The sequence below is a fragment of the Musca autumnalis genome, unplaced genomic scaffold (assembly GCF_047663935.1).
Source record: "Musca autumnalis isolate F117 unplaced genomic scaffold, ASM4766393v1 scaffold_4, whole genome shotgun sequence".
NCBI lineage: Eukaryota > Metazoa > Arthropoda > Insecta > Diptera > Muscidae > Musca > Musca autumnalis.
In genome coordinates this window covers 35474756-35618934 of record NW_027411977.1, presented here as the reverse complement: position 1 = coordinate 35618934, position 144179 = coordinate 35474756, and the positions used below count along the sequence as shown (strand labels likewise).

Genomic DNA, 144179 nt, shown 5'->3' with positions numbered 1-144179 from the left:
TGAAAGGTCTCGAAGCCATTTTAAATGTGTTCTATTTTAATGTCTTCTATAAATGGAAGACCTTTAACAGATTTTTCTATAGATACTCTATCATTTACAGGTTTTCCATAGACAGAAGATCATTAACCGGTCTCTTTTATCTACAGCAGACCTATTAAAGGCTAAACTATATGCGGAAAACCTGTTAAATGTTACTAATGATTTTTTCTCTATAGAACACCAATCGAAGTGCATCTATCTAAAGAAGGTCTTCTATCAAAAAAAAAAGGTTTGTTAAAAGTCCTCCATCTGAAGACGATCTGTTGAAGGTATTCTATCTGTAGAGGACCTGTTGAAGGTCTTCGATCAGTAGATGATCTGTTGTAGCTTTTCTGCTAATAGAAGACATGTTAAAGGTCTTGCATATGTAGAAGACTTTATAAAGGTCTCCTATCTGCAGAAGACCTCTTATATGCCTTCTATCTGCAGAAGACCTGCTGAATGACAAGATAGATGTCCATTTGAAGGTCTTATATCTAAATAAGACCTGTTAAAAGTCTTCTATATGTAAAATACCTGCAAAATGTCTTCTATTTTTATAAGACCTGTCAAAGGTCCTCTATCTGTACAAGACCTGTTAAAGGTATTCTATTCGTAGAAGACCTGTTATAGGTCTTCCATCTGTAGAAGACCTATTAGAGGTCTTCTATCTCTAGAAGATCTATCTAAAGAAGGTCTTCTATCCAAAAAAGTTATGTTAAAAGTCTTCTATCTGAGAACGATCTGTTGAAGGTATTGTGTCTTTAGAAGGTCTCCTTGCTACAGAAGACCTCCTGAAGGTCTTCTGTCTGCAGAAGATCTGTTGAAGGTATTTTATCTGTAGAAGACCTGGTAAAGACCTTCCATGTGAAAAATACCTCTTAAGGTCTTTCATCTGTACACGCAGAATTATATATGTTAGAAATATGTTTGGATCCAAACAAATATTTGTTTGGGACTGATTGCAAACAAATATATGTTTGGATCCATAATAATTTGTTTGTGTCCAAACAAATATATGTTTGCAACATATCTCAATTTTTTAATTTATTTTTTCTATGCCTTTCAATAAACCACCACCATTTATAAATGGGTTATATGTTTGAGATAGCCAGTGAGCGCTTACTGACAGCAAGTGAGCATACATTTCAATGTGTTTCAATTAGGGTTTTGGGTAGGGAAATCCCGCACCGGGAATTCCCGGGAATTCTCGGTTTTTTTGGTTACGGGATTTTCCCGGGAAACAAAATCATATTTCCTGGGAAATCGGGAAATATATTTTGACATTTATCACAACTAATATTGAATGAATGAATAAACTCACTTTTAAACCATAGAATCAGAATTCGATTAGATTTTACAGAATCAATAAATTATCAATAAACTACAAAAGTGTTTTCAGGGGAAAAAGTAATAAGTTATTTTTATTCTGTTCCGTTTAAGTGCGAAAGAATATTTTCTATTTTAAAGCCCCAGTTTTATACCCGCAGTCATTGGGCTAGAGAGGGTCCGGCTGGCTTGCTGGCTTGCTGGTGCAAACGATAACTCTCGAACGAAGCCACCAATCATGTCAAAAATATGGTGCGCACGACAACTCTCGAAGGGAGTTACCGAATCGGTCATAATTTTGCATAATATTAGTTCCAGGCATAGAACGGGTTCCACACAAAATACGGAAAAAGTGAAGTTTAAGAGCTTCTCTCAGATCGATTTAACATTTTGTCAGCAGTTTGTCTTTACGGCTCCCTTTACGACCGTACAAATTTTGTTGGGGGCAAGTCCTTAGTTCCTGAGATAATGTCTTAAAAGCTCCAAGAAACCTTGACGGCAACAACTTTGCACATCGTATTATTTCATCTAGTCATGTATCAGGTTGGAATATGGACTATATCGGTCCAACCCTTCGGGAACCTCCAACACAAAACCGTCGAAGGGAGAAATCTCTCACCGTCTCCGTTAAAATGTTTGACAACATGTTTTGTGTGCGGCCCTAGTTAAAACGGTACAAATATTTTCGGGGCATATTCACACTTCCTAAGAAGTTGGCTCAAAAACTCTAGAAGCCCCTAGAAAAGTCAGAAGTATTGTATTTGCTCCTTTTCTTTAGGTTCGAGGCTCTGTCGGCGCAGCTGACTGATACCTTCTTTCAAGCAATCTTAAAAATAAGAATGACAAATACGATTTTCGAGGTCCATAAAATTGGAATTTCTGATCAATAACTTCATTGTTTAAGCCAAATCACTTTCCATCGAGCGATTTCCTTAGCTTTGAATAATGGAAATTTTCAGTGTGAGCAAAATCTGGGCAACATGGTTAATTTTTCCATATTTTTTCGTTTTTAATCGATAAAGCGAAAACGTGTTATCATTTTTGAGCCCGCAACTCTCTGAAAATATTGTATAAAATCACGGAAATATTGATGCACTCTCGTATTTTAAAATTTCCCGGGAAATCCCGGATTCCCGGGAATGGTGATTTTATGATTCCCGTTTCCCGGGAATGATAAAAACCGGGAAAACCCAAAACCCTAAAAACACCTGTTAAAAATCGTCTATCTGTACATAAGGTCTTTTATCTGTAGAAGGCCTGTTAAAAGACTTCTATCTGCAGTAGACCTGCTAAAGGGTTTCTATCTGTGGAAAGATCTTCCCGCTGTAGAAAACCTGTTAAAGGTATTTTATCTGTAAAAGACTTGTTAAATGTCTTCTATCTGTAGAAGATCTCCAATCAACAAATGACGTTTCAAAGGTCTTCTACATGTAGAAAACCTGTTAAAGGTCTTCTATCCGTAAAAGACCTGTTAATGGTATTCTATATTTGGAAGACACGTTAAAGGTCTTCGATCTGTAAAAGACCTTTTAATGGTCTTATATCATCTGCAGAAGACCTTTTAAAGGTCTTCCATCTGTAGAAGACCTTTTAAAGGTCTTCCATCTGCAGAAGACCTTTTAAAGGTATTTAATCTGCAGATGACTTGTTGTGGGTCTTTTAGCTACAGAAGACCTGTTAAAGGTATTCTGCCTGCAGAATACCCGTTAAAGATTTTCTATCCGTTGGAGACCTGCTTAAAGGTCTTCTGTCTATAGAAGACATGTCAAAGGTATTCTATCCGTGGAAGACCTGTTAAGGGTCTTCGATCTCTAGAAAGTATGTTAAAGGACTTTTATCTGTAGAAAACCTGTAGAAGATCTTCTATCTTTAGAAGACCTGTTAAAGATATTTTGCCTGCAGAATACCTGTTGAAGATCTTCTATCACCAGATGACCTGTTAAAGATTTTCTCTGTTAAAACACTTGTTGAAGGTGTGTCATATGTAGAAGATCTATTTAAGGTCTTCCATCTGTAGAAGATATTTTGAAGGACCTCCGTTTAAAAAAGACCTGTTGAAGACCTGTTAAATGTCTTCTATCTGCAGATGACCTGTTAAAGGTCTTCTATCTGTAAAAAGGTATTCCCCTTCCCATAACTCTTAAATGAAGTTTCCCAATTGGCCCATACTTTACACATCGTAATATTTCTGCGAGACATAGATCAGCTTCGAATATGGTGCCTCCCCTTCTGGTACCTCCCACACAAAATATCTGAAAAGTGCTGTTTAAAAGCTGTTCGCTTTGATTTTTGTTGCGGCAACCTGTATTCGCTGACCCCATTACGACGGTACAAGTTTTTTTAGCGGCAAGTCCATTGGGCCTGAGAAAATGTCGCGAAAGCTTAAAAAACCCCTATGGAGTACGAGTCAGCAGATTCAGGCTAAAATGTGGGCTTCGTAATAAATATTCTGTACAATCTTAGTTTAAGTTCGAAGATGAACCATATCTGTTCACGCCTTCAGGCACCTCCCGCCCAAAAGTTAAAAAATTTTCGCTAAAATGGTGCCCTAGATAACTCTCGAAGGCAATGAACGATTTGGTCCATTCTTTGCACATAGTAATATCTGAATATTTCTACCAGACATAGAGGAGGTTCCAACATGGACTATATACATACATATCGTCGGTGTAATGCTTAAATGTTCCATACGCCATTTTGGACCTTTTGAGATATAGGTGGTAACAAGGTTTTTCGCGTATGCTCTTTCTGAATTTTTGGTCGGCTTTTTCCTATCTGTTCTAGTTTCCGAAATATCTGCCCGAAAGCTTAAGTTAATTTCAGGTATGAAATTAATATTTTAATAACTTACGAATTTAACAAGTAAAAAAGTGTCAGTCGGCTTTGCCGACAGATATATACCCTCAGCCAATGTGAAGCGAAACTTTCACCTCCGGACTGATCGAATGTATTTAAGGTCTCTTCAGAATTTTGTGGCCCTTTTTAGACATTTGAACTTGCCGATAAAAATGTGGATTAGGAATTAACTGCACTAAGACACAAATGTTGAACTTTTGTAGGGCAGGTACCCTTAGGGAGGACCGATATGGGCTATTTAAGAAGTTAAACTAAATTTTGATAAAATATTAGGAGATCCAAAGTTTGGACCACATTGGTTGCCCCATTCAAGTGATATCGTCCTAGTATTTTAGTGACATTTTTTTAAATATTGGGGAGAAGTACCGAATGTTGTGGACCGGTATTGCCCATGAAACTAAGTTTGGATATAATATGACGAAGACCAAATGTTGGACCAAATTGGTTGAACAGTTCGAGAGTTATCGTGCTCTCCGATCGCCACATATGGTGACATAGGGGTTTTCTACACCTTTCGGGCTGTTTTCCCAAGAAATATGGAATTGCCCCTGAAAAAACTTTTACCGTCGTAATGGAGGTAGCGAATGCAAATCGCTTCAACAAAAATCAAAGTGATTCGAGTGTAGGTCTTAAAGTGAACTTATCCGAAATTTTGTGTGAGAGGTACCAGAAGGAGTAGACAAATATAGTCCATATTCGAACCTGATCTATATCTGGTTGATATATTAGGATGTGTAAAGTATGGATTACACCGGTCGCTCACTTCAAGAGTTATCGTGCGCAAAATTTTTGCGAACATTTTTGAAGTTTTGTGGGGGAGGTACCTGAAGGAGTGGGCCGATATAGCCCATCTTCCAATTTAAACTATGTTTTGATAAAATATTACAAAGGCCAAATTTTGGACCGAATCGACAGATCCGTTCGAGAGTTATCTTGGGCTCCAACCACCACACAAGGTGTCATAGGGGCTTTTTCCACCTTTCGGGTAATTTACTCAGGAAGTATGGACTTGCCCTTGATGAAACTTGTACCGTCGTATGGGGGGAAGTGAATACAAGTTGTTGCAACAAAAACCAAAGCGATTCGAGAGCGGGTCCTAAACTGAACTTATCCGAAATTTTGTGTGGGAGGTACCCGAAGGAGTGGGCCGATTGAGTCCATATTGGCACATCATATAAGTCTGGTAGAAATTTCACGATGTGCAAAGTATGGACCAAATCGGCTACTCCCTTCAAGAGTTATCGTGCCCACAAATTTTCCGAACATTTTGGAAATTTTGTGGGGAGGTACCGGAAGAAGTGGACCGATATAGCTCATCTTCGAACTTAAACTAAATTTGGACAAAATATTACGAAAGCGAAGATTTGAACTGAATCGGTTCATCCGTTCGAGAGTTATAATGCGCACCAGCCAGACAGGCAGACAGACGGACGGACATTGCTAAATCAACTCCAAATTGTCTGAAACACATTTCGTCCAAACATACTTGGGGTCTGAAACCATTATTTCGATGAGGCCCGTATGAAAGTGTATATACCCTTTCTAGCCTAAAGGCTGAGGGTATAAAAATATATTCCAAAAAATCAGAACTTTAATTTTCGATTTAGAAGGTTTGAATTTATTGAGACAAAGATGGGAAAGTGTATTTGTCACTTTGTTTCATGTGATTTACAATATTTTGCATTTGTCAGAAGTGTGGATATGGAACAATTCGACAAAAATTATTTTTTTAAACAAAATCTCTACCACTATTTTATTCCCATAAATATTTCTCTAACTTTTGGAAAAGATGTTCTAATAAATCTTGTCAATAATATAAATAATTTCTTCAGTCAGCTGCAAGCAGTTGTGACGCAAACATTAAAATGCGATTATCTCAAAACGGGAAAAAGGCGTATGGAACACTTAAGCATGACACCGACGATATGTCAACTCCTTCGGCTGCCACCCACTCAAAATTTCGCAAAAGTGCAGTTTATGAGCTGCTCTCGAATCCTCATTATAACGGTACAATTTTTTCAGGGGCAAGTCCAACTTTCTGAGAAAATGGCTGCAACAAAAAGTCTCGAACGTCTCTTCAACGATTCGGTCCAAACTTTGGTCTTCGTAATATTTTGCCCAAACTTAGTTTAAGTTCGAATAAGGGCCATCCACTCTTTCCGGTACCTCCAGAATCATTTTGAAATTTTTACAGAAGCTACAGCTGTTTAGTGATATTATGTTTTGCTTGCGCAAATCCATGCTTCCTGACATAGTGGTCCAAAACCTTTAAGTCATGACGGAAGCCGCGCTACCTATCGAAAAGAAATGACTCCCAAAATAAGATCCACTTCCAAAATGAACTATTCCGATACATTACTTCAGGCACCCCCTGCCCAACACTTTTGAACTTTAATCAAAATATATTTTTTGTCGGCAAGTTCATACGTCTAAAAGGGCCACAAAATTTAAAAAACACCTTAATACAAAATTATTGGGGAAAAGGATTTCGGTTGCGTATCCGGTATTTATTGCGATATTGTCAATATATGAACGTTTCAATTCACACAGGCTGAGGGCATATCTCTGTCGGCATATCTCTGATTCTTGTTTACTTGCTATTTTTTTCAACGTGTGTAGGTATTTTCATTTCCCAAAAAAGTGCATTTACTTTGGCACGAGTTGAAAATTTATTTAAATTATTATTTTTATTTTTTAAAGTTATTTTTATAGCATATTTCAAAACCAGTTCGATCTTTGCACAAAAACGTAAAATCACACACATCTCAATTTTAAATTTGAGTAAGAAATTTCAAATATTTTTTAACGATTATTTCAGGGTCACTAACACTTTAATGCACGTCTTTCTTTAAAAGAACGACTTTTTACCCGCACGTTTTTACATTTAGTCAAAACTTACCCATTTTTTTAAATTTAATTAAAAGCAATAAAAATTAAGCACAAAAGAAATTGAGACAAAAAATTATATATTTTTGTTTTGTTTTTTTAATATTTAAACACCCGCTACACTTGCTGTTATTTTGGCTTTTTGCAATTTTGTTTTTTGCTGCTGTTTGTTGTTAGCGTGTTTTCGATGGGTTCAAGTTTACCCGGCAACGAGTTGAAGGCAACTGAACTTAAATTGCGATCAGTGATCATTCATTGCAGAATAGCGTTTGAAATGAAATCGCAACAGAACGTAAAACAAACAGCAGCAACAACAACAAACGCCATAACAACATTGCCAAAGAAGAAGACAAAACGGCAACGTCAGAAAGCAGCAGCAGAAAATACCTTTTTAGTCTATATTTCTCAGGTCTAAATAACTATGGTCATAAAATGCCAACAATAAAAACAGCAACAACAAGACCTGTCTGAGAATGTCAAAAAGAAGAGTATTACCAAGTGATATTACCAATAATAACAACAACAGCTACATCGAGAAACCCCCCTCCAACAACTGATATTGGAATAGAACGTCACAGCCATAGACGTAGATGTCGAACAAAACAAAAAAACGTTGAAGACAACAAAACGCTTTAATTAATTTAAAAATAAAATAAACGAGATTAAAACTAAAGACGATTATCATCCTCAGCAACGTCAGTATCCTGAGCAGCAATTGCAGCGTTTGTTTGTAATTGTTTATGTAATTATTTTAATTTGCATTTTATTGAAATCAAAACAGGTTTTTTCATTGTCTAGGAAATCCCCCACATCGGCCCTAATCGGAGGGTGTGTACCAGTCGTTGATAATCTCTAGAAATAGAATTCTGCCGATTAACGCCATCAACCAACCTCTTCTGTTACATTTAATTTTATCGCACACGCGATGTTAACGATTGCCAACATCTGGGTTCATGAGATTTGGGCGAAAAGTGTTTTTCTTATTTTTGGCTTCTATCGGAATTTATGTTTCTTTCATCACCTGTTTGAAACAGAAACAGTGGTTTACAATGAACAAAATGATGAAATTACCGGAAATCGGAATTTGCTCCACCACCTTATAACCATAGGAGACTTCTAAAGGATAATTGTATTGGATTAAATGTCACTTATTCGGATATCAGCTAAAAGACGTTCTTGGTAGGAAATTGGAATGTTACATTTCACGGACCAAAATTTTGTCCGACTTCACGGTGCGCCTGAACTAACTTTAAACGAAATGAGCGTATACCTAGGGCTTCTACAGAATAGAAGGTCTCCGCAGGAGGTTTCGATAGGATAGAGGGTCTCCGCCGGAGGCTTCTATAGGATAGAAGATCTCCGCAGGAGGCTTCTATAGGATAGAAGGTCTCCGCAGGGGGCTTCTATAAAATAGAAGTCTCCATAACAGGCTCCTATAATATAGACGGTCTCCGTAGGATGCTTCTATAGGATAGAAGGTCTCCGTAGGAGGCTTCTATAGTTTAAAACATCTCCGTAGGAGGCTTCTATACGATAGAAGGTCTCCACAGGAGGCTTCTATATAATAGAAGGTCTGCGCAGGAGGCTTCTATATAATAGAAGGTCTCCGCAGGAGGCTTCTATATAATAGGTCTCCGCAGGAGGCTTCTATATAATAGAAGGTCTCCGCAGGAGGCTTCTATATAATAGAAGATCTTCGCAGGAGGCTTCTATAGGATTGAAAGACTCCGCAGGACGCTTCCATAGGATTGAAAGACTCCGCAGGAGGCTTCTATAGGATACAAGGTCTCCGTAGCAGGCTTCTATAGTTTAAAACATCTCCGTAGGAGGCTTCTATATAATAGGATAGAACGTCTCCGTAGGAGGCTTCTATAGGATTGAAAGACTCCGCAGGAGGCTCCTATAGGATAGAAGGTCTCCGTAGGAGGCTTCTATAGGATAGAAGTTCTCCGTAGGAGGATTGAAAGACTCCGCAGGAGGCTTCTATAGGATAGTAGGTCTCCGTAGGAGGCTTCTATAGGATAGAAGGTCTCCGTAGGAGGTTTCTATAGGATAGAAGGTCTCCGTAGGAGGCTTCTATAGGATAGAAGGTCTCCGTAGGAGGCTTCTATAGGATAGAAGGTCTCCGTAGGAGGCTTCTATAGGATAGAAGGTCTCCGTAGGAGGCTTCTATAGGATAGAAGGTCTCCGTAGGAGGCTTCTATAGGATAGAAGGTCTCCGTAGGAGGCTTCTATAGGATAGAAGGTCTCCGTAGGAGGCTTCTATAGGGTAGAAGGTCTCCTTAGGAGCCTTCTATAGGATATACGGTATCCATGTTGTTGTTGTAACAGTGTCTGTTATTATGTTTGTATGTTCGTTCTTCTGTTCAATCTGGCTCTGGGTCTATCTTCAGTTCCAGGAAAGTGGCTGCTTCGATGGGATGTAACCACAGATCCACTGGAGTTAGATGAGTAGGTTTGACTGGGCAGTTGAAAAGGTGTTTTGTGTCGTGCGGGCCCATGCCACATACTGGGCAGATGTCTTGCACGGCGCGGTCGATTTCCGCCCAATAAGAATTTAGGCGATTGCAATATCCGGAGCGTAGTTGAGCCAAAACTATTCTAGTTTATCGTGGCAGCTCACGCTCCTCAGCTGCAATTGATGGGGGATGTATTTTGAGGACTTTATTCACACTATAATTGGTTAAGGCCTTGGCAACTGCATCCGTGTGAATACTATTTAAACCTGCTCGAAACGCTTGTTGATCTAGGGGTTCGCTCCTGTATCGTTGGACCTCTGCCTCTAGAGCATGGATATCCTTCCTGATCTGCCCGTATGTGCCGGGCATACCCACAAGATGGTGATTGGGATGGCTCACACAGTAACATCCACGGTAACTATAACGAAAGCATCTCATTGTGTTGCTTTACTGGAAGAATCTTTGCCTCCTCATGTAGATGGTCCACTGAAGATTTGAGGAGGCACCCTGTTGCTGTTCTCAGGGTGGCATTCTGGCAAGTTTGAATCTTTTTCTAATTCGTATCACATAATCTCGGGGACCAGACTGGCGCCGCATAGCTTACCACAGACCGACCGATCGCGTTATATGTGGTCAACAAGGTTTCTTTATCTGCAACCCAAGTGCTGCCGGCTAGGGATTTGAGGACCTTGTTCCTACTTTTTAGCTTGTCGCAGATAGCTGTGGGGTGTGCGCACGATGTGAAAGTAGTGTCGAATGAGACCCCTAAAATTTTGGGGCAGTTTGTGGCCGAAATTCTGCTACGGTCGACCCGACATTCAATTCTCTTCCAAACTGCGCTGTCCATGTGGTGTTAAGATCGGTTAAATAGTTGTTCAGTCTCTCACAGATGTCATCAGGATAGGTACCCGACGCCAGGATCGTGCAATCATCCGCATACGTTACGATCTCGATGCCGTCTGGAGGGGCGAAATACAGGAGAGGTAGAGGTTTAACAGTTCCGGAGATATCACCCCACCTTGGGGAACTCCCTGTTTCACTCTACGGGGTTTCGACTTCTTGTTCCTGAATTCCACGTACGACTGGCGTCCACACATATAATTGAATATCCAACGTTTCAAGCTTGGCCGGAGGGTTGTCTGCTCAATGTCCTCAAACAGCGTGGAGTGCCTGACTGTATCAAAGGCTTTTGATAAGTCAAGCGCCACCATCACTGTTTTATCACACGGCTGTCTCTCCGCGGGACACCACCCTGTCCGTTTTCCAGACTTCGGGAACAATGAGGGTGGCTAGCGACAAGTTGAGAACTTTAGTGAAATACTCCACTCCCGGCTCATCCAGCTGCTTCAGCATTACCATTGAGATTCCATAAGGTCCTAACGCTTTGGATGATTTAGCGTTCCTGATGGCATTGGCAACATCATCCATTGTAAACTGTGGTGGTTCCTCCACGGCAGGAAGAGATCTGATTCGACGTAATACTCTTCTCTTCGCCCTGTCACTCTCGGGGTGATCGACAAACTGTCGATTGAAATAACTTGAGCACCTCTTCGGGTCAGTCAACGTAACGGCGCCAAACGTGATTGAGGTCCTATGTTCCCTTCTTCCAGGGTTCGATAGTGCCTTAATCGTTGCTCACAATTCACCTATACCAGCTCCAATGTTGCAACTCTTCAGATGATTTAACCACTTGTTCCGCTTATGTTCGGCGACCAGCCTGTTAACTTCCAGTGTCAGCTCCCTGACTCTGGGGTCATTGGGGTTGGTTCGGCGAAGCTCATCACGCTCATTTGCTAATCCCGTCGGCTCTGCTGGGAACTTTGGTCTTACTTTGGGTATTCGACCAGCAGGGATATGGCGAGCGGCTGCTGCAGTGATGATGTCTCGGAACGTCCTTTCCGCTACCCGAACATCAGAAGGATTGGGCAGTTCTCTGAAGCGGTGATTGGTGAACTCTCTAAAACCCGGCCAATCAGCTTTCTTATGATTGACGAATGTGCGGCGTTCAGAGGTAATGAAATCGGGTGGTCTGCTAATGGAGACAATTATGGGAAGATGGTCTTATCCAAGGGAAATGACGGGTTGCCAGGTAACGTCATTTGTCAGACAAGGTGACACGATGGTTATGTCTGGCGAGCTGTGACACTATCCTCTAATTCTGGTAGGGGCGTCCTCATTGACCGTGCAAAACGTAGAGCTGTCAATCTGCTCAGCCAGCGCTGTACCTCTCTGGACGTTTCCGAGGGCCGAATGCCACATCTCATGATGCGCATTAAAGTCCCCCAGGACCAGACGATTATGACCTTCCAAAGGCGGGCTAATGTTAGGCACGTAATCTGAGATACAGCTATTTCTCGGCGGGATGTATACGTTCAGCAACTCTATCTCGGCAGTTCCACACCTGACTGCTACCCCCATACATTCCATGTATGGGTCATTAGAGACAGGCTCAAGCGAGATAGGTCTGTATTGGACAGACTGGTGTAATAGGAAAGCTAATCCCCTACCTCAACTTCTGGTGCAATCTTTCCTTAGCACATTGTAACCATCACAATGTTGTAAGCTACAGTTTTTGTTGAGCTTGGTTTCTTGCACCGCAGCGACCTTGATGTTCTTCCGACTCATGATATCTACTATTTCCTCGATCTTACCTCGGAGTCCATTGCAATTAAATTGCAAAAAGGATGCATTCTCTGGGATTGGGACAACAACGGCTGGTGTTAAAGGCTGCATGTGCGGTTGTTTTCGAGGGGACTGCGGGGGAGTTTCGTAGTCAGACGACGAGGGAGTTTCGTAATCCGACGACGACTCACTTGGGACTTTGTTCACGCAGCATGCAGCAACATAGTCCCTGTCGTAGTCACTCACGTGGACAAGTCCAGAGCAACCCCTTAGATGCACCCACTCCTGACATCTATTGCATCTCACCGAAGGTTGGATGTGGGTGAACATACGGATGTGACAAACTGAGCACAGATATATTGGTCCTGGGTTTTCCTCCGTCCCGGCACGGACCAAAAGAATTCGGAGCAGGCATTCCGGGATATGCTGCTCCCAACACAGAAAAACGAAACAAATACAAACATTCTTCGAAAGATCTACGGTCCGATTTCCGTTGACGGTGAATATCGACGTCGTATGAACCACGAGCTATATAAGCTATACAAAGACATGCATATAGTTAAACGTATCGAGCTGCAACGATTGCGTTGGCTAGGCCATATCATGAGAATGAGCGATGATGAACCCGCTAAAAAGGCGTATGAATACATGCCACATGGCGGTGCACGCAGAATCGGCAGGCCTAAGCTTCGATGGAGCACACAAGTGGATGAAGAAATGGAAAGGCGCGGTATTCCAAAAAGTCAAGCGAAAAACAGAGAGGAATGGAGATCTTTTCTTAGTTCGGTCTATGGAACAAATGTTCTGTAATGGGCCAACTAAGTAAGTACACTGAGGTGGCAGCCGCTGGCCGGAACGATGATTTTGTGTTGTTCCGGGTCAATCCGGTACGAAAGAACCCGCTGCCGAGTCATTAGAGCCAGGCTCAAGCGATATAGGTCTGTGTTGAACAGACTGGTGCATTGGAACGCTAACCCCGCACCTTCGATGGGATGTAACCACAAATCTACTGGAGTTATTTAGTACAGTAGTTGAGCAGATTTGTAGCTCTACGTCAGATCATCTCCCCATAATTGTCTCCATTAGCTGACCGCCCGAATTCTTAACCTCTGAACGCCACACAATAGTCATGGGAAAGCTAATTGTCTTAGTTTCAGAGAGTGTTCACTAATCACCGCTTCAGAGATCTTCCCAATCCTCTTCGGGTAGCAGAAAGGACATTCCGAGACACATCCGAAGTTACATACTCAAACCCGAAAGGTACAAAGAAGGTAAAATAACTTACCCCAGAACCGAGTGAGATTTGTAAAAGAAACAATTGATGATGAGATTTGCTTCAAAGTCCAACTTAAACCCGAGAGACAAAGGTGAACATAAAGGACAGTCCTTTATAAGCACATCCGAATGCCCACAGCCTTGGCCCGACAAATCTGGCCCCAGTCTTAGGAGCATCATTGTTTCTGCGAAGGTAAATCAAGAAGTCCGACAGTTAGCCAGCGGCGGCTTCCTCCAAAGGACGTCAAGATCATTCATTTCTTCATTTTCTTTGTTCAGAATGTTAATGGCCTTGGCGAAAGCCTAACCTCCTGGCTTTCTGCTGTCTTCCTCTCTGAGTTATTTTCGAGAAAAGTGTTACTAACTTGGGATATCCCAACCAGAGCTTCAGAATTCAAATCTCCATACATGTGGCTGGTCTATAATTTCTATAATTTGTCAGACCCGTTTTAAGCAGAACGGAGGTATGGGTAGCTGTGGACCTACTATGGGATAATTAATTGAGGAAACTCGATGGAATAAGTTCGCGCTAGGATAGCGGATCATATGAAGATACAATTACAAGCTTCTTTTGATGGAGTTTGCCAAAATCCTATGCACTTGCTAGTACTACGTATTTCGTTGTAGGGTACTGTAAAATTGACCATTTCAAATATTTTATACATACACGCAATAATTTACCCCAATAAGGGGTTTTTGTTTGTGTTCTTAACATGCATGTGTGCATACATGTGTATGGCTTTATATCTCTGCTTTGAGACGACGAGCCCCCAATTGGCATTTGCTGATTGGTTAACTGGTTGTGAAGGTATGTGTTGGGAATAGCAATGAAAACAGAGATGCCAACTTTTAACGATGAAAAATTTCAGCGACATAATTCGAAATATATTTCTAACTTTATTATTATTTCGACGTTTGGACTAAATTTGTTATAACTCCAATTATTAATATAACTTTTTAAGCTTACACAAATTTGTTTCATAGGTAATATTTTTTTCAAGATTTTTGAAAGAATTTTATACGTCAACGTACACACTCCTATAGATTTTTCCACTGTTCATTTTATTTATACTTGAAATATTGCAAGTAGGTCTATTAATATCTTATTATTATTTCAGTATGTGTACTATAAAAATTATTTTTAAAAATATAATATGTAAATTAATGCGTAATAAAAGATGTCGTTGTACGTACAATATTGCATGTGTTCAAACAGAAAATTGTTTTCGCGTTTTTTTCGTAAGCACATGACAACGACAAAGAAATATTCAAGAAATCATTAACCTTGATACATATAAGGCAATTTCTTTGGAAATGCATTGAACCGTTTACGTACCTACGTAAAATAATTATATGTGCAAACTAATATTGTGATATTTATCGTCGAAAACAAAATATATTTCCAATATTATTTTTACATTGTAGTTAGTGCTTACGATTGCTTTTAAAATATAAAAGAAAATTGCGTTCTTATTAATTTCATATTAGAGAAAAATAATTTATAAAAAATGTGTCATAGAAAATAATTATATGTGCAATAACGAAAATTTTTTAAAAAATTCATAATAATGAACAAAATTGTTGTACATATAACATGATATTGTATTGTCCTTGTGGATTAGGACTTGTTGGAGCCTTCGTCTCATACAACCGACTAGGTTTCTTAAGGTGTTAGTGGTGATATACTCCCATTCCGCCAATAATGCACATTTCAATGCTTTTAGCTTCGAGCACCCCTTTGACTTCACGAAAACTTTGGCGGATAGTATGCCCCGAAGGTCTTCAATGGGTTTGTGGCCATGAGTTATAGCTGGCCACACCAATAACCGTACATTTCGTGCCTTTAAAAACTCCTTTGTAGGTCCAACAGGGTGATTCGGGGCAATAGCCTGCTGGAAAGTCCAATTCTATCCGTACAGTTCTACAGCAATATTTATTAAATTGTTCTCTAACAACTTAACATATGTTTCGGCATTTATTTTTGTTGGAACAAAACATAAATTAGGCTTTCGTCCAGCTCTGAATGCAGCGCATACCATAAGAGATCCTCCTCGAAAACTTCACAATTCTCAAATAAATTCTAACGGTATTCAATTTCAATTTTTTTCTAAATTTTGCTTATGTCCTCTCACTTTTTGCTTAGTGGTAATACCTTAATTGGATTTAATTTTTAATCCCGTTAGTTGAGACATTCGATTTTAATTTACAAACCAATAAAAAATAATTATATGAGAATTATAAAACATTCGCGTCTGTCACGTCATAAAGGGAACACTTAACATCGACGAAAGTCTACTTTAAGTTTTGTTCCTACAAAAATGAGTGCCGAAACATAAATTTAGTTTTTAGAGAACAACTTAATAGATTTTGCTTGAGAACTGTCGGGATAAAATTGGACTTTGCAGCAGGATATTGCCCCGAATCACCCTGTTGGACCTACAAAGGAGTTTTTAAAGGCACGAAATGTACGGTTATTGGAGTGGCCAGCTATAACTCATGGCCACAAAGCCATTGAAGACCTTCGGGGCATACTATCCGCCAAAGTTTTCGCGAAGTCAAAGGAGTGCTCTAAGCTGAAAGCATTGAAATGTGCATTATTGGCGGAATGGGAGTATATCACCACTAACATCTAAGTCGGTTCTATGAGACGAAGGCTCCAACAAGTTCTAATCCACAAGGACAATACAATATCATGTCAAATGTACAACAATTTTGTTCATTATTATGAATTTTTTAAAAATGTTCGTTATTGCACATATAATTATTTTCTATGACAAATTTTTTATAAATTATTTTTCTCTAATATGAAATTAATAAGAACGCAATTTTCTTTTATATTTTTAAAGCAATCGTAAGCACTAACTACAATGTAAAAATAATATTGAAAATATATTTTGTTTTCGATAATAAATATCACAATATTAGTTTGCACATATAATTATTTTACATGGGTAGATAGACTTTTTGATGGAATATATCACAGGAAAAATTGCAGACGACAATCTTTGATAGATAAAAGATGTGTACAAACATCATACATCCCAGCACACAAACTGAAAAAATTTTCACTTCAGAATATCATGTATAGCAATAAATCTCGTGAGAGGTTCAATTTTTTAATACAGAGACATAATCAACAGTCAAACACAACTGCTCAGTAATTACTGATAACATAAAAACGTGCCTTTGTTTCGAATCTAAATTTAAAACCCAAAATTTTTTGTTGATCTATCTGTTGTTTCTAAAATGTTATATTGTCTTAGATTTGATTTCAAAAAACAAGTGAAAACGGCGTTAAGTTCGGCCTGGCCGAACTTGTTATACCCTCCACCATGAGTTATATTGAAGTAAAATGGAAAAACATGTAAAAAAGTATCAGTCGGCTTTGCCGACAGAGATATACCCTCAGCCTGCGTATATTGAAACAATTTTTTCCCAAATAAATGTATGTATTTAGGAGGTTTTAAAAATTTTGGGCGTTTGAACCTACAAAAATGTTGATTAGGATTAAAGATCAAAAGTTTTGCGTAGCAGATACAAAAAGGAATGGATCGACATTGACCATTATGGAAGTGGATCTTCAGCCACTACATATGGTGCCTATGGGGCTTTTACACCTTTCGGGCTGTTTGCTCAAGAAGTATGGACTTGCCCCTGAATAAAACTTTTTCCATAGTAATTGAGGCAGCGAATGCAAGTTGCTTCAACAAAAATCAAAGTGATTCGATATCAGGTCTTAAAGTGAACTTATCCGAAATTTTGTGTGGGAGCTACCGGTTGGAGTGGACAAATATAGTTCATATTTAAACTTGATCTATATCTGGTAGATATATTAGGATGTGTAAAGTATGCACCAATTTGGCCACTCCCATCAAGAGTTACTGTACAAACAATTTTTCGGAACATTTTTGAACTTTTATGGGGGAGGTACCTGAAGGAGTGGACCGATATGGCTTATCTTCGAACTTTAACTATGTTTGGACAAAATATTACTAAGGCCAAATGTTGGACCGAATCGGTAGATCCGTTCTAGAGTTATCTTGCGCTCCAAGCACCTCGCACGGTGTCATAGCGGTTTTTTTGCAACTTTCATGCTATTTTCTCACGAAGTATGGACTTGCCCCTAATGAAACTTGTACCGTCGTATGGGGGGCAATGAATACAATATTGAAACCTTATATAAGTCTGGTACACATTTCAGGATGTGCAAAGTATGGACCAAATCGGTTACTACCTTCAGGAGTTATCGTGCGCACAAATTTTCCGAACATTTTCGAACTTCGAACTTAAACTAAGTTTGGGCAAAATATTACGAAAGCCAAAATTTGAACCGAATCGGTTCATCCGTTCGAGAGTTATCGTGCGCTCCAGCCAGCCATACAGACAGACGGTCGGACATTGCTCAATCGACTCCAAATTGTCTGAAACACATTTCGTCCAAACATACTTGGGGTCTAAAACCATTATTTCGATGAGGCACATTTTGCCCGTATGAAAGTGTATATACCCTCGTTAGCATAAATGCTGAGGGTATAATTAGTTTCATTTCGTTTATGAAGAAGACTAATTACCAAATTTCATGAAATTTCGTCGATCTATACCGACAAATTCCAGCGGAAAGTTTTTAGACTCAAAAAAGACTAATCACCAAATTTCCGATATTTCGGTAAGATAATGTGGCTAAAACCTAATACCTATACCGACAAATTTCATATGGAAACTTTTATACCCCAAATGAAGACTAAATACCAAATTTTAGCCATTTCGGAGGAATACTGAGGCCACAACCCTCAAAATACCGAAAATCGGCAGGTACTGCTCTATGGGGGCTATATGAAGGCGTGATCCTATACCGACAAAATTCTGGGGGAAAGTTGTATACCCCCAACGAAAACTAACTACCAAATTTTAGTCAGTTCGGAGGAATATTGAGGCCACAACCTTCAAAATAACGAAAATCGGGAGGTACCGTTCTTTGGGGGCTATATGAAGGCGTGGACCTATACCAACAAAATTCTGGGGGAAAGTTGAATACCCCCAACGAAAACTAAATACCGAATTGTAGTCATATCAAAGGAATATTGAGACCACAACCTTCAAAATACCGAAAATCGGGAGGTATCGTTCTTTGGGGGCTGTATGAAGGCGTGGACCTATACCAACAAAATTCTGGGGGAAAGTTGAATACCCCCAACGAAAACTAAATACTAAATTAAAGTCATATCGAAGGAATATTGAGGCCACAGCCTTCAAAATACCGAAAATCGGGAGGTACCGTCCTATGGGGCTAAATGAAGGCGTGGACCTATACCAACAAAATTCTGGGGGAAAGTTGTATACCCCCAACGAAGACTAAGTACCAAATTTCAGTCATTTCGGTGTGATAATGAGGCTAAAACCTTAAAAATACCTATAATCGGGTGGAATTGTTATATGGGGGCTATATCAAAACGTGGACCGATATATCCCATTTGCAATACCAAACATCCTAGGAGTAATAGAAACTTCTATACCAAATTACAAAGCTCTATCTTAAAAATTGCGGACGGACAGACGGACATTGTTATATCGACTTAGAATTTTACCCTGATCAAGAATATATATACTTTATAGGGTCTCCGATGAATATTTCGATGTGTTAAAAACGGAATGACAAATTTAATTATACCCTCCGTAATATGGTGGAGGGTATAATAAATACCTCTCTTGTGATTATGGTAACATCTCTCCATATGTCATGCCATAATAAAAATGCATTGATTGTTCAAAAGCATCAATGCAAAAGTAATAAAACAAATGCCAATGCATACTATGTACGTATGTTGTTTTGTTTTTGATAGCCCGCAAAATCTGGTAATTTTTAGTAATAATCAAATTTTTATATATTCAGAAAATATTCACTGTTACTAAGACAAATATATAATAAACAGAAATAGATAGAAAACTTAATACCACTCTTTATGCACCATTCCTACAACAATTAATTTTTTTTTTTTTTTTTTTTTTTTGATTTAGTACAGTTTGCAATATGTTCGAGAATAATTTAGCATTTTACCGAAGATAGTCCTATTGGTCCTAAATGCAATGATTTAATTTTTTTCGTGATCATATCAATTTTGATGAGCACGATAAGTTCCGACTTGAGTACACGATTTGATTGAAACCAAGGATATCGTAATATTTCTTCCTAAAACACATCAAGTTCCAAAAAGATCTATATCGAACAACTCCTTTGAGTACCTTCCTTACGACAGTTCAACATTCTCGCTTATGTGCACATTTGGGTGATAGCTTTGGAATTTTCAAAGAAGGTTGTTGTTGAAACAGCTTAATCCGGCTTTGGCTCTACGTCCAGGTCTAGCAATGTAGTTGCTATGATTGAGTTGTAACCACAAAGCTACTGGAGGTAGTGGAGTATGTTAGTCGGGACAGTTTTAAAAGATGCAATGTGTTTTGCTGACATGTTCCGCATGTCATCAATCCTTGCCCTAAATTAATTTAGACGGCCGCACCATCCCGAATGTAATTGAGCCGAAACCCAGAGTTTGTCGTGGCGGATGACGTTCTTCAGCTGTCATAGATGGGGCATGTTCTCTCTACACGATAGTTGTTGGCAAGTGCATCTGCGTGAATGCTATTCAAACCTGCCTGATAGGCTTGTTTATCAACGGGTTCTCTCTTGATACGCTAGACCTCTATTTCTAGATCATGAAGATCCTTCCAGACCTGACTATCTACCATATGGTGATTACGATGGCTCTCTCGGTAACACCCTAGCTTGTTTTGCAACGAAAGAATGTCTTTGTTTTGCTGTACTGGAAGAATCTTCGTCTCCTCATGGAGATGGTTCACTGATGACATGAGGAGGCACATTGTGGAAGTTTTCAGGGCGGCATACTGACAGTTTTGAATATTGTTCCGTTGTACTTATGATCGCGGACCACACTGTCACAGCATAGATTACCACAGGCCGACCTATCGTGTTATATGATTTCTTTGTCGGCACCCCAAGTGAAGCCGGACCTTGATGTAGGTCCTTGTTCCCACATCTCAGCTTGTGACAGAAAGCTGTGGCATGCGCGGCCGACGTAAATATGCTGTCGAATGTTACCTCTAGAATCTTGGGGTATATTGTAGTCGCCCATGACATTAAACCATGTTCACACCGTCCATGTGGTGAACAGAGGACCGTAGATTTAGTGGCGAATGTTTGTATATTCCTTGCGTGGAAAAGAATGTTAAGATCAGTCAAATAGGAGTTTAGCATTTCACAAATCATCATCCGCATACGTTACAATCATCCGCATACGTTACGATCTCGATGACGACAGGAAGGGTAGAATACAGGAGAGGTAGATGTAAAGCAGGTCCGAAGATATCATCCACCTTGGGGAACTACCTGCTTCACCCTACGAGGCTTGGACTTCTTGCTCCTGAATTCCACTTACGACTGGCGACGATACACATAATTGATTATCCAACGTTTCAAATTTGACCGTAGGGATATATTCAGCGTGGTGTGCTTCATAGTATCAAGGACTGTTGATAAGTCAAGCGCCACCATCACTTTTCTATCACACGGCTTGCTCTGGTTGAATCCTCGACTAAGATGTGTGGAGATGGCTTGCAGCACCGTTGTCGTGCTGTGCTGCTTACGGAACCCATGTTGCTGATCGGCATTTGGATAGTTATTTCTGACGCTAGGAAGGACTAAAGCCTCAAGAATGTTTGCTACGGGCGACAAAAGCGAAGTCGCTCTGTACGATTCATCCTTAACTAGCTTCAGTAGCGAGACAACCTTGCCCATTTTTTCGGTGGCTAGCGACAGGTTGAAAACTTTAGTGAGATATTCAACTCCCGCACATCCAGTTGTTTCAGCATTACCATGGTTGATGGAGTCACCTCCTACGCTTTCAATGACTTAGCCTTCCTGATGACATTCGCAACATCATCCATTTTAAATTGTACTGGATCTAATGCGAGGTAGCACTCTTCTCCTCGACCCGTCATAACGTCACCAAACCCCAAACTGAGGTCCTATATTCCATCTTCCCACAATTCGAGTGGAACTTAACCGTTGCTCACTATTCACTAATTTCGTCTCCAATGTTGCAACCCTTTAGATGATCTAGCCACTTGTTTCTCTTTCAGTGTCAGCTCCTTAACGCTGGGGCCAGTCAATACTATTGGCTCGAAGAAGCTCATCATGTTTATTTGCTAATCCCGCCACCCATGCCGAGAAATTTGGTCTCACTTCGGTTATTCACCCAGCAGGTATATAGGCTGCAACTATGATTATATACCGAAACATTCTTTATGCTACCCGAACATCAGAAGGGCTGGTCTCTATAAAACTAGCCCAGTTAGCTTTGAAATGATTGATGAAAATGCGGCGTTCAGACTTCGGGCGGTCTGCTGATGGAGACAACTATAGGCAAATTGTCCGGGGGAAGAGAAACGACGGGATTTCCAAGTGGCGTCATTTATCGCACCAGTTAACATTCTGGTAGGGACCTCCTCAATGACCGCTGCTCAGTGTCATCCTCATGATAAGCATTAAAATCCCCTAAGACCAGTCGGTTGAATGTTGATTTAATAACCTGGGGTACACCTATTTATTGTCTTGATGTATACGTTAGGCAACAGTTCAACACCTGACTACTACACCCATACATTCCATGTACTGTCATTAGTGCCAGGTTCAAAAGAGATAGGTATGTATTGAACAAACTGGTTAAATAGGAAAGATAATCCTCAACCTTTACTTCTGGTGTGATGCCTTCTCAGTACGTTGTAATCATCACAATGCTGTAAGCTGCAGTTGTTTTTTAGTTTGATTTCCTTAAACGCCCCGACCATGATATTTTCCGACTCATGAAATTTGCAATAAAATTGCAAAAAGGATGCATTTTCAGGATTTGAACAGCATCGACAGGTGTTAAGTGCTGCGTGTGAGGTTGCTATTAGGGGTACTTTTGGCGACTCTAATATTTTGATGACGAGAAGACTCACTGTGGGGGGGTTCTCTGGACCAAATATCACCTTTTGGAAGAAAATGTTGAAAAATTGCATGAAAAAATTAATTTCGGGGACCCTGGCCCGCATTCCCACACTTCTGCGTATGTCCCTGTGGATGCGTGTTGGACAAAACGGCGCAGAATGGTCCTGGGTTTTCCTCTGTCCCGACAGTAGGATCCGAGAAGTGACCTTAAACTGGATTTAAGCGCAAAAGTGAAACATGACCGGTCTACGTATGGGAGTCACACCTTTCAATAGTTTTTGTTGTACTAGTAATAATGATGTGTCGAAACTTGAAAGAACTACTGGATACCTTTAAAAAATTCGAAAAAAAATCTAAAGTAAGTCAAGCAGTAAACGGTGATAAGGTCAGTATGTATCGACGAGCACAAGATACCCAATATATTCGGACCTGTTGTGACAGTTGAGAACTTAAATTCTAAAAATTGTTACTGGTCTTATCTACTTCACCATTGCTATAAAATAAAACAAAAACTGACTTCTATTCAAATTGCAATTATAATCAGGACCCCAAGGACCACTTGTTTAAGACGGTGAACATTTCAGTGAGAGACCTTCGAACCACACCTGTTCCAAAACAACAACCTTGGAAATAATAACAATACTTTGAACTATGCAAACGTTTTAAAAAAGCATGCTACTGTTAGGACCCGAAACATGAGTACTTTTTCCAACAATCTGTTTAATGGCATTTAGCCATAAATCATACTAAACGTATCGAGTTACAATGATTGCATAGGCTAGGTAATGTCTGTCATGAAGGGCTAATGAAAACTAGCGTCTTTAAGCAGTGCGTTATGCTCAATACTTCGATGGAATGGAGAAGCGACTATTGACATCTAAAACCGAAGTATTTAAAACTGGAGTGGGATCGAAGTGATTGAAAATCAATTCTTAATTCGTTAAATGTTTAGTATCGGACCTCCTATGGAAGTAATTATAGTAATCGGAAGAGATAATCTGCAAAGTCATACTATCTTCTTTAAATAGGAAACTTAACTATTTCCGATTTCAATATTCATTGGTTGTGTGTATTATTCATTTGAGTAGCCCATAAAAAAACTTCCTCTGTTACATTGTTCGTTGGGATTTTTATCTAATTGGAATTATTGTTGTATTTATTGCCATATGCACCATGAAACCCCCCAAAAAAAAAAAAAAACTTGGGCATAAATAGAATACTCTCCCACCTGGCGGAAAAATCTGGAAAAATTACCACAGGTAGATCTTGTTGTCCTGATCACAAATATATAAACTTTTCCGGGGGGAAGTCCATACTTCCCGAGATATGGGCCTGTTAAGTTCCGAAAATTCCCTTGTTAAAGTAAGAAAAAATTTAAATTAAAAAAATGGTGTTTTTGTGCCCTAAATTGGCTCCTGTCCATAGGAGAAAGTCTTAAATCCCTGGACGAAGGCCGGCTAATTAGGAAAAACTTACAATTTAAAAAAAAATTTCCAATTTTTTCCGTCAGCTGGTAGAGTATTCAATTTAAAAAAAATTTTCCAATTTTTTCCGTCAGCTGGTAGACTATTCAATTTGTTCCAAAACTTGGCCGGCCAATAGAACCAACAAAAACATATTTCCCTATATTATAAATACATATCAAAACATAGACAAATTATAAATTCACAAACAACAAAAACAATACAATACTATTTATAGACGACTTACCTTCTTATGATGATGTGAATGATGTTGTCTGTAGACTTTTGTTTTATTTTTATTATAGACTCCCTTAATTTATGAGCTTTTGTTGTTTGCTGTGGTTTTGTCTTTTTATAAATTTATTTGTTTATATTTATTTTGTTGAGATTCGTATTTTCCACACTATTTGTTCACTTTTGTTGACTTCTGCTGGCGTGGTTTTAACAAAACACTTGAGGTAGGTTGAAATGGGGTTGGTGGGGTGGATGGTTGTATAATAAATGTACGATGTCGTTCTGTGTTGTGACGTAATAGAAGCGAGGAGACGAGCCCACTTTTTTAGCCAAATGTATGTATCTAGATGGCTATGTCTGGAAGTTTTTGTTGTTTTCGTACGAATTCACGAGAGTTTTGTTGCTGTTTTTTATTTGTGAATGGAACACGCCGCCACTTTATTTTATTTAACTTTTTTTAAGGTCACGTTTTTCAACTTTTCAACACGTTTTTCTATATTAAGAACTTTTTACATTCCCATGATCGCGACAAGGCAATATGAAGCGCATTTATTTTACCGTTTGAAGTGCATCCGACTGCATTCGTTTTGTTAATATTCCATTTATTTAATAAATTATTTTTAAAATTAAAGAGCAAAACAGACCACACACACAATCCTTAAACAGAAAACATACACAGCCAAACACATAAACAGCTGTTTTCTTATTTTCTCTCCCATTATCGCTTAATGTATGGGAAATTTTCAAGGGGGCGCTTGTGTATTATGAAAATATCCCTTTTCCGTTAAAATTATGGAAGAATTAAAAATATATGCTCTGTTCCAGAACCTGCAAGAAGCTACTATTTTTTAATACGATATAATTTATTGGTCTGTTCCAGAACTGCAAGAATCTACTAATTTTTACTATTTATTCCGATAACTTAAAGGAAAAAATGTTATCGTAGTAAAAAATAGTAGCATCTTGCAGGTTCTGGAACAGAGCATTTTCCATTATGTTATCGGAAAAAGTAGGGCTTAAATGTCGTTTAGAGGCACCTCTCGGATAGGGCTGAAATTAGATTTACAGTAGATAGCCCTTGGCATCCTGAATACAACGATATATAATTTTCCGGGGGAAGTCCATACTTTCCAAGATATGGGTCTTGACATTTCGGAAATATCGTACTTTCACACCTTTAGGTTGTTTACGGGCACCTCTCGGATCGGGCTGAAATTTTTACAGTAGACAGCCCTTGACATCCTGAATACAACGATATATAATTTTCCGGGGGGAACTCCATACTTCCCGAGATATGGGTCTTGACATTTTACAATTCTAACGTGGGCAATATGGGCATCGTTTTAAAGCTTATGGAGAGTACTTTTATGCACGCGTTTTGATCGCGTAGCCCACTTTTGACCCTGTCCATAGGAGAAAGTCTTAAATCCCCGGCCGAAGGCCGCCTACTTAAATACACTTTCAATTTAAAAGAGAGTTTTGATCGCGTAGCCCACTTTTGACCCTGTCCATAGGAGAAAGTCTTAAATCCCCGGCCGAAGGCCGGCTACTTAAGAACACTTTCAATTTAAAAGAGAGCTTTGATCGCGTAGCCCACTTTTGACCTTGTCCATAGGAGAAAGTCTTAAATCCCCGGCCGAAGGCCGGCTACTTAAGAACACTTTCAATTTAAAAGAGAGCTTTGGTCGCGTAGCCCACTTTGACCCTGTCCATAGGAGAAAGTCTTATATTCCCGGCCGAAGGCCGTCTACTTAAGAACACTTTCAATTTTTTTTTGAAATTTTTACCACAGGTAGGTCTCGTTGCCCTGATCACAAAAATATATATATCGTCTAGATGTAGTCCATACTTCCCGAGATATAGGCCATTAAAGTTCCAAATTTTCTTTTAAATTATAATTTTCTTTTGCAATAGCCGGCCTTCGGCCGTGGACTTAAGACTTTCTCCTATGGACAGGGGCAAATCTAGGGAACGGGAACAAAAATTTATTTTAAATTATAAATGTTTCTCTAATTAGACGGCCTTCGGCCGGGGATTTAAGAATTTCTGCTATGGACAGGTACAAGTCTCGGGAACGGACACAAAATTTTCTTTTAAATTAATTTTTTTTTTAAATAGCCGGCCTTCGGCCGGGGACTTACGGCTTTCACCTATGGACAAGTGCAAATCTAGGGAATGGATGTTACAAAACCCTGTAGGCGGCACTAAATGGGACCTTCCGGCTTGCTCTGCGGTCTCTGGGTCAGGTTCTCAACCGTCCACCATTTAGCCCATCAGGGCGAACACAAATTTGAACTCTATCACAACACTAAACATTCTACCAACACAACAAGTACCGACTTAGATAAAGGAGTATTGATGGTATTACTCCTGCACTTGCCCACCCTTCCATGGTTTCCTAGGTTCCTCTAGAATTTCGTAGAAAACCCCACATACACACAACTCACCTCTTCACCTGTTAGGAAGTCCCTCGTTTACCAACAATTAAAACATATTAAATTTCAATTTTCACAAAATCAACACATAATTACATTTATTGATAATTTTTAAAAGTAAAAAAAAGTTAAAGGTAAAATATATTCTTGGTCTTTTATCAAATTAAATTGGAGTATCTAACACCAGAATATGTAATTTAAAATATGATAATAAAAAAAATCAAATTTCTCTTAAGAGAATCCTAGAGTTGTAGGCTTTCTAAATTCAAAGCCAAATTCCTATTATAAACACCTACTACAAATGAGCTCGCTTATATAGGTTTAAATAGCCACAAAAGGGCGTTACACTTCACTATATCTCACTCTAGCTTTTCCTTAGGAAATAGAAAAATTTAATCAAAAGAATTTACTGGCGTTAAAATTTCCTTACAATATCAATTTTATGGACAAACACAGACAACACAAAACATATAATATATAATTTGTCTTATTTTGTTTAATTTATAGTTTTCTTTTCTTGTTTAGAGGTTACTTATTTTCGGTCACAAGACCTACAGTCGCATCTTTATGACACGTAGATCAATTTATATTAATTTTAGTTTTAGTTGATAATTTCTTTTTTTGCTTCAAAATCAAATAATAATTTTTTTCTTTTTGCTTTTTTCCAGTTACCGCTTGGACTTTTTTCGAGGCAAATAAAATTCAATACATCTACAGGTTACCTTGCTGGGATTATTTTATTGGGAGGCAAATGTGTGGCCACTTCTTGGCGTCATTACCAATCTGGATGCCATCCGCATATACCAACGTTTTAAAAGTAGCACGGAATGTTCCACGTCTTCCCAACGGATCAAATTTTGCACACTCCAAAACCACAACAAAATCTGCACTTATGATGGCTATAACCAAATAGATGCCACTCAACACAAAGGAATCCTGCTGACTGTGATTTTAAAGACTGGTGTCATCCAAAAAATATACTGGCCCCCTCAACTCTTCTGGAGGCCAGGAATGGTCGATAATTTGTGGAAACCCTAATATTAAAACATTTCATTAGACACCACTTTTGTTATTCACCAAAAACTTTACACTCACTTATTGTTTATGTTTCCTCCAATAAAGAAAACAACCAAAAGACGTTACACACTGTTATTTTATTTTCACAGTATTTTGGTATAAAGGAAAATAGCCTCTTTCGCCAAGGCGGTAATTGAACGACTATCGTTCAGAAATTTCCCGTTTTCGTCTTTTATACCACTGGCAATTTCCCCCATTTTCCTAAATATTTCCAATATTTGCAAAAACAATCATTCAATGGCGCTGTGGTAATCATCAAATGGCCGTTCGCCCAGTGTTGATGTTTTTGGTAACTCTACACTCGCTAACCAACTCTACAATTTCCTACCAGGTGGCAAAGCTACCCGTTTCCTTCTGCTCAGTCTAGAAAAGATTCGCACGATGCGCTGTTACATCCAATTAATTCTATACAAAAGGAATTAACAAAAATATTTCGTTGGTTGGCGGTAACTACTTTTCCTTGTGTAGTTACAAGAAAAATGGTAAGTTTTGTTTCTCATATGAAATTGTAATCTCTGTGACAAAAATATAATTGATAAAACATTGCAGGTAGCAAGCCGCCATACCATTTAATAAAACCGCCGCCTACATTCATCTTGTTCTCTTAACCCACGCAACATGGAAACAAAACTTTATTTTATATTCAGCCTTATTACGGTTGGCGTAGTCGTATCCAAAATTGCAAATTGACGTGTCGTAACGTCTAATTGGTATTATGTATGTCGTACACAACATTTTCGCAACGACTAATTGGTATTATGTATGTCGTATACGAGATATTACAACTCTGTATGCCATTCTTTTACAATTTTGCTACCACGAGAGGCGTTTTATTACGAGAAACGTTGTGAAATTAGTCGTTAGAGATTTTGTTGACGACAACAGACAAATTTCTTAAAACGTTAATAAAAACGAACAAATAAAATGGATTTAAACAAAAGGTATGTGTCTATATAACAATAATATTATATATTCGTATAAATTTTATAATATTGCACATGTTTTAGAACAAAAGTCACCACAAAAAAGCAGTTTGACACAATGGTCCAGATTTTGCAGAACAATCCAAATTTGGCCAGAGGTTACAGCAATGGAATAAAAAAAATTAGCGTGAAAGAAGAGTGGAATAAAATTAGTACGAAACTCAACATTTTAGGACCGCCAGTACGAACAGGTGAGGGTTGGATGAAAGTCTGGGCTGACTACAAATTAAAGTTAAGGAAGAAGTTAGTTCACAATAAGGCGGAATGTCGTGCTACAGGTGGAGGATCCTTCAAGCAGTACATACTAACAGACACGGAAGAAGCAGCATCAAGCTTGTTACAATTGGATACAATTGTAAACGCGTGCAATCAGTCAATTGGTATCCAGCAGCCTTCAACGCTTCGAGAAACAACCACTGAGGAAGAACTGTTTGAAGCATGTATAATCCATGAAGATTTAGAAAACCACGATCCCTGCACAGTTACTCCCCAAAGCGTAAGCAGGTCTCATGCAAAAGAGCCGCAGGTCGTAGTGAATCAGGATCCCCGCACAATAACCCTTGTAAGCATAGGTATCACTCATGGAAATGAGCAACAGGTCCAAGTGAACCAGGATCCCTGCACACTAGTCACAAATACCCCTCACAGAAATGGATTTCAGCAACAGCAACTGAGTATCAGTCATGGAGAATATGTTTGATTCTTGTCGTAACTGTTTTCGTCTTACTTTTAAATCGTTCGGAGTATATTCATCCTCATCGTCGGATATAAAATAACCCATACTTAACATTTTTATGGTTTATTAATAAATAATTGTTCTTTTTTATTTTAACTGACTCTATTTTTTGTTTTCTTTTTTATAACAGGGTGGCGTGTAATTGTCGAAAATGTTAATAATCTACGACTACGTCTACGACACTTGAACGCCTACGACAACGCCAACCGTAATAAGGGTGATTATTAATAATTTTCCTCTAATTAGCCGGCCTTCATATTTTTAGAACTTTAAAGGCCTATATCTCGGGAAGTATGGACTACATCTGGACTATATATATATTTTTGTGATCAGGGCAACGAGACCTAGCACGCGTGCGCGTGTAAACCCGTCTTAAGCCCTATTTTTTACTACGATATCATTCCTTCCTTTATGTTATCGAAAAAAAATAACAATTAGTAGATTCTTGCAGTACTGGAAAAGACTAGAGCTGGCAAGAAATCGATGGCACTATCGATAAAATCGATTATTTTTTAAAAAATTAAATATCGATAGATAGTTTTGTCTATCGATATTATCGGAACAAAAACACCCCAACCTAAAATTCATTGAAATAAATAGAAATTTCTCCGTTTTTCGGTTTTGTGTGTGTGAAAAGGTATGTCCGTATTCACACGTACACATTTTTCGGCGAAGTAAAATGTATTTTTTTTTTTAATATTTTTATAAAATAAAAGCAATTACAAAAAATGACAGTTTGAAAAGTTCAATTGGGTTCTGGGAAAACGAATGGGGTACGAAAATATGTACTGTTATTGATGGTTTAGATGCCTTCAGAACATCTGTTTTTCGTGTGTTATCTGTGTGTGTATCTGTTTTTCAGATCTGTAAGTTCTACTCGTCGTATGATACATAAAAAAATTCTGATGAATCAAAATGAGATGACAACACATTAGCTTTGTTCCAGACCTAAAAAGTTTTTACAACTTTTACGACTTTTAAGCGCCCCATACACTATCAAATTTTGATGTCAACATTTGTAGTAGTATGTGTACATTTTTCAAAATATGAGAATGTGTGTGTGTATTTTATGGATTGAGGAAAATCAAAATAGTTTTGATTTTCAAAATGAAACCCAATCAATCCGATGAATATGGTTTATTTTCAAAAATGTCAAAAAGAAATTTTGAAAAAAGAAAACATTGTGTTTGGGAAGAAATAAAAAAAATTTAAGTAAATTCGTTTTTTAAATGAAAATTTGAAGATTTCGGTTGCAGATTGAAGGCTGATTGAATGCTTTGCTACACACTTATCAAGCACACACGTACAGAAGGAGTTCATCGGATGGACAAGCCAATTTGATAGTGTATACCATGCTTTACACATTTTACCCGAAAAACCGTTCCCGTACACAAAAATTTGTAAAATGTTCACTTCTCTTTAAACAAAAACGGCGCTGAATTCGACAAATTTGAGCGTGAAAAAATAGTAACATGGTTGCCGGCGTTTGATTGCCTGATACGCCGACTTTGACATTTGCTCCAGCTTTTTTGACGTATTTTCCATTCTTCCGTTCAAGAACTATTACTAAAAACTTTTGTGTGAGAAAACATTTTTACAGTTCTCTCTTTTACGAGTTTTACTATTAAAAAGTACGGGAACGAAGCTATTCATATGTACGATTTTTCGATTAGAGTGCGCTCTATTCTCATCTGTAAACATAAAAGCTGTGTTCCTTTACGTTAAATTTTTACCAATTTGCAAAGCATTCCTTAACCCCAAAAAGTAGTAAAACTTGAAGCAAAATTTAAGAGAGAGCATGTCAAAATAGTCTCCTCTTTTAAGGAAGAATTAGACGTGACATAGCCATAACGCCATAACCATAGATAACCAAAACCCAATTGGTTTCTTATGGTTATGGCTATGGCATTATAATATGTGTGTTCGTTTACTCAAAATTCGTACAAATTGTTACTGGATGTTGTTCGTTTGCTCTACAGTATAATGCAAAAGACCTTAGCCGATTACAAGAAGTTACTGAACTTGTACAAATTGTTGAGTAAACGAACACACCTAATATGTTACTACTAATCGAATACATTGATTTCCATAGTCGATGGTCAGACCAGCAAGGTTTCTTGAAACCAATTTCGTTAAATTTTCTTTTCAAGTTTCGTTATACCCCGGTTACACTATTGAAGGTTAACCCACTGGGTTTAATAGATCCACTGGGTTAATCTTTGCTGGTTGTTTGTTTACGTATACATACAAAATAACTAATAAAGTCGTGTTTTACACTTTTACAATTTCTCGTATGAGATATCGTCCCGTCCCGTCTTTGGTATATTTTACACACAGGGATACATTTTTGTATCATGTTATCAAGCGTACTTTTTGTTAAAAAAGTGTCTAATGTAAAAAAATAAATAATTTTATGATTTTCAAATAACTTTAGATTTATTAACTCCATAAAATCTCATGCGACCAATCGTAAACGTGTAAAACACGACAAACTCTGTTGCAAAAACAGTTGCAACTTTTGGTACTTTTTGAGTAGAGTTGGATTTTTTTGCACAAATACCGAATACAACACTGTATTTTTGGTGGATTTGTGCCGGATTTAAAATAAACCCAGTAGTGAGAGGATTTAATTTTTGTATGGCAAATCTGGTCAGATTTGACCAGATTAAGCAATAAATCCTCATAAAGTGGGTTAACCCGGCAAAAAACTGTAGTGTAACCGCACTATAAGCAATAAATCCTCATGAAGTGGGTTAACCCGGCAAAAAGCTGTAGTGTAACCGTGCTATTAGTGTCCACACACGTTAACCTAAAATTTAAGATTTTTGCGTGTCCTCTTTATGTTACCATTCGCGTTTGTTGTGTTTCCGATACCAATAAAAACAAAACAAACATAAATAAACTAAAAAACAACACAAAATATTTAACATTAATAATTAAATTAATATTAATGGTAAAATTTTCACTATTCCATTAATTAAATTTTATTATTAAATCTTTTTATGCTTGTTTTGTTGTTAACGTTTGCTTGAGAAAATAAAAATGAAAGAAAATGGAAGAAAAAATCTTGCAACGAATGACAAGAAGAGGCAACACAACAAACACAGAAAACCATGTACATGGGTTTCACTACTTCATACCCCTCGCCTATAAACTTGACGTCGCCATGTTGAAATCGTGCTAGTCTGACCATCGACATAGTCCCGGGCCACACTAGAGTAATTTCATTGAAATAGATTGTATTCCATTGAGGAGTAAAATCATAAAATTGCTGTAGTGGGGAATTCAACCTAAGAACACCTAATTTCATGAAATTTTTTAATGAAATTCACTCTAGTGTGGACCGGGACATAGGATTGGTTGCAGCTGATTGATATGGCCTTATGCTTTACCTTTACTACTTTCTGCTCGTCAAATTTCGTGGTGTAAAAAGTGGAAAATCTGCCAAACTGTTGATTTACATTTTGTATGAGATTTTATTCACAATAATGCATTTTGACAACTAGTTTGATGATCAGCGGTTTTGGTGTTACACCTTTTTATTCCGCCACGAATCATACCAAACGTCAAATTTGGTCACAATAATGCATTGGTGTGAGTTGCTTGTATGAGATTTTATTCACAATAGCTTCGTTCTAGTATTTTTTTTAATGATAAAAGTGTCAAAAGAGCATACATACATACACATTTTTCCAAAATGTAGGGGAACGGAAAAATAGCAGAAACGTCAGAAAAACTGGAACAAAAGTCAAAGTCGGCGAATCAACCAATCAGAAGCCGGCAAACATGTTGCACATTATTGCTCGGCCAAATTTGTCGTGTAAAAAGTTTCTAAAGAGAAAGCTATTCAGCGCCATTTTTGTTCAAAGAGAAGTGAACATTTTGCAACTTTTTTGGTGTACGGGAACGCATTTTGGGGAAAAATGTGCAAAATGTGTACAAACTTTTTAGTTCTGGAACGAAGCTAATAATGCATTTTGACAACTAGTTTGATGATCAGCTGTTTTTGGCGTTTCACCTTTTTATTCCGCCACATGGTACAATAATACAGGTAGCATTATCATGCCAGCTGATGGTAACATAATGTGTCAACTGCATTGAATTGATGTCAAATTTTGACATCTTATGTTACCAGCAATTGCCGATGCGGCTACCTGTGTATTTGTACCATGTTCCGCCAAGAGCATGGTACAATAATACAGGTAGCATTATCATGCCAGCTGATGGTAACATAATGTGTCAATTGCATTGAATTAATGTCAAATTTTGACATCTTATGTTGCCAACAATTGCCGATGCGGCTACCTGTGTATTTGTACCATGGCCAAGAGATAGAGTCATAAACAGCACAGTGGAACGCACATGCATTTTTGAAAAAGAACAAAGAAATATTGATCATTAATGCTGACAAAGGTAATGTTACGGTGGCTATGAACAAAGAAGACTACAAACAGAGGTTGATGAATATCTTATCGGACATGATGGCGTATCAACGGATAAATAAGGACCATGGCAGAACTACCAGGTAGTGGTACCACACCAGCTGATCGAATATGAAAAGTCAAATCCCTTTATAAAAAAATTATTTTTGTTGTAATTTCCCCAACAACATAAAGAAAGTTTTGACACAACATATTCAAAATTTTATGATGCCACTACCTGGGTAATTGTGCCATGATAAGGACCCAAAAAATAATCTAATAAAAAGAAATAATGAACTAGTAGAAGAGCTACATAAAAATAACATAATTTCGACAACAGAAAGGAAAAATCTTAAAACTGACGTGGTAACAGCACCGAGACTTTACGGACTCCCAAAAATTCATAAAGCGGATTACCCTTTACATCCGATATGTTCCTCCATTAATTCCGCCTCGATGCAACTACATATCTAAGTACGTGGTAAACATATTAAAACATCTCACTAAAACAAGGCTGCTCAAAGGGCGCACTTCTCCTGTCGGTGTGTGTCAATTTGCTCATTCACTCAATTGAAAAAGAGAGCTTTTGTTTTTGAAATGAAAATTTTCAATACACACATTTTTTCCATTACACAAGACAACCCAACAAACCAACATTACTCGAACAAAACATCATATTTGAATTATAAATTCTTGTGTAGCCACTGCAGAATAAACGAAACTTGATTCTCTTGAAAATAATGAATGTGTATGCTAATTATTAGCTTATCCGTGTAAGTGTAGAATGCATTTATACGAATTGTTTTTAGTAAATTTTATAAAATCAGACTGTTGGTATGTTGGGAAACTATCAAAAAGTTCCCAACCAGCATTTCTTGAAAATTTTAAACAAATTCGAGTCTTTTTTGTTCCGACTGCACGATTAAAAAGCTGGAATATGAGCTCATTTTCTGATCATAAATGACTCCTTTGTCGGTAGGAAAACATAACCTCAGTAGTGGGATTCTGTAACTCATTTTTGCTGTTACCGACAAAAATCGGTAAAATTAAATCGCAAATTTATGGCTAAAAACATAAAGAAAAGTTGGCATCACTGTTTGGTCGGTAGAGGCTAGCGACTACTTTTTATTCATCGTTAACTTACAGAAAAATTTCGTTAATTATCGAAATTATAAGCATTTTAATTTTACCGACAATTATCGATAACAGCAAAAATGAGTTACAGAATCCCACTACAGGTGACTCGTCTAAGCAAATCACAAATGAGTCTTCCTCTGCATTAGTTTCGAGTCATTTTTGCCCATTTTCTGATAGTATATAAAGTCTTTTTCGAGTCGTATTTCAATCATTTATTGGTGATATGTTGATTACTTTGGGACTCTTTTTCGAGTCTTTTTTGGGTCATGTTTATAATCGTTTATGAGTCTTTAGGGAGTCATTTATTAGACAAAATAAATTAAAAGAAATTTCTCTTTATTCTTTTTTGTTTCTTTCCTTTGTTTTGTTGTCTTTTCTGCTTTGTTATGTCTTTTAATTATTCTTTATGTTTCGCGGTGAGTATACTGCTTCTACATTTCACTTGGCAAAACCTGAACATGTGTTGTGTTTGTCTATACTCTTAATATTATACGTAACATTTATATCAACGTTTTGTAGAAAGTGTATATGAGAATTATTTACAACCAAACAAAAATAAAACAAAACAATCAATTTTTAATCACCTAACTGTTCAAAATATGATCAGAATATATATAATTATAATCACTTTTCAAGCACCTGTATGGCCCTTTTTTTATTAAGCATTTTTCAATCTTCCAGATGATCAAAATGTGACAATAAATAACAAAAAATTTTCACATTTTAAACACCTCAATGATTTATTTGTGATTGCTACACATTTGTTGTTGTATTTTAAATTGAACTCTTTTTAATCATTACAGGGAGTCACTTTCGAGTCCCTTTCTGATCACACAAGCGACTTAATCAATTTGTGATCACCAAAAGGACTCTAAAAAGACTCCTCAATGTGATTTTTGAAAAAAACAGTCTTCTAAATGCTATCTGGGTGTGTTTTAAAACCAACACAATAACAAAATGTGTTTGTATGTGTGCATGATACAACAAGAAAGGTAGTTTCATGCTAACAACTGATTTCAATTTTTTTTAAATTTTGAATTTCAAGTACATTCATTGTCAAACTGAATTTGACACAGAATGTACATGTGTGTGAGTGTACAAATAAAATATTCATTTGACTTTTGAAATTGAAGCAAAAACAAAACAAAAAATTCTTGTTAAAAAATTAGATTTTGTTGTTAATAAAAAGTTCAAACCATAAACAAATTAAAAATGGTTAATGTGAACTCTACTGTTCCCGCGGTATGTGCAGTTATCTTGAAGAAATCCCCTATTGCTGATGGTCAGGTATTTACCCAGCATTTATGGAAAGATTCGGAGAAACATAACTGTTTTGGGTGGTCTGGCTGAAATATTGACGAACCTAACTACAAGATGCTCGTTACAGCCATCTGCAACAAGAAAGCCTTTAAATCCAAGTTGGTTCATAAAATCAAATCTGGTGAACGTTTCGTTTGTGCTGTTGTCATAGAGAATTTCGACGAAGAATCCCAAGTTTGGATGACGTTAAGAAAGCGGATAAGATGTGTTTTAATAGTGTGTTCTTTAATGAGGTTGAGTTGATGATGTTATTGTCAAAAATATACTAAACCGTATATATAACAGATTATGTTCTAAGTAGTTATTAATAAATCACAACAAATTAACAATATCTTTTTATCTATAACAAAGCTAATGATGTTGGGAATTGTCTGTTTTGGGAATACTTTTCAATTGGTGTATCACAAAACAAAACAAAACTTGATGTGACGTATTAATTTCATCAAATCTATACATTTGTGACTTCGGTTAGAGCAAATCTATAAACTTCGCCAGGAACTACGTGGCTTGGTTGAGATACAAGATCCAGCAGCTTGGGATACATTTGACTTGCCCATTGTGAAAGGGGCCTTGAATGTTTGTGTAGGTATTTGCTTTAAAACTATGACTGTTGTTGATCACAGGCGGCTGCTGCTGTTCAAAAGTTAATTCTGCTTCCACCATCAATGACTTCAGCAAAGGGACGCATTTGTTGTGAATACATTCGAAGCTCTTGTCTGTAGGTCCTATTGTTGTTGTGGTAGATGTTCGAAATATCGTTGTTCATCATCATCTATAAGTGTGGGATTGTTGAGACTAGATGTTGTCTGGAAGTGGTTTTTATAAGGAAGTCTTACCAGTCAGAGTATTAGTTGAAATATTCTATATTTCTTTTTTCACAACACACAAAACCTAATCATAAAGAAATGTGCAAATATTGTTTTGTTATGAAATGTCATGCCGTATTATTGTTGTTCTGTATTTGACACGTTGAAGTACAGCCATACAGAGTTGCTTTTGCATACATTTGACAGATGCGACTACCTTTAATAATTCTACCATGGTATGTGTGTCAGCAGGCCTACACTAAAAACTCAACCCAGTTATTCGGGTAACTAGGGAATAACTTAGCAATATTGCTGGCTACTGGTAAACACCCCTAGTTACCACCCAATCTACTCGCAATATTATAGCCTGGTGAATTTAACATGGGGATGTCATAGGAAGGGGTCTATTGTCTCCTCACTGCATTAACAGTAACCACCCAATTCGATAGTCCTGTGAAGGCAATTGTCTCTTCATTGCATTACCAGTAACCAGTCAATTCCATAGTCTTCGGAAAGCTACTTGTCCCTTCATTGCATTACCAGTAACCAGTTAATTCGGTAGTCAGAAATTATAGACAAAATCACTAATAAGTTGTAATCAGTATACCGGTTTATAAAATATAAGTATAACAGTTAATCTGTATATATTGTATATGCGCTAACCACGCTTTATTTAATTACATGATGTGTATATACATACATACATATATTACAAAGGACAATTTAATGTTCATCTTTAAGTTCCTTAATATTGAAGCTTGTGTGTGAATCCTTGATACCGGAGCTAATGTTTATTTGGTCCTCGGAATTTGCATCTCAAGTGTGCTTTAGATTCAGAATTCGGAAGTACCTGAAATAAAATGTATAATACTATGTTTACATTTACGAAATCCACTCGATTTCATCTGTCAATTCCTTTGTGTATATGTCAAATGAAAACTCATCTGAAATCGATTGGATTTCATTTGACGTTTGAGCAATGGAATTGACAGTTGAAATCAAGTGGATTTCGTAAATGTAAACATAGTGTAAAAGTTTAATGAGATAATGAAAATTATATTTCCCTGAAAAGTTTCTATACTTACCAAAATTCTTCTGAAAATATTCATCATTTCATAATTTAGCCCAAAACACGTTTCTTGCTTCTTTATATAACAATAAGTTTTTGCACATCAAACGCATACATTTTTTATATTCCGAATAAAAAATGAATTTTAAACAAAATGACAAAACATTTATTCTATTTTGTTTTCAAATAGAGAAATTATAAGCTCTGTTCCAGAACTAAAAAGTTTTTACAATTTTTACCACTTTTACACATTTTGCGTTCCCGTACACAAAATTTATATGAAAATCGTTTACGACTTTTACGACTTTTACGACTTTTACCACTTTTTAAAGTACGGGAACAGGCCAATATTGGAAAGAGATTTTGAGAGAGAAACATTGTATATTCCGCTATCCATCAGTAGTCTATAAAATAGTCAATATACTACATGCCGCATTACCTGTAACTAGAGAATTGACATGATAGGCAGGGAAGCCCATTTCATGTGACAAAAGCAAGCTATAGGCTATTTTGTGTGGCATTTTTGGGTGTAAAGTAACTAGGATAAATGCGTAACTAGTTACATAACTATGTCAGAGTAGACTATTGCTATTTATTGAACAACTGGGAAGATACAATGAAAAGACTCTATAGCATTCTAAAACAAGTTAAGAAGTATTCAAATCAAGGTTAATGAAAGATGATATCGTTTGACGTCGTTAACCTGTTCCCGAGTATACCTGTAGACTTAGGTATAAAAATAATAGAGGAGAGGTGGGAAAATATTAAAGAATATACAAATACACATAGCCCAGAAAGTCTGCGTCACCTTACTACTTTTCAAAAATTATGCTAAAACTTTAATAAATACAGTGAATCACAGTAACACTTCACTTTCTTTCATTAAAACTGCGATTTCTAAGAGTTAATTAATGATAACGATTTCATTATTTTTTATATTGTTACATTAGTGTCTTAGCTTAAATATTATAAAATACATGGTTTAATAAGAAAGGTTAGTCAAAGCTTTATGTCAATTTAATTTTTTTCATTCGAGTATGCCTAAAACTTCAAAACAATATAAACAAACTGTGTATGTGTGTGTGGTGTTTGAATAATATGCCAAACAATTTTAAAAACAATCGAATTCAATGATTTTTTTTAAACTGTTTTTAGACCATTTGTATGGAAGAAATTGGTGAGATTTGCATTGAAACAATCAGTTTATCATATTCACAACACGATTATGTGGAGAAAACTTAACTCTTCATTCATTTTCCGCGTTTTTTATAAAATTCTCAAAAAATGCATTGTATACAAACCCACTTGTTGCTTTTATTTTGAAGTTTTAGGAATTCAAGAAAAACAAGGGTTCTATAGATTTTTTTCATTTAAATCTACCTCTTTACTTATACCATGCTATTTTTGAAATTTGTACATATCACATATTTACAAAATATTTATAAAACAAACCAACTGGTTACTGTAACGGAAATTTATATCACAATACGGCAACATGATGCCATTTGAATTGATATGGCTACTATACTGATTATACTTTTGTATGGCATCTCCATTTAAAGAAAGAGGGAACATGAAAGAACAACGAGAACGAATTTTGAAAACAAAATAAATTGAATTCAGTTCATTGAGACTATTTTGGCGTGAACGTCGTGAGTGCGTTTTGAGTTGCTTGATGTCGGTGGGTTGAAAGGAATTTTAGAATTTTTTGATTAAAACATTTATTGGAATACATTTTATATGAAAACGAATAGAAAATTGCATTTAAAAAATATATGTATTTTAAACAAAATAACAAATTCCAAAGTGCATGGAAGTGTCAAAATGAATTGTGGTGCAAAGATGATGTTAAATGCAAACGTTAACAAACAATTATACGGGTGTGCTATAAGTTCGTGTTTGTGTGTGCGTTCATTCGTGCTACGACGAAAGTAGCGCAGTTATTAATTAGAAACCTTGTTTGTTGCCTTTATTTATTACTATTTCTTCTTTTGTTAATAAAAAGTGATATGTCACATAGTTTTCGTGAATAAAAGTAATAAAAGAAAATCGAGTGAAATTTCACCATCTCCAATTAAAATTACCTATAGCGCTGTCATTAGTTCGTTTTTGGTGTGTGCGGTGAACGAGTGTAACGAACGAACTTGTTTTGGTTAAAATAGGAATATTTGCGCCTTTGCCAAATTCGAGTCGATATTTTTTTTTGAACAAAACAAAAATAGCTGTGGTATGGATGATGATTGTAAAATTTTGCGTCTATGTTTATATTCGTGTCAATTTATGATATTAATTTTTGTAGTGCTTCTGTGTATCTTTCATAAAAGTTACAGTTGTGTGAGTTAGAATAGTGTGTGTGTAAAAAAACGAAGAAGAAACATCAAAAGATGACAGCCATCGAATTTTGTTAGGATGCTGTAATCATCAATGAAAATAAAGATGTTGAATAAATAAGGAAAAAAATATTTATTGATAAATATTTATTTATAGAAAGTGTATTTTATAATTTAATAAATTTGTTTTTTTACTGTTAATCAATAATAGATCATTTGTGTAATAAAAACTTGTTTACCTAACAAATAAACCTTATGAAGAGAGTCTCTCAAGAGAGGATATAAAATCAAACAACAACGATAGAAACAACAAGCAATAATTTCTAATTAACAAATCAAGGTAAGTTTTAATAGAAAAAAATAAGCATTTTGTTTAAATATGAGTGTAAATAAGTGGAACAACTACAACCAGAAAAGCGTGCCGAACGAACAATTTTTTAATATTGCAAAGCAAGACATGCTTGGTTGGCAAAATGAATGACAGAGTAGCTACTAACTACCTGTTAACTTTTTGTTTATCTTTGCTTTTACTTCTTCAAGCAAAACAACAATGTGTATTAACCCAGTTTACTTATGCGGAAACCACAAAAATACTTCTTCTAGAAAACAACAACAAAATAAATATGTTTACCAAATAAAACTTCCATTACTATAATAAACTGTAACTGTAGTAAGATATGTCAAAGTATATGAGATTTTTAGAATAAAAAAGTCTCACTATTTCTCCATCAGTGAGATACAAATCCGTAATAGCAATGAATTTATTAAGCTGAAGAAATAAAACCACATTATTACCACTTTCATTATCGTCAAATATATTTTACCACACATATGGCCGTTGTGAAACAACAACATAAAGAATCACAAAAATAACAACACGTCGTAGTTGTTTAAAGAGAATGCTGCTAAAATTTCTTAACAGGTTTCAGTTTAATGTTTATTTATTTTTGTTGTTGTATACATTTGGGTTGTTCTTCTCGCTATTTGTTTTGTTTATTATGAATATTTATGTATATAAATGTATATCGATTTGTTTGTTTCATTACTTTACCTACCTGTTTTCTTTCTGTCAAACTGTCGTTGCTCGGTAATTGTTAACGTTAAATAATTCACACACGAAGAACAAAATGAAATCAATTGTCACAGTAACAAAAACAGCTGATTGCCTAGTGCTAACACATAGTTTACACTGAAATGTTAAGGTATAAATGGAGTTTATATTTGTTTGTTAATAAAAAAATTATGATTAGTCTATGAATTGCAGAAAATTGAGGATACAAATGGCATTGGATTGGGCGAGCATTAAAAAGAACTGCAAGGCAAGAATAAATAGGAATGAGCAGATGAGACCAAACGGACTTTGGCATAAAACGAAAGTAGTGGCTGTACTCAGAAAATTATGAAATTTTGTCCAAAGGTAGGTCTTGGACAAAGTTTCAAATATGGTCACTACATTAATCTTTCTCCCAAATAAGCTGAATAAAGCCCAGCAAAACTATTCAGAGGTTCCTTTCCAACGCAATTATTCAGTTACCGATCAAGAATGCCTTACAGCAATGCTAAGTTTTAAACAATTTTTAGGTTCCTATCGTCTTTACGCCGAAGAAGCTCAACAAAGCCCTGCGCAATTATACAGTTACCGAACAAGAGTGCTTAGTAGCAATGCTAATAGTTGTTTAAAAAAATAAGGACTATATCACTTAAAAAAAATAAAGTTGCTCATGTTCCAGGTGGATTTAAGTTGATGGCGAAGACGCAGTTGAACTCAGCCCCTGTTCTGCACAGCCCAAACTTTTCACTGCCATTTTACGTACATATTGGCACAAAAGAATGCGGAGGATGAAGAGGTTCCTATCGACTTTATGTCAAAGAAGCTCAACAAAGCCTAACGCAATTATTCAGAGGTTCCTATCGACTTTATGTCAATTATTCAGAGATTCCTATCCAACGCAATTATTCAGAGCTTCCTATTCAACGCAATTATTCAGTTATCAAACAAGAATGCTAAGATTTAAACAAATTTCCTATCGCCTTTATGCCAATGAAGTTCAACAAAGCCCAATGCAATTATTCAGAGGTTCTTATCCCGCTTATGGCGAAGAAGCTCAATAAAGCCCAGCACAATTGTCCAATTATCTTAAGTGTAACAAATAGGTCCTACATCACTTTAAACACCGAAAATGCATCATTGAAGTGGCTCATGTTTCAGGCGGACTTAAATTTTTGACTTCTTGTACCGCAGTACAGAACATGGTGTAGTAGATGAAGACCCATTTGAACTCAGAACCAGTTTTGCTTTTCCTATCGCCTTTATGTCAAAGAAGCTCAACAAAGCCTACTGCAATCATTCAGAGGGTCCAATCGCATTTATGTCGTAGAAGCTCAACAAAGCCCAAGGCAATTATCCAGTTACAGCACAAGATTGCTTAGTAGGAATGCTAATTTAGTCCCTTTAAAACTTTAATCACTGACCATGCCTCATTGAAGTGACTCATGTCCCAAGCGGACTTAAATTTTTGACTTCTTGTACCGCAGTACAGAACATGGTGTAGTAGATGAAGACCCATTTGAACTCAGAACCAGTTTTGCTTTTCCTATCGCCTTTATGTCAAAGAAGCTCAACAAAGCCTACTGCAATCATTCAGAGGGTCCAATCGCTTTTATGTCGTAGAAGCTCAACAAAGCCCAAGGCAATTATCCAGTTACAGCACAAGATTGCTTAGTAGGAATGCTAAGATATAAACAATTTAGTCCCTTTAAAACTTTAATCACTGACCATGCCTCATTGAGGTGGCTCATGTTTCAGGCGGACTTAAATTTTTGACTCCTTGTACCGCAGTACAGAACATGGTGAAGTAGATTAAGACCCATTTGAACTCAGAACCAGGTTTGCTTTTCCTATCGCCTTTATGTCAAAGAAGCTCAACAAAGCCTACTGCAATCATTCAGAGGGTCCAATCGCTTTTATGTCGTAGAAGCTCAACAAAGCCCAAGGCAATTATCCAGTTACAGCACAAGATTGCTTAGTAGGAATGCTAAGATATAAACAATTTAGTCCCTTTAAAACTTTAATCACTGACCATGCCTCATTGAAGTGACTCATGCCCCAAGCGGACTTAAATTAATGGCTTCTTGTTACGCCATACAAAACATGGTGTCGTAGATTAAGACCCAGTTGAACTCAACCCCTGTGCTGCACATTCAAAACTTTTCACAGCCATTTTACGTGCATATTAGTACAGAAAAGCCCAACACAATTATTCAGAGATTCCTATCTAACGCAATTATCAAGTTACCGAACAAGAATGTTAAGTTTTAAACATCTTTCCTACCGCCTTTATGCCAATGAAGCTCAACAAAGCCCAATTGAATTATGTAGAGGTTCTTATCCCCCTTATGACGAAGAAGCTCAATAAAGACCAGCATAATTGTCCAATTATCGTAAGTTTAAAAAATAGGTCCTACATCATTTTAAACACCGACCATGCATCAGTGAAGTGGCTCATGTTTCAGGCGGACTTAAATTTTTGATTTTTTGACCCAGTTGAACTCAAAACCTGTTTTGCACAGCGTAGGATGAAGAGGTTCCTATCGCCTTTATGTCATAGAAGCTCAACAAAGCCTACTGCAATTATTGCTGAGGTTCCTATCGTTTCTATGTCGTAAAAGCTTAACGCAATTAGCCAATTTCCGTACAAGAATGGTTAGTAGCAATGTTAAATTTTAAACTATTTAGGCCCTATATTACTTTGATTACTGAGCTTGCCTCATTGAAGTTACTCATGTACCAGGCGGACTTAAATTAGTGGCTTCTTGTACCGCCGTAGAGAACATGGTTTCGTATATGAAGACACAGTTGAACTCAACCCCTGTCCTACACACACCAAACTTTTCACATGCATATTTGTGCAGAAGAATGCTGAGTGGTTCGTCTTTGTGGCAAAGAAGCTCAACAAAGCCCAACACAATAATTTAGAGGTTCATTTTTTGTTCTTATGTCGTATAAGCTAAACAAAGCCCAACTCTGCTCCTACAGCTCCAGTCTGGACTTCCTACATCACCGCCACACAACGGAGAAATGTCTAACATCGTAAAACAAGTTGCAACAAGTTTACGGACGCCAAACCCATAAACGGCTATATATGCAACAAAGTCCAAAAATAATAGCCCAAATCTCAAAATTATTGATGGCTCCTTGTACCGATATATAGAACAGGCCACAGTAGATCAACTTCCTGGAACAATCGATATCTTGGGAGCTAGAGTCTAACCTAATACTAACCTATTCTAGCAGTTGGCGTAAAATAATATGGCAATAATTGTGAAGTTTAAAGGAACCCAAGAGTTATTAGGCCGCCTATGGGTAAGACTTCGGAGACTTTCAGGGTTTTCAACAAATTACACATTGACTTCTTTCGTCTATACCCAAGATCTATACATTGGTATATTTATAGTTCTTGATAATTATTCTAACTTCCCTTTTTGATATCTGGGAGATTTACTGCTCAAAAATAATGAGGGAAATTTTTCTCATATCGAAGTGTACAAAACCCACTCTAGCTATAAGGTTGGGGTATACAAATTATAAAGCGATTGAACCATTTTTACTGATTTTACTAGATTAAATTAGAAAAAAGTCCAACGCGTATTCACACAGGCATTTTTCGAATAATGAACATTTCCAAGGTCGAGCTATGTCTCCATCATGTAAAATCCCCAATGAGCTAGCTTAATCATCCGTGAAGTGTTTGGTTCCTCAACTCTAAACCCCAAAATAGATTTCTACTGTCTACAATATTCTTTTTTTTATGATATCCACATGGAAAACCGAAACGCATTAAGTTTCCAAAAATTCCCCTGAAATAGATAAACGTTTTAAAATACATACCCGATTTTAAGGCAATTAATACAATACAATGAAAAAAAATCAAGTGGAATTTCTTTGTGATAAACGTCACCGTTTACTCATTGTAATCAGTTAATATCACGTACTGATAACCCCGCTAGTCAGGCTAATGTAGAAAATGAAATTGTTTAACGTTCTTCAGTTTTGTTTTCATTATTTGCTTGCGTAGCGCTTTTTGTTGTAACGAAACGAAAAAAAAAGTTTTCTTTCGTCTTTGTATGGTAAAAACACAATGTAAAAAATTCTTCAAAATCAAACAAAAATAAAAAAATGTCACGAAACACCCACACTCGCTTTAAACGTGATCAAAATGAATTAATTGTAATAACAATTAGAAAGAAAAAAAAAAACTACAGAAAATAATTGTTTTTGAATTAAAGCGAGTGAATGAATGAATAATCCCCATATGGACTCTATAACTTTTAAATAAACTGATTTTCTGACTGACAATCTAAACGACGAAAATGGTGACTTATCTATCATCCATTGCAAAAATAAAATATACTTTTTATAGAATAACCAAAACAAAGTGCAAAACAGTTAATGCAGTCATTTTGCAAACTGTTCAAAGGTGTTATTTTTCTAAGTGCGATGAGACTTTACTTATTAGGAGAACATATGAGCTTTTATATCTGCGTATGTATGTATATTTATATACATATGCAAAACAAATCATCATTGTGGTGAACTCCATAACTTGTGGCCACTTGAAATGAATGAATTTAAAATTGCGTATTTGTGAATTATTATTATTTTTAATATAGCGGCAACTTGAGGGGACTTTCAATTGCTAACCACAAAAACCACGATAAGATTTTCAATGTATCTGCTACATTGACATCTGGAAACCGCACACTCAAACGAGAACATGAACGGAAGTTTTCCTCTTTGTTTTGATAAAAATGTAGTAAAAACTAATTTATTGGGGACGTATGATTTAACGTCGATATTTTAGCAACGGAAATAAAAAAGAAAACAAAAGTTCAATGTTAAGAATTTTGTAATACATTGTGAGTCTTAGAAAAATATTTTTTAGATTTTTGATAGCTTACCATATAGAGGGCAAACATTTCCACGAGGTCAGAGTTCTTGAATCAATTCTGACTACTAATAATTTTGCTGGTACGAAAGAATGCTGAGTGTGAAGAGGTTCCTATCGCCTTTATGTCGATAAAGTTCAACAAAGTCCAATGCCATTATTCAGATCTTCATATCGTTTTTATGTCGTAGAAGCCCAAGGCAGTTATTCAATTGCCGAACAGGAATGCCTAGCAGCTGTACTAAGTTTTGCTGGTACGAAAGAATGCTGAGTGTGAAGAGGTTCCTATCGCCTTTATGTCGATAAAGTTCAACAAAGTCCAATGCCATTATTCAGATCTTCATATCGTTTTTATGTCGTAGAAGCCCAAGGCAGTTATTCAATTGCCGAACAGGAATGCCTAGCAGCTGTACTAAGTTTTAAGTAATATAGAAGTCTCTATCACCTTAATGTCAAAGATGCTCAACAAAGACTAGCGCAATTATCCAGTTACCGAAGAATAATGCTTAGAAACAAAGCAAAGTTTTAAACAATTTAGGCCCTATAATAAAGGCATGAGTTCCTAATAGTCATTGAAGTGGGACAGACGGACCTAAATTGTGCGTCTGAGAAAAATATTTTTTTCGACAAAAGTTATTCCGATTGAAGTTTAAAAGACTTTTGTGTTTTACTTCACTATGCCCAGAGAAAAGAGATTCAGTCGATAACTAAATAACCTCAAACTATGACAATAACAGAAATGGTGAGCCTAAATATACAACGATTACATCACCTACTTCAATAAGAAATAACATTTTCGTAAGTGGCAAAAGAAGTTTCCATAGTATATTTCCGCCTTCCTGTAACGTGATGTTATCGTCCCTTCTTATAACGGAAGCAGTGGGTTGTTCGGTTAAAATTTCGGGCCGTTGGGAAACCATGTGAGATGTGTGTGGTCTTTCATTGAGGGTTTCCTCCTTCTTCAGCTGCACAAACTCATCTGTTAGAGTTATTAATTTATTTAGACCATTGAAATCTTTTCGGCGGACATAATGAATACCCATGGTACCGAGGTTCGGGTGTTGTCTGGCTATTGCTATTAATTGAAGTACAGTCGAACTTCTCTACAACGAACTTCCCCGTTACGAATATTTGTCTATACCGATGTTGCTTTTTTTCTATAACAAAGTATGTAATCGGTACCCACGCGATACGTTATAGAGAAGTTGGACTGTATGTCTTGCGTTGCGTTGTCTCGACCGTACAGTCGGCATTTTTAGAATGAATGTTTAGCTTATTGCAAGTATCGCTTCGTTAAAAATTACTTCTCGGTTTCCCTATAAAACTAGCGCCACGAGACACGTCATTTTTCTTAATTATGTACTAATTGAGAGCCTTACCATCGAAAATGGTCGATATGAAAATGGCCGACTCCCATAGCCTTTCCAGAAATTCTGAAACGGATTTCCTCTTCAGTAAATTTTTGATTCCATTGGTGAACATTTACATTCTTACGATCTCCTTAGATTTCAGTTCCTTATTACATTTCTGACTCGATTTCGGTTTCGGGTTTTCAGTGGTTTGATTTCGAATCGGGTCCCTGCTCGGGCGCCATTTGTAACGTGGTTTTCTCGTCGGCTGGGGTAAGTTCATGGTCTCCATTAAGACCCATAAAACCTTACGAATTAAAAGAATAGGGTTTCTCATGATTGAAGTTCTAAGTGTGTTGATAATAGTGAACGACGATTTAACGATGACCGAGAACGTGTTATAGACGATGTGATGGAATTCGGGAACAACGATAACTAATGAGAGTTGCTGAGGCTGATTAATTTAAGGATTTCGTGATTGTTGGGAACGTGATAATTGATGATATTCCGGTTTATGACCATACGAGAAACATGTAAAATTTCTAGACACATCCCGCCCACGTCCCATGCCATAGCAAAAAACGTGTTTTATCGGAAGAATGTTCTACAAATAAACCCTTGAATAATATTTGTGGAGATGGCGAGCAGCACTGTTGTCGTGCTGTGCTGCTTACGGAACCCGTGCTGATGATAGACAACTGGATGCTATTTGTAATCTTGGAGAGGAGTAAATCAACAAGACACTTTGCCACTGGCGACAAAAGCGAGATATGTCTGCTGTACGATTCACCTTTGCTGGGGTCCTTGCCTGCCATTTTCCAGACTTTGGGCGCGACATGGATGGAAAGCGACTTGTCTAAAACTGGTCCACTCCCCATCGGGGCTTTCTTCCCACTGTTCGAGGACGATTTAACCACTTATTCCGTTTATGCTCCAGACAACCCTTCGGCCAAGTTTAAATTGTTGGATAATCAATTATTTGGTTAGACGTAAGTCGTTCGTGGGATTCAGGAACAAGAAGCCCAAGCCCCGTTGAGTGAAACAGAGAGTTTCCTAGGGTGAGGTGATATCCCTGAAACTATTTAACCTCTACATATATTGTATTCCACCCCCTCCTGCGTTGAGATCGTAACGATCATGGTGTCAGGTACCTTCTCTGGTGTCATTAGTGAATAGCTGAACTCCTGTTTGACCGATCATACCTCCTTTTTCCATGGCAGGAATATACAAATATCCGCCACTAAATCTACGGCTATTCTGTTCGCCACATGGAGTGCAGAGGTGAGCACTGAGTTGAATATTATGGTCGATGATGAGAGAATTTCGGTCATTAACTACCCCATGATTCTAGGGGCACATTCGACAGCATGTTCATGTCGCCTGCTCATGCCACGGCTATCTGTGACAAGATGAGATGTAGGAACAGTGTCCTAAAGTCCCTGTGGTAAGCAATGCGGCGCCAGTGTGGTCCCCGAATATAAGTGCAACGCGATGGAAAAATATTCGATTCTTTCAGAATGCAGCCCTGGAAAACAACAGGTTTCCTCCTGATGTCATTAGTGGGCTATCTACATTAGGAGATAGAGATTCTTCCAGTACAGCAACATATTGAATGCTCTCGTTGCAATACTTTCTCGAGTGTTACCGTGAGATTCATACTAATTACCATATGGCATGTTGTGAGGAGTCTTCAGATAGAGAGAGAGGTCTTACGTTACAAGAGAGAACCATAGATCGGCAAGCAATCGGTAACATTAAAAGGCAAATTTAAAACGCCGTTTACATATAACCGGGTTTAACAAAACCCACTGGTTTCAAATGCCAATTCCATTGCATACACTTCAAACAAGTCGTCATAAAGAAGTTTAACCCGGCAAAAAGCTATAATATAAACAGGCCATAAGATTGAAAAGTTAAAATAAAAGTTGACAACACTGTTGCTACTTTTTATTCGTCGAATAATAGTCCCAATTTACATTAGGCGAGTTTACATGCGGCAATTGTCAGTTTGATGGAGAGAGAGGTGAGGTATATGGTAACCCTTTGCCTCTCAAAACCACCTCTCATCCACAAAATGACAATTGCCGCAAGTAAACTCGTTTAATGTAAATTGGGACATATCGTTAATTAAAAAATATAAGCATTTTTTGATATACGTGTATCAATCGGTATAGATGGAAAAGAAATTCAATGTATAAAAAATTTGTATTGGAACCAGACTGCATGTATTGATGTTAACGGCGAACTCAACGACGAAATCAGCATATAGAAGGGCGTCAGACAGGGATGTATATTATCGCCACTTTTATTTAATATTTACTCCCAAAAAATATTTGCAGAGGCCTTCCAAAGTGAGAAAATGGGAATACGAACAAATATGGTTCTAATAAATAACATACGATATGCAGACGATACGACAATCCTAGCAAGCAGTATAAATGGCCTACAAAAAGCATTAGACAAACTTACATCTATACAAGAACATCTATAATAACACATCGCTGACAATTCACAATACAGAAATTGAAAGAGTAACTACGTTCAAATATTTGGGGGTCTTGATAAATGACAAATGGGACGTATCACATGAAATTCGATGTCGAATAGAGATAGCCAGAGGAGTGTTTTATAAATATAATAAGCTACTAACAAGCCATGATATCGGAATTCAAACCAAAATCAGATTTGTAAAATGTTACGTATGGTCCGTACTACTATATGTAGCAGAGACATGGACAATTAAAGCCAAAGATGAAAAAAGCTAGAGGCATTTGTATTGTGGAAGAATTTTAAAAATACCCTGGACCGCTCGAATAACGAACAATGACGTCTTAAGAAGAATGAATGTGGATCGACTATTGATTAAAACAATAAAAAATCGAAAAATCTCTTATTTTGGACACATAATGAGAAATGACAAATACCAACTCATCCAAAAGATTCTTAAAGGGAAAATTGAAGGAAGACCCAGCAGAGGAAGAAGAGAACTATCCTGGTTAAAGAATATTCAAGACTGGACTGGCTACGACGATGAAAGGAACTTGTTCAGGGCGGCCAAAAATAGAGAACTGCCGACAATATACATAAATAAAAAAAATGTAAATGTAAATTGAAATGTAATTCTTTTATTGTAAAACTATTTAATGTATGATCGCTTATATCCGAACAACGGATGGGCAAATAAAAGAAGAAGAAGCATTTCCATTTGGCCGATATTTGTCGGTAACTCAAAATTAAGTTATGGAATCGCACTACTGGTCTGATCCCGCGTGCGTGTTATCGATTTTAAACACTTTAGTTGTTGTTGGTTAGTCTCACGATCGTGACACACTCACATCTTTAGTTACTGTGTCCGCGCAGTTCTGGACGCGGAGCCTTGGTGTTTCTTCGATAGTTTCCACCTTTTTAACTATTTTATCCAGTATTTATTCAGTTTGTTTATGGTTTTGGGTAGAAATTTCCTATTTTGTTTAATATATGATAAACATTTTAGTTAATTTCCGATTTTTTTGGAGCCTTGGGACCAATACCTCAGGAAGTATGTGTTTGCCCACAAAAATCTTTAAATTTACATCAATATCAAAAGCTCTTCGTATTTTATAGTCGTGTACACACTCTGTTGCACAGTTACTTACTACTTAGTAATGAATAGAATTAGTGATATTGCCTTGTAAAAAACCCCTTTATTTTTCGGACTGTTGGTAATGCAGAATGCAGCGTGTTTATATTGCTTTATAATGGGTTATTCGACTAATGTGGTTCTCAAATTTATTACTTGGTAACTGTCGGCAAAACCCACTGATTCTTTAATATGTACATGCATTCTCCATCAAAATATTGTTTGGCGGAATTGCCAGAGATAAGACTGCAAAATATGTTGCACTTTGCTCAGCACTTTGATTTGAAATATTTTTCAGTTAATTATGTTAACTTGAGATTTCCCCCATTTGCAGTTTTGCTGCAATCAAAAGCACCAAAAACATATCACAAGTGTTTTTATTAGTTCGGCTATTGTTTGTTATTGTGTTGTGATTAAGCTATTGTAACACAAGTAGCTGTTGCAGCTTGTTCTGAGAATCGTTTAAATCCCAGATGTGCGTGACTGGATTCTTTCTTAAATGCTTCTTTAGTATATTATTTATAAAGGTTTTTTTAGCGGATTTGCCACCGATAAGACGCAAATTTTTTTGCATCTTGATCATTTTTTTTTTTTGATTTCAAGTAGTTTTTCTCCATGTTATGACAAATTGGGATGGTCACCCATTTGCAGTTTTACTTTACTGCAATCGAAAGCACCAACAACAAGTGTTTTTTATTATTGGACTATTTTTTGTTATTGTCTTATTTTATTTATTTTTATTCCCAACTGCGCGTGGTTTGGATCTTTCTTATTTGTTTCTTTAGTACATTTAGCCTCCAAATACATATATATTTTTGGCGGATTGCCATAGATAAAACTGCAAAATATCGCATTTTTTTAGCGTTTTTGATTTGAAATAAGTTTGCTGTTTGTTACAATAATTTGGGATTTCCCCCATTTGCAATTTTTCTATAATCAGAAGCATCCAAAACATATCACAAGTGTTTTGTAGTTGGACCTATTGTTTGTTATTGTGTTATTATTAAGTTATTGTAATGCGAGTAATTTACTGTTTTGAGTATCATTTATTTCCCAGATGTGCGTGACTGTGTTCGTTGTATATCACACTTTATAAAGGAAATACAATGCTTATTGGGATTCTTAAGAATTTATTTTAGAGAAATTATTGCTGATATAAGTAAATTTTTTGTTGTAAATTTTTTTTTCTTATGCCAGCAGTTTCTTTGTAATACGAGAAGAAAGATTAAGAAAAAAATGTGTAGCTTGGAATGTTAACAATAACAACCTTGGAGTTTTTGTTTCTGTATGTCGACATTGTCGTATTGGCTTGACGGCAGCTTACCTCCAGCATTGAACTTTTGTGATACTGTCCTGTGTGATACTGCGTAGTTGTAGATTGTGTTGGAATGCCAATTAGGAATTTGGAAATATGAAAATATTAACAAAAGAAACTATTTTTGCGAGCATAAAAACTATATTTACTTTTATCATATTATTGAGAAATTTTTAAAATTAAAATTCGATAAAGAAATAGAACCACTAAGAGCAATTAGTAACGAAAAAAGTTGTCGACGGATACGAAGCAAAAACTTGGAAGCCACATGAGCCGAATAACCCATTTCAAAGTAATGCAAATAATCTATCGATATTACCTTACCAGTAGGCTGACAAATAATGGATTGTTTTCCAAGGCAAAACCACCCATTTTACTCATTACTAAGTGGTTGCTTCGGTAGACCCTTTCTCAAAGAAAGAGTACTTCGATAGACCCTTTCTCAAAGAAAGGGTGCTTCGGTAGACCCTTTCTCAAAAAAGGGTGCTTCGATAGACCCTTTCTCAAAGAAAGGGTGCTTCAATAGACCCTTTCTCAAAGAAAGGGTGCTTCGATGGACCCTTTCTCAAAGAAAGGGTGCTTCGATAGACCCTTTCTCAAAGAAAGGGTGCTTCGATAGACCCTTTCTCAAAGAAAGGGTGCTTCGATAGACCCTTTCTCAAAGAAAGGGTGCTTCGATAGACCCTTTCTCAAAGAAAGGGTGCTTCGATAGACCCTTTCTCAAAGAAAGGGTGCTTCGATAGACCCTTTCTCAAAGAAAGGGTGCTTCGATAGACCCTTCCTTTCAGAAAGGGTGCTTCGATAGACTCTTTCTTTCAGAAAGGGTGCTTCGATAGACCCCTTCTTTCAGAAAGGGTGCTTCGATAGACCCTTTCTTTCAGAAAGGGTGCTTCGATAGACCCGTTCTGAAATAAATGGTGCTTCGATAGACCCTTCCTTAAAGAGAGGGTGCTTCAATAGGCCCTTTCTCCAAGAATGGGTGCTTCGATAAAACTTTCTCAAAGAAAGGGTGCTTCGATAGACCCTTTCTCAAACAAAGGGTGCTTCGATAGACCCTTCCTCAAACAAAGGGTGCTTCGATAGACCCTTTCTCAAAGAAAGGTTGCTTCGATAGACCCTTTCTCAAAGAAAGGGTGCTTCGATAGACCCTTTCTCAAAGAAAGGGTGCTTCGATAGACCCTTTCTCAAATAAAGGGTGCTTCGATAGACCCTTTCTCAAATAAAGGGTGCTTCGATAGACGCTTTCTCAAAGAAAGGGTGCTTCGATAGACCCTTTCTCAAAGAAAGGGTGCTTCGATAGACCCTTTCTCAAAGAAAGGGTGCTTCGATAGACCCTTTCTCAAAGAAAGGGTGCTTCGATAGACCCTTTCTCAAAGAAAGGGTGCTTCGATAGACCCTTTCTCAAAGAAAGGGTGCTTCGATAGACCCTTTCTCAAAGAAAGGGTGCTTCGATAGACCCTTTCTCAAAGAAAGGGTGCTTCGATAGACCCTTTCTCAAAGAAAGGGTGCTTCGATAGACCCTTTCTCAAAGAAAGGGTGCTTCGATAGACCCTTTCTCAAAGAAAGGGTGCTTCGATAGACCCTTTCTCAAAGAAAGGGTGCTTCGATAGACCCTTTCTCAAAGAAAGGGTGCTTCGATAGACCCTTTCTCAAAGAAAGGGTGCTTCGATAGACCCTTTCTCAAAGAAAGGGTGCTTCGATAGACCCTTTCTCAAAGAAAGGGTGCTTCGATAGACCCTTTCTCAAAGAAAGGGTGCTTCGATGTTCTTCTAAAAATGTGCAGAGAATCTTTCTAGAAAAAAATTAGGGAAATCGGCAAAATTCAAAAAATATTCAGAAAATGTCAGAAAAAATCAGAGACTTCGGAAAAATTGTTAGCTGGGTTACTTACTTTCAAAACATACTTTACATTCTAAAAACGTACACCAAGTTCCAGGAAATCTATACTCGAAAACATCTTTGAGTAACTGCCTCACAAGTGTATAAAATGTTCGCCAATGTGCAGTTTAAGGCCTGTTCAACGATTATTTTGAAATCATTACCGAAGTAAGGTTTTGTAGTTAATTTTTTAGCCATATAATTTTTGAAGAGGAGACTTCTCTCAATGAATGCACCCTGATCCATAGCATCTCAATGATATATACTTTCGACACTTTTTATAGCCGGGTCCGAACGGGTTGTTTTATAAAACCACGGGGTTATACAACTCGCTGCATAAACTTTTATTTTAAAGTTCAAACTCCCTTTCTTTCTAATAATTCAAGAACATTTCCTCCTCATACCTTCAATGTCTGCTTTGTGGATTTTTAATAATTGCAAAAAAACTGCAGACGAAAACGAAAACGATTTTAACAATGCATTTTTCTATGGCGGAATAAGTCTTTCTCCATTATTATTATCGAACAAAAACATAATGGCTTACAAAGTGTAATGGCAATGCTAGTTCTCTATATTTTCTGTTTTGTCGTTCGTTGGCTGCTATACCTCCTCCTCCCATTCATCTATGGATGGAACAATAGAAAAGTGTATAGAAAAAAATCATTGTCATTAAATTCTCTCATTCTGCCTCAAAAAGCCTCTACACAGTCAAAAGCCAGCCAGCATCCCAACTTAAACCATGAATAAATAATTAGAAAGAAAAAATAAGCAACGAGAAAAAGTTCAGCTTTAAATTGAAGTAAAAAAAACTTCATTTAAAGCAGACTTTATGTTTGTGACATTAAATACGTAGTGGAATTTCGTCGTTTAGTTGCATTTGTAGTTGCTGTAGTTTAGTGTCGGTACCTCTACCTACCTGCCCAACACCTCTCTCGGTGGAAACCATACATTTGTTTTGCTGCATTCTTTTGGTATGCGGTTTATTTGTTAGATTTTAGTCGTTTTAGTATCTGTATTTGGTTTGTCTGTCCCAACTATTTCTCTATCTTTAATGACTGAATGATTGTCTGTCTCTCTCTGTCTGGGTATCACCTCATCGCCTCGGTATTGTAAAACAGATGTGATAATTTTCCGAGGCAAATGTTCTTTCATGCGCTTGGAAAATAATGACGATGTAGAGATTACAAAGTGACGACAAATATGAACTTTTTAGATTATGACAGCGATAATGAATGAATGAACTGCTGTTGCTGCTGCTGTAACACCAACAAACCAAACAACATTTTTTGATGATTAATACACAAAACCATATGAGTATGAGTGATGTCAAATGTAGATAGAGCGAGAGAGAGAGAAAGAAATATAAAAAAATACATTAAATTCTAATCCCATTTAATCTTATTTGTATTCTGCTTTTAAACTAAATGTGTCGTTAAGTAATTGTTTAAAGTCGGAAATTCTAAAATTACATACAGACACCCAGCAAACCATAAGTCGGATGTCCGACACGTCTGAACAACTTCGGAAGCAAAATCGTTCAGATTTCGTTCCGATTTCTAAACGATTTTTCGGAGGGGAAATAGTTTAGATTTTGTACCGATTTCGTTCCGATATCGGAGCGAATGTCGGAAATAAGTTTCCTTTCGTAATTTCTCAAGGATTTTCCTCAGATTTCGTTCGGAAATCGGAACGAAATCGATCCGATTTCGATCCGACCTTTCATTCCGAAATTATGTTAACCACTTCATACAACTTTCGTTAATATATCGTTACGATTTCGGATCCGACATCGGACGTAGCGTCCGAATTTTGTTTCGATTTCGTTACGATGTCGGTACGATTGGTTTGCTGGGTAATAATGAATTATTTTATACTTTGTAATGACATCTTGTGATTGTGGTTATAAACATACAATCTTATTGGCATAATTATCAATTACATGTTATTGAAACCTTAAGAAGTCGGAATTCAGCAATTCCCATTATCTCGTCAGATTAGAAATGCCAAAACAAATGAGAAGTTTTTGTTTGATTTAAAGTCTAAAGGTAAGGTTACATTCGGCTAATATTTGACTAAAATGCCAAATATTTATTTGCCACAATCTGACCAAGCGGAATCATCTGATATTGGGAAAACAAAAATATTTGAGAAAATATTAAATTTACATTTGTTTGGACAAACATACAACACAAACTTTGGATCAAATATTTGCCTGATTTAAAAGGAAAATACTTCAATGGAATTTAATCAACTCAAATACGAAGATAGTATCAGTTCTCAAAAAACGTATGCAATTAGGGGGTCTGAAGAATTTTGGGCGTATGAACTTGCCTACAAAGATATGGATTAGGATAAAAATCTCAAAGTTTTGCGGGGGAGGTACCTAAAGGAATGGGTGGCGGGGAGGTACCTAAAGGAATGGGTGTGTCTTATTTTGGGAGTCATTCCTCTCGCTAGGAGTGGCCATTATATCAGGAAACATGGACTTGATCACGAAAAACATCATATCGCTGTAAACATGGCTACATTTGGTAAAAATGTCCAAAGAATTCTCGCACAGACCCTTAACCGTACTTAAACAAACATATTGACCCTAAGGAATGAACCGATAGGGCCCACTTTTGAACATAAAAGCTCCGTTCCAGTATTTTTTTTCCAAAATGTACGGCAACAGATACGTCCATAATACAATAGCTTTGTTCCTTTACTTTTTATTGGTAAGAGTGGTAAAAGAGAAAAGTGTCAAAATTGCTCTCTCATGAACATTATTACCAGAAAAGTAAAGGAACGGAAAAACGGTACATCTGGCAGCAATGTCAAGAAGAAACATAAAAAAATCAATTTTCGTCTTTTATTTCAGAGTTTTTAATTTAGTTTTGTCAGCGTTCGACTTTTTCTTCAGTTTTTCGTCCATTTTCGTTTTCATTGTGAAATAATCGTCAAACAAAGTCGAAAAATCAGTTCTGCCATTTTTTACCTGCAGAAATTTTTCTGGTAGCCTGTGGTAGAAGAGAAAGCCATTTTCGCTGTCTCTCCCCTCTCACTCTCTTAAAAATTGCTGCCAGTTTTGCCACTTTTCGGGATTAAGGAACGCTTTGCAGGTTAAAAATGGTAACAAATGGTAAAAATGGCAACCTCAGGTAAGTAAAGGAACACAGCTAATAAGAAGGTAGCAGCAACTGCCGTTTTTGGTAACATAAGATGTCAAAATTTGACATAAATTCAATGCAATTGACACATTATGTTACCATCAGCTGGGCTGATAATGCTACCTTCTTATTGTATCATGGATACGTCAAAAAAGCTGGAACAAATGTCAAAGTCGGCGTGTCAGCCAATCAGACGCCGGCAAACATGTTGCACATTTTTGCTTGCTCAAATTTGCCGTGTAAAAAGTTTCTAAAGAGAAAGCTATTCAGCGCCATTTTTGCTCAAAGAGAAGTGAACATTTTGCTACTTTTTTGGCGTACGGGAACGCATTTCGTGAAAAAATTCACAAAATGTGTTAAATGTGTAAAAACTTTTTAGTTCTGGAACGAAGCTAAGTCCCGGTCCACACTAGATTGATTTCATAGAAAAAATTGCATGAAATTATGCGTCTCTAGATCGACCTCTATGGTAGAGTAAAATCATAAAATTGCTGTAGTGGGGAATTCGAATTAAGAACACCTAATTTCATGAAATTTTTTAATGAAATTCACGCTAGTGTGGACCGGTACTAAACTAAGTTTGGACAAAATATTTCGAGATCCAAAGTTTGGACCAAATCGGTTGCTCCGTTTATCAGATATTGCGCTTGACATTAAAACTTGTTGGCCGTAGGGGTTTTCGGGTCATTTTCTCAAGAATTATAGACTTGTCACTGAATTATTATTCACGATCTGTTAAAGATATTTTTAACAAGTAAAAAAGTGTCAATCGGCTTTGCCGACAGATATATACCCTCAGCCAGTGTGAAGTGAAACTTTCACCTACGGACAGATCGAATGTATTAAAGGTCTCTTCAGAATTTTGTGGCCCTTTTGGACATTTGAACTTACCGAAAAAAATGTGGACTAGGAATTAACTGCACTAAGACACAAATGTTGAACCTTTGTGGGGGAGGTACCCTTAGGGAGGACCGGGCCATTTTAGAATTTAAACTAAATTTTGACAAAATATTAGGAGATCCAAAGTTTGGACCAAATAGGTTGCCCCATTCAAGTGATATCGTCATAGCATTTTAGTGACATTTTTTTAAATATTGGGGAGAAGTACCGGAAATTGTGGACCGGTATTGCCCCATGAAAGTAAGTTTGGATATAATATGACGAAGACCAAATGTTGGGCCAAATCGGTTGAACAGTTCGAGAGCTATCGTGCTCTCCGACAGCCACATATGGTGACATAGGAATTTTTTACACCTTTCGGGCTGTTTTCCTAAGAAATATGGACTGGCCCCTGAAAAAACTTTTACCGTCGTAATGGAGGTAGCGAATGCAAATCGCATCAACAAAAATCAAAGTGATTCGAGAGCAGGTCTTAAAGTGAACTTATCCGAAATATTGTGTGAGAGGTACCAGAAATAGTAGACAAATATAGTCCATATTCGAACCTGTTCTATATCTGGTAGATATATTAGGATGTGCAAAGTATGAATTACATCGGTCACTCCCTTCAAGAGTTATAGTGCGCACAATTTTTCCGAACATTTTTGAACTTTTGTGGGGGAGGTACCTGAAGGAGGGGACCGATATGTCTTATCTGCGAATTTAAACTATGTTTGGACAAAATATTATGAAGGCCAAATTTTGGACCGAATCGGCAGATCCGTTCGAGAGTTATCTTGCGCTCCAACCACTACACACGGTGTCATAGGGGCTTTTCGCATCTTTCAGGAAGTATGGACTTGCCCCTGATGAAACGTGTACCGTCGTATGAGTGGCAATGAATACAAGTTGTTGCAACAAAATCAAAGCGATTCGAGAGCAGGCCCTAATCTGAACTTATCCGACATTTTGTGTGGGAGGTACCCGAAGGAGTGGATCGATTGAGTCCATTTTGGAACCTCATCTAAGTTTAGTAGACATTTCACGATGTGCAAAGTATGGATCAAATCGGTTACTTCCTTCAAGAGTTATCGTGCGCACACATTTTCCGAACATTTTCGAACTTTTGTGGGGGAGGTACCGGAAGGAGTAGACCGATATAGCCAATCTTCGAACTTAAACTAAGTTTGGGCAAATATTACGAAAGCCAAATTTTGGACCGAATCGGTTAATCCATTCGAGAGTTATCGTGCGGTCCATTCAGCCAGACGGACGGACATTGCTAAATCAACTCCAAATTGTCTGAAACGGATTTCGTCCAAACATACTTGGGGTCTAAAACTATTATTTCGATGAGGCACATTTTGAGGGTATAAAAAAGTTGTACCATCGTAAAGTTGCTAGAAAAATCAAAACGATTCAAGAGGAGATCCTAACCTGTACTTTGGACAAAATCTTACGATTGCCAAATTTTGGATCGAATCGGTTTACCCGTTTGAGAGTTACCGCGCGCTCCATCCAGAACACATGGTGGGTTTTTACACCTTTCAGGCCATTTTCTCAGGACGTATGGACTTGCCCCTGAAAAAACTTGCACCATCGTAATGGGGGCAGCGAATACAAGTTGTTACAACAAAAATCAAAAGGATATGAGGGGAGGTCTTATACTGCACTTTTCCGGAATTTTGTGTAAGAGGTACCCGAAGGAGTGGATTCATACAGTCCATGTTCGATCAAGTTACCGATCATCAGCATGGATTCCGTAAGCAGCACAGCACGACAACTGCGCTGCACGCCATTACCACACATATTTGTCAAGGACTCAACCAGAGACGGCCGTGCGATAGAACAGTGATGGTGGCGCTTGACTTATCAAAAGCCTTTGATACAGTCGGGCACTCCACGCTGTTTGAGGACATTGAGCAGACAACCCTCCGGCCAAGATTGAAACGTTGGATAGTCAATTATATGTGTGGACGCCAGTCGTACGTGGAATTCAGGAACAAGAAGGCCAAACCCCGTAGAGTGAAACAGGGAGTTCCCCAAGGTGGGGTGATATCTCCGGAGCTGTTTAACCTCTACCTCTCCCGTATTCCGCTCCCTCCAGACAGCATCGAGATCGTAACGTATGCGGATGATTGCACGATCCTGGCGTCGGGTACCTATCCTGATGACATCTGTGAGAGACTGAACAACTATTTAACCGATCTTACCACCTTTTTCCATTCGAGGAATATGCAGATTTCCGCCACAAAATCAACAGCCTCTCTGTTCACCACATGGACAGCGCAGTTTGGAAGAGAATTGAATGTCGTGGTCAACAGTAGCAGAATTCTGACCACAAACTGCCCCAAAATTTTAGGGGTCACATTCGACACTAGTTTCAAGTCGTGCGCGCAGGCCACAGCTATTAGGAACAAGGTCCTCAAGTCCCTAGCCGGCAGCGCTTGGGGTGCAGATAAAGGAACCTTGTTGGCCACATATAACGCGATAGGTCGGTCTGTGGTAAGCTATGCGGCGCCAGTCTGGTCCCCGAGATTATGTGATACGAATTGGAAAAAGATTCAAACTTGCCAGAATGCCGCCCTGAGAACAGCAACAGGGTGCCTCCTCAACACAATGAGATGCTTTCGTTGCAGTACCTGCTTGGATGTTACCGTGTGAGCCATCCCAATCACCATCTTGTGGGTAGGCCCGACACATACAGGCAGATCAGAAAGGATATCCATGCTCTAGAGGGAGAGGTCCAACAATACAGGAGATAACCCCTAGATCGACAAGCGTATCAAGCAGGTTTAAATAGTATTCACACGGATGCAGTTGCCAAGGCCTTAAGCAATTATAGTATGAATAAAGTCCTCGAAATACATCCCCCATCTACTGCAGCTGAGGAGCGTCAGCTGCCACGACAAACCAGAGTAGTTTTGGCTCAACTACGCTCGGGATATTGCAGTCGCCTAAATTCATATTTGGCGGAAATCGACCGCGCCGTGCAAGACATCTGCCCAGTATGCGACATGGGCCCGCACGGCACAAAACACCTTTTCAACTGCCCAGCCAAACCTACTCATCTAACTCCAGTGGATCTGTGGTTACATCCCATCGAAGCAACCACATTCCTGGAACTGGAGATAGACCCAGAGCCACATTGAACAAAAGAACGAACATACAAACATAATAACAAACCCTGTTACAACAACAACGGGCGGACATGCCTATATCGAAACGGATTCGTCCAAACATACTTGGGGTCTAAAACCGGAGCTCCGATTTGCTCGTTATTACACGCGAGTGGGAGTACTCGAAGAGTGTGAGCAAAAATTGCGATTTGCCCTACCACAAAAATTACACTCTTCCCAAAAAATTGCCCAACCCCGAAATTTGCCACCTACCCAAACATTGTCACCCCACAAAAGTTACCACTCCTCAACATCCGTCCGTCTGGCTGGTGCGCACGATAACTCTCGAACGGATTAACCGATTCGTAATATTTTGTAATATTTTGTGCAAACTTAGTTTAAGTTCGAAGATAAGCCATATCGGTCCACTCCCTTAGGTACCTCCCCCACAAAAGTTCGAAAATATTCGCTAAATGGTACGCGCTATTTCTCATAGACGTATCAACCGATTTGGTCCAAACGTTGGATCTCTAAATATTGTTGAAACATAGTTTATGTTTAAATTTGGGCCGTATCTGCCCAATCCTTGTGTTCAAAATTTGTGTGTGCTTCGAGGATCCTTTGGACATTTTTAGCGAAGGTTTTCCTAGTGACCCTGTTTACATTGATATTATGTTTTTCGCAGGCTAGTGTGATAAAAAAAGCCCTATCAATCGATATCCTCGCAAATTTTGAGATTTAATCCTATCCATACTTTTGTCGGTGCATACGCCCAAAATTTTGAAAACGCCCCGAAATAGATAAGTTTTTTTAGGAAAAAAGTATTTCAATCCACACAGTCTGAGCGTATATCTCTATCGGCAAAGCCGACTGATACTTTTTTACTTGTTTCAAAAATATATCAATTCGAGTGATTTTACTCTTCGATTTACGAGTTTAATCTATTTCGAGCATTTTCACTCCTAATCGTTTTTTTCTTGGAAAACTCGTACTCGCAAACTTTTTACTCGCGAGTAAAATCGAGCAAGTCTGAAATATGCTTACCGAGTGACGAGTAAAAATAGAATGTACTCGAATTTGATCTAAGTTTGGACCAAATATTGATGAAGAGTTCTTTGATCCATGCACCTCCATACGATTACTGATAACTATATTTCTCTTCGAATGCTTGAGGTTGATAATACTGACATTTGTATGTATGTACATATATACATACATAGATATCTCGGGGATATGTGCTGAGTAAACATATATTATTAAAGTTTATAATGCTTGTAAACGAAGAGAACTCGTCAAACTAGCGTCTATGATACATACTAGCTGTATTATTTACTCTGCAAACTAAAAAGTATACATATGTACATAAATATCATACATACTTACACATACATAAATATCATACATACTTACATACATCCATATTTACTTACTACGTATTTCCCAATGAAGAACGAAACGTTTCATTCTCATATTAGATTGTATTGTTTATAATAATTTCAATTGTATCTTTTTTTTTGTAATTTCCATAAAGATGCTGGTCGTTTGAACAAGGGGGGTTGCCATGTCATTCGTGTATTCCTATAACAATTCCACAAGAAAAATTACAACGAGGGTTATCATGAACTGCAATTCCACGTGAATTTTTTCACTTTCCCCTTAAGTTGCAACGGCGGAAAGATGAATGATAACCCCCAACATTTTTATTGATCACCCTAGGATTTTTTTGAACCATTGCGTCAGGAAGTACTAACTTGGCAAGAAAAAAATATATCATTGCACTCAGAACAACAAGGTTCATATTCATTTAAATTCCAAATCAAAAACCTCGAACTATTATTAAACCTTATATGGCTTTTTTAGGAAAGGTTACCCGAAGTCGTTTCACACCTTTCATCTCTGAAATTCATCTAAGTTTGTGAAACATATTGCGATGTACATAATTTCGACCAATTAGTTAATCATTTCAAGAGTTATCGTATTAACTGGCTAGACACACACAGCCAGACATGGATAGACCGACTGCAAATTGTTTTAAAAGAATTTTTACTTGACTTATGTGACGTCTAAAACCACTGTTTCAATGACTAAGTATAGACATAAGGCTGAGTGTATAAAAATATGAGACTGTCTTAATTTATTATGGCAACCCTGCTTCCCATTGAAACCACCCGAGCATTGTAAGATAAATAAACTATTAGTGGTCAGTGGCTGAAGAATAGATATTGGACGGACATGTGTGCATTTTCTGATGATGGATGCCAGATGCGGGCATTAGCTGGCCTGCTGCTGAGTTTAGTATGTACTGTTTTGTTCTTCACTTCATCATTTGCAAGTGGAACTAAATAATGTGTGATGCGTAATAAAACTAGAATTCAGCAGAACTTTGCAGACAAAAACACCATAAAAAGAATAATGCCAAAAACAGAAATTGAAAAGGAAATCTACATATGTCAAATTTGAGGGAAAAAACATGAAAACAGCGGGTCATTACATGGTCAAAGAAACTATTTGCCGTAGAAGATATGGTATTCTTTTGTGTAATTCTTCAATGTGCATTCATATGTACATACATATATATGTATGTATGTAGTTTATAAATGTAATTTAGAAAAATTGTTCTAATAAATTGCAAATGACAGTAAAATCTCGTCAAAGTTTTATGGACAAAGGCCTGAGAAACTGTTACAAGAAATGGGTCATGTGCTCTTTTTAAATGAAATCTTCTGATTCTGGAGGACAGAAAAAAACAAGTATTTTTTCTTTTCTTTTGTTTTTTATTTTTTGTATTTCTTCTCTTTGTTTTGTTTCTTTCATTTATAGTTGCAGATAATTAAAAAAGAAATACTCAGCAAGTGTTAATGTTAATGTCTTTAATTAAATACAAATTAGTCATAATGAGTCATGGGTCAGATTTGTGCTTTGAATCGAATCGTCTTTTCATGTTCTTCAGTGAAGCAAATAATAAAGTTGAGTCCTTATCAGTTGAACAAATTATTTGTTGCAATTAATCTCATATTAAATTTGCAATAAATCACAAAAAATTTTATTTCTTTGAATACGCAATCGCATAAGCAAGAAGAATGAAGGCCTTAGCCTATAGTTTTGTTGATACGAAACTTTTAAAAATTTTATAAATTGTTTAAAAAGGCTCCGCTAGTCTTATTTTAGTTGATTTAAAAGTTAAACAAGAAGTTTGTTTTTAAGGGGGTGCAGCGAAGATTTATTTGCTATAGTTTCGAATTTCTCCACCAATTTTATTTGCTATTTAAAAATGGACAACAACATATTGATTGTAGACCGTATGAACACAAATTGTAAGGAAAACAAGTAAAAAAGTATCAGTCGGCTTTGCCGACAGATATATACCCTCAGCCTGTGTGGATTGAACTACTTTTTTCCCAAAAAAACTTATGTAGGGGGTTTTCAAAATGCACCGACAAAAGTATGGATATGGTGGGGATATCGACAGATAGGGTTTTTTTATCACAATAGCCTACGAAAAACATAATACGATGTAAACAGGGACACTAGGAAAACCTTCGGTAAAAAAAAGTCCAAAGGATTCTCAAACCACACAAAAATGTTGGACATTTGTGTGGGTGGTACCACAAGGATTGGGCAGATATGGCCCAAATTTTAACATAAACTAAGTTTCGACAGTATTTAGAGATCCAAAGTTTGATCAAATCAGTTGCTACGTCTATGAGAAATCACGCGTACCATTTTAGCGAATATTTTCGAACTTTTGTGAGGAAGGTACCGGAAGGAGTGGACCTATAAGCACCACCTTCGAATTTCATCTAATATTCGAAGAAATATTACAATATCCAAAGTGTGGAGGAACGCTGTATTCGGTTCGAGCCCTCCAGCCACTACATATGATGCCATAGGGGTTTTTACAACCTTCGGGCTGTTTTCTCAAGAAGTATGGACTTGCCCCTGAAAAAACTTTTACTGTCGTAATTGAGGCAGCAAATGCAAGTTGCTTCAACAAAAATCAAAGTGATTCGAGAGCAGGTCTTAAAGTGAATTTATCCAAAATTTTGTGTGGGAGGTACAAGAAGGAGTGGACAAATATAGTCCATATTCGAACCTGATCTATACCTGGCAGATATATTAGGGTGTGTAAAGCATGGACTAAATCGGTCACTTCCTCCAAGAGTTGTCGTACGCACAATTTTTCCGAAAATTTTTGAACTTTTGTGAGGTAGGTACCTGAAGGAGTGGACTGATATCGCTTATCTTCGAACTTAAACTATGTTTGCACAAAATATTACGAAGACCAAATTGTGGACCGAATCGGCAGATCGAGAGTTATCTTGCGCTGCAACCACTACCCACGGTGTCATAGGGCTTTTTTGTGCCTTTCAGGCTATTTTCTCAGGAAGTATGGGCTTGTCCCTGATGAAACTTATACCGTTATATGGGGGGCAGTGAATACAAGTTGCTAGAACAAAAATCACAGCGTTTCATGAACAGGCCTAAACCGAACTTTTCCGAAATTTTGTGTGCCCGAAGGAGTGGACCGATTGAGTCCATATTGGAACATCATCTAAGTCTGGTAGAAATTTCACGATGTGCAAAGTATGGACCAATTCTGGTACTCCTTTCAAAAGTTATTGTGCGTACAAATTTTTCGACCATATTCGAACTTTTGTGGGGGAGGTACCGGAAGGAGTGGACCGATATAACCCATCTTCGAACTTAAACTAAGTTTGGACAAAATATTACAAAAACCAAATTTTGGACCGAATCGGTTGATCCGTTCGAGAGTTATCGTGCGCTCCAGCCAGACAGACAGACATACGGACGGACATTGCTAAATTGACTCCAAATTGTCTGAAACACATTTTGTCCAAACATACTTGGGATCTAAAACCATTATTTCGATGAGGCACATTTTGCCCGTATGAAAGTGTATATACCCTCGTTAGCATAAATGCTGAGGGTATAAAAACTTAAAGTCAAAATCGGGAGGCTCGATTTTCACGGTAGACCTATTGTCTAGTGAACTTTTCAATCCCAGGAATCAGAAATGCGAAGGGCCCAGTAAGGTTTTTAAATCGCCCCAGCCTAGTATATACCCTCATTAGCATAAATGCTGAGGGTATAAACATATAATAATGGCCCTCAGAGTTTCTTTGAAAATGTTGCCTATAAGGCGAATATCATTTCTAATATTAATTTTTAATTAATTTCTCGTTGGAGTCGAGCTTAATGATTTTTGCAAGTGAAAAAGGATAGCCGAAGATTCGAGCCCACACAACCATCACTATGTGACATGTTTCGCATTTGGTAGAATCTCAATAGACATATTGACTGTGGTGCGGCTTCGCTGCCAACTAAGTTTCGTTTTGAAAGCTCAACACAATCCCACGGTGACCAACTAAAATGACTGGGCACTATAACTACCAAAAGGTGTCAATTCCACGACGGACGGTACTATGTGCCGAATTGACTCTGAAGATTTTTCGACCAGGGGCCATCACCTCAACAATTAAGTGTTCGTGTTCGTATAATTTTTCACCATAGGAGCAATATATCGCGGGATGCCTGCTCAGATATATTTTGGTCCGTCGCGGAATAGAAAAGAATCCCGGGCCATGGATATGTTACGTTTGTCAGATATGTATTCACCATATCTCAACATAACTGCTTGGCAGGTCATCTCCCAAAGTGTTTCGATCGTCGTCGTCGGAATAAGAGACACTCCCACAGTCTCCCTAACAACAACAAACGCAGCATCTAACACCAAATGTTGTTGTTCAGCGCCCGGAAAGGCATGATTCCTGCAATTTAATGGAATGACCACCGCAACAAAGTCAGTGAAATCGTAGGCTTATTTAGTTTTAGGAACATCGTGGTCGTCGCGATGCAGAAAACAAAGCTCTCTTTCTTACCCTGCAACGCTGTGATGGTTACAAAGTTCTGCAAAAGGATCGTACAAGAAGCAGCAAGAAGTCTATCCATTACAGATCTATCTAGGATGAGCTTGACTCTAGTGACATGGAATGTATGGGGGAGCAGTAAAGTGTGGAACTACCGAGGTAGAGTTGCTTAATGTGTACATAACGATGACGCCCGACATTAGTTCGCTTTTAGAGGGCAATAACCGTTTGGTGCTAGGGGACATCATGCTCACCATGAACTTTGGCATTCCGTCCTAAGCAATGAGTAGTACAGCGCTGGTCTAGAAAATTAATAGCACCACATTTTGCATGGTGAACAAAGACGCTCCAATGAGAATAAGAGGGGAGCCACAGCTTCCCAGACATCTCCATTGTGGCACCCGGTTTGATAAATGACGTGTCCTGGCGACCCGTTATTTACTTTGGCTCAAATAATCTTCCGATCAGCGTCTCCGTAAACATACCATCCAACTTCATAACTCTAACCACCGTACGTTTTTGAACAATTGAAAATCTGATTTTCAAAGGTTCAGAGAATTTACAATCACCGCTTTAGAGGGCTAGCTGTCTATTCCCTCGGGTAGCTGAGAAGATTTTCCGGCAATTAATCACTGCTGCAGCAAAAGATAGGGAAATTACTCTTGGAGTGAAAAAAGTGCATAGACAACCTAAAGCAATGCAAGATTTTTTACAAGATTGAGTAAATTGTGGCAACGGGTAAAATCACTCTCGAATACGTGAAAGATGGATGATAGAACGTGTTAATGTGCAAAACACTAACCTTCTACGGCACACTAATATCCCAACCAAAGCGCCTGGTACTGCTGTTACGGCGGCCACTCAATTCAATAACACTACTCGGGTAGTAGACAATGTTATGAGACTCCCAACAGGAACAAAAACAACACACTATGCGGTTCCCAACAGGAACAACAACAAGGCGCTCTTTAGCAAATTCTCACAATTTATTTCCCAGCTGGGATAAAAAACAATTTTGATTTTATGTTGTAGTTTCTTATTTGTTTTAGTTTTATTTCAATTCTCCACAATTTGTTTCAATTATTTCAGTAACAATTATATGTTTACAAATGTTTTACTTCGATTTCTTTTCGTTTTAACTGACCCTTTGCCTATTACTTGTTACACTTTTCAATAACTTCAACTTTACATAAACTTTCTGTTTCTACTACTATTACTGCCTCTTTGCCTTTTCTTATTACTTCTTGCTTGATTGTTACTTCCACTTTACTTGGCTCTGAACAATTAGAATACAAAAGGTAAACAAGAAACCTCTGTCCCTTTGGACGATCAAAAGTCTCCACTAGTGGAGAGTTTGTTTTGATTTGAGAGCGAGAGAAAGATAATTACAATTTGTGTCAGTGATGGCACAACTAAACGTTCACGTACGCAGTGATGACGGTGATGGGTAATTAGCGCAGGTTTACACACTGGATTATTTAATGTGATAACATTAATACTGTTTAGATTAATATTTTATCAATTGATATTAAAATGTATTTTAAACTAAAACTGCGTACGTGAACAGAATGGATGTTATGTGTAATAAAATCCGACAGTCTATAGAGCACCCATAGAGTGATAGGGCGAAGAGGATTGTACTACACCGTATAAATGTCTCCTCAGCCGGGGAGACAGCCCACAATTGGCGATCAGCAATGTTATCCGAACACAAAATCACCCAGAGCATTGGGCCCACATGAAATCTCAATGGTAATTCATAAGCGATGGATGGATGAACCCGGAGTTGAGTATTTGGCAAGTGTCTCTAAACTAAAGTTAGTCAGCCATCTTGTACTAGAAGCCAGGAAAGTGCTATTGAAGCCGGGCAAAATTGCCAGAAGAGGCGAATCGTACAGACCGATTTCCTTCTTGTCGCTAGTAGCGAAGATTCTATGATAAGAAGCTGTTTCCCAGTTGCCCAACATCAGCATGGATTCCTGAAAATTCAAATTATGCACACATATCAGTGGAGAACTGAACCAGAACAGGCCGTTCGACGAAACAGTTTTGATGGCTCTATCGTCATGATGGCCTAAAAAAGGCCTTCGATATCGTCAACCATGCCAAGCTGTTGCCGAGGACATAGAGAAGACTGGCTGGAGGCATGTTTGAAACGTTAGGTAATCAACTATATGTGTGGACGTCAGTCGTTTGTGGAATTTCAGAAATAAGAAATCGAAGACCCGGTAGAGAGAAGCAGGGAGTTCCCAAAGGTGGGGTGATATCTTCGGAAGTGTTTACCCTTTCTCTACCTTTCATGTGACATGGAGATCGTAATGTAAACTGATGATTGCACAATCTTGGCGCCAGTTCTTCTATCGAAGGAAAATATCCGCCACTAAGTGTATTCCCGGAACATATTGGTCGATGGTGTCCTGATTCCAATTACTAACTACTCCAACATATTGGATGTAACGTTCGATATTATGTTTAAATTGTTTGACCACAGTTATTTGTGAAAAGATCAGAAGTCGGATCAAGATCCGCAAGGCGCCACTCAGAGTGCTGACAAAAAAAAAATCTTGTCAACATCTTTTAAATCCATAGGCCCGACTGTTGTAGTAAATGCTGTTAGCGCAACGCAGTGGAAGAATATTCAACTAGGTCAGAATGCCGCCCTGATGACTACAACAGGTTGCCTCCTTATGACATCAGTGGACCATCTTTAAGAAGAGGCGACACTTTTACCGGTGCATCAGCACAACCAGATGTTGTCGATGCCGTATCTGTTGGGTGTTATCACCATAAGATCCTTGTCACAATTTTTTGGGCAGACCTTCCCCACCCAGGCACAAGTCAAAGAAGCTGTTGAACAATAACAAATCGAAACTTTTGTTCTCCTTGTTACGCTCTTCCTATGTATGTAAATTGTCGAAAACACTTCGGCAACACATTTGTCTGTGCTGGACGTCACTGTTCTAGATCAACGAGCGCATCAGGCAGCCTTCACACTCATGCAGTTGATATAGTGTGAATGTCGTACTCGAATCCTAGCAGAAGTACGCCAGCTAACAAGGCAAACACGAGTGGTTTCAGCCCAATTAATTTTTTAACGTTGCGATGCAGTCTCCTTAATCCGTTGGGCAAGTCCATACTCCCTGGGATTCTGGCTTATATGGAGGAGAACACCAGTCCGGGGCTGTTTGGAGTCCAAGTCATTGGCCCGCGGTTTCCAGGTTCCCCCAGATCCTCGGATCTGGCCTGGCAGAGTGGAGCATCGCGGTGGCTGTGGTTTGGACCCAAATCGCGGGTACAGTTTCGGCTCGAATGTGGAGTTGCATATCAACCGGGTGCCTGACCCATGGAAAAGCAGGAGTTTAGATAGGCTCCGCTCCTAACCAAGGTGGTGATTACGTCCAAATACGTGTTAGAGAATTGTAACTCGTACTTCTGTGCGGGGGCGTTGGTAGACGCATTGTATTCACCCGGTGTTAAGAACACTGTGAGGTAACCGCAAGGTAGGTACTCACATAAAGCACCACGACGTACTCCTGGGATAATGACCCAAAAACTCTAAAACCCCTACATGCGCCCACTAAAATAACTAATTAGCACGATAACTTACGAATTGAGTATTTGATTTGGCAGAAACTTAGCACAGCGTAAAATTTCTTCCAAACTTACATCAAATTCGAAGATCTATATCGAACAACACCTTCGGATACCTCCCCCACAAAAGTTGAAAATTTATAGGTTGTTTAAAAATCATTTTTAAATTTTTGCACAGTGACTGAAATTGCTCCAGCCTTGGCACGTCGTATTCGTAATCAAACTTAACCCTATTATCGGACAACTTCTTCGAGTTTCTACCCACATCCTGTGGCCGTAACTTTGAAAATAGTAATTTTTCTCCCGGACGACTTCTTCGCTTAAGGGACAGTTTAAGTAAGATCTGTTCGAGGTTCGTTATATAGACTTGAATACAACTATGTATATATGTTTTGGTGAGCAAGTTGATAATGTCTAACCTAGGGTCATTAAATGAGGAAGTATGGACTTGTTCTAAAAAATCCTACAGTGACCAACTAAAATGTCTGGTGGAAAAAGAAGCGGCTGTCATTGGTCCAACCCTTGCACTTCGTAATATTTCTCTCAAACATAAATCTATTTCAAAGATATATAGTCCATTTATTTGTATTGTGTGACTGAATTCGGTCTAGAAATAAATGTGCCAAATCTATCGAAATCGGTTCAGATTTGGATATAGCTCTTATATATATTTTCACCTAATTTCACGTATTTGTTGCACAAAACACCATATATCTGTCCAATTTTGATGAAATTTGGAATGTGTGACAACTGTAGTCTAAATATATCGACGCTTTTTCTGAAAAGTTCTCCTATAAAGATGTTTGTAAGAACAGATCATCTGGAGAAGTTTCCCAGCTTTACACCACTATAGATGACTTGTTTATGATTGGACTACGTTCTAGGGAACCAATGTTATTGAAACCAATAAGAAGTAGGAGTTTTTGCATAAAGAACAATGTAGTGATGTAGGGTATCATATAGTCGGCCCCGCCCGACTTCGATCCTACATTCCTTACTGGTTTTAATTGCTTTTATTTTAAACCAAACTTTTGTCTAACAATTTTTTTTATTTCTTTTTCAGATTGTTTATAAAATGTATTTGTAAGGTAAGTGAATGTTGTTTTTAATTTTAATTGTATAAATGCACATGAATATATTTCTTGAAGTTAAAAAAAATCGCCACCCTTTTTAACACAAAAATTTTTAAAATCCAAAGTTATAAAATAAACATTCAACTACATTTTATTCCCCTGTTCTCTCCCTCTCCAGTTTTGAACAAACGTTTTTTTCTAAATCACCACAAAATCTTTCTCACTTAAAACAAAAGGTATTACATTCTTAAAAACACATAAAAATAAATTACATTTCTTTATTTTTGTTGTAAAACCTAAAAGCAATAAAAAACACGGAAAATATATTTCAAGTGGAACGAAAGAAAAGGAACTCCTTTGCCGGTAAAAGTGCAGTGAAATGCATCAATTTCCCCGGTAACACACAAACCATTCCATATGTAGATACATGTGTCTTTTTATAGATCAGTGACTGACTCGGCGCACACAACCACTAACTTTTGAAATGCATGAAAATAAGACATTTTCATTTTCCCCCATTTCCCCATATGGAAAACTTGAAAATCTTGACATTATAAAATACGGAAGTGATGTCGATTTTTCTTCTTGGAAAACAAGATTATTATTATGTCTAATAGATTTTGGGTGGAGGAGAGGGAGGTAGTATAGGGAATAAATATAAACATATGTAGTTAGTCAATAAATGTGTGTAGTGTGTGATTTAGGTTTACTAGTGAATTTGACCGTGATTCATATTTAGTTTGGAGATGGGACAGCATCGCCATCTCCCATATTGTTCGAGACCTCCTTATTTTGTAATAATTTTATTTCATTGAGAACTTTTTTTTTTTCTCAAATCACACACACATTTTCCTCAATGAATTTTCCATGACGGCGCGATGATTTGTGTGACTGGGCTTGTGTGTGTTTATTTGTAGTTTAAATTTTTAAAATAAATTTTTATTTTATTGGAATCTATATATATAAAAATGGTGTAAAAAATGTATAGTAATTCATAAAATGAGAACGGCTAGGCCGATTTCTGTAAAATTTTTTGTCAGTTATTCGTATTTTCGAGGAGAAGGTCTTTACGGAAGAAAATTTTGGAAAATCTCTCTGGAAAAGTCGGAAAATTGGAAAAATCGAAAATTGAGTTTTTGTATGAAATTTTATTCCTTAATAGCGAGACGAAGTTCGCCGGGTCCGCTAGTTTATTGGAAAAATACACAAACAATACATTGTTGATACAGTTGTTGCATTTCATTTGTGGCAATTTATTGTTGTATATTTTCTAGTTCCACGCCTGTCAATAACAACACAAAAAGTTTAATATTTCACATTCTCAGACTCTGAGAATGAATGAATGACGAACTGTATGATCGAATGGGGTGACAACATTAGTCATCGTTAAAGGTGTGTGGAAAAAAAGTATTTAAGAATTTATTTAAGGTTTTTGTTATGACGCTGGAAAAGTTGTTTATAAAATTTTAAATAGAGTCATTAAAGATGACTTTTAATGATTTAAACGATGACAGCTGGGGGTTTGCTTGTGTAAAGTTTAACAAGAAGCTGACACTTTAAAGGGCGGAAATAAGTTGTCATAAAAATAATTTTTCCTCCTCCGTCATCGTTGTTGTTGTAGCAGCGGCTACATTTTCTTTTCTAATCACCTTTTGTATTCAAGTGCAGGATTTAATCCGGTACTAAGAACTCCTTGCAATGTAACTGATACCTTACGATGACGACTTTTTGACGAATTGTTGTAAACATGGCCACTAGGACTATTTTTAAAACAATCCTTGAACAGCCCATAAACTGCATCTGAATGAGAATTTGAAACTTTTTTGGGGGATAGGGTAGTTTGTCTACTCGACGGGTTATCCGATATACATTTAATCCATCTTTGAAGTTTTGAAAAAAATTTGGGGTGTGCCAAGATTGTTCAGTCATGTTTTCGTACCCACCGTTCATTTTCGGATTTAGGATTTTTTAGACCTTTCGGGCCATTAGTTCAACTAGCATGGACTTCCCCACTTAAAAAATTATGTCTTTGAAATCAGGACAGCAAGGGTTACATTCGGTAAAAATTACATGCGGTTTGTGTGTTTGTATTGTTTTTCTGTGTTTTTCTTGAAATGTCTGCACAGGATTCTTTTGATAAAAATAACATAAAAATGAAAATGAAAATAAAATAAAAATAAAAAAAAAATTAAATTAAAATAAAAATAAAATAAAATAAAATAAAATAAAATAAAATAAAATAAAATAAAATAAAATAAAATAAAATAAAATAAAATAAAATAAAATAAAATAAAATAAAATAAAATAAAAAATAAAATAAAAATAAAATAAAATAAAAATAAAAATAAAATAGTAATAAAATAAAATAAAAATAAAATAAAAATAAAATAAAAATAACATAAAAATAAAATAAAATAAAAATAAAATTAAAATAAAATAAAAATAAAATAAAGTAAAATAAAAATAAAATAAAATAAAATAAATATAAAAATAAAAATAAAATAAAAATAAAATAAGAATAAAAATAAAATAAAAATAAAAATAAAAATAAAAATAAAAATAAAAATAAAAATAAAAATAAAAATAAAAATACAAATAAAATAAAATAAAATAAAATAAAAAAAAATAAAAAAAAATAAAATTCAAATAAAATACAAATAAAATAAAAATAAAATAAAAATAAAATAAAATAAAATAAAATAAAATAAAATAAAATAAAATAAAATAAAATAAAATGAAATAAAATAAATAAAATAAAAATAAAATAAAAACAAAATAAAAATAAAATAAAATAAAAATAAATTAAAAATAAAATAAAAATAAAATAAAATAAAAACAAAATAAAAATAAAATAAAATAATACAAAGAACTAAGAGAACTGATGAGTCCAAGTGGCGTTGGACGAAACTAGTATTCTCTGCTATCCCCAAAAGTAATTAATTTTAACAACACCCCACTTTAAACTTGTTGTTTTTTTAAATTTGAAAACAACAAATATGAGATTAAGCTTGACTACAACAAATAGTAATAGTAATAGTAAACATACATCTCAACAAAACTGCCAAAGTGAATCTTAAAATAAAATAAAATAAAGTAAAGTAAAATAAAAATAAAATAATATAAAATAAAATAAAAATAAATTTAAATTAAAAATAAAAATAAAATAATATAAAATAAAAAAAAATAAAATAAAAATAAAAAAAATAAAAATAAAAATAAAATAAAATAAAATAAAATAAAATAAAATAAAATAAAATAAAATAAAATAAAAATAAAATAAAATAAAATAAAATAAAATAAAATGAAAATAAAATGAAAATAAAATAAATATAAAAATAAAATAAAAAAATAAAAATAAAAATAAAAATAAAAATAAAAATAAAAATAAAATAAAAATAAAATAAAAATAAAATAAAAATAAAATGAAAATAAAATAAAATAAAATAAAATAAAATAAAATAAAATAAAATAAAATAAAATAAAATAAAATAAAATAAAATAAAATAAAAATAAAATAAAAGTAAAATAAAAATAAAATAAAAATAAAATAAAATTAAAATAAAAATAAAGTAAAAATAAAATAAAGTAAAAATAAAATAAAATAAAATAAAAATAAAAATAAAAATAAAAATAAAAATAAAAATAAAATAAAATTAAAATAAAAATTAAATAAAATAAAAATAAAATAAAATAAAATAAAAAAATCAAATAAAAAATAAAATAAAGTAAAGTAAAATAAAACAAAAATAAAATATAAAATAAAATGAAAATGAAATAAAAATAAAATAAAAAATTAAATAAAAAACTCTTGAATAGAGTTTAGTCTTGAGTGCTTTGTTGTGTGGTTCAGAGTTGTTGTTGTTCGCAGGGTGGAAGTTCGGATGGTTCTGAAGCTGGAATTTGGCAGAGGGAAGTTCAGAGGGGGTGGATCCTTATAATTTCTTGTCATTGCCATGTTTTCAATATTTCCGAACAAAATTTCCCTTCGTAACGTTTTAACAACTTACGCTTTTAAACAATGTGCCTATTTTAACATGTACATTGGCAAAGAGAACGTTTACCCCGTAAATTTTAGGCAATCTTTTAAAAATTTGTTCAGCAAAAACAAAATGCAAAGCTTTCTGTGGAACGAAAGAGCACATTGTTTTGCAAAATCTTAGAAAAATACACTTTGCAGTTACAACTTTTCACTTAGCAGAAGAGGATGTTTGTGGAACAGAAATAAAAAAGAGAGCAAAAATTTTTTGAAAACTTAGCAAAATCAACTTATCATTAGCAACTTATCAAAACTAAGGGTTTTGTGGAACCGAAAATTTTGCGAATTGTCAAAAATATTGCTAAGTGCAAAATGAAAAGTTGATAAGTTGTTTCGTGTAATAGGGCCCAGGACGGATGAAAACACAGGACCATTTCGGATGTGACCGATTTGTCACATTCGCACCCACCACACTCAAACTTCGGTAAGATGCAAGAAATGTCGGGAATCGGTGCATCGGAGTGATTGCTATGGACACCTTCATGTGAGGCACTACGACAGGAGGGAATATGTTGCCGTCAGTGAGTTATCGTAATCAGAATGCGAGATTGTAGCGAACATTAGCCCGATTTTCAAAGGTCATAACCGACTATTTTTAGGGGACATTAATATACGTATTCCATCGTTCATTTTCCATTTTAGTCCTGGTTCCTCTGCATCCAGACTCAAAAATTCTGCAACATAGACTAGTTGCGTCCATAAAGAATTAGGAGACATGTGAGAGGGTTCAGCTGGGCAGCTATGTGGTCCCAAACCACATGCCGGGCATATGTAGATTATCGAACTGAGGCGGCTGTATTGTCCGGATTTTAACTGGGCTAAAACTACTCGTGTATGCCTTGGCAGCTGGCGTTCTTCTGCTGCGATTGATTGGGGGTGGTCTCCGAGTACGGCATTTACAGTGTACCTTTTGTGGTAGTTAGTGGTCGGAGTCGGAGCCTCTTCAGCCGTCCACGTGGTGAACAGTGGATTCAACGAAAGGAATTCCCCACATGTGTGTCATCGCCGATAGGATCCGACGCAAAGATAGCACAATCATCCGCATACATTACTATCTCTAAGCGATCGGGAGGGTGTTTCACTCTATGTGCCTTGGACTTTATATTTCTGAATTCTACAAATGACTGGCGTCCACACAAATAGTTGATGGTCTTCGACTGATTACACTGTGAACACAAATTTTGGGGTAGAGTATATTAAGAATACTAAAGGACAGATCCACCTTGAGTCGAACTTCCGTGTTATGGTGTGATGAAGTTTTTGCTAGAGACCCTCTAAGCCATCAGGAATTAGCGTTATATCTTTGTTCACTGTTGATTTAGCTTATTTTTGAGATGACATGTCTTCAGTCGAATCGAATGAGGATTATTTTCGTAGAGCACTTCTACCTTCTAACTCGCTTCCTTCAATGTCCTTTTCGTCCTTTATTTTAAGAGCCGCTATAAAAGTACCACAAGATGACGTTTTTCAACATCGAAATGTTCTGCAAAAATGTCGCTCAGAAAATTTTAGGTACGGCTCTCATTGACAACTAAACGATTTTGTCGCGTTTTCGTGGTCGTTTTGTGAATTTACCCTGTCCCGTCGCATCTGCGGGGAAATTTGGTCCGATGGGGGGTATTCTACCAGCAGTTATTTTGCGAGAGGCTGCAGCGTACCCGAAAATTCTCTCAGCTACCGGAGGATCTCTGCAGCGTCCCGGAAAATTCTCTCAGCTACTCGAGGATGACTGAAGTCTGGTGGTCTATTAATTGAGACTTTGATCGGAAGAGGTTTTGAGCCAAATAAAATGGCGGGTTGCCAGGACACGTCATTTATCAGATCGTCTGGCGAGCGGTGGTAATCACCTTTTATCCTCGCAGGAGCTTCTTCGTTCAACGTACACAATGTGGATCTATCAATGTGATCGACCGGCGCTGTTTTACTCTGGTCATTGCGTAGGACGGAATGTCAAAGCTCATGATGAGCATTGAAGTCCCCTAGAAACAGACGGTTGTTATTGCTCTCCAACAGCGAACTAATTACGGACATATAAACAATAGCTTTGTCTTGTTTAATCGGCGGTATGTACAAATTAAGCAACTCCACCTCTACAGTCCCACATGTTACTGCTTCTCCCATACTTTCCATGTATGGATCACTAGAGTGAAGGTCAAGCCAGATATGTTTGTACAGAGCAGACTGGTGTGTAAGGAATCCAAGTCCTCCTCCTCTGCTTCTTGTGCGATCCTTTCGCAAAACGTTGTAAGCAGCGCAACGTTGCTTGCTACAGATGACGGTGAGCTTTGTTTCCTGGATTGCAGCGACCATGATGTTCCCCCGTATCATAAAGTCTTCGATTTTGCTGACTTTGTTGCGGATATCGTTGGAGTTGGAAATTTAGGAATAATGAATTTTCGGGGAGCTAATGAACAACAACATGTGGTGTTAGAATCCGTATTTGTTGTTGTTGGGGAGACTGCGGTGGTGTTCGTATTCCGATGACGAAGTTAGAGACACGCTAGAAGATGATTTGGACCCATCCATTACATCTCACTGATGTTGATATATGGTGGATGCGGATGATGTTCTCCCGTATCATAAAGTCTTCGATTTTTCTGACTTTGTTGCGGATATCGTTGGAATTGAATTGTAGGAATAATGTATTTTCGAGGAGCTGATGAATAACAACATGTGGTCGTGTTTGTTGTTGTTGGAGAGACTGCGGGCGTGTTCGTATTCCGATGACGAAGTTAGAGACACGCCGGAAGATGATTTGGACCTATCCATTACATCTCACTGATGTTGACATATAGTGGATGCGGATCTGGCACACGGAACAGATCCATGGTCCGGCCTTCTTCTCTATTTCGCCATGGACCAATAGAGTTCGGAGCAGGTATTCCAGGATATATTGTCGTTCCCATTATGACAACAATATACGATGACGGTCCCTGGCCGAAGATTCCTCCGAGTCAATCCGGTGCATAGAACCGGTAGCCGTGGGATTGCTCTTCAGTCATTTTAGTAGGTGCCGGCAGTGTTTTTTTAGAGTTCTTGCGTCATTATCTCAGGAAGTATGAACTTTCTCCCTACAAAAAAAAACTTTAACGGTGTAATAGGGGTTGTGAGAACAACCTGATGCAAACCAAGTAAAAAAGTATCAATCGGCTTTGTCGACCGAGATATACCCTCAGCGTGTGTAAATTGAGCCTTTCATCTATGGACAGATCGAATACTGGCTACATAACCGAAATACCTTTCCCCAAAATTCTAGGGGGCTTTCAGAATCTTGTAGTCTTTTTAGACATATCGAATCTTTAATGCGCATAAGTGATTAGTAGTTGGCTAATGTAGGCTTTAGAGGTTTTGGTCAGAGAACATGGACTTGCCCGCTAAACGCATAACTTTAAACAGGACCACAAAGAGTACCTTTGGTAAAAATTTTCAATGAACTCTCGAACAGCCCTTAAACTGCACTTAAGCGAAAATTGTAACATCGTTTTGTCATCGGATGGGGTGAATTTAGTCGCATCCAGGGTCTCCATAAGGTCCCCCTAAAACTTCCAAAATTAGAAAACTAGTATTTTCACTTTCCTGGGGCTAAAACTATATTCAATGAGTATAGTTTAGGATTGATATTCGGGGATATATTAGGTGTTCGGGCGTAAATACTCGGGAACGGGGTGTACTCGGCGTTCGTGTATAGACAGTCGGGAACACGACGTATTCGGTGTTCGGCTGTAGATGATCAGGGGCACGATGAATTCGATGTTCGGTTGTAGATGATCGGGAAGACGATGTATTCGGTGTTTGACTGCATATGATTGGGAAGATGATGTATTCGGTGTTCGGCTGCAGATGATCGAGAGGATGCGGTATTCGGTGTTCTGCTGCACATGATCGGGAAGACGATGTATTCGGCGTTCGGCTGATCGGGAAGACGATGGGTACGGCTTTCAGGTGTTGACACGATGGATTCGTCGCTCGGGTGTTTGTCTAGGGCTACGGTCTAGTATCTACAATGTACTAATATTACTCAAACAGTGGAACAGCTGATCCGAAGGCCCTGTAGAACTGGAAGAACCAAAGGCCCTGTAGAACTGAAAAACCCAAAGTTGCAGTGCCGAATGTATTAGCCACCACAAGTTAATGGATAGCTCTCAAAAAGTATTCCCAACTCGGTAGCACAACCTTTAGTTCCAACCCGTGTAGCTAACTCTCTGCAGTAGCTAGCTCGCCATCAAAAACCAACTCTGAGAATTTTCGGAATTCCGGAGGTACCGTACTATGGGGGCTATTTGAAAACGTGGACCTATACCGACAAATTTCAGATGGAAAGTTTTATACCCCAAGGAAGACCTAATACCAAATTTCACCCATTTCGGAGGGATATTGAGGCCACAACCTTCTAAATACCAGAAATCCGGAGGTACCGTTCTATGGGGGCTATATGAAGACGTGGACCTATACGGAAATATTTCAGGTGGAAAGTTTTATACCTCCAGGGAAGACTTAATACCAAATTTCAGCCATTTCGGAGGGATATTGAGGCTACAACCTTCAAAATACCAGAAATCCGGAGACACCGTTCTATGGGGGCTATATGAAGACGTGAACCTATACGGAGAAATTTCAGGTGGAAAGTTTCTTACCCCCAACGAAGACTTAATACCAAATTTCAGCCATTTCGGTGGGATATTGAGGCTACAACTTTCAAAATACCGAAAATCGGGAGGTACCGTTCTATGGGGCTATATGAAGATGTGGACCTACACTGAAAATTTTCAGGTGGAAAGTTTTATACTCCCAAGGAAGACCTTATACCAAATTTCTGCCATTTCGGAGGGATATTGAGGCCACAACCTTCAAAATACCAGAAATCCGTAGGTACCGTTCTATGGGGGCTATATGAAGACCTGGATCTATATCGATAAATTTCAGGTGGAAAGTTTTATACCCCCAAGGAAGACTTAATACCAAATTTCAGCCATTTTGGCGGGATATTGAGGCTAAAACTTTCAAAATACCGAAAATCGGGAGGTACCGTTCTATGGGGGCTATATGAAGAAGTGGACCTATGCGGACAAATTTCAGGTGTAAAGTTTCATACCCCTAACGAAGAATTAATACCGAATTTCAGTCATTTCAGTGGGATTTTTAGACCACAAATCCTTGTATTTATTTTTGCATATGGTTTTGCATATGTTCATTTTATGCAAATATGTAAAAATATGTCAAAATATGCAAAATATGAAAAAAATTTCTGGGCTTAATTCGTTTTATTTTGTGATAAAACGAGTTTCTGTCTAATCAGATTTTCTCTACGACCATCCTAACCATATATGCATTTGCATAGGATTCCGCTGTCTACCCATTATTTACCGGATTATGGCAAAATGTGCAGTTTATGAAATGACTTTCAAAATAATTATGTTTTCTTTGAAAAATAATCTTATTTCTCAGCAGAATATTCTGTGATATTTTAAATACAAAATTCCATGAAATGAATAGGCGTTATTTGTATCCGCCTTTTTAATTTTTATTCCCACATTATTAAAGGCGCTAAATAACAAAATTCAATTAATCTCCGTATATGTACATTTTAAATAAATATTATTAATGTATTAAAAACGTAATAATCGTAGTGCGTGTTACAATATTATGACAGTGAGTCATCGCGTATGTGGCGGACCAGATAATTTCTATGGATTTTCAATTACATGTGTGTCTGTTGTTTTATTTTACTTTTTTTTTCAAAATCACTGTTCTATTTGTTTGTCTAGTAGTAAACAACAAAATGCAAATAAAAAAACAACAACTAAAAATTCTATTAAAAATTCTAAATGTTAATTTATAATTGACCTTGACATTTACTTTGTTCCCACTGACAATTATAATGTGAATAATGAGTACCAAAGGGGCTCATGGAACGGGGGAAGTGGTGTATTATCACATACCGCTTAAATCAGTTCAATTCAAATTCTAACTGAATTAAATTTAATAGCTATCAGAGATTGTCCGTTAATAATGACGAGACACTGTAGGGTGTGATTATTTGATGATGTTCCGAGATGACCTGTCATTAAATGTTCCTAGCTCACCCTTTTTAGGTTATGAACTCATTTTTAATAAGTGTAATTAAAAATGTTGTTACAGTTATAATAAAATTTTTTGCTTTATTTATTTAACAGTCACGGAATTTAGATTGCACGCATCGGACATAAAGTAATCAGTAGACAGCGGAATCCTATGCAAATGCATATATGTATGGTTAGGATGGTCGTAGAGAAAATCTAATTAGACAGAAAATCGTTTTATCACAAAAAAAACTAGAACCAGAAATTTTTGCACATTTTGCATATCGTGCATATTTTGACATATTGTTACATATTTGCATAAAATGAGCATATGCAAAACCATATGCAAATATATATATATGGATTTGTGGTCTAAAAATCCCACCGAAATGGCTGAAATGTAGTATTAAGTCTTCGTTTGGGGTATGAAACTTTACACCTGAAATTTGTCCGCATGGGTACACGTCTTTATATAGCCCCCATAGAACGTATCTCTCGATTTTCTCAATTTTGAAAGTTGTGGTCACACTATCTCACCGAAATGACAGAAATTTGGTATTTAGTCTTCGTTGGGGGTATAAAACTTTCCAGCTGAAAATTTTCGGTATAGGTTCACGTCTTCATATAGCACCCATAGGACGGTACCTCCGGATTTCTGGTATTTTAAAGGTTGTGGCCTCAATATCCCCCCGAAATGGTCGAAATTTGGTATTAAGTCTTCCTTGGGTATATACAAATTTCGACCTGAAATTTGTCGGTAAAGGTCCACGTCTTCATATAGCCCCCATAGGACTGTACCTCCGGAAGGTTGTGGCCTTAATATTTCTCCGAAATGGCTGAAATTTGGTATTAAGTCTTCCATGGGGGTATGAAACTTTCCACCTGAAATTTGTCGGTACAGGTTAACGTCTTCATATAGCCCCCATAGAACGGTACATCCGGATTTCTGGTATATTGAAGGTTGTGGCCCCAATATCCTTCCGAAATGGCTGAAAATTGGTATTAAGTCTTCCTTGGGTGTATACAACTTTTCACCTGAAATTTGTCGGTACAGGTCCACGTCTTCATATAGGCCCCATAGGAAGGTACCTCCAGATTTCTGGTATTTTGAAGGTTGTGGCCTTAATATCCTTCCGAAATGGGTAAAATTTGGTATTACGTCTTCCTTGGGGGTATAAAACTTTCCACCTGAAATTTGTCGGTATAGGTCCAAGTCTTCATATAGCTCCCATAGTACGTTACCTCCCGATTTCCGGTAGTTTGAAGGTTGTAGCCTCAATATCCCGCCAAAATGGCCTGAAATTTGGTGTTAAGTCTTCCTTGGGGGTAAACAACTTTCCACCTAAAATTTGTCGGTTTAGGTTACTTAGCTGGCCCATTACAGAACATTTGTTCCATGGGCCGAACTAAGAAAAGATCTCCAATTCTCTCTGTTTAGTGCTTCGCTTTTTGGAATACCGCGCCTTGTCATCTCTTCATCCACTTGTTTGCGCCATCTATTCTTTGGCCTGCCATTTCTGCGAATTTATACGCCTTTTTAGCGGGTTCATCATCGCTCATTCTTATTATATGGCCTAGCCAACGCAATCGCTGCATCTCGATACGTTTACTATATTGATGTCGTTGAATAGCAGATACAGCTCGTGGTTTATACGACGCACAATGGTTCAGGAATCGATTTTCCTGGCCAAAAATCAAAATTTTGTTTTGTAACAGATATTTGATTTCTATATGGGATTCGATAGTAAACATATTGAAACTAAGGAAACCAAAAGGAAGGAAACCAAATTAGGTCAAAATATTGGAAGGTGCGGGCGTGGGGTGCCCCCAAAGACGAACATTTTTCCAATTTTTGAGAAATACGTAATTTTTGAAAACTTCTGGAGAAAAAAAATAGCTATTTCTCGGAAACTATAACATAAATTGCGTTCGCTGTTTTTTTGTTAGGTAGGTAGGATTGTGGCCTTTAAAAAAAAATTAAACAAATTACCGTGGCGTTTACACAACATGAGCTATTTTATTTTTCCTCAGGTACTAAATTTTATGAAATTCCAAATTTAGTGGACTAGAACTTTTGTGGAACAACATGGAACAATGTTCTGTTTCCACAGAAATATGCCCGAAAGTCTCCTCTTTTAGCCTATATATACTTTTGTTCCCGTCCCGTTCCGTCCGTTTAACACTTTTTTAAATTTATTGAAATTACATGGGTAAAAATGTGTGTTTTTCCATACCAATTCCCATATGAATTACAGCTTTTTTACACAAATTAAAATTTGTTGGAGTATATGAGTTTTCATATGAGTTATATAAGTTTTATGAACACCCAAGGAGCATTTTATTTTAATTTTTGAAAAAATTTAATTTTTTTGCATTTTTTAATGTGAAAAATTTGTGAAAATTTTTTTTTAATTTTTTTTTTTTGAAAAATTTTCTTAATTTTTTTGGCATTTTTATAGTTTATTTATTGGCGTTTGACCATCTTTAATATATAAGCAGATATAAAAACACAAAAGCACTAATATTTTGATGAAAAATAGTAAAAAAAATTCAAAAGTTTAACTTTGACATTGAATTCCTCTGCAACTACCAGACCGAATTTGACCGCTTATAATTCACCGGAAAGCTGATTGTGTTATCTGTCTAACAAAAAGAATTGTGAAAATATCTCTATCCGTTCAAAAGTTACAGAATTTTGACCAGGAAAAAACGATTCTGAACCACTGTGCGACGTCGATATTCACCGTCAACGCAGATCGGTCCGTAGATCTTTCGAAGCATTTTTCTCTCAAACACGCCAAGCACTGCCTTATCTGCTTGTGCAAGTACCCAGGCTTAGGGTAGTATCAGTGTTTTGTAAAGCGTTATTTTTGTTTGACGAGTTGTGGCTTTGTTTTTAAGGTGTTACTTAAGCCAAAGTAGCATCTGTTGGCCAATATAATTCTTCCTTTTATTTCACAACTGATGTCGTTTGTTGTGTTTACGGCGGTGCCGAGGTATACGAAGTCTTTTACTACCTCAAAATTATAGGAACCAATGTCAACAGTTGGCCCGATCTCTATGGACGCATTGCGCGTCGACACCATCAGAGTGGTCTTCTCGCTGTTTACCGCCAGACCCACTTTAGCAGATTCTCCTTCGACCTTCATAAAGGTCTCGGTTACTTCTTTTACTGATCGTCCCATGATGTCTATATCATCAGCATAAGCAAGTAACATGTGGCTATTGGTAGATTGTGCCACTTCTTTTGACGTGTGCCTCTCATATAGCTCCTTTTCTAGCAGGATGTTGAAGAGATCACACGAAAGGCTGTCTCCTTGCCTGAAACCTATTTTGGTACAAAACTCTTCGGAGAGGTTCTTTCCTATTTTAACTGAAGATCTTGTGTCAGTTAGAGTCATTTTACAAAGCCGAATGAGCTTTGCGGGGATACCAAATTCAGACATGGCTTGGAATACCTTTGAACGTAGCGGGCTGTCGAAGGCTACTTTCTAATCGACAAAAACAGGACACATAGGGATTACGGGAAACGAAGTAGCAAACTCCTTAGCAAAACAAGCCAGGGAGCTACCTACAGTAAGTCTAGACAATGCCAAACCTTTAAAGGCGGCGCGTATGGAACTAAAAGCTTGGGCAAAGAATGCTCATGTATCCCTATGGAATAACCAGAAAAGGGAAAAACTACAAAAATCGTATGGGAAAACCCAGACCAGGACAAAACAAGTGACCTCCTAGTGATGAGTAAAAAGGATATCAGTAGACTGATCGGTGTCCTCACAGGGCATCTAGGACTACAAGCGCATCTGCACAGGATAGGCTGTGCAGAGAATAGTGAATGCAGGGCATGTGGCGAGGACAACGAAACGTTGGAACACTATCTCTGCCACTGCCAGGCTTTCACAAACTTGAGAACTAAACTAATGGGAAACGACATAATTACAGTACTCAACCATATCAAGGACATCGGGTTCAAAAACTTGAGGGACTACGTCAATGGGACGGAACTCCTAAACTAACAGCAACTTTCAGGACACATAAAATTAGAGCGCCCAACAGGCCTCTTCTGGCTTAAGTGTATGCCCTTTCTTTTTAAGGACATGTGGTGATCTTGAATCACCCCTCTTCTCAACCTAACCTAACCTAATCGACAAAAAGGTGGTAGGTGTCGATCTGCATCTCTTGGGTCTTCTCCAGGATTTGCCGCAGGGTAAATATCTGTTCAATGGTGGACTTGTCAGGTCTAAAGCCTCATTGGTATGGCCTAATTATTTCGTTGACCATAGTCTTTAGTTGTTCGCACAATATCCCTTACACTATCTTGTAGGCAATAGGGAGGAGATTTATGCCCCTATAGTTAGAGCATACAGTCTTATCTCCTTTCTTATGGACGGGACACAGGATGCTCAGGTTCCAATCGTCGGGTACGCGTTCTTCCTGCCAGATGTTTACACCTTATCAGCGTGTCGCCTCCGGTTTTAAACAGCTCGGCTGGTAGGCCATCAGCTCCTGCTGCCTTATTATTCTTCAGTCGGTTTATTGCTGCCTTTACCTCATCGTGGCCGGGTGGTATACATTCAATACCATCTTCTGGGATTGGATCTGTGGTATCTTCGTCGACTTCACTACTATTGGATACCAACAGTTTGAACAAATGCTCTTTCCATATCCTTAGCACACTATCTGTATCAGTTACCAGATTACCTTGCTGGTCTCTACAGGAGGACGTGCCAGTTCCAAAGCCATCAGTTTGATGTTTCACTCTTTGGCAGAATTTTCAGACTTCATTCTGTCTCCTATACATCTCGATTTTTTCACACACTCGCTTTTACATTTCTCTCTTTTTCTTGCGGAAAAGACGTTTCTCTTCTCTCATTTTCTCCCGATATCTCTCTCGTGCGCTACGCGTTGCTACTGATTGTGGAGTAGTCCTATATGCCGCATTTTTCTCCTCGGTAGCAGCACGACACTCCTGGTCATACTATGGTTTCCTTGGTGGAGGTCTCTGGTATCCAAGTACTGATTTTGCGGCTGTTTCCATGGAGTGGGCAATGTTTTGCCATTGGTCTGATATGTTATCGGGACGAGGGGTGCTTTGAGTAAGCAGTTGGCCCAGTTGAGTGAAATATGCTGTGGCTATCTGTTGTGATTGCAGCTTACCGACGTCTAACTTTCGTGTTGTGTCTGTTGGTACTTTGTTTGCTACGTTTAATCTGGTACGTACCTTTGCTGCAACAAGGTAGTGGTCCGAGTCTATGTTTGCACCTCGGAACGATCGCACATCCAACACGCTTGATGCATGTCTTCCATCTATCACAACGTGATCAATTTGATTTCTTGTTCTTTGATCTGGCTACATCCAGGCGCCCTTATGAATATCGAGATGATTAAATCTGGTACTGCTAACTACCATGTTTTTTGCAGCCGCAAAGTCTATCAGCCTATCAGCCTATCAGGACTGAATTTCCCGACTGTTGGGCCAAAGATATTCTTCTTTCCAATTTTGGCATTAAAATCGCCTAGTATAATTTTAATGTCATGGGCAGGGCAGCGGTCATAAGTTTCTTCTAAGCGCTCGTAAAAAATATCTTTGGTCTGTTCGTCCTTTTCTTCAGTGGGAGCATGAGCGCAAATAAAGCTGATGTTGAAGAATTTAGCTTTTATTCGAATTGCAGCAAGTCTTTCATTCACTGGGGTGAAGCTGGAGACCAGGTGTTTTAACCTCCGACCAACTACAAATCCGCAACCAAACTCATGCTTTATGTCATGGCAGCTGTAATACAGTGCGCCACCTTTAGGTGTTGTTGTGACGCCTTTCCCAATCCGTATTTTCGTATTCGTATTTCCTTCCTGTATGGCAGTAACATCGGCCTTGTACTTTTCAAGTACATCTGCCAATGCGAAAACTGCACCTTCTCTATAAAGAGTGCGAACATTCCAGGTGCAGATTCGCAGATCATGGTCCTTAAAACGTTTGCGGCGGTCGTCAACTTTAGAGGGGTTTGTTTTTCTATTCTTTCGTTTTTTCATTGTAGGCTGCTTTTTTCTGTTAAAGGTAGTTCCCCAGGTGACACCACGGGGAGCTCAGTGTCCACTTGAGATGAAAGAGGGACCAAGATATATCCTGCCTTGGTATCTTCCATCCCCTACGTCATCAGAAATGTTCCATAGAAAGAATATAGGAACAGACGATTATATATTCTAACTTAGGTAGTCAGAAATTTGTTCGTATAAAATTTTCAGAGAATATGGACATATTTTCCATAGAAAAAAATTTAGAAACTAGTTTAGGCTTCCTTCTATAAAAACCTGAACCTGACTTCACTTTGTTGGGGAGTAATCTAAGTCTGGAAAACCTATTTGGATCAAATGGTTTAATCCGATTTGATAAAATGAGAAAATATGTGAATAAAGTGTATATATAATTTATAAACCACATACAAATTATTATAATCCACAAAATTGACATAATTTAAAATAAAAATAATTTAACACATCCATTTCTGGTGTGACGTTACATTTACCTCCAATGCATTTCATAATCACTTCTGGCATTCTACTTTACATTTCATTAAAAGTTGAGTGACCTTCCTTCTTGTTTTTTGTAAGCTTTCTTTTTATTGACAAATTCTTTGTTGTTGTTGTTGTTCGTTCATTCGTTTCGTTCAGTAAAACGGTTCTCCTCCTCCTCCAATGTGAAATGCAAAGAATGACATTGTCATCATCACCAGCGTGACCGCTGGAAATTTTCAAAAAGTGTCACAAAAAGTATCATTTCTAGAAAAAAGTGGCACATGTGTTTCGAAAAAGTAGCACAAAAAGTGGCACACATTTTTCTTGTTATTAAAAACGGAAAACAATTGTTCTATTCCAGAACCTGCAAGAAGCTACTATTTTTTACTAAGATAAAATTATTTTCTTTATGTTTTTGGAAAAAAAAAATAGTAAAACAAAGTAGATTCTTGCAGTTCTGGAACAGACCTTAACAGCAACAATTAGTATATAAATATAAATAGTAAGTCCCAATCCACATTAAGCAAGTTTACTTGCGGCAAGTCTCTGTTTGTAGGAGGAGGGGATAGGAAAAGGAAAAAATTACCGTACTGGCAATTATCAGGATATTTTTTTATATTTTTCGTTATTTACATTGTTTGCCGGAACATAATTGCTTGTATAAGAGGCCTAATGTAAATCGAGACTAATTAATATACAATATATTAAATACATTCTAAAAAACATTCTTTGAACTGCTAAGGACTACTAACCCAAAAATAATATTGAATCACAGTTATTTTATAATTACTTGCAAAATATTGGTTATTTTCCCTCTAATAAGGAATCCACACAACTTTTTTTCTTATTGTACTGATTGAATTATCCGTAGAAATTCCCACAAAATTATTCCACGGAAGGTAATGACACTATAATGTAGATAGGATAACATTGCAAATATCTTCACTTGATAAGAAGTGTCTTGAGTGTACCCGTTATGCGGATCAAACTGCCTGACTACCATTACCAAACATTTTTGTTTGCCGCATGTTGCATCAACTCCCTAATTCCAAATCGTTTAGTTCGACGCTTTTTCTACACTCCCTTGTGATTAAACTTGAGATTACATTACAATATATCTAATTTAAAAAATAGTGTCACAAGGTATGAAAAAGTGTCACAAATTTTCAAAAAGTGGCACATTTGGTATCAACGTAAAAAAGTGGCACAGAAGTATCAATGCCGAAAAAAAGTGTCAAAATTGATACTTTAGTGGCACAACGGTCACACTGATCATCACCATCAGCCGTTACACTAACCCACCATGACATGCAAAATCCAAGTGAATTGGGTAGTAATGGTAGGTGGATGGGTGTGTAATTGAAATAAGCTAAGGTTTTTGCAAGCTTTAAGGGTTTGCCAATATGTGTCGAGTGAGCCGTAAGTCTTTAGATTACCAGCCAGCTAACAAAACAAAAGTGGATCATACATCTCGTATAGCAGCACAAATCGAATAACCTTGACACTCTTCTAATTATTTCATTTTACGTAATTAAATTTTGCAAATTTAAGTAGAAGTTCGTTGCCACATTTGAAAATGTGATGATGTCTAGCCTGAGAATTGAGGCAGCGATTGGGCTTCTTACTGCACAAACATTTTATTGGGGCGAGGAGTACTCTCATCACCAAATATTGGCCAATATTTTTAAGTAATCGACTTCTTTGTTTCTCTTGACGAATGGTAAAAACTTGAAACTCCCATGAAGTGATAAGATACATATGTATGTATGTATAAATTCATTTGTATCCACAAAAATTCCTATGATTATTACTGTTTTCCCTTTCAAATTTCCCCCTCTTTTTAAGTAATGGGGTACATATTCTCAGAACTTCTGAAATATTCATACACACATTACTATTATTAAATATAAAAAACAAAATTATTTAATTTAATTGTGTATAATGCGAAACAATTTCAATTGAAAAAAATAAAGCAACAGCAAAAAAGTGCACAATCAGAAACAGTAAAACGCCAAGTGAAGGAAGGTGGACAGCAGGAATGCACAGTTTGCAAAAAATAAAATGATGACGATCAAAAAAACAATATTTAATCATAGTTTGTTGATCACCACTAGCAACAACAACATAAACCGGCAGTGGACTAAGCAAAATAAATGGAGTGTCATTGTGTTTTAGGCACACACGGGTAGGGAGTGGACAATTTATTTTTGTTTATATAGAATGGAGGGTTTAACCCATGATTTTTATCGTACTTTAATTGTTATCTAAAGTTTTTTTATTATTGGAATTTGTTTTCCAAAAAGTATTTAAAGTATATTTGAGATTTCCTTTTTTTCTGCACGAGATAATAGCGCAGTTCGCTGCGAATATCTGTGTGGCACTTATTAAATGATTAATAAAGAAACCACTTATAAACAGCAACAACAACAACCGTAGTGAAAGAATCAACAGTATTTATATTATATGTATGTATATTCATATCCAGTCAAAATGCACTCACTCATCATCTGTGAATTACATGGATATTAAGTTCAGAGTGTGGGATGACAGATTTACAGTCACCGGGCATTGAAATAATTTGGGTATAAATTAAATACCCCTAACGAGGACATCTATTCTATAGAAGACCCCTAACGAGGTCCTCTTTTCTATAGAAGACCCCTAACGAGGTCTTCTATTCTATAGAAGACACCTAATGAGGTCTTCTATTCTATAGAAGCCACCTACCGAGGACTTCTATTTTATAGAAGGCTCCTAACGAGGTCTTCTATTCTATAGAAGACCCTATCGAGGTCTTCTATTCCATAGAAAACCCCTAACGAGGTCTTCTATTCCATAGAAGACACCTAACGAGGTCTTCTATTCCATAGAAGACCCCTATCGTGGTTTTCTATCTAACGAGGTCTTCTATTTTATAGAAGGCTCCTAACGAGGTCTTCTATTCTATAGAAGACACCTAATGAGGTCTTCTATTCTATAGAAGCCACCTACCGAGGTCTTCTATTTTATAGAAGGCTCCTAACGAGGTCTTCTATTCTATAGAAGACCCTAACGAGGTCTTCTATTCCATAGAAAACACCTAACGAGGTCTTCTATTCCATAGAAGACACCTAACGAGGTCTTTTATTCCATAGAAGACCCCTATCGTGGTTTTCTATTTTTTAGAAGTCCCCTAACGAGGTCTTCTATTTTATAGAAGGCTCCTAACGAGGTCTTCTATTCTATAGAAGACCCTAACGAGGTCTTCTATTCTATAGAAGACCCTAACGAGGTCTTCTATTCCATAGAAGACCCCTAACGAGGTCTTCTATTCTATAGAAGACCCCTAATGAGGTCTTCTATTCTATAGAAGACCAATGGCACAATTACCCAGGTAGTGGCATCGTAAAATTTTGAATATGTTATGTCAAAACTTTCTTTATGTTGTTGGGAAAATTACAACAAAAATACTTTTTTAATAAAGGGATTTGACTTCTCATATTCGATCAGCTGGTTTGATACCACTACCTGGTAGTTTTGCCATGAGAAGACCCCTAAAGAGTTAATCTATTCTACGGAAGACCCCTAACGAGGTCTTCTATTCTATGGAAGACCCCTAACGAGGTCTTCTATTCTATAGAAGTCCCCTAACGGGGTCTTCTATTCTATAGAAGACCCCTAACGAGGTCTGCCATTCTATAGAAGACCCCTAACGAGGTCTTCTATTCTATAGAAGACCCCTAACGAGGTCTTCTATTCTATAGAAGACCCCTAACGAGGTCTTCTATTCTATAGAAGACCCATAACGAGGTCTTCTATTCTATAGAAGACACCTAACGAGGTCTTCTATTCTATAGAAGACCCCTAACGAGGTCTTCTATTCTATAGAAGACCCATAACGAGGTCTTCTATTCTATAGAAGACCCCTAACGAGGTCTGCCATTCTATAGAAGACCCCTAACGAGGTCTTCTATTCTATAGAAGACCCCTAACGAGGTCTTTTATGCTATAGAAGACCCCTAACGAGGTCTTCTATTCTTTAGAAGACCCCTAACGAGGTCTTCTATTCTATAGAAGACCCCTAACGAGGTCTTTTATTCTATAGCAGACCCCTAACGAGGTCTTCTATTCTATAGAAGACCCCTAACGAGGTCTTCTATTCTATAGAAGACCCCTAACGAGGTCTTCTATTCTATAGAAGACCCCTAACGAGGTCTTATATTCTATAGAAGACACCTAATGAGGTCTCCTATTCTATAGAAGACATCTAACGAGGTCTTTTATTCTATAGAAGACACCTAACGAAGTCTTCTATACTATAGAAAACACCTAACGAGGTCTTCTATTCTATAGAAGACCCATAACGAGGTCTTCTATTCTATAGAAGACACCTAACGAGGTCTTCTATTCTATAGAAGACCCCTAACGAGGTCTTCTATTCTATAGAAGACCCATAACGAGGTCTTCTATTCTATAGAAGACCCCTAACGAGGTCTGCCATTCTATAGAAGACCCCTAACGAGGTCTTCTATTCTATAGAAGACCCCTAACGAGGTCTTTTATGCTATAGAAGACCCCTAACGAGGTCTTCTATTCTTTAGAAGACCCCTAACGAGGTCTTCTATTCTATAGAAGACCCCTAACGAGGTCTTTTATTCTATAGCAGACCCCTAACGAGGTCTTCTATTCTATAGAAGACCCCTAACGAGGTCTTCTATTCTATAGAAGACCCCTAACGAGGTCTTATATTCTATAGAAGACACCTAATGAGGTCTCCTATTCTATAGAAGACATCTAACGAGGTCTTTTATTCTATAGAAGACCCCTAACGAGGTCTTCTATTCTATAGAAAACACCTAACGTGGTCTTCTATTCTATAGAAGACCCCTAACGAGGTATTTTATTCTATAGAAGACCCCTAACGAGGTCTTCTATTCTATAGAAGACCCCTAACGAGGTCTTCTATTCTATAGAAGACCCCTAACGAGGTCTTCTATTCTATAGAAGACCCCTAACGAGGTCTTCTATTCTATAGAAGACCCCTAACGAGGTCTTCTATTCTATAGAAGACCCCTAACGAGGTCTTCTATTCTATAGAAGACCCCTAACGAGGTCTTCTATTCTATAGAAGACCCCTAACGCGGTCTTCTATTCTACAGAAGACCCCTTTCGTGGTCTTCTATTTTATAGAAGATCCCTAACGAGGTCTTCTATGCTATAGAAGACCCCTAACGAGGACTTCTATGCTATACAAGACTCCCTAACGAGGTCTTCTATTCTATAGAAGAACCCTAACGAGGTCTTCTATTCTATAGAAGACCCCTAACGAGGACTTCTATTCTATAGAAGACCCCTAACGAGGACTTCTATTTTATAGAAGACCCCTAACGAGGTCTTCTATTTTATAGAAGACCCCTAACGAGGACTTCTATTCTATAGAAGACCCCTAACGAGGACTTCTATTTTATAGAAGACCCCTAACGAGGTCTTCTATTTTATAGAAGACCCCTAACGAGGTCTTCTATTCTATAGAATACCGCTAACGAGGTCTCCTACGCTATAGAAGACCCCTAACCAGGTCCCCTAAAGAGGTCTTCTACTCTATAGAAGACCCCTAAAGAGGTCTTCTATTCTATAGAAGACCCCTAAAGATGTCTTCTATTCTATAGAAGACCCCTAACGAGGTCTTCTATTCTATAGAAGACCCCTAACGAGGTCTTCTATTCTATAGAAGACCCCTAACGAGGTCTTCTATTCTATAGAAAACCCCTAACAAGATCTTCAATTCTATAGAAAACCCCTATCGAGGTCTTCTATTCCATAAGAGACCCCTAACGAGGTCTTCTATTCCATAAAAGACCACTTAAGAGGTCTTCTATTCCATAGAAGACCCCTAACGAGGTCTTCTATTCTATAGAAGACCCCTTACGACGTATTCCATTCTATAGAAGACACCTACGGAGGTCTTCTAGGCTACAGAATACCCCTAACGAGGTCTTCTATTCTATAGAAGACCCCTAACGAGATCTTCCATTCTATAGAAGACCCCTAACGAGCTCTTCTATTCTATAGAAGACCCCTAACGAGATCTTCTATTCTATAGAAGACCCCTAACGAGGTTTTCTATTCTATAGAAGACCCCTAACGAGGTCTTCTATTCTATAGAATACCCCTAACGAGGTCTTCTATTCTACAGAAGACCCCTGTCGTGGTCTTCTATTTTATAGAAGATCCCTAACGAGGTCTTCCATTCTATAGAAGACACCTACGGAGGTCTTCTATTCTATAGAAGACCCCTAACGAGGTCTTCTATTTTATAGAAGATCCCTAACGAGGTCTTCTATTCTATAGAAGACCCCTGACGAAGTCTTCTATTCTATAGAAGACCCCTAACGAGGTTTTCTATTCTATAGAAGACCCCTAACGAGGTCTTCTATTCTATAGAATACCCCTAACGAGGTCTTCTATTCTACAGAAGACCCCTGTCGTGGTCTTCTATTTTATAGAAGATCCCTAAAGAGGTCTTCTATTCTATAGAAGACCCCTAAAAAGGTCTTCTATTCTATAGAAGACCCCTAACGAGGTCTTCTATTCTATAGAAGACCCCTAACGAGGTCTTCTATTCTATAGAAGACCCCTAACGAGGTCTTCTATTCTATAGAAAACCCCTAACAAGATCTTCAATTCTATAGAAAACCCCTATCGAGGTCTTCTATTCCATAAGAGACCCCTAACGAGGTCTTCTATTCCATAAAAGACCACTTAAGAGGTCTTCTATTCCATAAAAGACCACTTAAGAGGTCTTCTATTCCATAGAAGACCCCTAACGAGGTCTTCTATTCTATAGAAGACCCCTTACGACGTATTCCATTCTATAGAAGACACCTACGGAGGTCTTCTAGGCTACAGAATACCCCTAACGAGGTCTTCTATTCTATAGAAGACCCCTTACGACGTATTCCATTCTATAGAATAAACCTACGGAGGTCTTCTATTCTATAGAAGACCCCTAACGAGGTCTTCTATTCTATAGAAGACCCCTAACGAGGTCTTCTATTCTACAGAAGACCCCTTTCGTGGTCTTCTATTTTATAGAAGATCCCTAACGAGGTCTTCTATGCTATAGAAGACCCCTAACGAGGACTTCTATGCTATACAAGACTCCCTAACGAGGTCTTCTATTCTATAGAAGAACCCTAACGAGGTCTTCTATTCTATAGAAGACCCCTAACTAGGACTTCTATTCTATAGAAGACCCCTAACGAGGACTTCTATTTTATAGAAGACCCCTAACGAGGTCTTCTATTTTATAGAAGACCCCTAACGAGGACTTCTATTCTATAGAAGACCCCTAACGAGGACTTCTATTTTATAGAAGACCCCTAACGAGGTCTTCTATTCTATAGAATACCGCTAACGAGGTCTCCTACGCTATAGAAGACCCCTAACCAGGTCCCCTAAAGAGGTCTTCTACTCTATAGAAGACCCCTAAAGAGGTCTTCTATTCTATAGAAGACCCCTAAAGAGGTCTTCTACTCTATAGAAGACCCCTAACGAGGTCTTCTATTCTATAGAAGACCCCTAACGAGGTCTTCTATTCTATAGAAGACCCCTATCGAGGTCTTCTATTCTATAGAAGACCCCTATCGAGGTCTTCTATTCCATAAGAGACCCCTAACGAGGTCTTCTATTCCATAAAAGACCACTTAAGAGGTCTTCTATTCCATAGAAGACCCCTAACGAGGTCTTCTATTCTATAGAAGACCCCTTACGACGTATTCCATTCTATAGAAGACACCTACGGAGGTCTTCTAGGCTACAGAATACCCCTAACGAGGTCTTCTATTCTATAGAAGACCCCTAACGAGATCTTCCATTCTATAGAAGACCCCTAACGAGATCTTCCATTCTATAGAAGACCCCTAACGAGCTCTTCTATTCTATAGAAGACCCCTAACGAGATCTTCTATTCTATAGAAGACCCCTAACGAGGTTTTCTATTCTATAGAAGACCCCTAACGAGGTCTTCTATTCTATAGAATACCCCTAACGAGGTCTTCTATTCTACAGAAGACCCCTGTCGTGGTCTTCTATTTTATAGAAGATCCCTAACGAGGTCTTCCATTCTATAGAAGACCCCTAACGAGGTCTTCTATTCTATAGAAGACCCCTAACGAGGTCTTCTATTTTATAGAAGATCCCTAACGAGGTCTTCTATTCTATAGAAGACCCCTGACGAAGTCTTCTATTCTATAGAAGACCCCTAACGAGGCCTTCTATTCTATAGAAAACACCTAACGTGGTCTTCTATTCTATAGAAGACCCCTAACGAGGTGTTCTATTGTATAGAAGACCCCTAACGAGGTATTTTATTCTATAGAAGACCCCTAACGAGGTCTTCTATTCTATAGAAGACCCCTAACGAGGTATTTTGTTCTATAGAAGACCCCTAACGAGGTCTTCTATTCTACAGAAGACCCCTAACGAGGTCTTCTATTCTATAGAAGAACCCTAACGAGGCCTTCTATTCTATAGAAGATCCCAAACGAGGTCTTCTATTCTATAGAAGACCCCTTACGAGGTCTTCTATTCTATAGAAGACCCCTTACGAGGTCTTCTATTCTATAGAAGACCCCTAACGAGGTCTTCTATTCTATAGAAGACCCCTAACGAGGTCTTCTATTCTATAGAAGACCCCTAACGAGGCCTTCTATTCTATAGAAGACCCCTAACTACATCTTCTATGCTATAGAAGGCCCCTAACGAGGTCTTCTATGCTATATAAGGCCCCTAACGAGGTCTTCTATGCTATAGAAAACCCCTAACGAGGACTTCTATGCTATAGAAGACCCCTAACGAGGTCTTCTATTTTATAGAAGACCCCTAACGAGGTATTTATGCTTTAGAAGGCCCCTAACGAGGTCTTCTATTCTATAGAAGACCTCTAACGAGGTGTTATATTCTATAGAAGACCCCTAACGAGGTCTTCTCTTCTATAGAAGACCCCTAACCGAGGACTTCTATTATATATGTAGAAGACTCCTAACAAGGTCTTCAATTCTATAGAGGTCTTCTATTCTATAGGGGAATTCTATTAGAATGGAAGACCTCGTTAGGGGTCCTCTATAGAATAGAAGACACCTACGGAGGTCTTCTAGAAGAAATCTACGGAGATCTTCTAAAAGTTATTTTGTTTAAATTAGGGATTTGTTCTTAAGAAAAGTAGCTCCATCAATCTGTTATGCCCTTACGCCTAATTTTGCCATGAAAATTGCCTCCCTAAGCAAAACAAAGGCATAATTTTCTTCCCTATTTCTACTGTACCAATTTCGATCATGGATACTGTATAAAAACATGTATAGTTTGCATGTTTGTATTTGTGCGACAATTGGTTGAGTGGAATTGAAGATTTCAATCTGACTACTCTCTGACTACTAATGGAAAGCGTATTAATTTATTGTATGACTGGTACTGTAAAGCGCGTACATATTTTCTGTCTGGCTGGCCAATTTTGTTTTTATGTTTGCTTTCAAGTACTCATAGACTGAGTTGCAGCAGTCAAATACTACATTTGTAAGCTTCCAAGTGGCACACAGCGGCGGGCGCAGGTCGTTATAATTTACTTAAGAACATCATCAGAGAAACGGAAATGCCAAAAATATCCAAATGAAAACAGAGATTTTAATTGTTAATTCGTTTAAGATAACGAACTAATATATGAAATAGGATTGAAAGAAAAAACTCCGGAAAATCCTATGATTTTCAGGGATAAAAGTAGAAAAAGGAAGAAGACATACATATGAGACACATATGTACGTTTGATACAAAATAACAAAAGTTAGTCGGCATAATTTAGACACAATTCTTTTCCCCACAAAATTCGGCTAAAAATGTCTAAAAAAACGTAAAACTAGGTGCCAATTGGAGTAGCACAAATGGCCAAGACGCTTAAAAGACTCTACTAAATTGGCCTTCTATCCACCTATTTAAGTTAGTATTATTATTTGACTTCTTCTCTCATAGCTAGTGGTATCTTGAGACTCACTGTTCGTACTCGGCTATAAAAGTAGGGCCCATATATTTGAGCTAATATGAATTGGGTGCACTCATTGACATAAGAAAAGTCTCCCTTGTCCCATCATGGATGTTTGTGGCAACATATGCATGTAAGTCTCATAGCTATATAGTCGTTAAAAAGTTTCATTCGATTTCAAGACTTGCGCGACCTTCTGAAATAAAACAATGCCATAGATTTTACAATTCTTTCCCAAAATATATTATCCATAAATAACACCGGATTTCAACATCTAAAATATATGAATTCTTATAAAAACTCTTAATTTCTCTAGACACTGTTTGATGCTAGCAAATAAGGACAGAGTAAAACCCAGTAGGGTCAAAATAAACAATATTGGTGCAGAAAATAAAAGTGCAGTAAAATATAAAAGATCATTAAATTTCACTAAAATTATCCACCACAAAATTCGGCGTGTGGCGTTACGAAAATAAATTTTCCATAACGCAATATAACCGAATTTTATGGAGATTATTCTAAGAAATTTCCCAATGCACACAAATACGTTGAGAAGATAGCTAATGCAAGTTCTTAGGTGACCTTGTCTAAAACTATCCAATATTTTTACAAAAATATGGGTTATACGCTCCGCCAATTGTGGTGGTAAGTAACTAAGCATATAACATTGTATCAGGCACCATAGGCGATTTTCTTGTAAAATATTGAGAGACGATTTTGTAACTATTTGGGAATTTAATGCACGATGCGTTGATATTGGCAATAGAGCTTCGCTTTCACTATCACTTTCATGCGTTAAATTTAAATTTTGTACTTGAAATTTGTTCTTCTTGGGAATTTGTTGAAACATGCTGTAATCACCTTCATAATTGCCATTGTAACAGCCAAAGGAATTTTGAGATCTATTGGATTTGAAATAGAATGAGAAAATTGTTTAATAACTGTTTCTATTTTGAATACCTACAAACTTACATTTTCCTTGTAAGACTATGGCGCGAACGACTTGAGCATGGTATTACCTCATCAGTTTCATTTGTATTATCATTCAACACAGATAGAATATTTAAACCTTCCGGATAGTCGGACATTTTTCTGATTTTTGGTTAGTTTCTTTGGATTTTATTAAAAAAATACAACTGTTAGTTGTTTTGTTTTAAAAGTATTTTGACATTTAAAAAAATAAACCTAGAGTAATTAGTCGGTAACCAAAAATGCACTTGCTAAATATTATTAACTTTTTTCAACGTAACTTACATAACTGCATAAATGATGCTGTTTAGTGTAAAAAGTGGCAGTCCAAATGCACTTTCCCAGGCGCCATTTAGACGACAGGGTTTTCATCAAAATCTAGTGATAATTTATTTTTATTAATAAATAATTTAAGAAAGTACATATAAAATATTGGTACCTATCCCTGAGAGACAGTCGAGGTCCTTTGCCTTCGCATTTTGTTCTGTGAGCAACACAAACATTACTGAGGTAACAGCGAATGAACCCTTTACCCATTGTGATATTTATTTGTGGTAATTATTTATTTTCGAATTATTTAAGTAACTCCATTTCTTAAACAGTAATTTAGGAACACAAACCCCTCTTTTAGTAAGTGATAAACCGTTTCTCTTTGTTTTGTAAAGGAGAGCTGTGTTCAATTTGTATAAATCTCTGTATAGCTGTGTTCATTAAACACAGCTCACACGACGATAACGGCGTTGGCATTCAACTTTATATTTACGGCGCAACTCTGCAAACCATTCGACTTGGGTTTTATTCGTCGCCTGCTTCCCGTTATTTTTATTTTGGTTATTTTCGTTTATCGTTTGATCTGTTTTGTACTACTCATTCTTATTCACCAAAGTGAACCATTGTGAGAAAGAATCGCGAATCGCCATTTTAAAAGCGCCGTTGGTATCATTTGAATTGGACGCCAAGTGAATTTGTGTAATTTTTCTCATATTGCTACGTATTTTTTGTGTTTCGTGTTAAGAAAATAAATAAAAGACCAAAGAAAAGAAATATAAATAAACAAAGTGCAAAGGATAAATGTGGAAAATAAGATGGAAGAAGAACCTGTATATCGCTTATTGCAAGCCATAGATCCTTCAAAGATAAAAGTTCCCATTAGCGAACGTAAGTGTGGTGGTTACGAATAAAAGCAAATAACATTAATAAATAAATAATTTTTAGGTTTTTCCAAACTAACTTTGTCATCAAACAAAAAGAAACAACAACCAGAAATTAAAGAACCCAATGATGAAGAAGTAGAACTTCTTGCTCAACCAAATCCATGTAACATCACATCGCGCGAGAAACGTCAAAGTGCTAGCCGCAATTTACTGGAACAACTTTCCCAAGAAAGTGATCGTGAAGTTGTTGCAAAGAATCCATTGCTGCGCAGTGAATCTTCTAAGGAACAAAGTGACGAAATGAATTCCAGCCATTTACCACAACAATATGAGACAATGGATCCATTAAATGTTACCGAAGACGATGATGATTACCAAGAGCCAGAACAAGATGATGCAGAAAAGGAATTAGAGACAGATGAAGATAATGAATCTGTGGAATTGCCACAACATTTAGATGTGGCCGTTGATGAATTATCGCAGAAAATATCAACTATAGATTTACTTGCTCGACCAATATCTACAATATCCATTTCCTCAACATGCAGTTCATCGGAGCCCTTAAATGAGGTAACACAGTTGGTATCCACAGAAAGTCAAAGATCTAGTATGGGAGTAGAGCCACGTCTCAATATTATTGAAGTGCCCATAACAAAAGTTTTTAAAAAGGAAATTGTTACCGTGGAACCAACAACCCGTATAGAACATCGTGAAACACGCACATCATATGAAATGACTGAAGACGAGGAGGAAGAGGATGGTACTACATCTGAAGATAAAGCCATTACAATTTCTGATAGTTCAGTTAGTGGAGAAAATAAGGAATCCGAAGATCCCAGTGATATGGCCATGTCCACAATTAATACCATAAGAGGAAATTTAGCTGGTCTAAGTCCTGATAAAATGGCACGTATGGCTGCTTTCTTAAAAGATGTTTCCATGGAACAGAGAAATTTACAAGAAAATGGATGTGATATTACCTTGGATAATTTTGAATATGAAGAGAATTCAAAACACTGCGAATTGGAGAAAATCACGAAGGCAAGAATAATAGCCACAGCTGATACAGAATCAGTGACACCTGATGCAGATGATGATGAAGATTATAATACGAAATCTCTCAAAGAGAAACAGGAAAGGCTGAAAGCATATCTGGGTGAAACTGAAGGAAAAGACACATCGATAGAAGAGGAAGAAGAAAATGTCCATAGACTTGCAAACGACGAGACAAAAGACAATTCCGTAATGACAGATTTGCAAGTTAGCCCTACACAACCGCCATGTGATGATAAAACTCCACAAAATAAGGCACGGTTAATTGCCAATGCTGAAACACAAGAAAATAGTGTAATATACTCCTCTCCAGACGATGAATTGAAAACCCCGAAACCTCATGACAATTCTAGTAAACAGCCTAGAAGATTAGCTTCTGCTGATACCGAAGAAAATACTTATATGACGGAAGAAATACCTGAACCAATTTACAAGACTCCCATAAAGTCCTACGGTACACGTAATTATGCTTTGGATGAAACAGAAGATAATACCCAAATGAATTATTCAACTTCCTCAAATGAAGTAGACACCAGAGGAAAAGATGATGCTTTACGCTTGGCCCACAATGAAACGGAAGTTAATACAGAAGTTTCAACACATTCTCCAAGAAATATGGCTGAAGATGAAACGCAAGCAAATACCTCGCTATCTGATACCACTAGTTCTGAAAATAGAAATATACACAAGAATTTAGCGCAAGCAGATACAGAAGTCAATACCTCCGTTTTTATACCCTCAAGTCCAGAAATGAAAACTCCACAAAAATCATTTAACAATTCGATTAATTCTTGTATCAGTGAATCTCCTCCCATAAACAAATCTGCTCCTGACCATTCCATTACCATTTTAGAAACTGACGATGAAATAGAAAATAGTCAAACGCAACCATCTACAAGTCCACAATCGAATGACAATAATAAACTTTCAACAAGTCTACACAATGGCGAAGATAGTAGCGAAATCTATAGCGAAAGTGAGACCGACACTGATGATCAAATGTCACAAATTCAAATGTCCATGGCAAATATAAATATATCGGCTAAAATAAATATACAAATCACTGTAACTGATTCCACAGAACCCAGTAGTGAGGATGGTGATTATTCTGACAAACAGAGACGTAGTACAATGGAATCATTACCTGAACAACCTCAACAAAGCAGAGAGACTGACAGTGATGATGCTTATAGTCAGCAGCGAGAACAGCAGGAAGATACACCATCAAATGGTAGAAAGAAAGCTGAAGCAACACCTAGCAATAAAACTATTGTTAGGCAATCTAGGAAAACGCCCGTTAAAAATGGAAACCATTTGGAGCGTACTCCCAATAAAGAGATTGGTGGCCAAAACAAGGATTCACCTAAAGCGGATAGTCCAAATAATTTAGATGATTCTTGCATGATTGTCGAAGAAGATGAAGAATTTGTTGATGCTGCCCAAAAGCTTTTAAATAAACTCTATGGTAATTCATGGCAAACCCCCGATGTTATTCGTACTCTAAAAAGAACATCGGATAGTGCTGATAAAACAATGAAAAATTCGAGTGTTAACAAAAAGTCCTCACCACCCCGAAAAACTAAGGAAAAACCACAACTTGCCGTTGTTGATAAGGAAATGAGCAGCCTTCGCGTGACTGATGAGAGCACGTTGTGCGATTTCAGCATTTGTAAGTAAAAAAAAAAATGTTTGATAAGTATTTAAAATCCGTTTTCAGATTATATTGGACTGTTCTGTGATTACGTCAGATACTCAGGATTTCTTGTTTTCAAATGTTGATGAATCGATCCAGCCTTAACGTTGTGGTTTTGGTTCCTCATAAAAATCTTAAAAAATTCAATTTTTTTTCTTTGGTTGCTCATAATCCTAAAAAATCCACGTTTATTGATGCCTTTTGTGGCTCCAAAAATGCTTAAAAAATCCACGTTTATTGATGCCTTTGGTGGCTCCAAAAATGCTTAAAAAATCCACGTTTATTGATGCCTTTGGTGGCTCCAAAAATGCTTAAAAAAATCCACGATTATTGATGCCTTTGGTGGCTCCAAAAATGGTTAAAAAATCCACGTTTATTGATGCCAAATATGTTTAAAAAATCCACTTCATTTGATGCTTTTTGTGGCTCCCAGAAATGTTTAGAAAATCCACGTTTATTGATGCCTTTGGTGGCTCCCAAAAGTGTTTAAAAAATGCACTTTATCGATGCCTTTTGTGGCTCCCAAAAATGTTTAAAAATCCACATTTATTGATGCCTTTGGTGGCTCCCAAATATGTTTAAAAAATCCAAGTTTATTAATGCCTTTGGTGGCTCCCAAAAATATTTAAAAAAGTCACGTTTATTGATGCCTTTGGTGGCTCCCAAAAATATTTAAAAAAGTCACGTTTATTGATGCCTTTGGTGGCTCCCAAAAATGTTTAAAAAATCCACATTTATTGATGCCTTTGGTGGCTCCCAAAAATGTTTAAAAAATCCAAGTTTATTCATGCTTTTGGTGGCTCCCAAAAATATTTAAAAAATCCACGTTTATTGATGCCTTTGGTTGCTCCTAAAAATGTTTAAAAAATCCACGTTTATTGATGCCTTTGGTGGCTCCCAAATATGTTTAAAAAATCCACGTTTAGGGATGCCTTTGGTGGCTCCCAAAAATTTTTAAAAAATCCACTTTTATTGATGCATTTGGTGGCTCCCAAAAATGTTTAAAAAATTCACGTTTATTGATTCCTTTGGTGGCTCCCAAAAATGTTTAAAGAAATCCACGTTAATCGAAGCCTTTGGTGGCTCCCAAAAATATTTAAAAAATCCACGTTCATTGATGTCTTTGGTGGCTCCCAAAAATGTTTAAAAAATCCACGTTTATTGATGCCTTTGGTGGCTCCGAAAAATGTTTAAAAAATCCACGTTTATTGATGCTTTTGGTGGCTCCCAAAAATGTTCAAAAAATTCACGTTTATTGATGCCTTTGGTGGCTTCCAAAAACGTTTAAAAAATACAAATTTATTCATGCCTTTGGTGGCTCCCAAATATGTTTAAAAAATCCACGTTTACGGATGCCTTTGGTGGCTCCCAAAAATTTTTAAAAAATCCACTTTTATTGATGCATTTGGTGGCTCCCAAAAATGTTTAAAAAATTCACGTTTATTGATTCCTTTGGTGGCTCCCAAAAATGTTTAAAGAAATCCACGTTAATCGAAGCCTTTGGTGGCTCCCAAAAATATTTAAAAAATCCACGTTCATTGATGCCTTTGGTGGCTCCAAAAATGCTTAAAAAAATCCACGTTTATTGATGCCTTTGGTGGCTCCAAAAATGCTTAAAAAATCCACGTTTATTGATGCCTTTAGTGGCCCCAAAAATGCTTAAAATAATCCACGTTTAATGATGCCTTTGGTGGCTCCCAAAAATGTTTAAAAATGGGAGCCTTTGGTGGCTCACAAAAATTTTTAAAAATCCACGTTTATTGATGCCTTTGGTGGATCCCAAATTTTTTTAAAAAGTCCACGTTTATTGATGCCTTTGGTGGCTCCCAAAAATGTTCAAAATTCCACGTTTATTTATGTCTTTGGTGGCTCCCAAAAATGTTTAAAAATTCACGTTTATTGATGCCTTTGGTGGCTCCCAAAAATGTTCAAAAAATCCACATTTATTAATACCTTTGGTGGCTTCCAAAAAAAAAAATCCAAATTTATTCATGCTTTTGTTGGCTCCCAAAAATGTTTAAAAAATCCAGGTTAATTGATGTTTTGGTGGCTCCCAAAATTTTTTTAAAAAATCCACGTTTATTGATGCCTTTGGTGGCTTCCAAAAATGTTTAAAAATTCACGTTTATTGATGCCTTTGGTGGCTCCCAAAAATGTTCAAAAAATCCACATTTATTAATACCTTTGGTGGCTTCCAAAAACGTTTAAAAAATACAAATTTATTCATGCCTTTGGTGGCTCCCAAAAATGTTCAAAAAATCCACGTTTATTGATGCCTTTGGTGGCTCCCAAATTTTTTTAAAAAATCCACGTTTATTAAAGTCTTTGGTGGCTCCCAAAAATTTTTAAAAAAAATCCCCGTTTATTGATGCCTTTGGTGGCTCCCAAAAATGTTCAAAAAATCCACATTTATTAATACCTTTGGTGGCTTCCAAAAACGTTTAAAAAATCCAAATGTATTCATGCCTTTGGTGGCTCCCAAAAATGTTTAAAAAATCCAGGTTAATTGATGTTTTGGTGGCTCCCAAAAATTTTTAAAAAATCCACGTTTATTGATGCCTTTGGTGGCTCCCAAAAATTTTTAAAACATCCACGTTTATTGATGCCTTTGGTGGCTACCGTTTATAGATCTGGGTTCTCGTTTCCCAGTGGTCTGGCAATCAACCGAAGGTCCTTTTACTTGTTTTTATTTTATATTCTGAAAACGGATTTAAAATGCATTTGTCAAATGTTCTATAAACTTGTATAACAATTTTCTCACAAAACATATGCATTTATTTGAAGTTCGCAAAAATATTGTCAAAACAAATTTGGATTCAACGCGGTTGGTAACACCGAAAACAAAATCAAAAAAGGCAGCCACGAGTAGCTGCCATACTGAGCCAAGGAATGTAGATCGTGCCAAAAACGCATTGAAAACTCACAACGAACGTGACAATGTCTTTAAAGCTCCCCAAACAGAGTTGAGAAAACCACCTCCAAGAACTCCTGCCATGGCCAAGTTGTCAGCAAATCAAATACGATCACAAAATGAAAGATGGCGTCAGCTAATAGATGATACAGATTCCGAATCGGAAGGTAATAATGCCTCAGATGATGATGATGCTGACAAATCCGATGATGAATCATGGAAGGCAAGTGATGTCGCAGAAGAGGATAGTGATTTTGAGCTATCTCCTGTCAAGCCCAAGGATAAATCGAAGAGAAATGCGACCAACAAAAAGGATAAAGGCAATAGTAAATCAACAAGTAAGAAAAACGCTCGTATGCAAGAAACTTCATCTAATGGCGAAGAGTCGGGAAAAGTAAGTGAGGCAGCTAGTGATGGCGAACTGTCACCCACAAAGGCCAAGAGAAATGTTACCAACAAAAAGCCGCCAACTGCAAACAAGAAAACCACACGTAAACATCAGAGTTCCACCAATGAAGATAGCGATGACGGCAAATCAAGCGAATCCTGGAAACAGGATGATGATGATGAGTCGAATTCGGATAGTGACTTTGAACCTAAAACCCGCAGAAACAAAAGAAATAATAACAACAATAACAACACCAAAACTACTAAAACCCAGAAAAATGCCAAACATTCCGATGATCAATTGGTCTATTTGGATTTGTCTAAAGAGGAAGTTTCCATCATGGAAGATGTACCCGAAAGTCCGCCAGCAAATCATGATGCCACATTTGCTTCACGTTTAAATGACATTCTCAAGACTTGCCGTCACGAAGACAAACCAAAATTGCCCTCATCAGCAAAGTCTACTAAAACCAAACGTAAATTATTTACTCCCATGTTTGGCCATGATTTGGAGGGCGATGATGTTGCCCTACCCGAAATTGTCGAAAAAGAAAATAAGAAAATATTGGTTGAAGAATCGGAAAGTATAATACTAGATAATGCAACGTGTCCATTTGATGCCAAAGGAAGACCCAAAAAGTTGGATATTTACAATAAACAACTGGAGTCCGTTAAGGCAGGGAAACCCATATTTAAATTGACACCATCACCGAAAAAGGCTAGTGCTGCGACGACGCCACTCAGGGAGAAGGTGAACGAGACGCCCAATTCGAAAACTAAATCAAATAATAAAATAAAGCCGCAAACTCCCACCACAGGTCGAAAGGGAGATCCCAAAAAGTTGGATGATCTTTGCCCAACACCAGATTATAAATATAGTTTTTTGAAATCCCTAGATGGTAGGTGGAACAAAGGTTGTGAAAATGCCCAGTTTGATATTAATTTTCTTCTTTGGTTCTAGTTACCGTTAGCAAGGCATTTTGCCATCCGGATGCCCTGATTTATCGTGAAAGTTATGGCAAAAAGAAAGAAGATTTGGCCAATATTCTCTATGAAATGTACAATAAACAGTTGTTTGGGAATAAACTTGATGTTCCCTTGACATGGAATAAGAAGCTTTCAAACACTGCTGGTCGATGTTTGAATAAGAAAAAGTAAGGCAGTTTTAGAATTGCATTATTGAAATGGAAATTATACTCAATCGCCTATTTGAAATGTATCTTTTTCAGGCTTGGTGTACGCTCCTGTGTCATAGAGCTGAGTGAAAAGGTTCTAACCAGTGCCGATCGTTTGCGTTGCACTCTCATTCACGAATTGTGTCATGCCGCCACCTGGATATTTAATGGTGAGGGTGGTCACGGGCGTACATGGAAGATGTGGGCACAAAAAGCGAATGCCACATTTCCGGAAATACCCAAAATTGGTGTATGCCATCAGTATGATATAGAATATAAATATACCTACAAATGTACACTGTGTGGAGCAAAGTAAGCTGAAACCAACCATTTATATAAGCGAATTGGAATATTTATATAAAATTTTTCTTTCAGATCTCATGCCCATTCAAAATCAAAAAAAGTTGAAAATATACGCTGTTCCTATTGCCACGGTGCCATTGAAATCTTTCTCAACAAAAAAGACAAGGAAGGCAATATTATACCGACACCTGTCAGAGAACCAACTGGATTTGCTAAATTTGTCAAGGACAATTACAAGAAATACAAACGTGATGATGCCAAACATGCTGATATAATGAAAATATTAAGCAATGAATTTGCCACATTGAAATTGAAAAACGGCAATTGATCAGATCGTCGTCGTCATATATGGAGAAAAAAGTTTTAAAATGTCATTTTCTTTAAAAGACTTCGTTTATGTGCATTTATATTTTCTAGTTCATATGAAAAAAAAATTGTATTTACTTATTTTTATGACTTATTTTGTAGCGATATTCATAAGTTCTTAACTTAGTGATTCGATTTTGTGTTATATTTTTAAGGAGGCATTTGTGAGAATAAAACGTTTATAAAATTGGAGACTATGTATGTTGCTTTATTATCTGCATATTATCATCAGGAAACACTGCAATTACCTGCAGGATGTTGAAAAGATTACACGAAGGATGAAAACTCTTTTGATACTAACCTGTACAGAGAGGCTTGGTATAATTTTGAATGCGTAGGGCTGTTTTATAATGTGGTAAGTGCCGATTTGAATCGCAAGGTAAATATCATTCTTCATTCTTATATTTAATCAGGGTCTATCTTCAGTTCTGGGAATGCGGCTACTTCGATCTACTGGAGTTAGTTGAGTAGGTTTGGCATGCCAGTTGAAAAGGTGCAGTGTGTCGTGCGGGCATGTGCCGCGTTCTGGACAGATGTTTTGGATGGTGTCATCAATCCTTGCTCTATAGGAATTTAGACGACTGCACTATCCCGAGCGTAGTTGAACTAAAACTACTCTTGGGGGCGAAAGCAAATATGATGCGAAAGTTAAATGCGTTAAGAGTACACAAGCGCAAACGCTTTCGCAAAATAAACTGAAAATATGGCAACGCTTTAGCAAAATAAACGAAAATATGGCAACGCTGGTTGCACAATGTAAACAATAGCGAAGAATGAGAAAAAGAAATGTCAAAAAATGGAAATAAAAACATTTTAAAAAAATATTTGTTCGGTACGTGCGTTTTTAAAACCTTCGAATCGTTTATAACAAAAAATATAATTATGGATTCGGTGGCGGAACGGCTTACGAGGAGAAAATCTTTTTGTTACATCGCTCACATCGCAATCATAACATTTATCAGCAGACAGATACGCCATTAGACTTTAGTAATCTCCAAAATTCTTTACTATTTCTTGCACTATCAAATAGCATGGAATGGACTGGTCTTTTTGCCTTACGGACAACTGATTTTGCTTTATTGCGGGCCTTAAACAAATTTTCCAATTTTCTATTTCTAGATCATGTAGATCTTGTCCTGCATGGGTGTTGGGGTCCTATCCACTATATGGTGATTATGATGGCTCTAACATAACACCCGAGTGCGTGTCAGGGCGACATTCTGACAAGTTTGAATATCTTACCATCACGTTGCCTTACATTTGCGGACCAAACTCCATAGCTCCACAGACCTACTTATCGCGTTATATGTGGTCAACAAGGTTTCTTTATCTGCACCTTAAGTGCTGCCGGTTAGAGACTTGAGGACCTTGTTCCTACATTTCTGTGGAGATGGCTTGCAGAGCTGTTGTCGTGATGTGATGCTTTCAGAATCCATGCTTGTTTTACTTTAATTGTTGTTAAATAAAAGACAATATTTAATAGTACTAAAGGTTTAAATGATTTATTGGATGATGAGCGTTCACAGCTACTAACTTAGAAAATATTATGAAATTACAAGACTACTGAGAGTGATTACTGAGAATGAAGTGGCGGTTGAATAAGAGTGTTGCCATATTGACAGTGTTGTAATACGTGATGCCACTCCACTAGTGTTGCAATATGCGATGCCATATTGTTATTGTGGGATGTGTCCCTAACAATGCTGATGATCGAAAACTGGATAGCTATTTCTGACGCTGGGAGGACTAAGGCCTCAAGGGTCTTTGCTACGGGCGACAAAAGCAAAATCGGCCTGTACGATTCACTTTTCTGGCTAGTACTCTTCTCTTCCCCTGTCAAACCGCATATAATTAACTTGACTGACGTTTCAAACTTGGCCGGAGGGTTGTCTGTTCGATATTCTTAAACAGTGTGGAGTGCTAAACAGTATCAAAAGTTTTTGATAAGTCAAGCGCGACAATCACTCTTCTATCACACGACTTACTCTGTTTAAGTCCTCTACTAATATGTGTGGAGATGATGAGCAGCACTGTTGTCGTGCTGCTTACGGAATCCATGCTGATGATCAGCAACTGGGTAGCTATTTTTGACGCTGGAGGGCCTCAAGGGTCTTAGGTACGGGCGACAAAAGTAAAATCGGTCTGTGCGATTCACCTTTGCTGCCATCATCACAATGAGGGTGGCTAGCGACAAGTTGAGAACTTTAGTAAGATACTTTTCTCCCGGCGCATCCAGCTGTTTAAGCATTACCATTGAGATTCCATCAGGACCCAACGCTTTGAATGATTAAGCGTTCCTGATGACATTCGCAACATCATCTATTATAAATTGTGGTGGTTCATCCTCGACAGGAAGAGATCTTATGCGACGTTGTACTCTTCTCTTTGACAATTACTCCAATTGTGCCCGACAAACTGTCGACTAAAATAACTTGCACACCTCTTCGGATCAATCAGCGTAACGTCTCCAAACGTAACTGAGGTCCTGCCTGCGGTTACTTTCCTCACAAAGGTTCAACATTTTCGCTTAAGCGCGGATGGTCTTCATGGGAATATCAAAGAGATTTTTAATTTTGCACCTTGTTCGAGGTAATTCCCACCAAGATTTTAGGAAAGAGCTTGTCACATCCATCTTCATATGCATTGCATCACCACAGCATTGTTTGAATGAGAGTCTCAGAGGAGATAGAAAATATGTTAAAATTCGCTCTTTCCCGATCAGCTCTTATATCTTATATGTTTGGAAAGAGTGAAAAGAATGGATGGCCAGATTTTATTCTCGACAAATTACAAAAAATATTTCTAAAAAACCTAAGATTTGTTAAAGAATATTTTTAAAAAATCCACGATTTGTTGAAAAAATTTAACAAAAAATCAATGTTTTGTTGAAAAAAAATTTAAAAAAAAATCAACGATTTGTTGAAAAATATTTTTAAAAAATCCACGATTTGTTGAAAAAAATTAACAAAAAATCAACGATTTGTTGAAAAAAATTAACAAAAAATCAACGATTTTTGTAAAAAAAAATTAAAAAAAAAATCCACGATATGTAAAAATATTTTTAAAAAATCCACGATTTGTTAAAAATATTTTTAAAAAATCCACGATTTGTTAAAAATATTTTTAAAAAATCCACGATTTGTTTAAAATATTTTTAAAAAATCCACGACTTTTAAAAAATATTTTTAAAAAATCCACGATTTGTTTAAAATATTTTTAAAAAATCCAAGATTTGTTTAAAATATTTTAAAAAATCCACGATTTGTTTAAAATATTTTTAAAAAAATCCAAGATTTGTTTAAAATATTTTTAAAAAATCCACGATTTGTTTAAAATATTTTTAAAAAATCCACGATTTGTTTAAAATATATTTAAAAAATCCAAGATTTGTTTAAAATATTTTTAAAAAATCCACGATTTGCTTAAAATATTTTTAAAAAATCCACGATTTGTAAAAATTATTTTAAAAAATCCACGATATGTAAAAATATTTTTAAAAAATCCACGATATGTAAAAATATTTTTAAAAAATCCACGATATGTAAAAATATTTTTAAAAAATCCACGATATGTAAAAATATTTTTAAAAAAATGTAAAAATATTTTTAAAAAATCCACGATATGTAAAAATATTTTTAAGAAATCCACAATATGTAAAAATATTTTTAAAAAATCCACGATATGTAAAAATATTTTTAAAAAATCCACGATATGTAAAAACATTTTTAAAAAATCCACGATATGTAAAACATTTTTAAAAAATCCACGATTTGTTAAAAATATTTTTAAAAAATCCACGATTTGTTAAAAATATTTTTAAAAAAATCCACGATTTGGTAAAAAATATTTTCAAAAAAATTCACGATTTGTTAAAAAATATATTTAAAAAATTAACGATTTGCTAAAAAATATATATATAGAAAATCCACGATTTGTTGAAAAAAATTAAAAAAAAACCGATTTGTTAAAAAATATTTTTAAAAATTTACGATTTGTTAAAAAATACTTTTAAAAAATCCACGATTTGTTAAAAATATTTTTAAATTATCCACGATTTGGTAAAAAAATATTTTTATATTATCCACGATTTGGTAAAAAATATTTTATATTATCCACGATTTGTTAAAAAAAAATTTGTTAAAAATATTTTTAAAACATCCACGATTTGTAAAAAAATATTTTTAAATAATCCACGATTTGCTAAGAAATATACGTAAAAAAATTCACGATTTGTTAAAAAATATGTTTAGAAACTCTACGATTTGTTAAAAAATATTTTTAAAAGAATCCACGATATGTTAAAAAATATTTTTTGTTAACAAATATTTTTTTAAATCCACCATTTGTTTAAAAAATATTTTTAAAAAATACACGATTTGTAAAAAATATTTTTAAGCCCCACGATTTAAAAAAAATATATTTTTAAAAAATCCACGATTTGCTAAGAAATATATTTAAAAAATCTACGATTTGTTAAAAAATATTTTTAAAACAATACGATTTATTAAAATTTTTTTTAAAATGTCCACGATATGTTAAAAAATATTTTTTGTTAACAAATATTTTTTTTAAATCCACGATTTGTTAAAGATAATTTTTCAAAATTCACTTACAAAAAAATTAGTATCCATTAAAAAACAAGTAAGAACAGACTATAGTCGGACGGGGCCGACCATGTGATACCCTATACCACTATCCCTGTGCACTAGCTTTCCGGGCTAGCTGTTATAAGATGTGCATTAGAAATTTTACCAATTTTCACACAAAAGTTTTGATCAATTTAACCCGCTAAATATTATCCGATCATACCGTTGACTTGCACGCTACTTCTTCATCTCAAACCAAAACTACGTTTAAAATTTCGCGCCGATCGGACTATTATTGCGACCTACAGAGCGGCTACAAAATCGAGCAAAAATTTTGTTTTTGGTCCATTTCATCCCTTTAACATTTCACGATCATCGCCAAAAACTAATCAGTTCTATTCTGGTCCAAACCCGACCTCCATACTAAATTTCGTGACAATCGGTCCATAATTGCGGCCTCTAGCTTGATTACAATTTTTAATGGACGGACAGACGGACGGACGGACGGACGGACACACATCGCTAAATCGCTTTATCTCGTCGAGATATGAAGTTTGGTATACCACATGAGGGGTCTACGACGAATATTTCGCGGCGTTACATGAATTTTTGGGAAAACAAACTTATTATACCCTTTTCCACATTGTGGTATAGGGTATAAAAATTAAAATCCAAGATTTACAAAAAAAAAAAATATTTTTATAAATTGACGATTAAAAAGTATTTTTAAAAATCGACGATTTAAAAGTATTTTTAAAAATCCACGATTTGTAAAAAATATTTTTAAACCCCACGATTTAAAAAAATATATATTTTTAAAAAATCCACGATTTGCTAAGAAATATATTTAAAAAATCTACGATTTCTTAAAAAATATTTTTAAAACAATACGATTTATTAAAAATTTTTTTAAAATGTCCACGATATGTTAAAAATTATTTTTTGTTAACAAATATTTTTTTTAAAATCCACGATTTGTTAAAGATAATTTTTCAAAATTCACTTACAAAAAAAATTAGTATCCATTAAAAAAAAATAAAATCCAAGATTTACAAAAAAAATCGACGATTTAAAAGTATTTTTAAAAATCCACGATTTACAAAAAGTATCTATTTCTAAAAATCCACGATTAAAAAATATTTTTAAAAATCCACGATTAAAAAATATTTTTAAAAATCCACGATTTAAAGAAAATATGTTTAAAAATCGTCGAATAAAATATGTGTTTAAATATCCACGATTCCCATCCCATCCCCATCCTCAACTGCATCAGTACACCACCCGACTTCATAACCTCTGAACGCAGTGCAATGCTTTTTATTTTCACACATTTCGGCGAACCACGCATATTATTGTTTTTTTTACAGGCCTAGGCAGAGAGTAGGTGCCATGGCACAATTACCCAGGTAGTGGCATCGTAAAATTTTGGATATGTTATGTCAAAACCAAGGCGAATTTAACAAGGTGATCCAATAGTTGACGTTAGGTTGTAGTCTTCATTTGCTGTCAAATTTTTTTGCGCGAAATATCCACAAAAGTTAGAAGGAAACGTTAAAATATTATTCGCGAAGCTTAAACAAAGATGTTGTACATAGATATTTTTTATAGAAGCGAAATATTTGTTATTTATTTTTGATTAAAAATATGTTTTGACAGCAAATGAAGACATCAGTTGGTATTATTGTATCACCTTCTTTCTTACACCATGGTCAAAACTTTCTTTATGTTGTTAGGGAAATTACAACAAAAATATTTTTTATAAAGGGATTTGACTTTTCATTTTCGATCAGCTGGTGTGATACCACTACCTGGTAGTTCTGCCATGGTAGGTACTTAATTGTGAACAAAGTCAACCGATTCTTTTCTTCCTTGTTGTATTTAAAGTGTAATTGCATTTCATTGAACAATGCACCCTTTAGTTGGAGTCGATAATAGGTCTGTACGATACCCCAAAGTTATGTGCAAATTTGCACAAACTTTTACATAATGCTGTTCGATAACAAACTTGCAAAGATAGAATTTGGAGACAATTGTGAGAGAATATTGGAGAGTTTTGTTCACAAGCTTTTGCAAGGAAAATTGTTCTTGTAAGAATATGCAAGTTTGATCAGCTGATTTAAATTCGAATGTTTTGTGGCGGACTTCTTGGCAAAAACATAAACATCACTGCATCATGCATAGTGTATTTTCATTTATTGGTCCGTAGGCTTTGTTACACGTGTAAAAATTCTTTTAAATAAAATATAATAAAGTTTCTTTTTATTTATTATATTTTTTTACAAATAATAATTTTATTTTTTATTGGTGAAACTGCTAAGCTTTGTCAGGATTAAAAAGTGCAAATGAGTAAAAATCCATAATTAAATCGAAACTTGGTTTCAATTGCAAAGTAAATAAATAAATAATTTCAAAATAAACAAAAACACATACATACATACATATGTATGTATGTACATATACAAATAATTTTGTTCTTCAGAAAAATAATTCAATTTAACGTTTCTCTGATTTGTTTCTTTGCAGATTTTTCGTACGTCTTTGTGATATCTTGAATGAAAAAAAAATAGCACAGCTATAAGATAGATTGCTGGTGGGATTATGATTGGCTTCCACATGTGGATAGAATGTTTACAAAGCTGAGAAGCAGAAACCAGAGTAACAGTAGTTGAATGCAGTTTGTTGGGTGCTGACATAGTAGTAGACGAGATAAAATTAAGCGGATAAACTAACTACAACAACAATCATCATAATAAAATAGCAAGAACAACAACCAGAATACACAAGAAAAAATTATAAATAATCAACATTCCAGTAAAAAAAGCAAGCATAAACGAAACCAGCAAACAAAGCCCGACAAGGGAGTTTAAATCCCATTACAAAGCAAGTCTCGGTGGAATTGAAAATAACAACTATAGCAGCAGCCTCGGCGGCGGTGGCGTCGTGGGACAAAAACGCTTGGGATACATAAGTAGCAACAACGTTACTGAATCATCATCCATCTATTAACATCATTCGTCAACTACAGCAATTTGCGAGCGATTTATGTGTTAAACACAAATAATTACATCGCATAGGCGGCATAACACAGATTGAAAAAATTGGACGTTAAACAAAAGAAAATACATATATTAAAGGTGCTGGCAACCGGAACCGCCGGAAAGCGGGGGTTGAACTAACTAAAATATGTACAAATTACATGCCATCATCAACAAATAGTGATCATCAAGTGAAAGTAGGTTTTGCAACTCTTCTTATTGTGTTTCTTTTTTAATAATTTAAGATGTTTTTTTTCTTTACAGATTTCTTTTGGCGTTCATCTTTTTTATAGCATTTGCCATATATTTCTAATTGTCATTTGAACGACGTTTTTTTGTTCGTAATACACACGATACACTGCCGCACAATTATGGCGCATACACGCATTTTACTGTTCTACAGTAGCTGCCTCATTGTCTTGGCGTATGCGCGAACAGAATTACTTTTCGATCAGGACAATCGAAAAGATTTGAATGTTTGCAAAACAAAAGTAACGTAAGTATTATGTGTGAAATATGTTCTGTGTATCACTACTCTGCAATATTTTTTAAGGTAATCGTATACCAAACACTTCTACCAAGGCAAATGAATAACTATCTATCTATCTACCTTGACTTCTATTAAGCTTTTCGACCCTCAGGCTTGGCGCTAGGTTATACATTCTGATACGTTCAGAACTGTACTTAATCGAAATAAAAGTTTTTGATCAGAAGTTCGTTTGGACGAAATCTATTTCAGACAATTCTGAGTCAATTTTGCCCTGTCAGTGTGTGTCTGGCTGGTGCACCCGATAACTCTCGAACGGATCAACCAAGTTGGCCCAAACATTATACACCTAGTAATATTTTGTCCAAACTTATATCAAGTTCGAAGATGGACCATAGGTTTAGGTTAGGTTAGGGGATGTGTAGCCAACATATTGACTACGCCACTCGGAGACCTTTCGGTCCATTGTGATCATCCATAAATCAGAAAAAGAAGTTCAGAAGTACCTGAAAAGACAAAAGAAGAGAAACAAAAAAAAAGAGGGTGGAGTTGGGAAAGTAATAATAAATGGATTATTCAAGATGAAAATGTAATAAAGAAAGGAGGATGGTTTTATTTCGTGATGGTTAGAAAACTGCCGGAGAAGTAGTTACGCTTATGGGTTGCGCCTTCCCAGCCAATTCAAATTTTTGATAATGTTAGTGATGATTGTTGGTTCCATGTTTGAGTAGAAGGTTAAGTTTGGAGGAAAGCATACTCCTGTTAATCTATATCGCTTTCGAGTTAACATCGGGCAGCGACATAAAATATGCTCAATAGTTTCCGTTTCCTCCTCATCTTCATAGAGCCTGCAATAACCCACGCCATCATCCTGCCATTTGCCGATAAAAGCTCGGATGTTGCAATGACCGGTAATGACCCCCGTCAATACCCTGATTTCTGATTTGCTCAAATTTAAAGTGAAGTTGTTCTGTTTGTTGATAGAGTCGGCCAAATGGCCCTTGACACGTTGCACCTTGATTCATTAGGTCATAGTTCCTTGGCTCGTTCTTCAAAGAACGTCTCCACTCTCCGAAAAAGGACATATGGGTGGTTTGATAGAATCAGTGATTTCTAGACTTGTTGATTGGAATCCATGTCTTGCCAGTTCATCTGCCTTCTCGTTTCCTATAATGTCACAGTGTCCCGGTACCCAGCAGAGTCGGACAGGGTTTGTGAGGTTCACCAAAGCAGTTCTACACTCAAGAACGGCCTCAGACTTGATGTTGGAGGATTTCATGGCTTTAAGAGCCGGCTGACTAACAACGAAGATAGTCACCGGTTCAAAGATTTCTGCATCCAGACTTTTTATCAACTCTACAGCCATCTTGATCGCGAAGATTTCAGCTTGGAAAACACTACAGTCGCTGTTCATCCTGTATGAGTATTCGAGACAAAGCTTTTCGCAGTAGACGCCAGCTCCGATACCTTCTCCCATCTTGGAACCGTCTGTGTAGAAATCCAGACCGTCCAGAGGAGGGTTACAACTGATCCAGTCATCTCTACTAGGGATAACGACCTCAATATCTTCAAATCTTTGCACTGGTGATAAATAGTCGCTGAATTTCCCCTGCAGATTTAAGCTAAGGTTTTGTCTTAGCTCCCGAAGAATGCGTGCATGTCCATAGGTGCTGTCACGCCAACGTTTCAATTCATGTAGCCTTAGGGCGCTACGTGCTGCTTGACCTTTGATGCGTATTTAGAGCTGCTTGCGGTGTATTTCTAAAAGCTCCAGTTATCAGGATCGAGGCTGCGCTCTGTACCCTGTCCATGTTGCCGGAGTTCGATTTATGTCGAAGCGCGTGCCACCAGACAAGGCATCCGTAGGATAAGATGGGTCTCACTACAGTATTATACAGCCAGTGTATAATAGCTGGATTTAATCCCCAGCTTTTCCCAATCGAATTCTTAGATAAATAGCGTGCAATCCTACCTCTCTTCGTCCGTTCCTCAACGTTCCTCTTCCATCTAAATTGTGAATCCAGAATTGTACCTAGGTATTTGGCCTCAGGAGATAGATGTAATTGCACTCCATCCAATGTTGGTGGCACGAAATCGCCGAGCTTACGCTTTCTGGTGAACAATACCAGTTCTGTTTTCGTTGGATTTACACCAAGGCCATTTGCGGTGGTCCAACGGGACAGCTTTGATAAGCTCAGAGATTGTGGCAAGAATTTGCCAGTTATCAATATAACCACATCATCCGCGTATGCGACAACCTTGATGCCCTGATTGTCGAATTCCGCCAAAATGTTGTTTATCACAAGTAGCCACAGCAGCGGTGGGAGTACACCTCCCTGGGGGTACCCTAGTTACTGTATTCCTTATCGTCAACTCCCCAATACTGGAATTAATGATCCTGCTCTCCAGCATCCTATTTATCCAGCATATCAGGGTTTCCGGGGTGTTGACCGCTCTAAGCGAGTGATGAATGGACTCAAGTTTAACGTTGTTGAGAGCTCCTTCTATCTCCAGGAAAGCTGCCAAGGTAAAGTTTGAATTCTCCATGTTTCTCTCAATAAAAACCCACGACCTCATGAAGAGCAGTTTCCACAGATTTACCTTTGATGTAAGCAGATCGATCAGTCGTTCGAGTGTCTTGAGGAGAAACGAGGATAAGATTATAGTTCTGTAGTCTTTCGGTGCAGAGTGACTAACTTTCCCCGCTTTAAGGATGTACGTTACCTTTACCTCCTTCCACAGATCTGGTACGCAAGAAAGAAACAAACAGGCCCTGAAGATCTCCTCCAGAATTAGATATATCTGCGGTGCGGCAAATTGAAGCATCGCCGGAATTATTCCATCTGGACCACGTGATTTATAGGGTTTAATTGCACTAACTGCCCACTTTATCTTATTTCTGCTTACAACCTTATCGATGAGACTCTCGTACACTGACTCTTGGACTTGGAAGTTGTCACATTCAGTGTGAAGGTTATTGGCGTCCGTGCAGTCAGGGAAGTGGGTCTCAGCTAGAAGGTTTAGAGTCTCAAGACCTGAGTCTGTCCACGTGCCGTCCGGTTTTTTGATACTGCCAATGGATTTGGGGTCCTTGGAGAGTATCTTGCGGAACCTGGCAGCGTCGTTTACTCCTTCTACAGACCCACAGAAACAAACGGATGACTTCTTTTTGGCGCGCTTGATACTTGAAGATGGATCACTGCTGAATGTGTATATCCCACAGTTTAACAGATGTGTCCTGCGTTTTTCGTTTGACATCTGGCCACTGTTGGAAGGCGAAAACCAGCAGAACCCATGAGATTTTAATGCACATCAAGAGCTATGGCATTTAACTTAGGAAGTGGTCAGGACGGTTAAATACAGGAGGGTTAGAGGTATAGCGCTGGCTCAGCAAATATCCATTATCCATATCTATTATGTCGTTTGGTCTGTTGAATGGCGTGACTTGGTAACTCGTAATTTTCCTTGGGTCGTACCATCTCTCTATCCTTATCTCCATCAATAGACATGGTATGTGAATTAGGTCCTCGGCAATGAGGGTATAATACTGACTGAGAAGATTGATAGCTCCATGTTTTGCACGGTCAATGAGGACGCCCCTACCATTAGCGTAAGAGGGTTACAACTCGCTAGATATAACAATCGTGTCACATGGTCCGACAAATAACGTCACCTGGCAACCCTCTGTTTTTCTTGGACATACCATTATCCCATAATTGTCTCCATTAGCAGACATCTGAAGATCATCACTGCTGCCGCTACTCGCTATATACCTGCTTGTCGAATACACGAAGTGAAATCAAATTTCCGAGCAGAGGCGTAGGGATTAGCTAGCCAATGAGTATGATGAGCTTCTTCGAGCCAACCCCACTGAACCCATTGTCAGAGAGCTGACATTCTATGTTAACATGTTGGTCGGTGATTATAAGAAGAACAAGTGGCTAAATCATCTGAACAGTTGCAACATTGGAGTTGGAATAAGTGAATTGTAGGCAACGGTTAAGTTACGCTTACGAACGCTGTGAAAAGACGACGTTACGCTTGTGGATCCAAAGAGGTGCGCAAATTATTTTGATCGACAATTTGGCGACACGCCCGGGATTGACAGTACGAAGAGTACTACGTCGCATTAGATCTCTTCCTGCCAAGGAGCAATCACCACAGTTTACAATGGATGATATTGCGTATGCCATCAGGAACGCTAAATCATCCAAAGTGTTGGGCCTTAATGGAATTTCCATAGTAATGCTGAAACAGTTCTCAGCCTGTCGCCAGCCACCTATATTGTTTCCGAAGTCTGGAAAATGGGCAGGGCTGTCTCGGTACTGACATTTTCATAGGACATTTATCAACCATCCTGGTATTGTTTATACCCTTAGCATTTATGCTGACGAGGGTATATAAACTTTCATACTGGCAAAATATGCCTCATCGAAATAATGGTTTTAGACCCCAAGTATGTTTGGACGAAATCCGTTTCAGACAATTTGGAGTCGATTGAGCAATGTACGTCCGTCTGTCCGGTTGGCTGGAGCGCACGAAAACTCTCGAAGGGATGAACCGATTTGGTCCAAAATTTGGCTTTCGTAATATTTTGTCCAAACTTAGTTCAAGTTCGAAGATGGGCCATATCGGTCCACTCCTTCCGGTACCTCCCCCAACGAACGATAACTTTTAAAGGAAGTAACCGAGACATCGGTTTCACACATCGTGAAATTTCTACTAGCCATAGATTAGGTTCCAATATGGACTTTATCGGTTTACTCCTTCGGGTACTTCCCACACAAAATGTCGGAAAAGTTCAGTTTAGGACCTGCTCTCGAATCGCTTTGTTTTTTGTTGTAGCAACTTGTATTTGATGTCCGCCATAAGAAGGTACAAGTTTCATCAGGGGCAAGTCCATACTTCTTGAGAAAATAGGCTTAAAGGTACAAAAAAAACCCTATGACACCGAGTGTAGTGGTTGGAGCGCAAGATAACTCTCGAACGGATCTGCCGATTCGGTCCAATAAGTTCACTTTAAGACCTGCTCTCGAATCATTTTGATTTTTGTTGAAGCAACTTGTTTCGCTGCCTCAATAAAAGTTTTTTCAGGGGCAAGTCTATACTTCTTGAAAAAACAGCCCGAAAGATGTAAAAAAAACGCGGTACCATATGTAGTGGCTGGAGAGCACGATAACCCTCGAACTGATCAACCGATTTGGTCTTTGGAAATCGTCATATTTTGTCCAAATTTAGTTTCAGTACTAAAATGGACCATATCGGTCATCTCCTTAGGGTTCCTTCCCCACAAAAGTTCAACATTTGTGTCTAAGTGTAGTTTAGGGTGTGTTCAAAAAAAATCCACAATTTCCGGTACTTCCCCCTAATATTTACAACGTGTCATTAAAATGGTACGGACGACATCTCTTGAACAGTTGCCCCCAGGTCTAAACTTTGAATCTCCTAATATTTTGTGCAGATTTAGTTTAACTTCTAAAATGGACCATATCGGTCATCTCCTTAGGGTTCCTTCCTCACAAAAGTTCAACATTTGTGTCTAAGTGTAGTTTAGGGTCTGTTCAAAAAAATCCTTTGGAAATGTATACCGAATCTGTTCGTTGTTGTTGTTGTAACAGTGTTTTATTATTATGTTTGTATGTTCGTTCTCCTGTTCAATCTGGCTCTGGGTCTATCTCCAGTTCCAGGAAGTTGGCTACTTCGATGGGATGTAACCACATATCCACTGGAGTCAGATGAGTAGGCTTGGCGGGGCCGTTGAATAGGTGCTTAGTATCGTGCGGGCCCATGCCGCATACTGGGAGGATGTCTTGCACGGAGCGATTGATTCCCGCCCAATAGGAATTTAGGCGACTGCAATATCCCGAGCGTAATTGAGCCAAAACTACTCTGGTTTGTCGTGGCAGCTGACGCTCTTCAGCTGCTATAGATGGGGGATGTGCTCCGACGACTGCATTCACACAATAATTGCTTATGACCTTTGCAACTGTGTCCGTGTGAATGCTGTTCAAACCTGCCTGATATGCCTATTGATCTAGAGGTTCTCTCCTATATTGTTGGACCGTCGTCTCTAGAGCATGAATATCCTTCTTGATATGCCTGGATGTATCGGTGGCCAGCAGATGGTGATTGGGATGGCTCTTAAGGTAACACCAGAGCAAGTGCTGCAACGATAGCATCTCATTATGTTGTCGTACTGGAAGAATCTTTGCCTCCTCATGTAGATGGTCCACTGTAGATTTGAGGAGGCACCCTGTTGCTGTTCTCAGGTCGGCGTTCTGACAAATTTGAATCTTATCCCACTGCGTGTCACATAAATTCGGGGACCAAGTTGGCGCCGCATAGCTTACCACAGACCGACCTATCGCTTTAAACGTGGTCAACAAGGTGTCTTTATCTGCACCCCAAGTGCTGCCGGATAGGGACTTGAGGACCTTGTTCATACATTTCAGTTTATCACAGATAGCTGTGGCATGCGCGGACGATGTGAAAGTGGTGTCGAATGTGACCCCAAGAATTTTGGGGCAGTTTGTGGTCGGAATTCTGCTGCCATCGACCCTGATATTCAACTCTCTTCTATACTGCGCAGTCCATGTGGTGAACAGAGTGGCCGTCGATTTAGTGGCGGATATCTGCATATTCCTCGCGTGGAAAAATGTGGTAAGATCGGATAAATAGGAGTTCAGTCTCTCACAGATGTCATCATGGTAGGTACCTGACGCCAGGATCGTACAATCATCCGCATACGTTACGATCTCGATGCCGAATGGAATGGCGGAATACAGGAGAGGTAGAGGTAAAACAGTTCCGGAGATATCACCCCACCTGGGGGAACTCTCTGTTTCACTCTACGGGGTTTGGACTTCTTGTTCCTGAATTCCACGTACGACTGGCGTCCACAATCATCGTACAATCATCCGCATACGTTGCGATCCCAATGCCGTCTGGAGGGGGCGGAATATAGGAAAGGTAGAGGTTAAACAGTTCCGGAGATATCACCCCTCCTTGGGGAACTCCCTGTTTCACTATACGGGGCCATGGTAGAATAAGAAAAGGTAGCAGCAATACACAGCTGACTGAACTGGGTTGTAACGTTAGTGTCAAATTTCATATGACATTTTATACATTCATTTCTATTTCGAAGTACATTAGGGAATATATTTTTTGAGAAAAAAATATATCATTCGGAAAAAAACATTTCCCAGAAAGACCTTCATATCAATGATATGTAACCTCCTTCAAGTTCGAACGATAAGCCGCGCAGTAAATAACCGCTTGTAGAGGTATTTTGTTAAAATTTAAAAAAATAAAGCCCTAATAAACATGTGCTTCTTTGATTTCTAAAACAAAACATTGAAACAGCTTCTCCTTTTTCTATGAATTTCCAGTGATCCCAAACTTTTCTGCAAGATTTCTACTTTCTGCGAGAATTTATGCATTTAGTGGAATGATGTGGAAACATAAAAATTGAAAATGTAACGAATTTTCATTCATGTTTTCCAAAATATTCAACCAAATGTGAAAAATTATTAGTTTTTTTAAATTCCAATAATTTATAGACATTTCCTTGTTTTGTTTACAAATACAACTGGCAGTAACGTTACAAACAAAAACAAATTCCTTTGTGGTTGTTGTTCGAGTTGTATTTGTTGTAGTATTAACTTTACCTTGTATTTGTTCTACCATGATACGGGCCTTGGATTTCTTGTTCCTGAATTGCACATACGACTGGCATCCACACATATAGTTGACTATCCAACGTTTCGAGCTTGGCCGGAGGGTTGTCTGCTCGATGTCCTCGAACAGCGTGGAGTGCTTGACAGTATCAAAGGCTTTTGATAAGTCAAGCGCCACCATCACTGTTCTATTACACGGACGCTCCTGGTTGAGTCCTCGACAAATATGTGTGGAGATGGCGTGCAGCGCTGTTGTCGTGCTGTGCTGCTTACGGAATCCATGCTGATGATCGGCAACTTGATAGCTATTTCTAATTCTGGGGAGGACTAAGGCCTCAAGGATCTTCGCTACATGTGACAAAAGCGAAATCGGCCTGTTCGATTCACCTTTGCTAGCATCCTTGCCTGGCTTCAGTAGCGGGACCGCCCCGCCCATTTTCCAGACTTCGGGAACAATAAGGGTGACTAGCGACAGGTTGAGAACTTTAGTGAGATACTCCACTCCCGGCTCATCCAGCTGTTTCAACATTACCATGGAAATTCCGTCAGTGCCCAACGCTTTGGATGATTTAGCGTTCCTGACGGCATTCGCAACATTATCCACTATAAACTGTGGTGGTTCATCCTCGGCAGGAGAGATTCTGTTCGTTGTGGTCCTGTTTACAGCGATATTATGTTTTCCGTAGACAAGTTCATGCTTCCTGGCATATTGATCCAAAAGTTATACGATGACCCACAGAAATGAATAGTGGCCGCGATATCTATCGTAAAGATAATAATAAACAGATGGGACAAGGGAGACTTCTCTCAATGAGTAAACCCCGATTCATTTTAGCTCAATGATATGGGACCTACTGTTTATTGCCGAGTCCGAACGGCGTGTCCTAAGACACCACTTGTAGAGATATTTTGCATGGCTGAAATACTCAGGAAATGTCGCCAGCATCACTGAGGGGTATTTTGCCGCCGTTGAAAATTTGATGTTGCCTGGCCTGGGAATCGAACCCACGACCTTTAGCGTGCAAGGCGGGTATGCATTCCATTGCAACACGGTGGCACCCATCGAAAATATATGACTCCTAAAATAAGATCCACTTCCATAATGGACTATATCGGTCCATTCTTTCAAGTACCTCCTCCGCACCACTTTTGAACCTTAGTCCTAATTCACATTTTTGTCGGAAAGTTAAAAAAAAGCAACAAAATACTGAAAAGACCCTAAATACATTCGATCTGTCTGTAGATGAAAGTTTCAATTCACATAGGCTGAGGGTATATCTCTGTTGGCATAGCCGACTGATACTTTTTAGTTGTTTTTTGTGTACATTCACATGCTGAGGCTATTTAGTTGCAAACCAGACATGTTTTGGTGTTTTATCGTTCTTTGTTCTACATAAAGATTGAGGTGTCTCTGCATAGTTAAGTTGTCCTATAAGTATTTTCAAATTATAAAAAAAAATATTTGTCTATACCATTTCATAATTAATAAGTCATTTAACCACAATACCATAATATCCAAATTTAAAACACTAATTTGAAAACCACAATGTCATATTTTTGAATCTTCTCTTAGTTTCTTTAATATTAATATTTTATTTTTTCTCTTTCGGTTAGATATCCGGTAACTGTTGTCACAACAGAACTACAAAATTATCAAGTTCGAACAAATAATTGGTGTTTTAATGTACCGCCAAGATGTTCTACATATAAACTACAAACTCGTGTGGTCAATAAAACTACCACATTGATGAAGGAAAGATTTGACATAGACTGTTGTGGTAAGAAAAAATATTATTAAAAAAATAATTGAATGTAATAATTAATGCGAATTGTTTATTTTTTTCCAGAGGGCTATATGCGAAATCCAGTGGATGACACCTGCATACCCAAATGTGATGAGAAATGTGTCCATGGTGTTTGTGTGGCGCCCAATAAATGCAAATGTGAACATGGTTATGGTGGACCTTCCTGTGATATAAGTTCGTAGATTTTCATATTTTTTGTTTTCTTTATTCCTTTGTAGCACATTTGAAAGCCTTCAGTGTTTTTTTTTCTTCTTGTTGTTTTTTATAACTTTTTAGTGACACTTTAGCTTTTGTTAACAAAAATCGGCTACGTTAGATCGTAGCGTAACGATTTTTTTTCAATGAAAAATCTCTATTATTTTTCTTGTTTTTTTTTTTTTTTTTTTTTTTTTTTTTTTTTGTAATGTTAAAAATTTCCTGTTAATGTTGTTGCTTTAGCTTTGCTTTTATTAACTAATAACATTGGAGTTTAATTTACTTGGCTTTTTTTAACTATTTACTATCCACATTACACTCCTCGAACACCTTTTACCACCCTCTAAACGCATACAATGCTTAGCAATATAGTCCCAGGGACTTACATCAAATTAAAGCCCTTCCACATATCTATATTAAACCACATGACACACACTTCCACACACACACCCGAGACTTAGCAACAATTAGGTGTCCAGTGTTCAAATGTGTCTAATATCGACTTTCAAAAAAGCTAAGCATATTAACCAAGCACAGACAAAGATCTGTTTTCTGTACAATTTTTCTACGCACTGATGTTTACATATACCTATCTTCTAATATTTTTTTCCCAAAATCACAACAACAATTAGATTGCCCCACTGGTTATTGGGGTCGTGACTGTAAGAAACAATGTGATTGCTATAATAATGCCACCTGTGAACCATATACCGGTGCTTGTCAGTGTGACAAAGGTTATACTGGTGAAAAGTGTCAAGATACCTGCCCCTTGGGTTATTACGGTGCTGAATGTTTGGAAGAATGTCGCTGTGAAAATGGTGGTTCATGTCATCATGTATCTGGTGAATGTATTTGTGCCCCAGGTTTTACAGGACCATTGTAAGTTTTAAATTGAAATGCAAATAATCTTTGGAGTGAGGATAAACAGTTTATAACCAAACAATTTTAATTTTAAAAACGTCCTACCAAAAGATGTGAAGATCAGTGTCCCGATGGTAAACATGGTGCCCAATGCAAACAGGATTGTCGTTGTCAAAATGATGGTAAATGTGACCCGCAAAATGGTGAATGTATGTGCCCGCCTGGATGGACAGGTGATGTCTGCGCCAACAAATGCCCCACCGGCACCTATGGACCAAACTGTGAACAGCCTTGTGAATGCTTTAAGGGGGCACCCTGCCATCACATTACCGGAAAATGTGAATGTCCACCGGGTTATATGGGTGACCGTTGTTTTGATGAGTGTCCCACCAATACATATGGCCTCAATTGTACCCAAGAATGCCAGTGTTTAAATGAAGCAACCTGTGATAAGGCAACTGGTGCTTGTCACTGTCGTCCCGGTTGGACAGGGGATGATTGTGGCACACGCATATGTCCCGACAATGAATATGGTGTCAATTGCACCAAATCATGCGAATGTGAAATGCAATATACAGAACTATGTCATCCGGAAACTGGAAAATGCCTTTGTCAAGTAGGCTGGAGTGGTACCCTATGCAATCGACCATGTCCTTTCCTCAAATATGGACCAAACTGTGAACTGAATTGCAATTGTAAAAATAATGCCAAATGCAATCCCATTAATGGCACTTGTATTTGTGCACCCGGATTTAAGGGTGACACCTGTGAGGAACCGTGCGACGAAGGCTATTACGGCCAAGATTGTGCACTACAATGTGATTGTCAAAATGGTGCAAAGTGTGCACCCGAAACGGGACAATGTTTCTGCACCCCTGGTTGGAAAAATCTTAAATGTGATCGGCCATGTGACTCCAATCATTATGGACAAGATTGTGTTAGTGTGTGTGATTGTAAAAATAATGCTGCCTGTAATCCCACGGATGGAAAATGCACTTGCCCAGCTGGTTTTAAGGGTGCAAAATGTGAGCAGAAATGTGATTTTGGTACATTTGGCCAGGATTGCGCCCAACAATGTGAATGTGATTTCAACAATACAATTGCCTGCGAAAGTTCCGATGGCAAATGTATATGCAAGCAGGGATGGGGAGGTATAGCAATAAAATCTTTTCTAATTTTCCAACTATAAATCATTAGCATAAGGATTCACAAACACATTTCGAATTTGGTGATGGATAAAATGACACGACAAACACAATTTCATAATTTCCCAAGTCCTAATGCGTTTCTCTCCTCTCATACACCCCTGAACACATACATACATATCATATTCATTTATTGGTTAAGAAAAACTAATACTTTTCACTATCTTGCATGAGTTTTGAATTAATCGCATGCTGGTAGTTTAGATGTAGACAAGTTTTGGAAAAATCTTGAAAGTAAATTTCTTTAGAGAAGAGCAACATACTTCCAATTAGAACCTTTAGGAACTTTACTTAAACATATAGATTTCTTGATCTTCTATTTAGGTTAGGATTGGATTATGGAGAGGTAGTGCCTGTAGTATTTTAGGGGACATTTCATTTTTCATGGTCGTACTCTACATTGCATTGTTAGAATTGAACCCTCAAAAGAGTTAGCTGTTAGCTAAAAATTATTTTAAATAATCAAAATTTTTAAACCGCGTTTTAAAAATTGTTTTAGAAGAAACCACGATTCAAAAACATATTTTTATTTATTTTCTTTAGAATTCCATGATTTTTTAAATATTTTTAAAAACGCATTTAAACAAATATTTTTATTTTTCCACGGTTTAAGTAAAAATATTTTTAAAATCCACGATTTAAGTAAAAAATATTTTTAAAATCCACAATTAAAAAAATTAAAATCCACGATTTAAGTAAAAAATCCACATTTTTCAAAAATAATAAATAAATAAAAATACACGATTTAAAAAAAATGTTTTTAAAATCCACGATTTGAAAATAAATTCAAATCCAAGATATAACCAAACAAATCACGATTTAAAAAAAATGTTTTTAAAATCCACGATTTGAAAATAAATTCAAATCCAAGATATAACCAAACAAATCACGATTTAAAAAATTCACGTATCTAAAACATATTTTTACAAATCCACGATATAAAAAATATTTTTAAAAATTCACGATATAAAAAATATTTTTAAAAATCCACGACATAAAAAATATTTTTAAAAATCCACGATATAAAAAATATTTTTAAAAATTCACAATATAAAAAATATTTTTAAAAATCCACGATATAAAAAATATTTTTAAAAATCCACGATGTGATCAAAAAGTATTTTCACAAAATCCACGATTTGTTAAAAAATCCAAGTTTTGTTTTTTAAATATCCAAGATTTTTTAAATTTTTTTTAAATATCCAAGATTTTTCAAAAATTGGTAAAAAATATTTAAAAATTTTTTTAAAAAGCCAAGATTTGAAAAATATGTTTAAAAAAATCCAAGATTTGATATTTTTCTAAATCCACAATTAAAAAAAATAAAATCCACGATTTAAGTAAAAAATCCACGATTTAAGTAAAAAATATTAATATCCACGATTTAATTAAAAAATAATTTTAAAATCCACGATTCAAGTAAAATATATTTTTAAAATCCGCATGTTTAATAAAAAAAATATTTTTAAAGTCCACGATTTAAGTAAAAAATCCTTAAATCCCCGATTGTTATAAAATATTATAAAAATTTTCACAAAAATCCAAGATATGTTGTTTTTAAATATCCAAGATTTTTTGAACTTTTTTTAAATCCAGATTTTTTAAAAAAATTTGGTAAAAAATATTTTTAAAAAATTGTTTAAAAAATCTATGATTTGTAAAAAATGTTTAAAAAAATCCAAGATTTGATATAACTTTTTTTAATCCACAATTTAAAAAAAAACAAAATCCACGATTTAAGTAAAAAATAATTTTAAAATCCACGATTTAAGTAAAAAATAATTTTAAAATCCACGATTTAAGTAAAAAATAATGTTAAAATCCGCGATTTAAGTAAAAAATAATTTAAAAGTCCACGATATAAGTAAAAATTCATAAATCCACGATTAAAAAACGTAAAATCCAAAATTTAAAAAAAAAAAAATAAAATCCACGACCTAAGTTAAAATACACAATTTACAAAACAAAAAAAATACACGTTATAAAAAAATGTTTTTAAAATCCACGATACAACCAAACAAATCACGATTTAAAAAATACACGTTTCTAAAACATATTTTTAAAAATCCACGATATAAAAAATATTTTTAAAAATCCACGATAAAAAAATATTTTTAAAAATCCACGATATAAAAAACATTTTTAAAAATCCACGATATAAAAAATATTTTTAAAAATCCACGATATAAAAAATATTTTTAAAAATCCACGATATAAAAAATATTTTTAAAAATCTACGATACAAAAAATATTTTTAAAATCCACGATATAAAAAATATTTTTAAAAATCCACGGTATAAAAAATGTTTCTAAAAATCCACGATATAAAAAAATATTTTTAAAAATCCACGATATAAAAAATATTTTTAAAAATCCACGACATAAAAAATATTTTTAAAAATCCACGATATAAAAAATATTTTTAAAAATCCACGATATAAAAAATATTTTTAAAATCCACTATATGATCAAAAAATATTTTCACAAAATCCACGATATAAAAAATATTTTTAAAATCCACGATATAAAAAATATTTTTAAAAATCCACGGTATAAAAAATGTTTTTAAAAATCCACGATATAAAAAAATATTTTTAAAAATCCACGATATAAAAAATATTTTTAAAATTCCACGATATGATCAAAAAATATTTTCACAAAATTCACGATTTGTTAAAAATTCGAAGATTTGTTATAAAATATTTTCACAAAAATTTGTAAACTTTTTTTAAATCCAAGATTTGTTAAAAATTGGTAAAAAATATTTTCTCTAAGTTTTGGTTTGGCTTGAGGTCAGCAAATTAAAAACATTTTATTTTGTTTTTAATATTATTTTTATTTTCCGATATTTCGGTCATCTCCGACAACCATCATCAGGGATTTAATCTTTAAAAAGAACAAATTACATTTTTATATAAAAACATTAACAAAGAATTTGTTTTCATCACAATAATTACATTTGTTTTATTTTGTGATCACTAAAAAATTACTTCCTCATCTTTTCACAAATACTTTCCAACTAAAGTTTTTGATGTTTTTCTATCAAGTTTCTGTAGATTTGCGCACAGTGGTCTGTGTCTGTCTTGTAATTCATCCGATTTTCTGCCGGAACATTTATTATGTGGAGCATTTCTAGCATAAATCTTCGCTTGTAGTTATTTTCTTGCGTTAAAATGTCCACATTTTTGAAGTTAGGAGTGTGTCCTGTAATAGCACAATGGGCGGCAAGTGCAGTTTTTTGTTCCATAGGTCTGTTTTTTGCTTTCTGGTCCGACTTATGTGCACTTAACCTAGTTTTAAGCTTTGATTTTGTTGTCCCAACATATACCTTATGGCATATGTCGGACCCGTCACCATTGCATTTCACTTTGTAAACGACGTTAGACTTGTCTTCTGGTGGAACTTTGGACTTCGTACGACTAAAAAAGTTGTTATTCGTATTTGTACTTTTTAGTGCCAGCTGAAGGTGTTCTTTGTTATAAAGATTAGAGTGAGAAAATCTTTCTGAAAAACCTGGAACATATGTCGCGCGTTTATATATCTTAGGGGGTTTTTGCTCTTTATTATCCTTTTTGAATCGAACTTGGTTGATAAGATCTTTCACTGTTTTATTGGGGAAATCATTCATTTTTAAAATATTTCTGATTTTAGTTATATTTTCGGTATGAAATTGTTTGTCGCTAATGTTTAAAACTCTGTGGATAAAGTTGGTTGCAGTATTTATTTTAATTCCCCGTGGATGTTTGGAGTTGAAGTTGATTAATCTTCCCGACGATGTGGGTTTTTGATACCAGTCTAGTATAAGTTTATTACCTTGTCTAAGTACTAAAGAATCCAGGTATGGTAATTTGTTATTGTACTCACACTCCATGGTGAAACGCAACTGATTATTGTACTTGTTTAGAGTCTCTAATGTGTTTTGAACCTCATCCGTTTTTGTTATACAAAATATGTCATCGACATATTTTGTTAGGAATCTTGGTTTTATTGTTAGCTTTTCCATTGTGTCGTCAAGTAGCTTCTCCATCACTATGTCGGCTATAATGGGAGAAATTGGAGAACCCATTGGCATCCCTTTCAATTGTTCGTATACTTTATCGCGGTATACAAAGTATCGAGAATCCTTTATGCAGAGTGTCAGGATTTCTATAAAGAGATTTATAGGAATATTCGTATGTTCCTGGAGAATATACCACTTTTCCTTTATTGTATTAATGGCCAAGTTTACAGGAATACTTGGAAACAACGATATGACATCGAAGGATATCAATATTTCGTTGTCGTCAATGTGCTGGTGATTTATTCTGGATTTGAATTCTACAGCATCCTTTATGTTGTATTTGGACTCTATAGTCAAATGTTGAAGAATTGATGCCATATACTTGGAAAGCTCGTACGTTGGAGAGTTAATGAAGGAACAAATTGGACGTAATGGAGTTCCTTCTTTGTGGATTTTTGGCAATCCATATATTTTTGGGGGAATTGAGGTTCTCTTTGAAAGCCTGTTCCTCTCTGTCTCACTGATCACGTCTAAGTCCAATAACTTTTGGACCAATTTATTGCTCTTTTCTTGTAATCCACTAGTCGGATCCTTTCTCATTCTCCTATATGTGCACATGTCCATGAGTATTGCGTCCATTTTTGATTCGTAATCCGTTTTCAGCATCGCTACTGTCTTTCCTCCCTTGTCGGAGTTAAGTATTAATATGTGCTTGTTCTGTTTAACGAATTTTGTAGTTTCGGCCACTGTGCTTAGTATAAATCGATCTCTTTTTCCTATCGTTGTGTTTCTCATGTGTTCGTTAATGAGTGTTATGAAATTGATTCGTGCATTTTCTTGTTGTTCTTTGCTCTCTAATGATTGGATGCAATCCTCTCCTTCAGCGATAATGTTGAACAAGGGAAACGTCGACTTGGTAGTTGGCAATGAAAACTTCGGTCCGAGTGAGAGCAACCACTCAACATTCGAAGGTATGTCAGTGTTCGTAATATTGACGAACCACTCCTTGTTATGTTGAATATTGAGTTGACAAAGGTGTTGTTGTTTTAACGAACTTAATTTATTGATGTGGGTTGTTTTTTGTTTTGTGATTTGTGTGTTAAGAATTGTATTTTCACTCTGATGATGGTTGTCGGAGATGACCGAAATATCGGAAAATAAAAATAATATTAAAAACAAAATAAAATGTTTTTAATTTGCTGACCTCAAGCCAAACCAAAACTTAGAGAAAATTTCAGTCCAAAGGTCAACTATAACCATACAACAGGTAAAAAATATTTTTAAAATATTTGTTAAAAAAATAATTTTTAAAAATTCAAGATTTGTTTGTTATTTTTTTAAAATCCAAGATTTGTTATTTTTTTTAACTCCATGATTTGTAAAAAAATTGTTTAAAAAATCCAAGATTTGTTATTTTTTTAAATCCACGATTTGACAAAATTTTTTTTAAAAAAATCCTCGATTTTATAAAAAAATATTTTAAAAAATCCTCGATTTGATAAAAAAAATACTTTTTAAAAAATCCTCGATTTTATAAAAAAATATTTTAAAAAATCCTCGATTTGATAAAAAAAATACTTTTTAAAAAATCCACGACTTGTTAAAAATATTTTTAAAAAATCCACGACTTGTTAAAAATATTTTTAAAAAATCCACGATTTGTTAAAAATATTTAAAAAAAAAGATCCACGATTTGTTAAAAATATGTTTAAAAATCTGCGGTCTGTTAAAAAATATTTTTAAAAACTCCACGATCTGTTAAAAACATTTTTAAAAACTTCTCGATCTGCTAAAAATATTTTTTAAAATCCACGATTTGTTGGCAAATATTAAAAAAAACACGCTTTGTTGAAAAATATTTTTAAAAAAATCCACGATATCTTAAAAAATATATTTTTAAAGTTCACGATTTAAAAATATTTTTAAAATCGACGATTAAAAATTTTTTTACGAATCCAAAGATTTAAAGTTTTTTTTTTCAAAATTCAAGATTAAATTTTTTTTTTCAAAAATCCAAGATTTAAAAAATATTTTAAAAATCCACGATTTAAACAAATATTCTTTAAAAATTTAGACATTTCTAAAAAATAATGTTTATAAAAATTTACGTTTTAAAAAATATTTTTTTTAGAAAATTATTTTATAATTAAAATGACAATATTTTCAAAAATTCACGATTAGAAATATTTTTAAAAAATCTGCAGTTTGTTAAGAAGCTTGTTTAAAAAACCTTTGATTTTTATGATTTTTTAAATTGAAAATTTATTATTATTTTTTTTTTTTTTTGAAATTAGCACTTTTTTAAAAAATAATTAATGAAACATCGATTACTTGGTTCAAAACTTTAAGAGTGGATGAAGAATTCGTTTAGTCCTGTATCCTGGCCTATCATAAATTATCCTCTAATGTTCCGCTTAAGGAATTTTGTAGGGCCATTTCTTTGATTTATAAATAAAAAACTATTTTGATACTTTAATGAAAAATTCTATTGCGCTTTACACCCATTCAACATCCAAAACTTGTATTATTAGAGTAGCTTACATAAATAATTTTAATTTTTAATTATTTTTCATTTCTAATTTATTTTATTACATTCTTTTTCGATTTATTGCCGCTTCATTTTGCCTGCTGTGTGTTGGGTTATGTTGTTTTTATGCCTTTTTTACGTTTGAACCAACCTTTTAAAACCAACCCCCCCATTGAAGGCGTTCATTGTGAGACAAATTGTAAGCCAGGTTTTTACGGTGAAAATTGTGATCAAGTTTGCAGATGTAAAAATAATTCATCATGTGATCCCGATACTGGTCGCTGTATATGTTCGGCCGGCTGGACCGGTGAAGATTGTTCGAAACCATGTGATGAAGGATTCTATGGTAATGGCTGTAAAGAGAAATGTCCCACTATTGTACATGGCAATAAGAGTTGTGATCACATAACTGGAGAAATACGCTGCAGAGATGGTTATATTGGTCTGACATGTGAACACCCATGTCCAACGGGATATTATGGTCCTGGTTGTACGAAAAAATGTAATTGTTATCATGGTGGTGAGTGTAATCACATTTCGGGCGTTTGCCAATGTATGCCTGGTTGGACTGGACAAAGTTGTAATATGACCTGTCCCGATGGTTATTATGGTCAGAATTGTTCTCAGGAATGTCATTGTCAAAACGATAATGGCTGTCGTAAGAATGACGGATTGTGTCTTTGCAAACCCGGTTGGATGGGTACACGATGTGATGAAGGTATGTGGGGCTGCCGTTACGAGAAAAAGTTTAATTTTGCTAATAATTTTTAATTCGTTTTCAGTATGTCCTGAGGGCTTCTATGGTGAACACTGCATGCGTTCTTGCCAATGTGCCTCACCTAATTTTGTTTGCCAAGCCACAGATGGTTGTGTTTGCCGTAAAGGATTTACAGGACCAAACTGTGATTTGACCAAGGCTGAACAGCATATACAAGAGGCAGAGAGGGATAGTAAGTATGGCAAATCAATGATTAAACTCAAAGAAATGTAGCTACTAAATCCAGTTTTATCGAGCACGTATTTCCTATACGGAAACTTTTCCTTGACTCTGTTCATATATTTTAAAAGACTATTTTTTCTCTTCCTAGCTGGTCGTGCCGGTTTAGCATGGGGTTTGTCATTGGCCATTCTTTTTGTGGCCATTATAATTGCTGTTATTTTCTATTATCGTCGACGTGTTTCAAATCTCAAGACCGAGATTGCACATGTACAATATATTAGTGATCCCACACAAGGTTGGCCTGATCGTCACAATTTCGATAATCCCGTTTATGGAATGCAAGCCAATAACTCAGAGACACGGCTCTTGAATAATCTCAGACCTAAAATCAATAATCTCAATATTGGTGGTGAAATGTATGCTGATGATTCAAATGCCAGTAGTAGAGGTAATGTTTAAAATAATTGAATAATTGTACAAAATAAATATTAATTGCTTGTATGTGTGTTTTTTTATAGCTGGTACCTATTCCATTAATTACAATCACGATATGTTTGCCAAGAATTTCAATGCAGATCTAACAAATCCAACGGTATATAATTCCCTGGAGGGCCTGAAAGAAGAACATGTCTATGATGAAATTAAACAAAAAGAGGGCTATAAAGATCCCGGTAAGTTATTTACTTTAAATTAATTATTTATATTTCTTTATATCATTCATTATGCTTTTCTCCATTTTGTTGTTTTATCTCTCTGTGTATGCAATTCTTAATATTCAATGGCAACAGTTAAGAATTATAACAAAACTCTATTTCCTGATGGTAAGAAGATGAATATCAAAACTATTTCAAATCTCAATCACATCAAAAATCCAACTTCTTTATATGCTTCCTCATGTGCGTATTTCATTTGTTTTATTGCATTTCTGTTTTGTTTATTGTTTTGTTATTGTTGTTGTGGTTGTCTGAACATTGTTTAATGTGAAATAGATTTGTTAGCTTTTTAATGTGGATCGTGATGGGAATAATGTTATGTGTACCATCAACTCTGCTGGTTTATATTGCATTCGTATGTATCCCAATGAATTTGTAGTTATTTTTTTGTCATAAAATATAGAAAAGTTCAAACGCTTTAATAGCTGGGTGGGTACTTGTTTAAAAGCTTTCTCTAAAGGAATTAAGAATGCTAATTACTGTAGCCGAACTATAGTTGTGCGAATATAGAGTTTGTCTTGAAAGAAGCCGTTCACTATCCAAAATTGCTGGATAATGTTGATTTAGGACTTTATTGTATCGAATACCATGCATCAGCAGTCGGTCTCCGAAGCCATAAGTGGCTATGGCTTCAAGGAGTTCGCTATCGACAGTCGTTTTACGTTCTATTGAATGACGCAAGATGGATGTAAAATATAATGAGGACAGTACTCCGTCGTGCGGTCCTCCCATTTTAATTTGGAGCTTGGATTCTTCCATTTAGGTAGTTTGCAATTTAAAATTTGATATCATTGTGGATAGTGTCAACATCGCATGATCGACCGTATCTAACGGCTTGAGCAGATCTAATGCTGTCGTACTGATCTGTACGGATGTAGTTAAAAATCCACTCTTCAAAAAATGTTTAAAAAATCCTCCATTTAAAAAAAATGTTTAATTAAAACCATTCGATTAAAAAAAATAAAAATCCACTATTTAAAATATATTTTTAAAATTAACATTCTCTAAAATATTCAATTAAAAAAATTTTAATAATCTCCGATTTAAAAAGTATTTTCGAAAATCCCCGATCTAAAAAATACTGACGCTCACTTGAATAGAACCCCCTTACTTACTTAGCTGGCCCATTACAGAACATTTGTTCCAGACCGAACTAAGAAAAGATCACCAATTGTCTCTGTTTTTCGCTTGGCTTTCTGGAATACCGCGCCTTTTCATTTCTTCATCCACTTGTATGCTCCATCGAAGCTTTGGCCTGCCGATTCTGCGTGCACCGCTATGTGGCATGTATTCATACGCCTTTTTAGCGGGTTCATCATCGTTCATTCTTATGATATGGCCTAGCCAACGTAATCGTTGCATCTCGATACGTTTAACTATATTCATGTCTTTGTATAGCTGATATAGCTCGTGGTTCATACGACGTCGATATTCACCGTCAACGCAAATCGGTCCGTAGATCTTTCGAAGAATTTTCCTCTCAAACACACCAAGCACTGCCTTATCTGCTTGCGCAAGTACCCATGCTTCGGAGCCATACATTAGCACGGGTAGTATCAGCGTTTTCTATAGCGTTATTTTTGTTTGACGAGATGTGGCTTTGCTTTTAAATTGCTAACTTAAACCATAGTAGCATCTGTTGGCCAATACAATTCTCCTTCTTATTTCACAACTGATAACTGATGTTGTTTGTTGTGTTTATGGCAGTGCCGAGGTAGACGAAGTCTTTAACTACCACAAAATTATAGGTACCAACTTCCACAGTTGGTCCGAGCTATATGGACGCTTTGCGCGTCGACACCATCAATTTGGTATTTTCGTCGTTTACCGCCAGACCCACTTTCGCAGATTCTGCTTCGACCTTCCTAAAGGTATCAGTTACTTCCTTTACTGATAGTCCCATGATGTCTATGTCATCAGCATAAGCAAGTAACATGTGGCTATTGGTGTAAATTGTGCCATTTCTTTTGACATTTGCATCTCGTATTACCTTTTCCAGTAAAATGTTGAATAGGTCACACGAAAGGCTGTCTCCTTATCTGAAACCTATTTTGGTATTGAACTGTTCGGAGAGGTTATTTCCAATTTTAACTGAGGACCCTAGTGTCAGTTAAAGTCATCTTACAAAGCCGGATAAGCTTTGCGGGGATACCAAATTCAGACATTGCATGGAATACCTTTTATCGGAGGGAACTGTCGAATGCTGCTTTATAATCGACAAAAAGGTGATATGCACCTCTTGGGTCTTCTCCAGGATTTGTCGCAGGGTAAATATCTGGTCAATGGTGGACTTGCCAGGTCTAAAGCCGCATTGGTATGGTCCAATTATCTCGTTGACCATTGGCTTTAGTCGTTCGCACAATATCCCTGGCACTATCTTATAGGCAATAGGGAGTAGACTTATGCCCCTATAGTTGGAGCATACAGTCTTATCTCCCTTCCTGTGGACGGGACACAGGATGCTCAGGTTCCAATCGTCGGGTACGCGTTCTTCCTGCCAGATGGAGTTAACTAGCTAATGCATACACATTATCAGCGTGTCGCCTCCGGTTTTAAACAGCTCGGCTGGTAAGTCATCGGCTCCTGCTGCTATATTATTCTTCAGCCGGTTGATTGCTGTTTTTATCTCATATTGGCCGGCCGGTATACATTCTATACCAACTTCTGGGATTGGATCTGTGGTATCATCCATCGTCTTCGCTACTATTGGATACCAGTAGATTGGAGATATGTTCCTTCCATATCCTGAGCACGCTATCTGTATCTGTTACCAGATTACCTTGCTGGTCTCTATAGGAGGATGTGCCTGTACCAAAGCCATCTCTTTGATGTTTCACTCTTTGGTAGAATTTTCGGACATCATTCTGACTCCTGTACATCTCGATTTTTTCACACTGCCGCTTTTCCATTTCTCTCTTTTTGTTGCGGAAAAGACGTTTCTCTTCTCTCCTTTTCTCCCGATATCTCTCTCGTGCGCTACTGATTGTAAGGTAGCTCTATATGCCGCATTTTTCTCTTCGGTAGCAGCACGACACTCCTGGTCATACCATGAATTAATTTGTGAAGGTCTCTGGTATCCAAGAATGGACTTTGCGGCTGTTTGCATGGAGTGGGCAATATTTTGCCATTGTGCTGTTATGTTATCGGGACGAGGAGTGCTCTCATTAAGCAATTGGGTTGGTTGAGTGGAATATGTTGTGGCTATCTGTTGTGTTTGCAGCCTATCGATGTCCAACTTCCGCGTTGTGTCTGTTCGTGCTTTATTTGCAACGTTTAGACGGGTACGTACCTTTGCTGCAACAAGGTAGTGGTCCGAATCAATGTTTGCGCCTCGGAACGATCGTACATCCAATACGCTCGATGAATGTCTTATATCTATCACAACATGATCAATTTGATTCCTTGATCTGGAGACAGCCAGGTGCCCTTATGAATATCGAGATGCTTAAATCTGGTACTGCTAACTACCATGTTTTTTGCAGCTGCAAAGTCTATCAGCCTCATACCATTGTCAGATGTTTCACGGTGGAGACTGAAATTCCTGGGCTTTGCCATGTTAAAACCGGTCAAGACCGTTGCTTGGTATCATTCATCCTCTACGTCACCCAAAAAAAAAATCCACGATTTAAAAAAATATTTTTAAAAATCCATGATTAAAAAAAAATATTTTTAAAAAAAATCAACAATTTAGAATATTTATTTTAAAAATTCACGATTTTAAAATAAAAAATATTTATAAAAATTTACAATTTTAAAAAAATATTTTTTTAAATCTACGATAACAAAATATTTTTAAAAAATCCACGATTTACAAAATATTTTTAAAAATCCACGATTTAAAAAAAATATTTTTAAAAATCCACGATTTAAAAAAAATACTTTGAAAAATCCACGATTTAAAAAATATTTTTAAAAATCCACGATTTAAAAAATATTTTTAAAAATCCACGATTTAAAAAAAATATTTTTAAAAATCCAAAATTTAAAAAAATATTTTTAAAAATCCACGATTTAAAAAAATATTTTTAAAAATCCACGATTTAAAAAAATATTTTTAAAAATCCACGATTTAAAAAAATATTTTTAAAAATCCACAATTTAAAAAAATATTTTTAAAAATCCACAATTTAAAAAACTATTTTTAAAAATCCACCATTTAAAAAATATTTTTAAAAATCCACGATTTAAAAAATGTTTTTAAAAATCCACGATTTACAAAATATTTTTAAAAATCCACGATTTAAAAAAATATTTTTAAAAATCCACAATTTAAAAAATATTTTTTAAAATCCACGATTTAAAAAAAATATTTTTAAAAATTCACGATTTAAAAAATATTTAAAAAAATCCACGATTTAAAAAAATATTTTTAAAAATCCACGATTTAAAAAAAAATTTTTTAAAATCCACGATTTAAAAAAAATATTTTTAAAAATTCACGATTTAAAAAAATATTTTAAAAAATCCACGATTTAAAAAATATTTTTAAAAATCCACAATTTAAAAAAATATTTTTAAAAATCCACCATTTAAAAAATATTTTTAAAAATCCAGGCTTTAAAAAATGTTTTTAAAAATCCACGATTTACAAAATATTTTTAAAAATCCACGATTTAAAAAAATATTTTTAAAAATCCACGATTTATAAAATATTTTTAAAAATCCACGATTTAAAAAAATATTTTTAAAAATCCACGATTTAAAAAATATTTTAAAAAATCCACGATTTAAAAAAATATTTTTAAAAATCCACAATTTAAAAGAAAAAAATTTAAAAATCCACGATTTAAAAAAATATTTTTAAAAATCCACGATTTAAAACAATATTTTAAAAAATCCTCGATTTAAAAAAATATTTTTAAAAATCCACAATTTAAAAAAATATTTTTAAAAATCCACCATTTAAAAAATATTTTTAAAAATCCACGATTTACAAAATATTTTTAAAAATCCACGATTTAAAAAAATATTTTTAAAAATCCACGATTTAAAAAATATTTTTAAAAATCCACGATTTAAAAAATATTTTTAAAAATCCACGATTTAAAAAATATTTTTAAAAATCCACGATTTAAAAAATATTTTTAAAAATCCACGATTTAAAAAAATAATTTTTAAAAATCCACGATTTAAAAAAATATTTTTATAAATCCACGATTTAAAAAAATATTTTTAAAAATCCACAATTAAATTTTTTTTTAAAATCCACGATTAAAAAAATATTTTTAAAGAAACCACAATTTAAAAAATATTTTTATAAATCCACGATTTAAAAAATTTTTATAAATCCACGATTTAAATTTTTTAGTCTTTTTTTTAATTCTTAAAAAAACATTTGCAAGGAATCTATAAATTATTCACACTTTTTTGAGTTTTTGTCTCCTCTTCTGTTGATACATCTGTCGTCTTTGTTAAGATTTATGTTTTATTTCTTAAAAAATTATCATCATGGATATTAGCCATCTCTCCTTCATGTGTAGCTTATAATCACCCATAGACATTGTTAAGTGTAATCTACAATTACAATTAAATACTGAACACATAACCTATATTTTTTTTTTGTATCATCTCCCTACAACAGATGAGTATGATCATTTGGATTATTCGAGACCCAGTACATCACAGAAACCACATTATCATCGCATGAACGACACCCTGTTGAATATAAATCACGATGAAGAGAAGCCGAGTAATTTGAAAACGATGCTAATGAAAAAATGTCTACCACCAGATGTAGGAGGTGATGATACAGAAAATGAAGATAATAATGCTATTTGTAGTGCCAGTATAGCTGATGATAATAACGATAATGATAATGCATCAACAGCCACACCATCAACAAGCTCCGAACACATAAAATAAGTTACATTACATATAAAATATATCATAGAGAGTACGTCATATACAATACATATACTGCACGTCACGAAAAGTCTGTTTAAGTGAAAACAAAAAAAAAAGAAAATAACTTTGCTCAAGCAACCAAAAAGGAAAAAACTGGATAATATAATTCATCTTAGCATTATAAGTGTCATAAATTCAAAGAAGATAAAGGACAATATATTTTTGATTAGACAAAACATTAGAAGATGATACCCAACTCAATATAGGAAACCTAAGCATTTTATTAAGGAGTTTGTTTTAAACTTGTCTCTAGCAAAGCGTATAATATAAAAACGAATGAATATCCAAAATGAATTATTTTTAATGATTATTATTTTTTCGGTCGATCTCTGCTAGAAGTATGTTGCATATCTTTTACCAGAGTTCCTTTATTGTGTCGTTTATATTTATAAATTATTTTATAGGGTTTTTATTTTAGTTTTCTTTTTTTGTTAAGTTTTATCTAATAGATTGATTATAAAATGCTTGGTCATTTTTTTGTATAAAAATAATCTATTTTCTGTAATTATATATTTGAAATGAAGAATTTAGCGATTTCTCAGAATATTATTTGTATACTTTTTTATAGTTTATAGGTTATTGTAATTTTATTTCATCTATTATAATTTGAAAATAGTCTATATTTTGTAAGATATGTTTGTTCTAAATTTTGCTCATTACTTTGCTCATTAAATGAATTATTTTATTTTTGTATAGTTTTGTAACTTTTTTCCACTAAATATTCATTGTATATTTTTTCAGTTTACTTTTTAGTTGTAAAGAATTAAATATATACTTTTAAAAAATATCAACTATGTGCCGCAACTCGAATTGAAATAAAAATATCTTGTAATTATATTATTTTGTAATGATATTTCTAAACATTTTTACAGAGAAGTAAAGCAAAAATATTACCATTAGAAATCCCCTTAAACGATGAAATTTGCTGCCATACTTTTAATTTCAAATTACTCTTTGTTATACTACGGGAGAAAGTCATTTTACTGGGTCGCATCTTAACTCCTCTGGAGCACCTTTATCCATATTCCCCAAACATGATATACCTAACTTTTTTTATACGCTTAACCGTCATTTATGGAGTTCGCTACCGACATTCGTTTGACGTCCGATTGAATGATGTATTGCAGTTCTTATGATAGCACCACCGAAATTTCTGTTAGTGGAGGTGGGAGATTTGCAAGATGGATGTTAGATATAATGGGGACAGGACTCCGTCTTGCGGTGCTTCCATTTTAATCTTGCGGAACATGGATTTTTCCATTAAGGTAGTTAGCAGTCCAAAATTTGACATCATTGGGAAGAGTGTCGACCGTATCTAACGGCTTGGGCAGAGCTAGTGCAGTGCTGTCATACTG

General features: G+C 36.4%; 4 protein-coding genes and 1 long non-coding RNA gene across 29 annotated transcripts in view; 3 read left to right on the top strand and 2 right to left on the bottom strand.

The window, feature by feature from the left end:
• Gk2 (Glycerol kinase 2) overlaps positions 1-24820 on the bottom strand; it is a 64508-nt gene extending 39688 nt beyond the window's left edge. The window contains exon 1 of one of the 2 annotated variants that reach the window (XM_073980793.1): positions 24157-24820. Coding sequence is in view for 1 of the 2 variants with exons in the window: in XM_073980792.1 (XP_073836893.1) it covers positions 7103-7106 (4 nt within the window). In the remaining variant the exon portion in view is untranslated. Of the gene's footprint in view, positions 1-7102; positions 7316-24156 lie in introns of those variants that run through there. The other variant, XM_073980792.1, reaches the window with a different exon arrangement.
• A 3178-nt stretch (positions 24821-27998) lies between these two features.
• Positions 27999-30064, top strand: LOC141400666 (uncharacterized). 2 transcript variants are annotated; one of them, XM_073980033.1, is made up of 4 exons: positions 27999-28137; positions 28205-28596; positions 28663-28829; positions 29505-30064. In XM_073980033.1, the coding sequence occupies exons 2-4, from the start codon at positions 28580-28582 to the stop codon at positions 29600-29602; spliced, it is 282 nt and encodes a 93-aa protein (XP_073836134.1). In that variant the 5' UTR covers positions 27999-28137; positions 28205-28579; the 3' UTR covers positions 29603-30064. The 2 variants fall into 2 exon arrangements, with proteins under 2 accessions (XP_073836134.1, XP_073836133.1); XM_073980032.1 differs by lacking the exon at positions 29505-30064 and having other exon boundaries at positions 28663-29479.
• Positions 30065-39685: 9621 nt separating this feature from the next.
• drpr (multiple EGF like domains draper) lies at positions 39686-143659 on the top strand. Of its 23 annotated transcripts, none has more exons than XM_073984965.1 (15): positions 39686-39804; positions 40669-40797; positions 72253-72277; positions 116000-116708; positions 116776-117007; positions 126289-126452; positions 126522-126653; positions 127307-127553; positions 127647-128686; positions 135446-135985; positions 136050-136217; positions 136356-136655; positions 136726-136878; positions 136996-137028; positions 142502-143659. In XM_073984965.1, the coding sequence occupies exons 5-15, from the start codon at positions 116883-116885 to the stop codon at positions 142780-142782; spliced, it is 3183 nt and encodes a 1060-aa protein (XP_073841066.1). In that variant the 5' UTR covers positions 39686-39804; positions 40669-40797; positions 72253-72277; positions 116000-116708; positions 116776-116882; the 3' UTR covers positions 142783-143659. The 23 variants fall into 23 exon arrangements, with proteins under 23 accessions (XP_073841066.1, XP_073841078.1, XP_073841062.1 ...); XM_073984961.1 differs by having other exon boundaries at positions 39727-39808; XM_073984964.1 differs by having other exon boundaries at positions 39748-39808; positions 40615-40797.
• LOC141402876 (uncharacterized) lies at positions 99595-99988 on the bottom strand. The gene is made up of 2 exons (XR_012412768.1): positions 99852-99988; positions 99595-99781 (listed from the first exon to the last, which is right to left on the bottom strand). It is a non-coding gene; the product is annotated as an uncharacterized lncRNA (long non-coding RNA).
• LOC141402874 (uncharacterized) lies at positions 100514-109085 on the top strand. Its single transcript, XM_073984959.1, has 6 exons — positions 100514-101006; positions 101064-103724; positions 106533-107945; positions 108008-108200; positions 108276-108533; positions 108597-109085. Exons 1-6 carry the CDS (start codon positions 100934-100936, stop codon positions 108850-108852), a joined length of 4854 nt encoding a protein of 1617 aa, XP_073841060.1. The 5' UTR covers positions 100514-100933; the 3' UTR covers positions 108853-109085.
• Positions 143660-144179: the final 520 nt, after the last annotated feature.

Coding starts and splice junctions, on each gene's coding strand:
- LOC141402874 (XM_073984959.1), top strand. CDS start 100,934: ATGGAAGAAGAACCTGTATATCGCTTATTGCAAGCCATAGATCCTTCA. Junction 103,725..106,532: donor GTTGTGCGATTTCAGCATTT/GTAAGTAAAAAA, acceptor ATTTATTTGAAG/TTCGCAAAAATATTGTCAAA. Junction 107,946..108,007: donor TTTTTTGAAATCCCTAGATG/GTAGGTGGAACA, acceptor CTTTGGTTCTAG/TTACCGTTAGCAAGGCATTT.
- drpr (XM_073984965.1), top strand. CDS start 116,883: ATGGCGCATACACGCATTTTACTGTTCTACAGTAGCTGCCTCATTGTC. Junction 135,986..136,049: donor GGGTACACGATGTGATGAAG/GTATGTGGGGCT, acceptor ATTCGTTTTCAG/TATGTCCTGAGGGCTTCTAT. Junction 137,029..142,501: donor CAAAACTCTATTTCCTGATG/GTAAGAAGATGA, acceptor TCCCTACAACAG/ATGAGTATGATCATTTGGAT.